Raw genomic sequence first — 126,958 nt, 5'->3', positions numbered from 1 at the left:
CATGACATTTTTTTTCTTAAATTCCATATATATGTGTTAGCATACGGTATTTGTCTCTCTCTTTCTGACTTACTTCACTCTGTATGACAGACTCTAGGTCTATCCACCTCATTGCAAATAGCTCAATTTCGTTTCTTTTTATGGCTGAGTAATATTCCATTGTATATATGTGCCACATCTTCTTTATCCATTCATCCAATGATGGACACTTAGGTTGTTTCCATCTCCGGGCTATTGTAAATAGAGCTGCAATGAACATTTTGGTACATGACTCTTTTTGAATTATGGTTTTCTCAGGGTATATGCCCAGTAATGGGATTGCTGGGTCATATGGTAGTTCTATTTGTAGTTTTTTAAGGAACCTCCATACTGTTCTCCATAGTGGCTGTACCAATTCACATTCCCACCAGCAGTGCAAGAGGGTTCCCTTTTCTCCACACCCTCTCCAGCATTTATTGTTTCTAGATTTCTTGATGATGGCCATTCTGACTGGTGTGAGATGATACCTCATTGTAGTTTTGATTTGCACTTCTCTAATGATTAGTGATGTTGAGCATTCTTTCATGTGTTTGTTGGCCATCTGTATATCTTCTTTGGAGAAATGTCTATTTAGGTCTTCTGCCCATTTTTGGATTGGATTGTTTGTTTTTTTGTTATTAAGCTGCATGAGCTGCTTATAAATTTTGGAGATTAATCCTTTGTCAGTTGTTTCATTTGCAAATATTTTCTCCCATTCTGAGGGTTGTCTTTTGGTCTTCTTTATGGTTTCCTTTGCTGCGCAAAAGCTTTTAAGTTTCATTAGGTCCCATTTGTTTACTTTTGTTTTTATTTCCATTTCTCTAGGAGGTGGGTCAAAAAGGACCTTGCTGTGATTTATGTCATAGAGTGTCCTGCCTATGTTTTCCTCTAAGAGTTTGATAGTTTCTGGCCTTACATTTAGGTCTTTAATCCATTTTGAGCTTATTTTTGTGTATGGTGTTAGGGAGTGATCTAATCTCATACTTTTACATGTAGCTGTTCAGTTTTCCCAGCACCACTTATTGAATAGGCTGTCCTTTCTCCACTGTACATTCCTGCCTCCTTTGTCAAATATAAGGTGACCATATGTGCGTGGGTTTATCTCTGGGCTTTCTATCCTTTTCCATTGATCTATATTTCTGTTTTTGTGCCAGTACCATACTGTCTTGATTACTGTAGCTTTGTAGTATAGTCTGAAGTCAGGAAGCCTGATTCCTCCAGCTCCATTTTTTGTTCTCAAGATTGCTTTGGCTATTCGGGGTCTTTTGTGTTTCCATACAAATTGTGAAATTTTTTGTTCTAGTTCTGTGAAAAATGCCAGTGGTAGTTTGATAGGGATTGCATTGAATCTGTAGATTGCTTTGGGTAGTAGGGTCATTTTCACAATGTTGATTCTTCCAATCCAAGAACATGGTATATCTCTCCATCTATTTGTATCATCTTTAATTTCTTTCATCAGTGTCTTATAATTTTCTGCATACAGGTCTTTTTTCTCCTTAGGTAGGTTTATTCCTAGATATTTTATTCTTTTTGTTGCAGTGGTAAATGGGAGTGTTTTCTTGATTTCACTTTCAGATTTTTCATCATTAGTGTATAGGAATGCAAGAGATTTCTGTGCATTAAAAGTGTATCCTGCTACTTTACCAAATTCATTGATTAGCTCTAGTAGTTTTCTGGTAGCATCTTTAGGATTCTCTATGTATAGGATCATGTCACCTGCAACCAGTGACAGCTTTACTTCTTCTTTTCTGATTTGGATTCCTTTTATTTCCTTTTCTTCTCTGATTGCTGTGGCTAAAACTTCCAAAACTATGTTGAATAAGAGTGGTGAGAGTGGGCAACCTTGTCTTGTTCCTGATCTTAGTGGAAATGCTTTCAGTTTTTCACCATTGAGGACGATGTTGGCTGTGGGTTTGTCATATATGGCCTTTATTATGTTGAGGAAAGTTCCCTCTATGCCTACTTTCTGGAGGGTTTTTATCATAAATGGGTGTTGAATTTTGTCAAAAGCTTTCTCTGCATCTATTGAGATGATCATATGGTTTTTCTCCTTCAATTTGTTAATATGGTGTATCACGTTGATTGATTTGCATATATTGAAGAATCCTTGCATTCCTGGAATAAACCCCACTTGATCATGGTGTATGATCCGTTTAATGTGCTGTTGGATTCTGTTTGCTAGTGTTTTGTTGAGGATTTTTGCATCTATGTTCATCAGTGATATTGGCCTGTAGTTTTCTTTCTTTGTGACATCCTTGTCTGGTTTTGGTATCAGGGTGATGGTGGCCTCGTAGAATGAGATGGGGAGTGTTCCTCCCTCTGCTATATTTTGGAAGAGTTTGAGAAGGATAAGTGATAGCTCTTCTCTAAATGTTCGATAGAATTCGCCTGTGAAGCCATCTGGTCCTGGGCTTTTGCTTGTTGGAAGATTTTTAATCACAGTTTCAATTTCAGTGCTTGTGATTGGTCTGTTCATATTTTCTATTTCTTCCTGATTCAGTCTTGGCAGATTGTGCCTTTCTAAGAATTTGTCCATTTCTTCCAGGTTGTCCATTTTATTGGCATAGAGTTGCTTGTAGTAATCTCTCATGATCTTTTGTATTTCTGCAGTGTCAGTTGTTACTTCTCCCTTTTCATTTCTGATTCTATTGATTTGAGTCTTCTCCCTTTTTTTCTTGATGAGTCTGGCTAATGGTTTATCAATTTTGTTTATCCTTTCAAAGAACCAGCTTTTAGTTCTATTGATCTTCGCTATCGTTTCCTTCATTTCTTTTTCATTTATTTCTGATCTGATTTTTATGATTTCTTTCTTTCTGCTAACTTTGGGTTTTTTTGGTTCTTCTTTCTCTAATTGCTTTAGGTGCAAGGTTAGGTTGTTTATTCGAGATGTTTCCTGTTTCTTAAGGTAGGGTTGTATTGCTATAAACTTCCCTCTTAGAACTGCTTTTGCTGCATCCCATAGATTTTGAGTCGTCATGTCTCCATTGTCATTTGTTTCTAGGTATTTTTTGATTTCCTTTGATTTCTTCAGTGATCACTTCGTTATTAAGTAGTGTATTGTTTAGCCTCCATGTGTTTGTATTTTTTACAGATCTTTTTCTGTAATTGATATCTAGTCTCATAGCGTTGTGGTCAGAAAAGATACTTGATACAATTTCAATTTTCTTAAATTTACCAAGGCTTGATTTGTGACCCAAGATATGATCTATCCTGGAGAATGTTCCATGAGCACTTGAGAAAAATGTGTATTCTGTTGTTTTTGGATGGAATGTCCTATAAATATCAATTAACCCCATCTCGTTTAATGTATCATTTAAAGCTTGTGTTTCCTTATTTATTTTCATTTTGGATGATCTGTCCATTGGTGAAAGTGGGGTGTTAAAGTCCCCTACTATGAATGTGTTACTGTCGATTTCCCCTTTTATGGCTGTCAGTATTTGCCTTATGTATTGAGGTGCTCCTATGTTGGGTGCATAAATATTTACAATTGTTATATCTTCTTCTTGGATCGATCCCTTGATCATTATGTAGTGTCCTTCTTTGTCTCTTCTAATAGTCTTTGTTTTAAAGTCTATTTTGTCTGATATGAGAATTGCTACTCCAGCTTTCTTTTGGTTTCCATTTGCATGAAATACCTTTTTCCATCCCCTTACTTTCAGTCTGTATGTGTCTCTAGGTCTGAAGTGGGTCTCTTGTAGACAGCAAATATATGCGTCTTGTTTTTGTATCCATTCAGCCAATCTGTGTCTTTTGGTGGGAGCATTTAGTCCATTTACATTTAAGGTAATTATCGATATGTGTTTTCCCATTCCCATTTTCTTAATTGTTTTGGGTTCGTTATTGTAGGTCTTTTCCTTCTTTTGTGTTTCTTGCCTAGAGAAGTTCCTTTAGCAGTTGTTGTAGAGCTGGTTTGGTGGTGCTGAACTCTCTCAGCTTTTGCTTGTCTGTAAAGGTTTTAATTTCTCCATCAAATCTGAATGAGATCCTTGCTGGGTAGAGTAATTTTGGTTGCCGGTTTTTCTCCTTCAACACTTTCAATATGTCCTGCCACTCCCTTCTGGCTTGCAGAGTTTCTGCTGAAAGATCAGCTGTTAACCTTATGGGGATTCCCTTGTGTGTTATTTGTTGTTTTTCCCTTGCTGCTTTTAATATGCTTTCTTTGTATTTAATTTTTGACAGTTTGATTAATATGTGTCTTGGAGTATTTCTCCTTGGATTTATCCTGTATGGGACTCTCTGTGCTTCCTGGACTTGATTAACTATTTCCTTTCCCATATTAGGGAAGTTTTCAACTATAATCTCTTTAAATATTTTCTCAGTCCCTTTCTTTTTCTCTTCTTCTTCTGGAACCCCTATAATTCGAATGTTGGTGCGTTTAATGTTGTCCCAGAGGTCTCTGAGACTGACCTCAGTTCTTTTCATTCTTTTTTCTTTATTCTGCTCTGCAGTAGTTATTTCCACTATTTTATCTTCCAGGTCACTTATCCGTTCTGCCTCAGTTATTCTGCTATTGATCCCATCTAGAGTATTTTTCATTTCATTTATTGTGTTGTTCATCATTGTTTGTTTCATCTTTAGTTCTTCTAGGTCCTTGTTAACTGATTCTTGCATTTTGTCTATTCTATTTCCAAGATTTTGGATCATCTTTACTATCATTATTCTGAATTCTTTTTCAGGTAGACTGCCTATTTCCTCTTCATTTGTTAGGTCTGGTGGGTTTTTATCTTGCTCCTTCACCTGCTGTGTGTTTTTCTGTCTTTTCATTTTGCTTATCTTACTGTGTTTGGGGTCTCCTTTTTGCAGGCTGAAGGTTCGTAGTTCCTGTTGTTTTTTGTGTCTGTCCCCAGTGGCTAAGGTTGGTTCAGTGGGTTGTGTAGGCTTCCTGGTGGAGGGGACTAGTGCCTGTGTTCTGGTGGATGAGGCTGGATCTTGTCTTTCTGGTGGGCAGGTCCACGTCTGGTGGTGTGTTTTGGGGTGTCTGTAGACTTATTATGATTTTGGGCAGCCTCTCTGCTAATGGGTGGGGTTGTGTTCCTGTCTTGCTAGTTGTTTGGCATAGGATGTCCAGCACTGTAGCTTGCTGGTCGTTGAGTGAAGCTGGGTGCTGGCTTTGAGATGGAGATCTCTGGGAGATTTTCGCTGTTTGATATTATGTGTAGCTGGGAGGTCTCTTGTGGACCAGTGTCCTGAAGTTGGCTCTCCTACCTCAGAGCCCCAGCACTGACTCCTGGCTGCAGCACCAAAAGCCTTTCATCCACAGGGCTCCTTAATTTGGGATGATTCGTTGTCTATTCATGTATTCCACAGATGCAGGGTACATGAAGTTGATTGTGGAGCTTTAATCCGCTGCTTCTGAGGCTGCTGGGAGAGATTTCCCTTTCTCTTCTTTGTTCTCACAGCTCCCAGGGGCTCAGCTTTGGATTTGGCCCCGCCTGTGCGTGTAGGTCGCCGGAGGGCGTCTGTTCTTTGCTCAGACAGGATGGGGTTAAAGGAGCCGCTGATTCGGAGGCTCTGGCTCACTCAGGCCGGGGGGGTAGGGAGGGTCATGGAGTGTGGGGCGGGCCTGCGGCGGCAGAGGCCGGCGTGACGTTGCACCAACCTGAGGCGCGCCGTGCGTTCCCCCGGGGGAGTTGTCCCTGGATCCCGGGACCCTGGCAGTGGCGGGCTGCACAGGCTCCATGGAAGGGGGTGTGGATAGTGACCTGTGTTCGCACACAGGCTTCTTGGTGGCGGCAGCAAAGGCCTTAGCGTCTCATATCTGTCTCTGGGCTCCACACTTTTAGCCACGGCTCGCGCCCGTCTCTGGAGCTCTCTTAAGCAGTGTTCTTAATCCCCTCTCCTCGTGCACCAGGAAACAAAGAGGGAAGGAAAAGTCTCTTGCCTCTTCGGCAGGTCCAAACTTCTCCCCGGACTCCCTCCCGGCTAGCCGCGGTGCACTAACGCCCTGCAGGCTGTGTTCACGCCGCCAACCTCAGTCCTCTACCGGGGCTCCGACAGAAGCCGGAGCCTCAGCTCCCAGCCCCGCCCGCCCCGGCGGGCGAGCAGACAAGCCTCTCCACTGGTGAGTGCCGGTCGGCCCGACCGTCTGCGCTGGAATCACTCCGCTTTGCCCTCCGCACCCCTGTTGCTGTGCTCTTCTCCGCGGCTCCCAAGCTCCCCCACTCCGCCACCCGCAGCCTCCGCCACCCGCAGCCTCCACCACCCGCAGTCTCCGCCTCCGAAGCTCCCCCACTCCGCCACCCGAAGTCTCCGCCCACGAAGGGGCTTCCTAGTGTGTAGACACTTTTCCTCCTTCACAGCTCTCTCCCGCTAGTGCAGGACCCGTACCTATCCTCTTGTCTCTGTTTATTTTTTTCTTTTGCCCTAACCAGGTACGTGGGGGGTTCCTTGCCTTTTGGGAGGTCTGAGGTCTTCTGCCAGCGTTCAGTAGGTGCTCCGTAGGAGTTGTTCCACGCGTAGATGTATTTCTGGTGTATCTATGGGGAGAAAGGTGATCTCTGCGTCTTACTCTTCCGCCATCTTCCCGGAAGTCTCTACAAGAGCAGTTTTAAATATCAATGCTCTTGTCCTACTCTCTCAGGTCAATTTTTCCCCCAATACTTAAATTTAAGTAAAAGGGCAGATTTCAACCTTCATTTGAAAAGTAGAGTTGGTAGGAAGTTCCAGGGTGTTCTAAGACACTGAAAATATTCACATTAGAAGTTTTCTAAAAGGCAAGGACAGAGGGTATTTTAAGAAGGTGTTTTCAAATTGGCTGAAATCCTTTGCATTAGTTATACATTTTGTTTATATAAAATATCCACCTTTTTTCTGGAAAGCACTCTTCCGGTGATTGATCCAATTATATTTCTCCACACATTTGGTTATAGTTGATAGTTCCAGGGAGGACATCTGACCCAAGCCTAACAGACCTCTTAAAGGATTTTTGAATTGGACGTCAGAGAAAGAAAAACTCATCGTTTCTTTAGAGGCAGATTTGGAGATCAGGGAGCTGTCAGCACTTCTGTTTTTGATTTGCAGAGATCAGTTCCAGAGAAGAGAGCCAATAAACCAGAGATGGCAAGTCTTGGGGTTGTGCCAGTCCAGGGTTGCAGTCATCCTGAGGTTTACAGTGGAGATTGGTAATAATATTTATCTGGTCCTTATTAAGTACTGGAGATTCAGCTCTGGGTGTTTTTTATTTAACCTTGAAAATCCCATGAGATAAATACCATCAAGATCATCCTCCTAGTTTTATAGATGCAAATATTGAGGCATAGGGGTTAAGTAACTACAATAAATAGCTGAGCTGGGATGCAAACCCATGGGGTCAAACTCCAGAGCCCATGCTCTGAACCAGTTATTATTTTTTAAATAAATTTATTTATTTTTGGCTGCATTGTGTCTTCATTGCTGTGCACAGGCTTTCTCTAGTTGTATCGGGTGGGGGCTACTCTTCGTTGCAGTGCATGGGCTTCTCATTGCAGTGGCTTCTCTTGTTGTGGAGCACGGGCTCTAGGCACGTGGGCTTCAGTAGTTGCGGCGCACGGGCTTAGCTGCTCCGCGGCATGTGGGATCTTCCCAGACCAGGGCTCGAACCTGTGTCCCCTGCATTGGCAGGCGGATTCTTAACGCTGTGCTACCAGGGAAGTCCTGAACCACTGTTATTTTGTCTCTAGGCCAGCAGTAATTTCCCTTATCAAAGCAGGTTTGAGTTGGGTATCTCCTACTTCTGGCCAAATTATGTAATGTGTTGTAAGCATACTAAGTAATATACTAATCAAAGGAAGACCTCAGTATATGTCCAAAGCCACTTTAATATCCTCCCCTTCAAGGTTTCTCCTAGGTTCCCTTTCTCACTAAATCACATTTTCATCCATCCCAGAAAAAATGAATACTTGGGAGTCATTCTGGATCCCTTTCTTCCTGACCTCCACATCACCTCATTTTATATCCAAAACCACTTTATTCTACAAGCACATATTTGGGACTTACTATGGACAAAACCCTATCCTCAAACGAGTCCCCTTCTCTTTATTCCCGTAGTTAATGCTCTTGTTCATACAACTGACCTTGACCTTCTTCAGCCTTTTTGTGCCCTAGTTTCCTCACCTGTAAAATGGGGTCAATCATGCCTACTCTAGAAGGCTATTTTGAGGATAAATGAAATAAAATATAAAAAAGTATTCATCAACTGTTATTTATTCTACGAATGAAACAATTCTTATGTGTGATCATGGAGATTTTCATACTGTTTGCTTTTACAGTAAAAACATGGGCTGTAATGGGAAAATAAAGATTCCAAATGAACAGTTTCATATTTTTGTATTTTCCAGCTGACATGATTGCCTGCAGAAATCGTTTAACGTAATATAAATTCTTAAAACCCCACCAAAAAACCCAACAGCCCTAAATCCCCCCTCCTTATTCGCTATTAGCAGATATGCTGATGACTGTCATGTATCTGAATAGTGCAGCACATTTAGAGGAGATACTACATCCATAAGAAGAATCAAGCTATGAAGATTGGCATCTGCTACAATTTCCTTGATTATACCAAATCACCTACTGGAGCTTTAAGTTGTTAACACTGCTCTCCTTGATCAGTGAATACTCAAAGGTACAAATTCATTTTTTCAACAAAAGATGAAAGGGTCTATGTATCATATAGGTTACATACAAATATACTATTCATATTCAGCTTTATGTTAGAGATTTTTATCTTTTGCTCGATGCCAATATTTGTCCAGGTATTGAACACATTTCAGGCCTTTTACGAAAAAGAAAAACTTCAGTTTTATATGCTGGCCAAGTCTTTTTGTAGTGGCGTAATGATTATCTTCGATCCATGAGATTAGGGAAACTGCTACCTACACATCTACTTCTTCAGAGGCACTGATGTCCATCTCGGGAAACAAAAGTCAGAAGCCTTCACAAACATATTCAACAAAATCTCAGATTAAAGACCTGACTATAAAAATGAAATGAAGAAAATGAAAATAGAAGAAATTTAAAAAGACTATCCATGTAACTTCAAAATGGGAGAGGTATTTTGAAACAAGACATGAAATCCAGAAGACATAAAGACTGACAAGGGTTGACCACATAAAATTTGGTACAACAAAATGGTTATCATAAATCATGTCAAAAAACATTGGCAGAAAATATTTGCAACACAAAAAATTAATAATTACATAAGGAACTGCTACAAATTAAAAAATTTGTAAAATTGGCAATTCATTTATAGATGAGGAAATGCAAATAGTAAGCATGAAAAGAATGTTCAATAAAAATATCACAGACATGCAAATTAAAACAAGATGCCATTGAATTGGCAACAAAATCAGTCTTAGTATTATTAATCTGCAGTACAACTAAGGATATGGGGTAATGACTACTGATGGAAGAATCGTACACCAGTACAAGGCCGACTTCATTAATTTCTGGAAATCCATCTGTATCTACTTAAGTTTCACTATGTATTATGTAAAAGAATGTTCACCACCTTGCTTCCCTGGAGTCCAGTGGTTAAGAGTCTGTGCTAGCAACGCAAGGGGCACCAGTTCAATCCCTGATCTAAGATCCTTGGAACTAAGATCCCACATGCCTCATGGCATGGCCAAAAAAATAAAAATACCTAGTAATAAATCTAACCAAGGAGATGAAAGACCTGTACTCTGAAAACTATATGCCACTGGAGAAAGAAATTGAAAAGACACAAAGAAATGGATGTTCACCACATTAATCTAACAGCAAAAAACTACAAACAACTTATGTGTTCATACCCAGCAACTGATTAAGTTGGGGAACCTCCATACAACAGCCTACGGTGTCCCTACTAAAAATAGGTAACACACATTGTTATTACCACATACAAGGCATTGTTTTAAGTGTCTCATATGCTTATATTTCATCTTGATTTACCTCTATTTTATAGATGAGGAAACTGAGGTAGAGAGAGGTGAAGTAATTTGTTGAGAGACTGTGCTATACTGGTTTTGAAGATGGAAGGGGCCAGGAACCATGGAATATAGATGGCCTCTAGGAACCAGCCCTAATACCTTGACTTTTTAAAATTTTTAGGCCATGCCGCATGGCGTACGGGATCTTAGTTCCCTGACCAGGGACCAAACCTGTGCTCCCTGCAGTGGAAGTGTGGAGTCAACCACTGGACTGCCAGGGAAGCCCCAATACCTTGACTTTGTATTTTGGACTCCAGAAATAAATTTTTTGTTTTAAGCCATTCAAGTTTGTGACAACTTTTTATAGCACCAGTAAGAAACAGATACAACATAAGGAGTATTAAAATACATGGACAACAGTTTCCAGAAATGCTCTCACTAAGCTAAAATTCAAGGTACAGTCATCAATTTCTGATCTGAACAAAAGGTTCTGTATTATTTACAAACCCACTGTTGAGAGCAGTGCTAGGTCTACAAAAAATTGATAAACAGCTTAGTATAGATGATTTCCTTTTTTCTGTATAGATTTTGGAAATTAGAAGAAATATATCACAACAGGATCAGTCCTATCAGAATACCTGTTTTTTTTTTTAAGATGGCAGCTTCAACAAACTAGAGTCTGGGTATCAAAATTTCACTTTAATGAAACAAGTTCCTCTTAGGCATCACCTGAAACTTATTTTTTTAAATAAATTTATTTATTTTTGGCTGCGTTGGGTCTTCATTGCTGCACACGGGCTTTCTCTAGTTGCGGTGAGCAGGGGCTACTCTTCGTAGCAGTGCGTGGGCTTCTCATTGCAGTGGCTTCTCTTGTTGAGGAGCACAGGCTCTAGGCACACGGGCTCAGTAGTTGTGGCACACGGGCTTATGTGCTCCGCAGCATGTGGGATCTTCCTGGACCAGGGCCCAAACCCGTGTTCCCTGCATTGGCAGGTAGATTCTTAACCACTGAGCCACCAGGGAAGTCCCCTGAAACTCATTTTAACAAGAAAACCTTTTTGTGTTAATACATGTTCTACTTGAAATTCCTAAACTCAAAGGATCTAAAACAGGTACTCTAATGCCTTAGTGATATCACACTATTTACAAATATGAAGTTAATACAGTGAATGTGTTTCTACTCCCACTATAAAGTCATCAGATTAAAAAAAAAGTCTAATCAATCACATAAAGGAATATAAAACTATTTATTGACCACTGTTCACCAGTATTTACAATAAAGTAAACAATATACAGTTGAATAACATTCTGATTACTACAAAGTTATTGTTTTTCCTGGCTTCTGCTGAACCAGTAACCCAAAATACTGAGAAGACTGAGCCTACATGTAAGGAATGGGTTGGGGTAAAGTTTGAAAAAACATGCAGGTCAAGTTTAGATTAGAAAACTTTGTTCACTCATTTATTCCTGCAGATCCTAAACTGCCAACATCTCTAACCATCTGATTAGGTTTCCATTAACAAGTCTGAGACATTGCATGTATTACAGTCTTTCATTAAATACAGCACACGGATTTCAACTTCTTAGAATAGTTTGCCAAGAGGAAGCTTTAAATGTCCATTTAACTAAGTCTTGCTTGGCTAATGAAAACATACCAGAATTTTTCTATTTTTTTCATTTGGGTTGACAGAGATAAAATTTTCCTTTCAGGGAGGTTTTACATATAAAACTGCATTTATATGATGGTAGATATGGATGCAGATTCTGATAGGGCTGCTTTAAAAAATTATCCAATTTAAATTGTTTAATTTGTCTCATTAATTACAAAATTATTTAATTTGAAAGGTTAAGACTTAAATTTTCAATTTAAGTTGAAGTGATTTCTTATATTGCTCAAAATGATAGAACCCCAGAAACATGGGCTCATCCATGGTTGTGAAAGGCTGTTTTTGTTTTGGTAAATGTGTTTAAACAATAACCAAAAAAACCCCAAACCATTTACATATGTATTTTATGTATACACATACAGAAAACCCAGAATGGTCCTTAGGCATATATGAGTTAAATGCAAATTCTAAATTCTGATTGAGTAATGACTATGGAGATTTTCCCCAACATTTAGAAAAGCTGTTCTCTAATGCAGAGGAAATAATATACCATGGTATATTATTCTTTTCTGCTAAAGGAAGCAACTTTAGCTTGCTTTTCTTTTCTGCTAAAGGAAGCAACTACAGAAAGCTTTTATTTGTTCAAAGTAACCAGTGCTACAGATGCAAAAAAACCAAAAACAAAACCCCCAAAAAACCCCCCCAAAACCCAACAACTTCCCCAATACTACTTCAAAACGAACATATCAAACTTGACTTTCATTAGAATGTAGTTATTTCTTCACACTAATAAATCAAAAAACCAAGAACCAGATTTTATATATATATATAAATATATATAAAAAGCAATGCAAACAATTATTGAGCTTCATCTTCTGGACAAGAATGCCAAGTTAGTCTCTCCTCATAAAAAGCAATTACAATTTGAGGACACCTCATATTTGCCTCTTTTGCCAGCACCAAGTCCGCCTCATCTGAATCTTTCCTGTTGTGAGGGAAAAAAAAATTCAGTTAAAAAGTCTAAACTGTTTTTTGTCAATTGATAACCATTCACTTAAGGATCATAACTCAATCAAAAGGTATTGCTTCAGGGTTATGTGGTTACTTGTGGCTGTGTTCCAATAAAACTTAATTTTCCAAAACGGGCCACAGTTTGCCACTTGTTGCTTTAGCAAAGTAACTAGAATCATCCTTCTAGCAGATAATTACTCTCTACCTAATGATGCTCAACTATTTATAAAACCTAGGTAGATATGTTTTCTAAAAATTCACAAGTTTTAGAAAAACATTATCTATTCTGACTGTAAAATATAACAGAAATTACCCACACACTTACCATTTCATGAGAAACATTAATTCTCCACTGCTGTCTGTGGCACCAATTATTCGCTCTGGGTCAAGACCTCTGGCAAAACCTCTTGGTTTATCAGCCTATTTAAAAGAGGTTAAATGATTATTTACATAAATGTTCCCACACATTTTTTTCAGAGAGCAAACTAACAATGTTAACTTCCAATTTGTTTTCATGATATATAACTTTTAAATAAAAACCTTCTGATGGTGAAACAAATGACCAGAGCAAGAGCCCATACTTAGTACTAAAACACATATTAATTTCCATTAAACTTACAAGCAGAAAAAACAAATCTGGATGTCTAAAATATTCTGAATCATAAATTAAGAAAACAGACAAAACTTTCTTCATTCAAAGACACCAAAAGGCAGGAAAAAAACCCCAATCTCTTTTTTTCTGGTAATTCTAAATCAATTAATAATTATAAATTCTTGAAAGTCAGTATTTCAAATTACTTCTAGGAATCCTCTAAATTACCCACGTTATTTTTTAAAGCACACAGAAACTATCAACAGCAAAGTAATAAAAACTTTAAAATGAGACTAATCAGTATTGTAATCAATCCGAATTACAGTAAACCTTATAAAATACTTAGTATAAACCAAAACTGTGGCCTGAGGGACTCCTGGGGATGCCTGAGACCTTCTGGAGTATCTGTTTATCTGCAAGATCTCCTCTTTTCATGTATCTGTGACTTTAGATTGTCTTTGCATATTTCCACCAAACAACATAGCACAGCAAATCGAATACAGGACTAATGCCTTATTAAGACAGACACTGACAAGATTTGCAAAAATGTAAAATGCCACTCTTCTCATTTAAAGTTATTTTTCATGAAAAGTTATGAATAACATGTAATAGTATTCGTCATTCTTAACTCAATATACAAAACTGCATAAGTTTCTACTTTAATTTCTAATGCAGTTAGTACAGAGAGTTATAATCCATATAAACAAGTTTTTTGGGATCCTCAATAATTTTCTAGAGTGTAAAGGGGGCTTGAGACCAAAAAAGAGAAGTGCTTACATAACAAATCCTTTCTCCCCATGAGACTTTTCACATCATTACCTCGAGCTCTGGAGTCAGACTGCCTAGGTTATAATGATGACTCTAACCTTCACTCGCTGTGTGGCTTTGGGCAAGTTAACCTCTTTGTGATTCAGGTTCACTTTCTATAAAATACATACAATTAATACTATCTGTTTCATAGAAATTTTAAAGTATATGAAAAGCAAATTAAGTCATTTAGAACACTGCTTGGCACATTACGAGGGCTCAATACAGGATGACTATTGTTATTAAACAGTGCTTCTGTTGAGCATGTGGTTGACTTCCAATTTACTTACAACTGATTCTTAAGATTGTTACCTTTTTGCCTTGGCTGCTAAAGTGTTCAGAACCAAATTTGTAGCTCACTTCTGTTTCCCTTCTGTGAAAAATGAGGGTAATACCTATGATCTTGACAGAACTGTCATTAAGAGTTATTGGACTGGGATGTCCCTGGTGGCACAGTGGTTAAGAATCCACCTGCCGACGCAGGGGACATGGGTTTGAGCCCTGGGCCAGGAAGATCCCACATGCCTCAGAGCAACTAAGCCCGTGTGCCACAACTACTGAGCCTGTGGTCTAGAGCCTATGTGCCACAACTACTGAGCCTGCACGCCTAGAGCCCGTGCTCCGCAACAAGAGAAGCCACCGCAATGAGAAGCCCACGCACTGCAACGAAGAGTAGTCCCCACTTGCCGCAACTAGAGAAAAGCCCGCATGCAGCAACGAAGACCCAACACAGCCAAAAAAATAAATAAATAAATAATGGACTGCGAAGTACTTAGCATCTAGTTCAAATGATCAAATTTTTTTTTTTTTTGCGATATGCGGGCCTGTCACTGTTGTGGCCTCTCCTGTTGCGGAGCACAGGCTCCGGATGCGCAGGCTCAGCGGCCATGGCTCACAGGCCCAGCTGCTCCGCGGCATGTGGGATCTTCCCAGACCGGGGCATGAACCCATGCCCCCTGCATCGGCAGGCGGACTCTCAACCACTGCGCCACCAGGGAAGCCCCAAATGATCAAATTTTAAATCCAAAGTCCTTATCAATAAATCTGTATTGTATGTTTAGTTCCTAAGCCTAGATGTAATTTAGACCCAAGACCTTTTCCCAAATTGCCGTGTTAGGCCAAAAGGCAGGACAAGTATGTTTTAAAGTTGAGGGTAAAAGCAAGGATTTATGTAATTTGCTCAAAGCCACAAAGAAATCAACGAAGAAAAGATTGGCTCAAAATACACATGCAGTGAATGAACCAATTATCTCATTTTATGCTAATAAAAATTAATAAAAAAAATTATTATCCAAGATTATATACTTCAAAATCAAAGTACTGTTTGGCAATACAAGGATCATGTGCCAAAGTTTTGGTCACTACCACTCACTAATGATCTATAATCAAAATGTGCTATGTAGATTGTTTTCACTGTATTGTAAGGGATTTTCAATGATCAATTTTGTATTGTTTTTACTTAAGACAACTGGTCTAGATCAGAGGAAATTGTCTGATCTGAAGTCAAATTCATCAATCTATCCAAAGTAACACTAGCACAATTTTAAGTGGTGTAAGCACTTACTAGACATTTACACAATGTAGGGTAAACCATGCCTATCCTTTCTGTTCCAAATATTAAGTATTTAACAAAGGCCTTTTAATGATATTTTTAAAGTACTTGAGTTTTAAAAAGCATTTAAAAAATCAAGTCATCCTCTTACAAAAAGCCAGTTTGCTGGCCAATGTTTTATACGTACAGCATCTCTTTTCTTCTTTGATTTGCTATCATCAGATTCACTGTCAGATAAAGATTTTCTTTTTGTTCCATCTTTTTCTTTACCAGCTTTTTGAGAATTAAGAAATGCTTCAATTAACTCTGGACAATCTAAATTTTCTTCGGGTTCCCAAGTATTGTCTGCACTGTGTTCAGTTAAAAAAAAAAAATTCATTCAATTAAACATGGTTCATCACCATCATCCAGATCCATTTAATACATACCTGACAAAAAGTCCTCTGTACTGCAGATATTAATCATTTCCCCCCTCCCCTCACATTCTTTTGAGGAAATCTATACTTCCTTTTGTGTCTACTTTCACAGTTCGTACTAAGTGGGCAAAGTTATTACCTCCAAGGATAACTGAATCTGACTCTAGCAGAATAACTGGAACCAATATTTTTCCAAGTTATGCGGACAACTCACTTTAGAATTCCTCTGGAAGAGCCTTTAAAAAAGGTGGATTCCTGGTTCCCACCTCAAATTACTTTATCAGATTGTTCTTAGGGTTGAGGCCTCCAATACTGTGTTTTAAAACACAGCAATTCAGAGGCGCTCTCAAATGTGAGACAGTATTTTCAATTTCTGCTGGGTACTCAAATTGGCAAGTGATATAAAACAGGGGTTGGCAACTCAAAGTCAAATCCAGCCTTTTGTATGGCTGGCAAACTAAGACTGTTTTTTACATTTTTAATTGGTTGGGAAAAAAATGTCACAGTAAAAGTCATATGGAATTGAATTTTGGGGCCCATAAACAAAAGCATTATTAGAACACAACCATGTTCATCTGTTTAACGTATTGCCTATTGCTGCTTTGTACTGCATTCTCAGAATTGAATAGTTGTGACAGAAGCCCACAAAGCCTAGATTATCTACTATGTGACTCTTATTAAAGTCTGCCAATCCCTGATATATGGCAGAGATGACCATTTCCATGTGTTTTTCAGAAGGGCTGGAAAGAAAATGAATATCAATTACCAAATGTGAAAGTAAGATCACCCTACACCACTAGTTACAAGATTGCTAACTTTGTGTGCTCTGATCCAGAAAGCCTTTACAGAACTAGACAGAATGAAATAAATCATTTTAGAGATGCTAGGAAAGATACTTTTAACCTCTGATTACAACTTGGTCTATTGATGCCCAGATTCTACTTCTTAGAGATTAATATACAGTAAACCTAGTGTAGGATCTGAATTATGATGAGCACTTCTGTTTAAGACCTACTAGTATACCTTACATAGCTTCACTATTTTTTAATGTCCTCTGTAGGAAAACCGTGTACATTAGGTATTCTTGGTAGTACAGTATCCAAAGACATTAAAAAGCAAACTGTACTCTATATTATATAAATCTGACTCTCCAAGGTAATCAACTAGACTCAAATCTGCTAGGTTACCACTGCAGGCAAAAGACATGGATGGCTCTTTTTAAACATACCTCAAACAAGATACCCTGGGTTAAAGGTGCTTTTAAATTTAAAGAAACTTACAGAAAATGGATAAAAACATCTTAGACTAAAAACAAATTTTAAATGTTACTTAAGTGCAGTTAAACATATAATAAAAGCACTGAGATCTCTTACTCTGTAAATCCCTTCCACTTCAGGAAATACTCCACCTTCCCATTCACTACACGTCGGTCCAGTACTTTTTCTACCACAAATTCTTCAGGTTCTGCCTCTTCGACTTTTTTACTTTTTCCATTCTGTTTCTTTCCCATTTTTTGCTAAAACAAAACAAGACAGATTTAAGAAATGTCTTTTTTTGATTTTTTCAGTACATTTTAAAGGCTAGAGTACTTATATTACCGTAGCATTTGACACCTAAATTTCCACTTCTATATCCCAGAGCAGATACCTTCTGAAAAGGTAAAAGTTAACAGATAATAAAATAAAGGAATTCTTGATTCTGTGGGTTTAACTCAAAACTATCACCCACCACCCTTCACTGAAATAATACAATCAAAAACATTCTTTGAAAGCACTGTTTTATCTTTTCCTGGTCTTATTTCTATGTAGTCTACAAGACCAATTTTTGTAGAGTTTCCACTCATTTTAACCACAGGACAGCAACAAACAACTATTAGAAACTACTAGAGAATGATACAAAGGAGAATAACTAGTAGTGACAGGTCTTATTAGTGAACCATAGACCCATTAAAACTACAGCCCCCAAACACTAAGACCCCCTTTCCCAATTGAAACACCGATGTTAAAAGCCTCGACAATTTAAGAGAAAAGAGAACTGCAGAACAAAAACATGGTTCAGAACCCTGATATCAATTGCAGGGTCAACCAATGAGACCATAAATAGGTTAAAAAGGACAAGATCATTTCCCCATAATCTCTGCACATAATGTCACTGACCACTCGGAACAAACCTATAATGCTGTCACTTTAAGAGGCCAAAATGCTGGATCATTTTAATTATCTAATGTGAAAAAATCCTTTTCTTGGCTTCTCAAGAGAAAGACTCTAAAGTGGTAGCCAATGAAACTAACTTACAAGTTTTTAGGTTAGATTTTTTTTTTTTTTTTGGTATAACACTCTTTGAGAGAAGCAGGAGACCAAGCTCAACAGACAAATAACTCAAAACAGATTTGTTATTGAAAATGGATAAACTTTCAAAAAAACCCGGAAATGGTTATTAAGAGATTAAGGGGGGAAATCCCACACGTTATGTTCATCTTGGAATCATTTCACCTTAAAACAGGTGCTATTAAAAAAAAAAATTAATTGCTCAGTCACTAAAGTCATCCCTCCTAAAGCATGTAAGCAGAAAAATTAACAGGTATGCCTCAAGACTGCAAAGGACATTTAAAAATACGTAATCATTTAGAGGTGTACACACACATGTAAGAAATAAAAATCCTCTGAAACTTAAATAATGCAGCAAACACCTGATTTTGTTGGATACCATTCCCCATGTCAGGTCTTATAACTTTCATTAGTCAAGATACTTGGGTACTGCACCCAGTCAAATAGCCTTCTGCCTCCGTACAGTACAAGGAAGGTAATGATGGTGGTAGTGGAAAGAGTGAAGAAAAACTGGTATAGACCAAAGCTTATCAGACACTGATCCTAAATGAAAAACAAAAAAAGTATGTCCATGAAACTAAGAGGCTAACAGGGTAAACAGGAAAACAAAAACAAACACAGAAAATGAAAGCTAAAAAAAATTTGGTCAAAGAAATAAAGTATTTACTACTATGGCACCCATAAACTAGTTTCAAATGCTCATCCTTTTCTTTTTAAAAGAAAATCCACCCACTTTCCCATTTAAATTACAGCACACATTATCTCACAACACTAACAAAATTATTTTAAAATGCAGAGTTAGGTAGATTCTGAAGACTATCAAACTGTATGCAAAGCAATTTAATTTTAATAGAAGCATCTATTTGCTTTCTGTATCTATACTCATCCTCACAGTCTCAGGGACAGCTATTTCGTTTCCCATCCAATACTTCTGATACTGGTGATTGTAAAGCCAATTTAATTATCTACATTTTGGTTTACTGATTATGAAATTTGAAGGACAGTTCAATCCTGAGGAAGCACAGATTATGCTTTGTGCTTTTTCCATTGATGGCTTTGATGGGAATAAATTATGCCACCAGACAGGCTTTATATTTAAATGTTTCTCAGGATGTTTGACTTTAAAGTGCAATCTAATGATGAAACAAATTAAAAATCACCAACGTGCCCTTTATATTGCAAAACTCAAGGGGAGAATACACAAACAAAAACCATTTTGCTTTATTTAGATGTTTACACTCACCTTTATATACTTGCAATTGTTATTAACGCAATGTGTTAGAATTAAATACCGTGGGAACCATAACTTTGAATTTCGTGATTTTTATGTGAATATTCCAATGACTATGTTAAAACTCCAAAGTTGACATGGCTGAATACATACATGTCTACAGGTTTACAGAAGTTTTAATGAAGCCTAAGAATGCAAACTGTGGGTTTAAGAAAACTGCTGGAGAGAAGATGCAGAAGATCTAGTTTCCTCTTTCCTGGACGTATGTGTGATGTTTTTTCATGTCGTGTATTAAAAAAACCACACTGCAATGATTTAAAGACCCTTCTGTATTTTAGAATAAGCAAGTTTGAAATATGACAGTGACCAAAACAATTCGAAACATTCAATGACTTTTGTCTCCATCTAAGCGTACAAGGTAACCGTTCTTTAAACAGGGCAATGCTGAAAATACCTGCTTTCTCTAGAATTCAGTAGAGTGATTTCGAGAATAGTATGCCAATCAACAAGGGCTTTATTGCTTTGTCTGTGTATGCTTCTAACATTCTTCCAGGTCACATAACTTTTTGTATCTTTATTTCAAGATAAGAATACTTGGTAAAAATTTATTTCGTGCTACTCTCCCAAGATTAGGTTTCCCTAAACGAATCAAGACACTATTAAACCAAGTCAATAAATATCTCAATGTAGTAATTTCCTTTTTGCTCCTAACTCTCCCCATAATAACAGTGGGGAGAGAAGGGACTGTAAACTATATATGGATGTAAATTTCTCAACCACAGAGATGCAAAGTTATAATTTTTGAAGACAAAGTTTGTGTTAGATCCTTAAATATTTTAGGTTGTCATTAACTTACCAACGTAGTTTTATTGGACGCCATTTTTTATTGCAGACTTGAAGAGCTATTACTAGAAAAATGCATGACAGTTAAAAAAGTTTGCAAGACACAAAAAAGTAGCTAAACATAAGCTTTGTTTGGATTCCAACCCCCACCTAGGTAACTCACGTTATCAAACATGTATACAAATCCACAGAGAAGCAGTTTTGAGATTCTGCACAAACTAGTGATACATGCCTAAGAGTATATCAGTGTTGTAACCAAGTGTACCTAGATAACCTTACCGGGCACGTTAGTACCCGAGAAAGCTTTAGGTAAAAAATAGACAATTTTTTTTCCCCAGTCCAAATCCCACTTATAACCATAGTCAGAATTTTAAAAAAATGGCCAAATAGTTTGGTTCAAAATCAAACGACTGCCCGAACGATCACAATAACCAATTATTGTGTATTTCTCCTCTACACTTAACAGTCCAAAGAGTCGCCTATGTAATGTAATCCCAACCTGGTTTCTTCTTAGCAACCCTCCCTTTCCAATCACTAGTTAAAAAATTAAAGGAAAAACACACCGAGATGTTCCAGTCCCATTTCGTGCCACTTTTGAAACCAAATCACTTCTTTTCTGCACTTTCATCCGCTCCCCTCAAGCCCCTGCCCCACTCGGCTTAACAAGGCCTTAGCGCCCGGCCCCCGCCCCGCCCCCTCCCCCCCTCGGGAGCGCGGGCCTCGTGGTCAGCGCACACGCGGGGAGAAACAAAGGCCGCGGCGCGGGGGCTCAAGGGCACTGCGCCACGGGGCCCGCGCCTCCCCCGACCAGGCGGCGGCCACGTAACGGAGCGCCCGCCGCAGCCTCCGGACATCGGGCCGCGCGGATACGGGAGAATGCACCGCCCTCCCTGGAGGCCCAAGTCGCCGACCGAGGCCGGGAGGGGAAGGAGAGCCCCTCTTCTTGATCCGGGATGGGGGAGGGGAGAAAGAAATGCGCTTTGTCTAGAAATAAGGCAGTTGTCGCCACAGCTTTCAACCTTGGGGAGGAGTCTCGTCCCCTAAACCAACTACAGACGCCGGCCCAGCGCCAGGCCCTCCGCGGGGTCTCTGTTCGCTTCTCCTTTCCTTCCCACCAGCTCCTGATTCAGGGTCGGGCGGGGAAGGGATGGGAAGCGGGGGAACTGGGGGCCTCTGGGGCGCATATGGTATCTTAAGCAACACCACCGAGTGAAAGCTAGAGAAAAAGAAAGACACCGACTTCACCGCCTCCGAGCTGCTCCGGGTCCCGGGTCTGCACCGTCTCCGGCCCTGCGCGCCTCAAGCTCCAGCCACATCCGAAGGGGAGGGGGCTGGGGAGCTGCGCGCGGGGCCGCCGCCGGGGGGAGGGGAAGGTGGCACCGCCCACGCCCGGCGGCCGCGAGGGGCGGGGTGGGCGCGCGCCGCGCAGTGCCCGCCGGGAGCCCAAGCCCGGGAGGGAGAGGGGGAGGGGGTGGCGACGGTGGCGCTTACCGTTCGTGGCGTGGCGCCTGGTGGTCCCCGGAGGGAGGGGCGGGAGAGGGAAGGTTGGGGGGGGGGGGTTTGAGGGCCGTGACCGAAGTCTCGGCGGAGGTTTTTCCTGGTTTGCAGCAGTAGTGGCTGGCGCCAAAACAGGACTCCGCCCACTTCCTTGCCCCTGGGGTTGGGTGCCTCCGAACGCAGGGGGTAGGTGGCGGGGTGGGGAAATCGGGAAATAAAAACGAGCGCCCCTTTCGACTACCCGCGAGGTCGACCCCAAAAGCGTTGGACAGGGTTGGGTTGGTGGAGCGTGAAGTGTAATTTTTTGACTAGAAGCCGCTTCGGGTGTTTCCGGAAGGGGCCGAGTCGGTCCTCCGCGCAGAGGAGGAAGGGTGGGGGAGGGAAAAGGCAGTAGAGAAGGCTACTAGGTTTTTTTTAAGACGAGGGTGGGGGGAGATTATCAAAGTGTTGCTATAAAGACCACCTCCGGGGTTGAGGGGGCTGGACCTCTGGGCTGAAGATTAAGCTCCTCCCAACAGCGTTAATTTCAAAATGCGCGACCGTTTCTCACCTGCCCTGCGCTAAGGCGGGGGCTGGACCCAGTTCCGAGAGTCAAATACGCAGAACTCGAGCCTTCCACAATTCACAGAGCCCTTTTACGCAACTGACGTCAAGCACCACTACTGGCCGCAAGGGGGAGGGGCACGTAGTTGGCGCAAGGAGGTCGTAGAGCGTTCCCGCCATTGGCGGCGGTTAGGGCGTTTACGCAACGGCCTGACGTAGGGGAGGACGCGTTAGTCGGGGGGAAGGTTCTAGAAAAGCGGCGGCAGCGGCTCTAGCGGCAGTAGCAGCAGCGCCGGGTCCAGAGTGGAGGTGCTCCTAGCGGTGTTGTTTCTCGACCAGCGGCAGTTCTCACTACAGCGCCAGGACGAGTCCGGTTCGTGTTCGTCCGCGGAGATCTCTCTCATCTCGCTCGGCTGCGGGAAATCGGGCTGAAGCGACTGAGTCCGCGATGGAGGTAACGGGTTTGAAATCAATGAGTTGTTGGAAAGGGCATGGCGAGGCCGTTGGCGCCTCATTGGAAGTCGGCCATCCGCCTCCGTGGGAGAGCGGCAGCGAAATTGGGCCACTTCAGAAGCGGCTGGTCTCAGGATGTTTTTGAAGCGGGGTCGTTAGTGGAGGCCTGATTGTACAGCGCTTTCCCCACCCTCAGTCTCCCGGCGCCATTTCCCTTTGCTGGGGGTGGGGGATGGGGAGCTTCCACATGGCGGACGCAGCCCCACTTTAGTGAAAATGGGGCGCGGAGGCAGGAATTCTTACTCCCTTTTTACAGCACGCTGGTTTGGGGGCCCCGGCGTCTCCGCGCTTGAGCGTTTCGGCGGGCCTCGGGTCCTCGCGAGCGGGACTGCGGAGCTTCCCCTCCCCCCTCCCGGGAACCGGATTTGGCGGCCGCCATTTTCATTTCTCTCCTTCCTCGCAGTGTTTTCCTTTTAACTCTCTAAGTTCAACTAGTTTGACTCTTTTAACAAAGACTAGAACTGGTTAACTATTTTTTTTTTCTCGGACTGTTTTCATGCCGTTTCGAGGTGGACTCCTAGTGTCTTGTGAGCTCGGGTCTTTAAAGTCTTGCGCACCTCATTAGAGGCTCGCTCCCTTCCCCTCGATGAAATGGCGCCATTGCGTTCAGGAGCCGCACCGAAGGGCGGGGGGAGGGGGCGGCGTTCTCCAGGGCGGGTTCGCAAGGCTTAGGAGGTAAAACCGTATAGGGTGTCGGGCCCGGTTTAAGGCGAGCGGTAGTATGAAGACCACATTTTGTTTTCCAGCCCTTGTTTATTTGAGTAACGGTTTTATCTGGGTCTGCGGTAACTAAAAAGGCAGTTGAATCGTAGGAAACTTAAGAAATGAAGAATCAGATTTAGAGCCATCAGCTTACTACCGACTGTGTGGGAGGCCGTGGGGGAAGGAGGTCTGTGGGGGGCGGTATTTGGTTCAGAATCCTTTATTTTCCTGAAGGATTCTCTTTGAAACGTAGTATTTGTATTTTAAATATTATTTTTACTGGGAAATTTAATCTTTACTGGGCAAGACCACAGGTATTTATTAGTGATAAGTTAGAAATCATGATGAAAATGAAATAAAAATGACTTTATAGTTGTACTCTGGTTAAAACATGGTTCAGTCCTTCAATGCGTGTATTGCTATATACAAAACTTTTAGGCTGGGCCGCTATGTTTTTGAACTTTGTCACTTGCTTTTCTCGTTTATGTTTGCAATCATGGTTGATGATTACATTGATAAGCATAAGGTCTCAAGCGAAGGGGGTCTACCTGGGTATTTTCCTTGACCCTAAGCACGCTTATAAAATAACTTTGTTTGTAATCGATAGTGGACAGCGGGTAAGTTTGGAAAATGAGGTAAGTAATGAGTTTTTGCCTTTGTTAGTGATTTGTAAAAGTTGTTGTAGATGTATTTTTTAATCTATTTAATTTATTTGGGTTTTAAAAGGCCTATTAACTGACAATATTTGGAGTAAATAAAATTTGCTTAAGAGTCCAAATATCAGTATGCTAAGTAACTTCTATAATTGTTTTTTAAGTGTCTCAGGAGCTAGTTTGATAATTTGTTTTCAAAATTTTCAGAATCCTGAAAAGTTAACTATATAGGGAAAAAACTGAATTGCTTATCGCTGTATTTTCTGAGCTGTTGGGAGAATGTCATGCATGGAGAGAGGAACTTCATAGAACTATGGGTTGAAAGTTGTAATGCTGTTTGATAACAGTTGGTCACGGACATTGTGACTAACTTTCGTTTCTGAATATTCTTAGTTTTTTAATCTAGTCAACTGAAAACAATGACCCAGCCTGCTTTAACTCATAGCCCCAAATACAGAGCTGTTAATGCAACTTATTTGCTTGCTGGTTTGTAAGGATTGAGTTTTCAGCCCAGGCTCTTTTTCTTTTCACATGTGAAAGTTGTTTATGCTGTGTAATTTGCCAGAAGACCACTAAGTTCAACATGGTGAAGTGTAAATTGTAGTGCTTTGTAGCTACGGGATAGTCACAGTGGTCATTTAAATATTTTTATGGCTTTGAAAAGTGAGATGATCACAGTGTCTTAACTATGTTTCAGCTTTTAAGCTCAGTAACGGTTCAGATTGTTTGTGTTGTCTACATGTCAAAAACTAGCTATGTTAAAACTTTATTAAGTTTTAGACACCGTTAATTATGAAAGTTATTCTGCCTTGGTCAGAAGAGAGGTAAATTTTACGGATATTTTGGTACCTACATTGAACGCTTAAAATTTTATGTAATGGAGAGTTGGTATATGGGGAGAGAACAATACTAGGTTTTTGAAAATTGCTTTGCATTAGAATCACCACCAGAGGGAGCAACGAAGAGAAACTCACTTTTCAAATAACTGAATCCTGAAATAAATGGCAACTCTTGGTTATAAAAAAGCAACAATTTTTATATTTTAAAAATTTATATTTAAACGGAATATTTAAAAGTTCTCTGTTCTGGGTTATAGGATTGAATGCAGATTTTGATAAGAATCTTAACTTTTCAGTCACCAGGGAGTAGATTTGCTCCTTTTTCTTCAGAAAGTTTTTTTTAAACTAAGTTATGCTAGATTTGTTTAAAATAATTTAATGTGAAGTAAATTTAGATCAAGCGTTAATGATTTTGAAACTTGTGTAGTTCAGCTGAGGCAATTTTTTTGGTGTAACACAACTAATGCAGTTTAACATATGGTTTAAATTTGATGTAAGTTTTTTTTTTCCCCCCCAGAAAACTTTAGAAACTGTTCCTTTGGAGAGGAAAAAGGTACTCTGCCAGCAGGTCACCTCATATTTAAGAATTTAATTTCCTGCATACAAAGAGAAAATGTAAATAAAAATTGAAATGATGTTTTCCTTTGCAGAGAGAAAAGGAACAATTCCGTAAACTCTTTATTGGTGGCTTGAGCTTTGAAACTACAGAAGAAAGTTTGAGGAACTACTACGAGCAATGGGGAAAACTTACAGATTGTGTGGTACGTTAAGTGTGGAAGTGCTTAGGGATAGTAGTCCTTCAAGTGTTGGGTTTCTCTGTTTAAAATGAGTGAATCATGGAGAAAATCACTTTAAAATTCATATTTATTATTTTAAAATGCTGTAAGTGATGAGATTAAATGGTAACATCACTCCTTTGGATTTAAAGGTAATGAGGGATCCTGCAAGCAAAAGATCAAGAGGATTTGGTTTTGTAACTTTTTCATCCATGGCTGAGGTTGATGCTGCCATGGCTGCAAGACCTCATTCAATTGATGGGAGAGTGGTTGAGCCAAAACGTGCTGTTGCAAGAGAGGTGAGCAAATACATAACTTGTTTGTTCAAACAGTTTTGAGGAAAATTCCATTTTGTTCTTGCTCAAGATTAGAAAGTGATTTTTGAAAGAACAAAGTTATCTGTATTTAGCTCAAGGTGTTTTTGTTTCTTTAATAGAGCTTCGTTGGGTTTCTGTACTTATAATTTCCTAGACTTAAGTTATTTCAAAGATTAGGTTCTTATTCATAAGTTGCCTTAGTATTTGGTCATAGGGTAGAAGCCATGTGTGTTACTCAGATAGTGTGCCTTTGTTTATGTTTGTGGTTTCTTCAGTCAGGATGATTTTTTCTGTTTCAGGAATCTGGAAAGCCAGGGGCTCATGTAACTGTGAAGAAGCTGTTTGTAGGTGGAATTAAAGAAGATACTGAGGAACATCATCTTAGAGATTACTTTGAGGAATATGGAAAAATTGATACCATTGAGATAATTACCGATAGGCAGTCTGGAAAGAAAAGAGGCTTTGGGTTTGTTACTTTTGATGACCATGATCCTGTGGATAAGATTGTGTGTAAGTGTCCATAAGTGCTAGGGGTGTGGCTTTTTCACATTTTAAGTTTTGAGTATGTTAACACCTAAAACTTTGTTAAAGTAAAGTTTAACTTGTAACTTGGCTAATATTATAGGATGCTGACTTAATGGACTCTGAACTTTTCATTCCAGTGCAGAAATACCATACTATCAATGGTCATAATGCAGAAGTAAGGAAGGCTTTATCTAGACAAGAAATGCAGGAAGTCCAAAGTTCTAGAAGTGGAAGAGGAGGTAACTTCAATTCCATTTTTTTCTTAAGATTTATTTGTATAAGTGTTTGTTACTAACCAGGGTATTTATTGTAGGCAACTTTGGTTTTGGAGATTCTCGTGGTGGTGGTGGAAATTTTGGACCAGGACCAGGAAGTAACTTCAGAGGAGGATCTGGTAAGTCCGTCTTCTAAGTTTAGAAGGGTGAATGTGCTTGAAAACTATGAGTGAGTTTTAATTAGAATCTAGGAAATCCAGCCTGATTTTTAAAAAGTTATTCTTAAGGTCTAATGTAGGTTCTGTCCTGATGGGATATTCTGATTTGGCTAGGCAAGAGGTAACATTTTAAAAGTCCTGTAGTTATAGTCAAGGGCAAATAATTGCATAGATCCTTTATGGTTTTCAGTTTCTGGAAAAGTTAAGATAGTGCAGCCATCTTAAATTTATGAGGTATTCCTGAATAGTCGGTGGAAATACTGTAGAGGCTTATATGTGTAGGTTTGAAGAGGTCTGTGTCTTTGTTTTTTGCTTTGGGCTTTATATGTAGGTTAATCTGAATTAAAGTAGTGGGGTGCCAACAGAAATACTGCCCCTGTCCATTGTCATTTCTTTTCATAAATGAATATCTTAAGTGGAGGTTTGCCAAGTGCAAGCCCCAAATCAGGCAGTTATCCTGATGATGAAATGGAATCATACTTTAGTGTATTTTTAACACTAAAATACAGCATAAAATATACAGTAACACCAGTGTACAGCTTAAGGGGAATGGGTTCCTAATAATTCTTATTCATAGATACTAATAGATAACGTGGAGGAAGGGAGGGTAAGGAATTGAGTGGCATGAACCACAGGAAAATAATCTTCTTTTTCCTGCCCATAACAGATGGATATGGAAGTGGTCGTGGATTTGGGGATGGCTATAATGGGTATGGAGGAGGACCTGGAGGTCAGTTTCTTCTACGCGTCTTGAGGTTTAATCACACTGTGTTGTCCGTTTTTGAGTGTATACATGAAATTTTTCTTAATGTTTTATCTTTTGTAAAGGGATTAGGTGATAATGGTTCTGTTTTGCATCTTGTTGTAAATTATAAAAGGAAAAATATGGTTTGTAGGTGTTTGTACTTTTGCAAAATCAATTGGGTAGATATTAAATGAGAATTTAAAAATGCTGTTTAAAGCTGTCCTGTTGTTTTTCAAGCAAGAGAATTGGAGATAGATGTGATATTTTGTATACTGTTTTCCTGAAAAAGTATAGAAAAGTGGTTACGAGCAAGATCAACATGTAAGGGGAATGTATATAAGAGCCCTGTGTTGTCTTAGCTCTTACCAAGATGAGTCCAGGAGGATAATGTTCCAAAAGTCCCCGAAGGAACTTTTCCAAAACATACACAAGTGTGCTTCTGTGTCTAGCTAAGGTGGTGAGCCACTGTTAAATTTATCAAGTGGTATGTTTTGTTGAAGTACAGAAAAGAGTGATACTTGCTGACAAATGTCTTAATAGAAAGGAACAAGACATTTAAAACTGATCTAAAATAATAGGCCTTATTTCTGGTTTTGATCTCATTAGGCATGACTTAGGAGTCACATAAATCTCACTATTTCCAATATTGCTTTGAAATCCAAATATTGATTTGGTTTGAGAAAGATGAGTTTTTGTACTTATTGCAAGCAATCTGAGAATACCAGTTTAAGTTTAATTACATGTGCAAGTTTGCTAATTTCTGGTCCTCCCCCCCATTTCTACTCAGGAGAAGGGTGGTGGGCATTTTATTTAAGAGACATGGTAATTCACAAGGAAACATGAGTTGGGAACATAATCTTTTGGACCAGCAGGAAGATGTGGTACTTCTACTTTGTTCCATTAGTCTACACATCTTGTCTGCCCCACCCCACCTACAACCTTACACAAAACATAAATAGGATTTCAGGATACCTTCCAGAGAATCCATGATGTGTCTTTAGTTTTAGGGGAGACCTGTGGCATTACAGGTATTTGTTTCTAAAGGTTTTATCCAGTTGTTAGTGGGTAGGCACTCCCCACCCCCAACCGTTTACCAAGGATGGATATTAGAATCTGCCCTTGAGGATTTTAGAGATTTTGTAGAACGAATATCTTACTTAAAAAATACGTGTTTTGGAAAGCTGGAAGTGGGTGTTCAAATGGCATTGAAAATATTAAGTAATTACTTAAAGGCTTATTTTATAATAGGTGGCAATTTTGGAGGTAGCCCTGGTTATGGAGGAGGAAGAGGAGGATATGGTGGTGGAGGACCTGGATATGGCAACCAGGGTGGGGGCTACGGAGGTGGTTATGACAACTATGGAGGAGGTAATAAATTCACCTGCATCTTTATGTGGGAATTTGGATTGGAATTAATGATTTTCAACACGTGAGATTTTTCATTTCATTGTTGTTGATGGTTGTCTTTTTAAAAAAATGTAGAATTGTAGATAGGTGTTTTGCATTTATTCTGATTTGTTTCTGTGGGAATTTTAAGTACTTAGCATGTACCACTGGTTTTAATATTTGGTTGTGTTACGGGGTTTATTGTACAGAAATTTCCAAATTTTTTACAGGAAATTATGGAAGTGGAAATTATAATGATTTTGGAAATTATAACCAGCAACCTTCTAACTACGGTCCAATGAAGAGTGGAAACTTTGGTGGTAGCAGAAACATGGGAGGACCATATGGTGGAGGTAATTTATTAGATTTTTCAAATTTGTGATGAAAATATTAAGTGTTCCATGACTTTGAAGAAAGATAACTTTCAAGTTTATTTATGCTTGGGTAACACTTCCCATCAAATACAGTGTTATTGAGAGTAAATTTTTGGGAAAAGAAAAATGTAACATCACTGGGGGGGGATTGTTGTGGTGGGATGTTCAGTGATATAAAATATTTCGGGGTTAGTGAAGTGGATTAGATGTTTTCAGTGGCTTTGGCTGATTAAGAAAAAGCCAGATAAAATTGCTGAGCATATTGCAAGTGGTGTAAATTTTGTATGACTCTTAGAAAGCTAATTTAGTAAATCTGAACTTTTCGTTCAAATCATCATTGAGAGTTGTTAGTGGGACAGAAATAGATTCCTTATGTTTATGCTGGGTATACTTTCTTAAAAAATCATTTAAATGATCATGGAAGAGAGCCCTCTAAAGGAGAAGCAGTAGTAAAATGTTTTCAAGTTTAAAGGAAAAAATTGAAAAATCTGTGAATCTGGATAATTTAATCTTGAGTTAATGATGCTAACTAGAAACAAGTATGGTCTCTGATCTGCATGTTTTAGGGAGTGTATGGCTGTAAAATAAAATCAACTGTAGAACTTGGGAAATCAAAATAAGTTTGCTTTCTCTTGTTCTAATAATTCTAGGAAACTATGGTCCAGGAGGCAGTGGAGGAAGTGGGGGTTATGGAGGGAGAAGCCGATATTGAGCTTCTTCCTATTTACCATGGGTAAGTAGCTTTTAAGTTTCACGTTATTAATGTCTTGGGAGACCTAGCTGCCAGGAGTTAAAAGCTTTTTAGGATCATGTTATCTTTCCTTAAAATCTGGTTAGATGGATAATTTCATAACCTATTTTTTTTTTACTCTTTACTTCTGTTGAAACAGGCTTCACTGTATAAATAGGAGAGGATGAGAGCCCAGAGGTAACAGAACAGCTTCAGGTTATCGAAATAACAATGTTAAGGAAACTCTTATCTCAGTCATGCATAAATATGCAGTGATATGGCAGAAGACACCAGAGCAGATGCAGAGAGCCATTTTGTGAATGGATTGGATTATTTAATAACATTACCTTACTGTGGAGGAAGGATTGTAAAAAAAAAAAAAAAATGCCTTTGAGACAGTTTCTTAGCTTTTTAATTGTTGTTTCTTTCTAGTGGTCTTTGTAAGAGTGTAGAAGCATTCCTTCTTTGATAATGTTAAATTTGTAAGTTTCAGGTGACATGTGAAACCTTTTTTAAGATTTTTCTCAAAGTTTTGAAAAGCTATTAGCCAGGATCATGGTGTAATAAGACATAACGTTTTTCCTTTAAAAAAAATTTAAGTGCGTGTGTAGAGTTAAGAAGCTGTTGTACATTTATGATTTAATAAAATAATTCTAAAGGAAATTGTGTAATTATAGACTTTTTATTTTAAATAAGTTAAGGAGTGGGTAGTATAATTAAGGTCCATTGCAAAGCTGTTGTTATATTTGTGTAAGATAAATGCTGGTCAGATACAAGTGTGTTGTCTGCAATTCATCAGGATTAAATTATCTAGATAACTTAAGGGATATCTCTGCAAGGAGAAACACCTTTTTAGATCTTTTAGATGCTGCTTCTTCAATGCAAGGAAAGGAAATAACCCCAGCGAGGTACTCTTCAGGGATACAGGTCTAGTACAAGAGAACTCTTGACGGCTACTAAGTTCAGCCAGTCTTAAGAAACTGTGCTGTTTCTACAAAGCTTTAACTACAGTAGTTTATAAGGATGCCAACGAAAGCTGAGGGTGTAGAGCAAAATAGTTCTAAGCTTCAGTTAAACTTCTTTAGGTAAGATCTCATTTACTTTTCCTTTCTTAATTTTCCTCCCCAAAAGATAAACTAATACTCTTTAATGGTCTTTCAGTATAGTGGTTCTCATGTAGTTTAACATAGCTATAAATTGAGTTTAACAATTTATAAACTCAAGAGAATAATTTTATAAACCCTGTTTTCCAATCTGTCATTTACTTAAATTATTTTGGTTGTTTTTTTCCCCCTTTTTTTCCTTCTTTCCCATCCCCCTCCCCCTCTATGAAGATTCAGGTGCTTAACATATCATTTTTTTCCCTGCTGGAATTTTAGCATTGATATGAACCATGGACACGTATATTCTGCTGCCACAAAGACTGTAAAGTGCTTCATTTCAACAGCTGAGGCAAGCCAAGTGATCATTAATAAAGCTTTTCTTGGTTCCTTCAGTGGTGTTGGTAGTGAAATGGTAGGTAAAAGTTAGGCTGCAAGTTGAATGAATCATGAAATTTCCCATCGTTACACCCTTGTGTATTCACATTTCTTGGATCAAGCGTTTTGAGTGAACTAGGGATTTTTTTTTATTAAAAATAAAGACGTTTTGTTCTTCTGTTATTTTGATACGGTTCTAGCTTTACATGCTTATCAGGATCAGGCTAAGGAGAAGGTAGGGCAAGATGGTTAAATCTACTTTCAGATAATTTATATTTATGAATAAAAGTGTCTACATTATAAATCTTGTATATATCCAATTCTAAATACTTAGGTTTAAATGTGGTAATTCTTTCCCAATCCCTAACCTATAGGAGAGACGTAGGTTGGCTGCTGAAGTTTCATTTCTTAGATGTCATCAGAGATTGATTGCCTGGCTTTATTGCCTTTTCAGGAATGTGATAATCAGGGCATATTCTACTGTATGCACCTGTGAGTCTTCTTTGATCCTAAGACCACCACTGAAATTATTTAGGTTCTTTGGACAAACATGATAAACTTCTTCAGATACTTTTTTTTTCCTTTGGCAGGAAGGTGTCTTGCTGCAGGTAACTAATGAAGAAGTGGTCAACCACAGAATCTTCAAGAAATAAGAAATTCTGTACCATCTGAAAGTAGTTCTTGTTGGTGCCTTCATTTTAAAAAGCACTCTTTAAGATTAAAGGGAAATGTTTTCTGATAAAATAACAGACTTCATTTAGTACAGGTTCTTAATATAAAACAATTACAAATTGAGTATTGTTTGTAACAGAGTAACATCAGTTCAGCTAGAGAGAGAAATGTATCGTGTTTTGAATTAGGTTTTGTGAGTAGACAGATTAAAATTCTATTTTAAATATAAAGTTTATTAAAATAAATACTTTTGTATTCAAATACTTGGTGTAATGTTTACACATAAAATGTGAATCTTGTTCTATGAACATTAAGTTGTCTAAAGGATTGCCATCCACTAGATTTCTAAAGCAGTTTCACAAAGCAATGCATATTGCCATTTTCCTTTCAATATGGATAGACAAACGAGAAAAGCACTGTGGACATTATTGGCTGTCCCTAATAAAATGCCATTCTTTATACACTGTATATTCAGCGTTTGAATAATGCTACAGATTTCTGGCTTTGCCTTGTATGTTTAACATTGCTGGTGGTGTTTTAAAAGTCATTACAGATTCTAACCAGCTAAAGTGGTCCAACCAAGTTTAAGTGGCTATGCAAAAGGCACTGAGACAAAATCTGTCATTAGTTTCTCTCAAATGTGAATTAGCTCTGTTTCGTTATACACTTAGTATCAGGTGGTTGTCTTGAAGGGTTAAACATGGTGGATAAAATTTAATAGCAAGCAGTGAGTTTCTTACTTGGATGTTCACCTGAAATGATGAAAAACCAGAAAAATAGTAGGGGACAAAGTAAAGTTGACTTGTTCTAACTATCTCTTTTGGTTTTGATATGAGGTATCTCACAGGTAAGTCAAACTAATGATGGCTAACGGAAGATGAGCTTTGCGTCCATTGTCAGCTATAAATTTGTTTACATTTGGCTGTGGATTTACTAGGAAAAAATAATTCTTAATGTCTTAAAAATGTCTAGCTCTTCAAAGAAGTTAACTTCTGAAGATAAATCAAGTTGGTATAATACAACCCTAAAATACCCAGCATTTAACACTAGCACAAATAGGGGAAGACATCTGTATTACGTATTGACGGGGCGAAATGACATAGTTTATTGAAACATGCAATAGGTAATGTTGAGTATTTTGTGTGTGTATATGTTGTGTGTGTTGAGCTGCTAATTTTCTTTTAGAAATTGAGATTTAAGGACGGTTTTGTTCTAAAAGGAAATATTTTAGAGAACTTAAAATTTTCACCTCACTGTTTTTGTAGGTCAGCAGTTTGGAAACAGCTTAGCTGTGCGATTTCTAGCTGAAACTTAGGGTTGTGTGTAAGTCAGGGAAAACATGACTTGGGCTGGAATATTTGAATCCAAAATGGCCTGCTGACAGGACTGAAGGTTGGTACTGGCTATTTCCTTTACCCATAGTGAAGCAACAAAAGAATCTTCAAAATACAACCACTGTTTTTGTAAGTTATCGTGTGATCACAGTGTGGGAGGGGAGGGTTTTACTCACATGACGACCAAAAAGCACGATATTGGGAGCCATCTTGGGGGATGGCTCCCATACCTGGAGTGTTTTCCTCTTTGGTAAAAGCTTTTGAAATTGGATCTTCTGTGTGGTTTTCAGTATTGCGATTAAGTGCATGAGTATGTTAAAGTTGGTCTGAAGTGATTTTTAATATTTAAAAGTACTGAGGCAATTAAGGGAGGCTTTAAAAGAATCGTGTCTTGGTTCCTTAGTAATGACAATTACTAGTTCAAACGTATGGATATGTGGTGCCTTTGCAGAAGGTAGAAAACATCACTAATCTCAGTATACCCAAAGTGCGTGTGTACATTGTGGCTTAGTTATATTTTAAATCAGTCTAAAGTTCGGAACAAATATTCTCAGGTGGTATACCCAATGATTTTTTTTTTTTTGGCGGTACGCGGGCCTCTCACTGTTGCAGCCTCTCCCGTTGCGGAGCACAGGCTCCGGAGGCTCCAGACGCGCAGGCTCAGCGGCCATGGCTCACGGCCCCAGCCGCTCCGCAGCATGTGGGATCTTCCCGGACCGGGGCACGAACCCGTGTCCCCTGCATCGGCAGGCGGACTCTCAACCACTGCGCCACCAGGGAAGTCCCCCTACCCAATGATTCTAATGCTGCTCTGCTATTACTGCAACTAAACTATTTAAGTGAAAAATATTTAAATTATTAAGCACTAATATGTACTCCATAGGATGACTTTGTTCACTTTGTTGTTCTGGCAGCTGGGCTGACTTCTTAACTGCTCCTGTATTCTAAAGGTCAGTGCTGAACTGGAGCCAGCCTAGAAATGGAACCCAGATACCCAAATCATACTGAGCACACGTTGCTTGAAGATTACACGCAATAGTTCTATTTCCCTGTGACGATTTCATCATGGCCGGTTGTTAGCTACGAAAAGTAAATAAGGTTTTAATAGGAAAAGGACAAATGAGATGCTGAGAGCCTGTCGGAACCAGATTTCACTTTTAATTCTCAACTGATAGGGATGATTTCAGGAATAACAGTATTTTCTATAGGTAAGGAAGGTAAGACTGCTTTTATGTTGGGAGTAGCAAAAAATGTAAGTTTGGGCCAGTCCACTGAAATCAGGAGGGAAAATGATGCCTAGCAAAAAACATGCTTCAAAGAGGCCGAAGGCCAGTTATACAGACTACCAGATTTACAGGTGTAAACACTGCTGATCTTACCTAGTTCTGTGGGTCCTTTTGCGGCTACAGTCTGTATTTAAACCCCCAAACAAATACTTAGAGACACTTGGGAACTTAAGTTTATCATCCCTCTAACCTTGATTGATGGAACTGTTTCTCAATTCAAGTAAGTCTTGACTGTTTATCCATGTCTTGTTCAGATTAGCTGAAGAGTGATTTCACTATTTAAGGAATGGGTCAGATAGCTAACAGCTGTTCAACAGTCAGTAAAATTAAAATGCATATGGCTTCCATTAGAACTTGACATTTTGATCTGTTTATAAAAGCTTGAGAATCAAAATTTCTCAACATTCCACCTATTCCTTTCAACTGATAAAACCTGGCTTTTTTTTTTTTGAAGACTACTGAACTAGCAGAATATTCAATCTTGGTGTATCTTAATCTGTAAGTAGGGAGCTTAGGCTAAAATAGTGGTGTGAAAATTTCACTGCTGACATCAGTGATGGAAAGCAGTGTGGTATTTGTTCAAAGGGACTGTCCAGAAACTAGACTATGGCAAATGAGATGAAACTGGCTGGTGAAAGCTGCATTCGTTGACCTTTGGTCACTAGTGCACCAAATACCTCATGGATCTTAAATTTTCAGTTGCTGCGAATGTTTTGAATCCCAGCTGTCTCTGCTGTGCGCCTCTTTTTTGCCCGTTTGATGTTCTGGATATTTTCAGGGATTGGGGAGAATGCTGAGCCTGACAAGAGCAAGCACTGAAATTGAGCAAATTGGGATACCTGCAGTTTCAAAACTTATAATTGGTTGTGGCATTTTACATTGTATGTAGACTTGAAAGAATGTGCCTTGAAGCTCTGTATTTAAGAAGCTAAGATATCTGAGGTGGGCTCCCTTGCAAAAAGCCAGCCTGTCACCATTGAAAAAGTGGTTATTGCACAAAACTGGTCAGAAGAGCAAAACTTGCATCTAGAAGCATTTTGCTACTACGTGGGGCTTGGAACAAATTGCTAGCTCCAATTTAAAGTATAAAGGTTTACTATAAAAACCCACACCCTGCATTTCTGTAACCCAAAATAACTTTGACTTGTGACATTTACGTTTTGGGGCAGTTATAACCGCAGAAAACATCTGACAACCTTGATTCTAATTTTGATATTAGACTATTCATGTTAATGTTCTCAAACCGTGACAGGGCAGTTGTCTTCAGAAAATTCTTGAGGTTTCATTTCAAGTGCCATTCCTATTGTCCTTTTTATCAAATGGCTGTCTTTTTGCCTCTGAATATCTTTCATTTTGCTTCAGTATTTTCATTTCTTTACAAAGTCTGTGCTTATCATCCCTTAGTGGTGGTCTGAGTTCTTGTAGGGCCTCCTGTACATTCTTGATTAAATAGGGTTTTTTTTGGTGTGAGCTGTCAGTGTTCTAGATGTGGAGCTATCCCTACAGGCTGGCTTTTACTGTCAGGGAATTAGTCCTATTTTTGTATATGCAGGCAACTCTAGTTATGGGAGGCAGGGAGGCTCTTTGTCTTCAGGTGTTAAAGCCTAATGCAGTAATATTTTAAAGCTTCAGTTTGTTTTGTTTGGGCATCCTGGTGTAGAGCTTGGTCTATTTCATGTCATGTTTTATGTGTTAGGTCTAAGGGGGGGTGGGATTTCACTTGTCAGTTCAGTGTTGACTATATTCGGTTTGACTTGAGTCTGATCAATTTGTGTAGTTTTTAAAATTTAACACTGCTGCCTGATTTGCTAGATATTCACCTGTGTTTTTAAATGTGGGTATTTTGGAAGAGAAGTTTGCTTAGAATTTCTGTATAAAAGGGGAAAGTTAGTACTTTATAAAATCAAATACAAAATTTATTTCCACAGAAAAAGCAACATAAGTTTTCATCAATTAAGCTAAAACAGTTCTTGAAAACTCTAAATGAAAATATTTTAAATCATAAAAACATGTTTTGAAATGTGTTTGCTCTCTTTGAAGGGACCATCACGTCACCCTATTTCTACATTAGTTCATGAAACAGGCCCCCAAGTCTGATATTGAAGTCCTAAACTGGTCCATATAAGCTTCAAAATGTAGCCTTAACTGAGTGATTAGCCTTAACTGAGTGATTCAAGTAGCAGTAGATAACACTTGAGCTAAACTTCGAAGCAGATTCAATGGTTTTTGATCAGTTTCTGAACATTACGACTTTATGCGTATGGATGGAATCCATCTTCAATTTCTTCTCTCACTTTTTCGTTTTCCTTTTTGGTTTTCCTTTTTTTGGCCTGGGGTCACCAATTCCTTGGGTACAATCAAAACACTTCCATCACGGCTGCACTGAAGAGCATACTGGTTTGGATTGACTGGCCTACCTTCATCATCTCTTAACCTACTAAAAACATCATGATAGAGATCGTGCAGTTTCTGTTTCATTATATTTATAGCTTTGTGACACTGGGATCGCTCTCTCTTAAGGGTTTCCTTCTTTGCTTGCAAGTTACATACGTCATCTTCCAGATTCAAAATTACATCCAGTTTGCGCCTACGGCAGTTCTGAGCAGCAACTTTATTCTTCCCTCTTCGTCTAATATCACGGATGAGCGACACTTGAAAATCTGTCAGATAGTACCTGCTTAGCATGCTGTTGAAAGAATCTACAGGCATCTGGACAATTTCATCCACAGAAAAAGGGATGTGCAGAGCTTTAGCACGCCGTTCATCACGGCTTAAGTTTCTGTCTGTGTCACTGAGGTACCCACGCCTTATTTTCTGTGACTTGCCAGGCCATGAAAAAGATTCATAAGTGGATTCTAGTGCACTTGGCTGTAAGTGGTAAGTGTGGTTATGTAATACAGGTTGAAATGCAAAGTCCCCATGAAAATGAGAATCACTTCTGTGATCCATGTGACAAAGTTTAGTGGGCTCTGGGTAGTAGCCTCCTACAGCTCCTTCTAAGTCACGGTGGGAAAGAGATTCACTACTAGAAAGTGAAGCACCTTCACATATAGAGTGCGAGGAGTTAGACTTGGTGACAGAAGTGCTATTGTGGCTTGAGTTTAAGGAAAGCCCAGAATCAGAATCTGGTTCTTCAAAAAGCTGAGAAATTTCCATTGGATCAAAACCTTCTTCTGTGGCCAAAGACATTAAATTTATCTCATCAAATATGTTTACATCAAGGTCATACAGAAGGTCTTGGTTTGTTAGGTCCCTCACCTGATTGTCAAATGGAAGAAATCCTGTCAAATTAGTTCCAGAAAGGGTCTGTTCAGGATTGGTAAGAGGAGAATTTAACTGCAGAAATAGTTCTTGTGGCTGTGAAGTCCTTGCTACTGGATCCCTTCTAAATGTATTGTCAGGACACAACAACATGGCCTCATGGAGATTTACATCGTGACTTACAGCCTGGCTATAATTTGCATTATAATGTGTAGGAGAATTCATGCCATCATTGATACTTCCTGGGAGAGGACTGTCTCCCAGTGAGATGCCCTGAAAAAGGAAAGGAAAAAAGAGCACTATAAATAACATAAAACTATTTTAGTAGCAGTTCTAGTACCTAATACAGTACTTGTTCTTCTCGTGTTAATTCCTCTATGTAAGTAAGGATATGCTGTTGGCTACGAATAACTTCCCTTAGTTAAATAATGCAGGCAATAGAATACATGATGTGAGCCCAGGTGAGAATATGCTATGTCAGGAAAGACCTGTTCTTTGAACATCATGAGAAATTAGAAAGATTTATGTTAATGTGAAAGCAGGTCTTGTTGTTCAAAAATTCTAATACCTTACTAGTGAAACAGTCTTAACTGCAGGGAGAGAGGTATCTAAAAGCAAATTGGACCAGCATAAAGTGTAATGCTGCCAGAAAAACTAAGGTGTGCCTTAGTTTGTCAAGTTGTGTACTGCCGTTTTGATTCAATATGGATTTTATGAATTTGATTATATCTTTGTGATTATTTGGAAGGGGGAACTATACATATTTGGCTAATTCTCCAAAGAAGTGTTTCTATAAGAAGTAAATCTTAAGTCTGTGCTTAAATAATGCACTAGAAACCGTTATCTAAGTATTAGTTTAAACTGCTGTGTATCCTAGGTAATAAGGTTGTGTTTATTCACAGAGAGAGGTCACTGCAGATATTTTTCCTGCAAGGATAAAAGCCAAGATTCCCATTACCTCCAGTGGATTTTCAGGCTGTGATGAAAGCAACTGAAATAAGTCTTCCAGAGAGAAAACTGTGTCTGTTCCATTTCGATGTATCTAGAAAAAGAAGGTGCATCGTTCACTTAAATTAAGACTGAAGTGGTTGACTCGGGCTTTTAGGCTTAATCTGGAAAGGGTAACCAGGTGTTATATCCATGCTGGATTTTTATCTCTAGTTTTAAATTTTTACGTTCTATTCCTTTTTTAGTACTCAGTATTTTAACATCCTGCTGTAAACAACCTTTTAACTTGATGACTTCTCCATTCTTGCCCTAACCGTTCTTCATCTTATGTCTTTAGCTTATATCTTAGTTCCACCTTATTTGTCCCTCTCCAGCCAACTTTCCAAATTGATTACAAGATATTTAGAGTTACCAAAATTCTATCAACTTGTTATTGCTTTGTCTCCTGCCTTAAGGGTTTAAGTTTGTTGAAATAATTACTTTGATAGTTCTCTAGAGTGGCTCCAGGAACTCTTTAGTCTTTGTAACCTGGAATTATTTTGCCTTCATGCTTAAGTGATAGTTTATCTCTCACGCTTAATGTTTTCCCTCAGCCCTGTCTTATGGCATTTATTACTAATATGCTATCGGTCTGTCATTTTACAACAGCTAATCTTTTTTTCCCTTGGGTAGTTTTAAAGATTTTTTTCTTAGTCTTTGTTGCCCTGCCATTTCACTGTGATATGTCTGGGATTTAACTTACTTACTCTGCTTGGGACTCTGTATTCCTCTAATCTGAGACATAAGATCATTTTAATTTTGGATATATTCTGCCATAAACTCTGAATACTGCTTCTCCTTCATACTTCCCTGCCTCTCCTGGGACTCCTATTAGAAATAATTTAGATTTTCATATTCTATCACTTTTTTCTTTCTTTATGTAAAGGTGAGCTTGTCTTTGAGAACAGTTTCTATAGCAATGACACATACCAAGGGTTAGTATGAACTAGGTTTTATACTTTCCTCTGCAAGGACCAGTTTTTGTATCATTTTCTAGACCTTTTCTTGACTCAGGATTCCTAATGGTGATGGTAGTCGGAATCCACACCATTTAGTGTTCTGATTTCTAAAGGTTGGATGGACAGCTTCCTTGCTCTGTCTCCTCGCTGGTGGCTAGGATTGTTCTATTCCTCATTTCCTGAACCAGAAAAGGCTTTAAACATTGAGCTTTAAAGCAGGGAACTCTCCAACTCCAGCCTCTGTCATGGCATCTGGATACAGTTCAGCCTTGGGTGCCTGATTGTCTTAAATTCTGGATTTGAGTTCCCTCTTTGCTGCTTGTATCTGTAGAGTTCTGTGTCTTGCTTTTGAGTTCACTTATACATTTGCAGATACTATCCATTCTGTCTTATCCAGGATTTGTGCATCTGATGTGTCAAAGGGATGTCTTTACATGTTAGCAAGTTCAAACTCCTGACTTGTGCTGTGTGTAACTCCCATCCCCAACTTTTTACTTTAGGGGTTTCTCTGTCTGCAAAATACCTTGGGTTCTATGAAGCCATGTTTTCAAGGCTTCTATTTCTATGGATGCTATAGGACTTACTTAAGGTAAACTGGTGAATAATAAGATTTCTTGTTCTTCTTTAACTGGCAAATGACACATTCTTAGTGGGTAGCAGACTTCTTCACCAGTTGGATTATTTAAAATGATTCCTAGTTAAGAAATTTCATAAACCTGATTCATCAGTCCTGGCTAGCCATTGACCAAAATCTGCCTGATGGTCACAAGTGTGAGAATGAATAACAACACCACCACAAATCTGCATTCCTGCAAAAACAAACCTTAACTGTAGGTAAATAACACTTTGTAGAAAAGAAACCCGAAACCCTTAATATGCAGAATATGATGTATGAAGATCATTCTGCTTAAAATGAATTATGGACTTATCCTTAGCTAGTCAAAGATGTGTTTTATTTAGATACCTGTTTTCCTCTTCAGTGCCCCTGGAGATAGAGGTCTGAGGAGCTAGCCCCCTGGGTGATCCACAGGAGACAGAGGCAAGAGATGGGAGGGTGCAAGGTGTGACAGAGTCCCTTAGACACCTCATCGAGCTGTATTTCTCCCCAGGTTCCTTTCTGCTCTTGAGGGTGGTATTGGCTGTGTTGGCTTCAGGTAACTGCTAGTCCATGGGGGGGCCTCCCTCTTCCTTTGTGTTTCCCTTAAACCTGCCTTCACCTCTTAAAAAAAATCTCATTCACTTCTCTTCAGAATCTCACGGGCTGATGCCTTCTACTTGAGGGCTTTAACTATGGACAGCATTCTGTTTGCAGTCATCCTCCTTCCTAAATCTTCACATAAAATACAAACAGTTCTATTTTTCGTCAAGAATTCACTGCATTTTGAACAGAGATCACTAGGAGTTTATACCTTTTAAAAGATGAAGCAATATATAAATTCAACTTGTCTTTAGTGAGAGGAAAGTATCTTCAGAGCAGTATATATATATTCCTATATATACTGTGTATTTTACTTCATTAACAGCTAGCCAAGTCCAGGCTTGCAATGGGGCTAGAAAGAACTTACTGTTAAAGAGTGAATTATGTCAGTCATCCTAGGTATTTTCAAATGCTAGTGATTCACTTTGGTCACAGACAACTCCCTCCTAAGTAACATATCTCAGTAAGAGAGCAGACGCGTTGTTAGACGCTTCTACAAGAAATGTGTGTAATTGTCATGTCATGTTCTAAGTGATGTGTTTCTAGAAGGTTTTGTTCAAATTGATGTTTGTCTCAAGTCAAATTTTAAATTCTGAGGAAAGCTCCCTACTTCATCTATCTCTTCATTGTTATTTAACGAGTGCCTGTTACCTAGCAGTGATAGTAACTACCTTAGTTACTATAGGTAATTCTAGAGAACACAGTTGCTATTTTTCTGGGAAGTCTGGTGAAGGGGTGTAATTGCAAAGACATACCCAAGAGAAAAATGAACCGAGAGCATAAATCTATACACAGTGAAGTGGTAAAGAGACTGGTAAAAAAAACATCTTTTGCCTCAAAAAAGATAACTTGGGAGGCATTCAGGAAAGTGAGCTGAAATGTCTCCTTCAAAACAAATATGGTTCTTTCAGTGTTCACTGGCACTGATGTGTGTGTATAAGCAGGTGGTAAAGCCACAGGAAGGTACATGAATTACAAGGAAAACACAAGGCCTGGGGAGAACAACAGTGGGTAAGAGCAGAGGCAGATGGAAACACCTGCATTTCACAGTGAAATGCCAGGCCGCAATGGGATCCTCAGCTGTAGGTCATAAAACAGCCTGAGAGGTAAAGTGAAAATGGGAGGGTTCCTTGGGGTGAGCTCCCCACTGTGAGACTAGCAAAAAGGGACTTAGAAACCACATAGAAACATGGTGTGTTTAGGGAACACAGCAGATATGCATCCAGAGCTTGCCTGAAAAATGAGGGCAAGAGGCCAAGCAAGGGCTTGTTAGAGAAGTGATTGGACTGATAAAGGAGGTGAGGTGCAGGTTTCCAGGACCAGCACGTGGTTGAGAGGCCACCTGGAGGTGGAGGTGTATGTGTCCTTGTGAAGAGAAGGGCAGGTGAAGGACTCCCAGCTGGGCGGTGGGGTCTCCAAAGAACCTGTGAAGTGAAAGAGCCCATCCAACAGAGAAGCAGTTTTAAATAACATCCTACAGTCCAGGGAAAACAGTTTCAGGCTGGCACCAGTCAAGGAACACCTTTCCTAAGCTCCTACCACCCATCACACCCTCAGCTCCAAGACGGCTGGCTGTACAAGCAAGGGAGGAAAAACGGGGGAAAAAGAGAAGCTGGCCACACACACCCCTTTCCACTCAGCCAGGCTTTGAGGCTGCAGCAGGGATAGGAGGGGAAAAACTAAATTTCAGTTCAGTTTTTGAGAATTAACACTGGCTATATTTATCAACTGCTGCACTGGGATGACACAAAAATTTTTGTCTGATTATCTGGAAGTCACAGGGTCTGTCCCAGGTTTCACCCAGCGTGTAGGGGAAGAACTAGTTCCCTAGAACAGCTTAGAACAGGCTGGAGGGGGTGGGGGCGTGGTGGGTGGGCAAAGGGAGCAGAGCTGTTTTCTGACTCCACTGTCAATCATGTGATGTTCGGTGTGATGTTACATAGGTAATAAGGCTACAATGATGGTGGGCTGTCTGAGAAGGGCCAAGGCATGGCCCAAATGCCACCTGGGGCAGTTCAGGGCTGAGAGAGACCCATCAGGGCAAGAAAAACCTGCAAGGGTGCCAGGGGAAGTGTCAAGTGGCTAAAGGTCTGTGGAACCTCCAGACCCGTCTGGAGCATTTGTTTGCCAGGCTTGTGGGCTAGGACCTCAGCAGGGCTGAGCAGAATTATGTTCCAGGTGAAAGGAGGGAGGAAGCACAGGCTACAGGAAGAATCCCTCCCTTCAGCCTAGCTTCTGGAGTTAATCTTTCTACACACCCTTTTCACTGCTGATGAGTGTGGTCATAGAGAGGAGCCAAGGAGGTTATCCTACTCGGCCTGGTCAAAGATGCAAAGTGGGCTCCTGGACTGCCCCTTCAGCATGGCATACCAGGAGACTAAGTGAGGACTTGCGCCCGAGTCCCAGCTGACTGAGGGTGATATGCCTGCAGGGGCCAACCTGGCTGCTTCTGCAAATGGTTGGTTGGTTGGTTGAGGATTCCTGGGTTCAGGATGCCAGCCATCTCTTTATCCCTTGCAAACACAGCAAAACCTGCTAGCAAGTTTCTGGATGGGGTCTGTGAGTTTAACCAGATACAATGTTCTGTGGACTGATTCCTTCGTCAACCAAATAAGCACATCCACAGTTTAAAAAAAACATGTATTTTCATATATCAGGTTTACTTAACGGTAAGGCACACATACACAAAATTCATTCTCAACACAAACTATCAAAAGCCGTAAAATCTACCTTAAAGCCAAAATGGTACGGCCAGGATATTCTAACTTGCTTACCTCGTTTCTAGGTTCAGAGGTCTTTTCTGCCTCCCAGGCAGGTTTATCTGCTACTTTATTTTCTTCATTCTTCTGCTGTAGTGATTTCTCCCTCTGGGTTGATGCTCTTTGCTCATTTTCCTCATGCTGGGAACTGTGATCCACAGCTCTTAGTACCTCATTCTCCTATAAAAGGACCCCAAAATGTGCTAAGTACAAATCCGCGTTTCATCAATTAAGTCAGATCTTTAAAACCGTTGTGTACTTAACTGCTCAGTGATCAGGAAAACCCACAAGTCAAAAGCTACATTATCAAACATTTAATTCTGAAACAAAGGTCAGTTTTGTGTCCTGTCCTTTTTAAGAACTCACTGTGAGACAGGCTGTTCTGATCTGGATAATTAAAATTATATGCATTTATAAAGCCCCTGGACTTCAGGGTGGGTTAGAAGAGCTGACTTCACTTTATACATTTCTGTACTGTTTGAATATTTTACAACAAACATGTATTTCTTTTACAATCAGGAAAAGTAAATATATTTTTATTTTGAAAAAATAAAGTTTAACAATAAAGCTTAAACTAGCATCTCTGATATTTTCAACTATGCTTATTTACGCAGATGAGTCCTTCCACCTTTAACTGAGGAGACAAAAGGCAAGAGAATTTTTCTGAACATTCAAATAGTTATCATTTAGCATATACTGTATATTCTGATACTTTCAATTATATTAAAAGTTCTCTGTATAATGTTTCCCCTATAACATAACATCAAGGCCTCTTAAATCCTTTCAAAGGATCTATTTTTAATTTCTTCCAGCAACAAAACACACTGGACTAATAACTCAAGGACAGCACCACTGCCCCCCACTCTAAACCACAGAAATGTTCATCTTAAAAACAAAAAAGTGAAGGTCAAAGAAATGGAAATCCACAGATGCCAGAAACAAGGAGAGAAATCAAAGCAAGAGCAGAAAAGGAAGTTGATGTGCTGGTGGCCCACTTGGTTTTACTTGCTTCTCTGTTCACTGTACCAAACTATACAACAAACTCAGCCTCCCTCTTGACACTGTGGATGCTAGTCTTCCTGCCTCAAATGATCTCTCCGTTCAAGTACTTGATCACAAGGAGCTCGTGTGCTCAAGAACATTGCTTCTGCTGCCCTATCCTCTTTTCTGCGTCAAGTTGTTTCTTGTCTATCAGCTAATTCCCATCAGCCTACTAACACACTAACACCTCCCATCTTGAAAAGTTCCTCCCTTGGTCCCACATTACTCTTTAGATCCCATCCCATTTTTCTGCTCCTCCGGAGAGCAAAATCCTCTAAAGAGTCATCCGGACTCTGCATTCTCTCTTGAACCTATTTCAGTGAGGGTTTGTCTCCACCCCTCCACTGAAGCAGCATATCAGAGTCCCGCAAGGCTACAGTTCTCCGTCTTCCACCTATTTGACCCATCAGCAACATTTCACTGAGTTTACTCCCTTTTTCTGGAAACAGGTTCTTCACCTGGCATCCAAGTACCTTCTCTCTCTACTCTCCTGTCTCACCGACTACTTCTCCTTTGCTGATTCTTCATCTTCACCATATAAACATGGCAAATGCCCCAACGCTCAGCCTCAGGCACAGCAAGCACTCTCTCAACTTCCTCCCCCATTTCCCCGTTCCTGCTGCTTGTAAGGTGCTCCCTCTGCTCACCTCCCCCCATCTCTACCCCTCCCAGCGCCCCGGCCCCCCTTCCTTCAGGTCCCTATTCAAATATCACCATCTCACTTTTCTTTCCTAAGTACTCTATAAAAAAGCACACCCCTCCCATTAATATCAGTCTCTTTTATCTTGCTTTATTTTTTTTCCCATAGCATTTAGCACCAGCTGATATATTTGTTGTCTATCCGACTAGTATGCAAATTCCCTGAGGGCAGGGACTCTGTCTGCTTGGTTCTTGCTGTATGCCCACTGCCTACCCCTGAGCCTGACACACAGTAGACCCTTAGTAACAGCTGTTGAATAGATGAACTCCCAAACACAACACCCTAAGACTTTGGTAGGGATCTGATTTCTGATGGGTGAGATACCACAGTCTTGCTCTTTCCTGCAATTAAAACACTGATTCCTATCTAAATTCAGGGAAGAAAGGAAAAGGTAGACTGGTCACCACTCTTTAACCTCAGTCTTTTGCCAAGGGAAGGTTTCTTTTGTTAAACCTTAAGAAAATCTAACTCAAAATTCTAGATTCCTGAGGCAGCTAACTTTGTTTACAAATAAATTTGCTGTTGGTGGGCACTGGAGCTGCTTATCTCTAATTCACATGATCTATTTTAGAGCCATGAAGCAGGGTCCTCTTAATCTGTAATATATGAGTTAACACATGTGGAGACACACATGAACTTGCAAACATAAGAATGTTATCTTTAACAATATATAAATAAACAATAACAGAGGGAACAGGTGGCTAATACACAACTAGATCAAGCCCATAAGGAAACTGATCAAACTTTTAGAGTGTATGAGAGTTTGGTAACAAACGTATGTAAGATGGGCCTGCCTAAAAACTCGGGAAGAGGAGAACGGAAGGTAGAGAAATTCTGTACGACTACAAATCACATGGCAAGAAGCAGTTAAAGGACTTGCCTGGTGGCACAGTGGTAAAGAATCCGCCTGCCAATGCAGGGGACACGGGTTCGAGCCCTGGTCTAGGAAGATCCCACATGCCACGGAACAACTAAGACTGTGCGCCACAACTACTGAGCCTGCGCTCTAGAGCCCGTGAGCCACAACTACTGAAGCCCGCACACCCTAAAGCCTGCACACCGCAACTAGTGTCCCCATGCACCGCAACTGCTGAAGCCAACATGCCTAGAGCCCATGCTCCACAACAAGAGAAGCCACTGCAGAATAAGAAGCCCACGCACCACAATGAACAGTAGCAGCCCCCGCTCACTACAGCTAGAGAGAAAAGCTGGCGCGCAGCAACAAAGGCCCAACGCAGCCAAAAAATAAATTAAAAAAAAAAATCATAAATGAACGCTAAAATTAGGGAATAAAAATTTGATGAAAATAAGATAAACAGTCTCAAAGCGTCACTCCACAGATTACTTTTTAAACACAAAGAAAAAGATAACACTTTAGGAGAAACCTGGCAAACACCATCTAAACCAAGTGGTCAAATCTATCATCACAATATGGCGATAAACCAAGATGCCTCCTGATACGATATGAAGGATACAATACCACGTCTGTAGTATTCATCATCTCAATGTAATGAGGAAACATCAGATAAATCAAAATTGGGAGCCACTTTACAAAATAACTGATTGATGCTCTTCCAAAACTTAAAGGTAAAGAACTGAAATACCTTTTCCAAATTAAAGATGACTTACGAGATTTGAGAACTAAACGCAATGTGTGATCCTGGGTTAGATGCAGACCCAGGAGAAAAAGTAGTTTACACAGGACGTTACTGGGGCAATAGATAAAATCTGAATATGGACAACAGATTATAGTCTTAAGCTTATATTAAATTTTCCTGATTTTGATTAATTGGTTATAGAAAAAATCATTTTGTAGGAAATACTATACACAATAGCTTCAATTCATCCTTAAATGTTTCAGAATGAAATAATTATATGTGTATAGAGATGTAATTATAAATAGGTAAACGGGGCAAAATGTAAACAATAGGTAAATCTAAGTAAGGGATATATACTATTCTTGCAACTTTAAAGTTTGAAATTATATCTGATTAAAGCTATCCCAAAAATCCCTACATAGCAAAATCACTTTGGCCAGGGCAACAGCAAAAGGTAGACTCAGGAAAACTATTCTTCCATTATAATTTCTGTTCATCTTTATTTTTCCCCCAAAGTATATATAGTCATAACAACTGCTTTACTAATTATTTTCACCTCTTCCTTCCCAACATTTAAATTTATTTCATTTTCTTGTCTAGTTGCTTTGATCATGCTTCCAGAATACTCTTCAACAACAATGGTGATACCTGACGTAAAAGAGAACACTCTTCGCCCCTCTATTCTCAATAGTCTACTACTTCACTACTTCACTTCTGACACCGGATGTGTGGGTCTTCCATACACCTAGCAATTCTGTGACATCAGCTGGGTGTCCTATAATTTAACTCAGTTCTGACACCATCTAATTGGGGATAATATCAGATCCCACAGCTTAAGGGCTCGGTCTCAAAGACGCCACCTCCCCCTTCAGAGGTCAATTCCAAGTCCAGGTTGTCACCTGTGCCTCCCACCAAGTGCCTATAAATAAAAGGTCCCCACAATCCCTCCTCCTCCAGTTTAATTTGCTAGAGTGGCCCACAGATCTCAGGAAAACAGTTTACTTACTAGATTACCATCTTATTACAAAAGGACAAAACTCAGGAACAAACAGATGCCTAAGAGCAAGGATTGTAGGAAGGCGCACAGAGCCTCCATGCCTTGCACCACTCTTCCACTCTTCCAGCACCTCCACGTGTTCCCCAACCTGAAAGATCTCCAAACCCCACCCTTCCGGTTTTTTATGGAGGCTTCATTACACAGGCATGGTTGATCAAATCATTGGCCATTAGTGACTCAGTCTTCAGTTGCTTCCCCAGAGGTCTGGGAGGTGGGGTTTAAAATTCCAACCCTCTCATCACTTGGTTGGTTCCCCTGGCAACCAGCCCCCATCCTTAGGGGGCTCTCCAAAAGTCACCTCATTAACATAAGTCAGGTGTGGTTAGAAGGGGCATGTTATGAATAGGAAGACACTCCTTTCACTTTTATGGCTCTGGAGCTATTTCAGGAACTGAGGACTGAAAGACCAAATATTGTAAAAAAAGTTGCTCCCATTGCTCTTAATGCTTAGGAAATTCCAAGGTCTTTGATAGCTCTGCCAAATGGGGACTGGGGGGGAGATGAGGACCAGATACACACTAAATCACATTACCACACCTGACATTCTTTATTTTTATTTTAATGTTTCACCAATAAGGATAACATGCAGTTTTATTTGAGATTCAACAGTCTTTTTTAAAGTCGTTCATTCAATCAATACATATTAAGTGCCAAATATTGGTTTGGCCAAAAAGTTTGTTCGGGTTTTTCGTAAGATGTTACGGAAAAATCCAAATAAATTTTTTGGCCAACCCAATACTATGCTATTGATAGATGCTGGGGATACAATAGTGAAAAAAGAATTCTAGACTGCCCCTTCAGAGCTTACATTCTAAAGGGAGAGGGAGCTCAAAATACAAGTGAACTAAGAAAATTTGCAAGTTATGGCAAGTGAAAGAGAGAAGAGGGGGCCCTCCTTTAAAAGACTGGTTAGGGAAAGCCTCTCAGGGGAGGTGGTATTTTAGCTGAGATCTAAAAAAAGAGAAAGAGCTGTGTACAGAGGAGAGAAATGAATACATTCCTGTTACCATAACGTATTTGATTAGTTTCTTAATGATGGATAGTTAGATGTTTCCAGTCATTTCTTTAAAAAAAAAAAGATACTAAAATATCCTCACACATACTACTTTGCACTCATGTGCAAGTAGAATAAATTCCTAGAATGTATGCTAGGTCAACAGATAACTTGTATTTTTCATTTGATGGAATGTTTGTGGTAACTTACAATAATCCTACCAACAAAAGTGCCAGTGTGATAGATGAAAACTGGCATCTCGCTGTAGTTTTAATTTCTATTTCTCTTATTATGAATGAGGTTGAACATCTTTCACAAGTTTGAAAGCATTTTTATTTCCTTTTCTGTGAACTATTTGTGGTCTTTTCCATTTTCCTATCCGGGTCTTAGTCTTGATCAGTAGTAGCTTAAAATTTTTACTCACCTTCTCCCATTCAGTCTCCGATCGATGCACATATGAAACAAGTGGTGACTATGAAGACAGCAGGGGAGAGAATGCCTGAGTACGCCTAAGGATGGAGGCATGAGGAGCAAAAGGGCCAAGGAAGGAAAGTCACAGTCAGAGCAGGAATCTGAGCTTCCTCTGCAGCCACACAGCAAGGGGCAGAAGAGGCAGCGTGAGAGCTGGGGTGAGTCACCCCAGTGCTGAAAGCCTGGTTTCAGAAGAGGGCCCTTTCTGACACTCCAAGCGTCCGTGAATAAGTGGCTATATGATATATCACCCAAACCAGCCCATTTCTGAGAAGGTAAGAGGGTGCTATTAACAATTAAGCTGGACAACAGGCATAAGCCAAGACTGTCCCAATGGCCACCCTACCTACAAGGGCACAGGGGAAGAAGACCGCGTGACTGTCAAGAATCTTGGTGGAAGAATAAAAAGCACTGACTGAATGCCAAAGCCCTGGGGAAGACAGATACTTTAACTTGCACAGCCTTAGTTATTCAGTGAGTATTTTTTTTAGCTAGTCCTTCACTTATTCATTCAACAATCATTTACTGAGAGCCTACTATAAAGCCAACAGAAACAGGTGTAGTAAGAAGTGACGGACGAGAATTTCCCCAGGTCAGCGTAACGCACATGGTGCTGTGCAACCCAGACGGCCCTCAGCTGGGCCTTTACGGAATGCCTCGCCTACCCAGGGCCACCTCACCTAGGGCCACACACTTCCCAAGGCACCCACATCCAAGGACTGAGCGGGGAGGGCCCAAAGGCCTGGCCACCTCGGCCCATCACGGGATAACTGTGATATGCCACTTTAGCCCCAGAGCTTCTGGCTTTGTCAGCCTGCTCCACAGCTTCACTTCTGCCTCTGTCCAATGTGCTTTCTTATACTTCCTTCCACAGCTGTAAATCCCAAAGGTATTCCCTTAGAAACATCCTGCCCACTAAACTTGGGCTCAGAGTCCCCTTCCCAGAGAACCCAATTTGTGACAGTCAGTAATCTGCAGAGGGGAGAGGGGTGCAGACACCAGGATCTCAAGGCAGGGAGGGGTGGAGGGTCCAACATTATAGTATTTCTATTTAGAAAGTGAAAACGGCCTATTGCACTTATAGTATAATTTGCACAGTCTGCAAGGCCCCACGAAAGCCTTGCGGCTAGGAAGGCTCAGGTCCAAAACAGGCTGAGTAAAAGAGGCCCAGCTATGTGACCTTGGGCCATTCTGACCCTCAGTTTCCTTGTCTGTGATGTGAAAGGGTAATATTTCTAATTCACATTTTAAGGAATTCGTTGAGAAAAAGCATTTTATACATTTTAAGATGCTGTATAGACATTAATCACTACTCCCTTCTACTGCTTTTTGATTCTGAAGAGTTGCAATTAATGACTAACTGGTGACAACTCAATCAAAACCCCAAGAGAAAGTGAGTCCAGCCCTTAGTAGCCAGTAATTACGACCTCTTTGCTCTCTTCTTTTCCTGTCTTCCTCAACTCAGTGACATGGAGCTTAAATAGACGGTGCATGTGTTTTATTAGCACTGTTGTAAATACTGGAGATTTATGGCCCATGCCCTTAAAGAATGGGTTAGCTAAACCCATTATTAGGTTACTTTTTATTTGTGTGTAGGTAGGTGATTTTTACTCTCGTGGGGCTGGGACTCAATTAAAAAAAAAAGGAGAGAAGAAAGTTTCCACGCTCACCACAGGAAGCCATCATAAACTTGTGAGCTGGGGTGCTTCATCACAACTAAACACCCAGGGACTTGTACTGAACTGGCAGCTGCTGGTAAGGCAGGCCCTGCCCACCACAGCCCTGGCTGTTGGGAGCTGACCCACCCCATCCTCTGCATGGATACAGAACCTTCTCAGTTTGGGCCCCTTAGCTAAAACTGGGTTCTTCTGTCTCTAAAATCCCATGGCTTCTAGGGTTTCTCCTAAGACATTTCTTCTACTCTACGTAAAATTACAATTATTTGGGTCTCTTCTTTCCTACTGGGCTGTAAACAGCTTTAAAATTTTTTTATTTTATTGGGTTGGCAAAAAAGTTCATTTGGTTTTAGGTAAAAATAACACACACTTCATTTTCACCAAGAACTTTATCAAACATATTCATTAACCAAACGAACTTTTTGGCCAACCCAATATATTATAGTTGATTAACAATGTTGTGTTCATTTCAGGTGTACAGCAGAGTGATTCAGTTATACATATACATGTATCTATTCTTTTTCAAATTCTTTTCCCACTTAGGTTACTACAGAATATTAAGCAGAGCTCCCTGTGCTATACAGTAGGTCCTCGTTGGTCATCTATTTAAAATATAGCAGGGTGCACATGTCAATCCCAAACTCCCTAACTATGCCTCCCCCCACCCTTCCCCCCTGGTAACCAGGGCTGTAAACTTCTGACACCTGTCCTGCAGCTGTGAACTCACCTTTGCCACCAACACAGGGAGCAGAGCTGAGCCTGGCATGAAGGTTTTCTGAGACAATGAAGGTAGTGGGAAGGTGAAGAAAGAAGCAAAGCTGGGCTTTTCTGCTGTCTTTGCTAAGTCTCTGAAGCTCCTGATAACTGACAACATGATTTCTGAGTCTGTACTTACTCTACTGTATTGGGACCTGAATAGTATGATGGAGAATTTGACCCTGAAAACACTCTTTGTGAACAGTCCCAGCTGGCTTAGCTGGGCCTTTCATTTAGTCATCTGGGGTAGGAAGGACTGAGACCTGCTGTGACCTTCAGGGCTGGATGCACCTTCAAAGACAAACAACAGTGCGGGGCCTATGAGAAGGATGACATCAGAGGGACAGGGGTGAAGGCCAAAGAATTCTCAGGCCCATCTCTAGGCTGGAGGCAAGCTGGAGTCATCAGGTCTAGAGAGAAGCAAGGAGCCAGGTAAAGAGAGAGTGTGACCTGTTTGGCCCGGGTGGTATCTAGCAGCAGTTTATAATAATTAGAGCTCACACTTACTGAGCACTCGCTGTGGGCCAGGCAACACATACATGATCTCACTTAAGTTGCTTGGCATCCCTGTAAGGTAGGTACTGCTGTTATGTCCTCTTACAAAGGAGGAAACTGAGGTACAGAGAGGTTAAGCAACTTGCTTTACGTCACAGAGCTAGTAAGTGACAGGACCAGGGTTTGGCTGCAGGTGTTTTTACTTGATAGCCAGTGCTTGGACACTGTACTGATTCTTGTTTGCCCCTCCAGGTCCCCGCGTGTACCCCAGAAGCTGACCCCTGCGAACTCCGGGGCTCCCAGCAAGTTTCACCAATGGGAGGCTGCAGCAGGACACTGGAGGGGGCTGGGGAGAGGGGGGAGAAGCCCGGGCATTCCTCCCCGTATGCCGGGCTCCGGTAGTCACCGGGTGTCCCAACATCCCGGTCCGCTCCTGTGAGGAGTCATTCACTGAAGACTCTTCATTTGAGCCACTGGGGTGAAGCGTGCCTTCGGCGGGGATGCCGACTGCACAACCACCCATGCTGGCTCCCACTTGCTTCACACAGTTGAGAACAGCAGAGGTGGGAAGAGCTCATGCCGCCCAAATAAAGCAAGTTCCTCTCTGTCTGAATAGCACCTCATCAGGCAGAACAGCTAGCAACAGTGCAAGGCGCTGATCTTACTTGGATTGCGGGTCCAACAAACCAATTGAGAAAAAACGTATCATGAGATAATTGGGGTTAAATACCGACTGGATATTTGGTGATAACAATTTTTTGTTGTCTTTTTTAGATGTGGTAATGGCATTGTGGTGATGTTTAGAAGAGTCCTTATATTTTAGGGATATACACTAAAATATTTGTAAAAGATTTTGGGAGTTGATGAAGGTTGTGGGAAGAGTGAGAGAGGAACAAAACCAGGCTTTCCTCTTCTCTTGGCTAAGTGCCTGCAAAGAGCTGGTATAAGAATCACAAGAAATGATGTCTGGGACTTGTTTCAAAATAACGGGGGGAGGGCCGGGGGAGTGACGATGAGCTAAGACTGTTAAGCTGGTGACAGGGATGGGACTCCATTATCCAATCTCCATTCTCTCCCCTTATTATATGTGCTGGAAACTTTCCACCATAACATGTGATATAGACTAAACTCACTTCTGAAGGTCCCTGGAGAAGACAGGGAGGCAGCTAGAAAACTGGCAGGCGTCCTCCACGTGGTCCAAACAGCCATGCAATGTGACTGCCCACCAGGAGAAGCTGGGTATGAAAATAACCAGTTTCTAAACAGGAGCCTCAACACCTAGGACACAAGGGCGTGAACGCCAACCTGCAGGCTTTGATTTTAAAAGGAGCTGCTTCTCCTGCAAGTCACCCCTGGTGCAGGCTGAGGGACCGGGAGAGGGTGGGGCAGGGGAGCAACAGAGATTCACTTATGATTCATTTAAGGCTAGATTACTCCAGCAGGCAGGACAGGACAACTGGCTTTCAAAATGCATGATGTTTTTGTATTTTCTTTATAATAGAAAATTTCAAGCACATAAAATAAACAGAAAGCAGAATACAGTAAGCCCTCCAGGTGCCCATCACACCCAGTGGCAACAATTACCTGCCATTCTTATATCACTAATACTGCCACCCCGTCCCCATCACTCAATTATTCTTTCAGTTTTTAGGCAGGATTTACACCGGCCAGAAATGCATAAACTTCAGCTGTACAATTCTGACAAAAGCAGGCACCCATTTAACTCCCACCTCAACTGTGAGGTAGAACATTTCTACCTCCCCAGAAAGTTCTCTGCTATTCTTACATTTTTACCTTAGCATCACCTGTTCTAGAACTTAAGCACGAGTTAATTTTAAACTGCACTGATTTGCAAGTTAGTTCTGCATTCATATTTAGTTTTGGGGGCAAGCTAGTTCCCCAACCCCAGCAAGGAACTAAAGAGATCTGGCTTTAACTTTAAAACAACAGCTGGCGTCTCGCAGTGAGAGACTGAGCGAGGAGGCTGGAGCTGCTGCTGGACTGTGCGCTTGAGGGATCTTGGTTCCCAGGCCGGAGGTCGGCCCCGAGCTCCTGTGGTGGGAGCTCCGAGTCCAAACCGCTGGACTAACAGAGAACCTCAGACCCCAGGGAATATCAGTCGGAGTGAGGCCTCCCGGAGGTCCTCATCTCAGCACCAAGACCAGGCTCTGTCCAACTGCCTACAAACTCCAGTGCTGGATGTCTCAGGCCAAACAACCAGTAAGACAGGAATACAGCACCACCATCAAAAAAAAAAAAAAAAAAAAAGAAATAACAAAAAAATTTGTCACAGATGAAACAGCAAGGTAAAACCCTATAAGACCAAATAAATGAAGACAAATAGACAACCTACCTGAAAAAGAATTCAGAGTAATGATAGTAAAGATGATCCAAAATCTCAGAAACAGGGCTTCCCTGGTGGCGCAGTGGTTGAGAGTCCGCCTGCTGATGCAGGGGACACGGGTTCGTGCCCCGGTCCGGGAAGATCCCACATGCCACGGAGTGGCTGGGCCCGTGAGCCATGGCCGCTGAGCCTGTGCATCCGGAGACTGTGCTCCACAATGGGAGAGGCCACAACAGTGAGGGGCCCCGCATACCGCAAAACAAACAAACAAACAAACAAAATCTCGGAAACAGAATGGAGAAAATACAAGAAATATTTAACAAGGATCTAGAAGAACTAAAGAGCAAACAAACAGTGATGAACAACAGAATTACTGAAATTAAAAATACTCTAGAAGGAATCAATAACAGAATAACTGAGGCAGAAGAACGGATAAGTGAGCTGGAAGATAAAATGGTGGAAATAACTGACAGGGAGCAGAATAAAGAGAAAAGAATGAAAAGAATTGAGGACAGTCTCAGAGACCTCTGGGACAACACTAAACGCACCAACATTCGAATTAGAGGGGTCCCAGAAGAAGAAGAGAAAAAGAAAGGGTCTGAGAAAATATTTGAAGAGACTATAGTTGAAAACTTCCTTAACATGGAAGAGGAAATAGTCAATCAAGTCCAGGAAGCACAGAGAATACCATACAGGATAAACCCAAAGAGAAACACACTGAGACATATTAATCAAACCATCAAAAATTAAATACAAAGAAAAAATATTGAAATCAGCAAGGCAAAAGCAACAAATAACATACAAGGGAATCCCCATAAGGTTAACAGCTGACTTTTCAGCAGAATCTCTGCAAGCCAGAAGGGAGTGGCAGACCATATCTAAAGTGATGAAAGGGAAAAAGCTACAACCAAGATTACTCTACCCAGCAAGGATCTCATTTAGATTGCACGGAGAAATCAAAACATTTACAGATAAGCAAAAGTTAAGAGAATTCAGCACCAACAAACCAGCTTTACAGCAAATGCTAAGGAACTTCTCTAGGCAGGAAACAAAAGAGAAGGAAAACACTTACAATAACAAACCCAAAACAATTAAGAAAATGTAATAGGAACATACATATTGATAACTACCCTAAATGTAAATGGATTAAATGCTCCAACCAAAAGACAAAGAATGGGTGAATGGATACAAAAACAAGACCCGTACATATGCTGTCTACAAGAGACCCACTTCAGACCTAGGGACACATACAGACTGAAAGTGAGGGGATAGAAAAAGATATTCCATGCAAATGGAACTCAAAAGAAAGCTGGAGTCACAATTCTCATATCAGATAAAATAGACTTTAAAATAAAGACTATTACAAGAGACAAAGAAGGACACTACATAATGATCAAGGGATCAATACAAGAAGAAGATATAACAATTGTAAATATTTATGCACCCAACATAGGAGCACCTCAATACATAAGGCAAATGCTAATAGCCATAAAAGGGGAAATCGACAGTAACACAATCATAGTAGGGGACTTTAACACCCCACTTTCACCAATGCACAGATCGCCCCAAATGAAAATAAATATGCAAACACTAGCTTTAAATGACACATTAAACAAGATGGACTTAATTGATATTTATAAGACATGCCATCCAAAAACAACAGAATACACTTTCTTCTCAACTGCTCATGAAACATTCTCCAGGATAGACCATATCTTGGGTCACAAATCAAGCCTTAGTAAATTTAAGAAAACTGAAACCGTATCAAGTATCTTTTCCGACCACAATGCTATGAGACTAGATATCAATTACAGGAAAAAAACTGTAAAAAAAAATACAAACACATGGAGGCTAAACAATACGCTACTAAATAACCAAGAGATCACTGAAGGAAATCAAAACATACCTAGAAACAAATGACAATGAAAACATGACAACCCAAAACCTATGGGATGCAGCAATGGCAATTCTAAGAGGGAAGTTTAAAGCAATACAATCCTACCTCAAGAAACAAGAAAAATCACAAATAAACAACCTAACCGTAAACCTAAAGCAATTAGAGAAAGAAGAACAAAAAACCCCCCAAAGTTAGCTGAAGGAAAGAAATCATAAAGATCAGATCAGAAATAAATGAAAAAGAAATGAAAGAAACAATAGCAAAGATCAATAAAACTAAACGCTGGTTCTTTGAGGAGATAAACAAAACGGATAAACCATCAGCCAGACTCATCAAGAAAAAAAGGGAGAAGACTCAAATCAATAGAATTAGACATGAAAAAGGAGAAGGAACAACTGACACTGCAGAAATACAAAGGATCATGAGAAATTACTACAAACAGCTGTATGCCAATAAAACGGACAACCTGGAAGAAATGGACAAATTCTTAGGAAAGCACAACCTCTGAGACTGAACCAGGAAGAAATAGAAAATATCAACAGACCAATCACAAGCACTGAAATTGAAACTGTGATTAAAAATCTTGCAACAAACAAAAGCCCAGGACCAGATGGCTTCACAGGCGAATACTATCATTCAGAGAAGAGCTAACACCTGTCCTTCTAAAACTCTTCCAAAACACAGCAGAGGGAGGAACACACCCAAACTCATTCTACGAGGCCACCATCACCCTGATACCAAAACCAGACAAAGATGTCACAAAAAAAGAAAACTACAGGCCAATCTCTCTGATGAACATAGATGCAGAAATCCTCAACAAAATACTAGCAAACAGAATCCAACAGCACATGAAAAGGATCATACACCATGATCAAGTGGGATTTATCCCAGGAATGCAAGGATTCTTCAATATACACAAATCAATCAATGTGATACACCATATTAACAAACTGAAGGATAAAAACTGATAATCTCAATAGATGCAGAAGAAGCTTTTGACAAAATTCAACACGCAGTTATGATTAAAAACTCTCCATAAAGTAGGCATAGAGGGAAATTTCCTCAACATAATAAAGGCCATATATGACAAACCCACAGCCAACATCGTTCTCAGTGGTGAAAGACTGAAACCATTTCCTCTAAGATCAGGAACAAGACAAGGTTGCCCACTCTCACCACTGTTATTCAACATAGCTTTGGAAGTTTTAGCCACAGCAATCAGAGAAGAAAAGGAAATAAAAGGAATCCAAATCGGAAAAGAAGAAGTAAAACTGTCACTGTTTGCAGATGACATACTATACATAGAGAATCCTAAAGAAGCTACCAGAAAACTAAAAGAGCCAATCAATGAATTTGGTAGAGTAGCAGGATACAAAATTAATGCACAGAAATCTCTGGCATTCCTATACACTAATGATGAAAAATCTGAAATAGAAATTAAGGAAACACTCCCATTTACCAACTGCAACAAAAAGAATAAAATACCTAGGAATAAACCTACCTAAGGAGACAAAAGACCTGTATGCAGAAAACTATAAGAAACTGATGAAAGAAATTAAAGATGATACAGACAGATGGAGAGATATACCATGTTCTTGGACTGGAAGAATCAACATTGTGAAAATGACTATACTACCCAAAGCAATCTACAAATTCAGTGCAATCCATATCAAACTACGAATGGCATTTTTCACAGAACTATAACAAAAAATTTCACAATTTGTATGGAAACACAAAAGACCCCAAACAGACAAAACTATTGAAAAAGAAAAACGGAGCTGGAGGAATCAGACTCCCTGACTTCAGACTATACTATAAAGCTACAGTAATCAAGACAGTATGGTACTGGCACAAAAAGAGAAATATAGATCAATGGAACAGGATAGAAAGCCCAGAGATAAACCCATGCACATACAGTCACCTTATCTTTGATAAAGGAGGCAAGAGTATACAATGGAGAAAAGACAGCCTCTTCAGTAAGTGGTGGTGGGAGAACTGGACAGCTACATGTAAAAGAATGAAATTAGAACACTCCCTAACACCATACACAAAAATAAACTCAAAATGGATTAAAGACCTAAATGTGAGGCCAGACACTATAAAACTTAGAGGAAAACATAGGCAGAACACTCTGTGACATAAATCACAGCAAGATCCTTTTTGACCCACCTCCTAGAGAAATGGAAATAACAACAAAATAAACAAATGGGACCTCATGAAACTTAAAAGTTTTTGCACAGCAAAGGAAACCATTAACAAGACGAAAAGAAAAGCCTCAGAATGGGAGAAAATATTTGCAAAGGAATAAATGGACAAAGGATTAATCTCCAAAATATATAAACAGCTCATGCAGCTCAATATTAAAAAACCAAACAACCCAATCCAAAAATGGGCAGAAGACCGAAATAGACATTCCTCCAAAGAAGACATACAGATGGCCAAGAAGCACATGAAAAGCTGCTCAACATCACTAATTATTAGAGAAATGCAAATCAAAACTATAATGAGGTATCACCTCACACCAGTTAGAATGGGCATCATCAGAAAATCTACAAACAACAAATGCTGGAAAGGGTGTGGATAAAAGGGAACCCTCTTGCACTGTTGGTGGGAATGTAAACTGATACAGCCACTATGGAGAACAGTATGGAGGTTCCTTAAAAAACTAAAAATAGAATTACCATATGACCCAGCAATCCCACTATTGGGCATATACCCAGAGAACACCATAATTCAAAAAGAGTCATGTACCACAATGTTCATTGCAGCTCTATTTACAATAGCCAGGTCATGGAAGCAACCTAAATGCCCATTGACAGATGAATGGATAAAGAAGATGTGGTACATATATGCAGTGGAATATTACTCAGCCATAAAAAGGAATGAAATTGGGTCATTTGTAGAGACCTGGATGAATCTAGAGACTGTCATACAGAGTGAAGTCAGAAAGAGAAAAACAAATACCATATGCTAACACACATATATGGAATCTAAAAAAAAAAAAAAGGTTCTGAAGAATCTAGGGGCAGGACAAGAATAAAGACACAGACGCAGAGAATGGACTTGAGGACACGGGGATGGGGAAGGGTAAGCTGGGACGCAGTGAGAGAGTAGTAGTGACATATATGCACTACCAAATGTAAAATAGATAGCTAGTGGGAAGCAGCTGCATGGCACAGGGAGATCAGCTCAGTGCTTTGTGACCACCTAGAGGGGTGGGATAGGGAAGGTGGGAGAGAGACGCAAGAGGGTGGGTATATGGGGATATACGTATACGTATAGCTGATTCACTTTGTTGTACAGCAGAAACTAACACAACACTGTAAAGCAATTATACTCCAATAAAGATGTTAAAAAAAATAATAAAAGAAAACAACAGCTGGCAAACCAGGGCACTAGCCCAGGTCCTGCTGCCGAAGCAGGTAACTCTGGCCCAGTCCATGAGCTCTTCTGGGCCTTCAATTCACAGAAAGGCAGTTTTCAGTCAGGCACCCCCTCCATTCACACGTTGCCGGGTAGTCAAAGGCCCTGGGGGAGGAACACCGTGGCTGAGGTCAAGCTTGGGCAGCACAAGTATCACCTGGAGGTCTTCTAAACTGCAGAACCCAACCCAGGCCCCACCTGAGAGGCTCTGATTCAGCCAGTCAGGGGTGGGCCCTGAAATCTACATTGTAACAGGCAACCCGGTAATTGATACAGTCACTGGGATGAGAAACTCAGCTCTAAGAAAGGCTGAGAAGCTCTTCCTTCAGATGAGCCTTCAGGCTTCTGCCTCCCCAACACGCCCAAGGCCTCCTTCATGACCTAGCAGTCTTCCGTTATGTCCTCTGGAATACAGGACTTTCCTGGGGATTCAACCCCCAGCTCAGGGGCACTGAGAGCAAATCATCAGTTGAATATTTATTAACATGCCAGGAACGGTCCTAGTCCTTTAACATACAGCATTATTTAATCCTCAAACTCTCCCAGAAAGAGGTTAATATTCTCCTTTTACAATTTGGATACCACGGCTCATGGAGGTTGCCCAGGAAGAGACGGAGCTGGGATGGGGTGACGACGAGTTTTAGGTGTCAGCGTGCCCAGGCTTTCGTACCTAGAAGTCAGTCGAACACTAACCTAGGTGTTGCTGTGAAGGTATTTTGTAGATGTGGCCAACAGCTGCAACCAACCAGGTGACTTTCAGTAAAAGAGATTAACTTCTGTAATCTGAGTGGGCCTTATTTCATCCAATCAGTTGAAAGAAAGCCTTTAAGGGCAAAAGTGAGGTTTCCCCGAGGAAGAAATTCTGCCTCAAGCCTGCAGCATTACCTCCTGCTGGTGGTTTCCAGCTGCCCTAGAGTCTGGATGTGCCCAGCCTCCACAAACACGCTAGCCAATTTCTTGAAATAAGTCTCTTAAACACACACACACACACACACACACACACACACCCCTCATACTGGCTGTGTTCTCTAGAGAACGCTGGCTGATGCCAATGGGAACCCGGGTCCACCCAATCTCAAAAGGCCGTGCCTTGCTTCTAGCCACTGCCCGTACTCTGCCAACCACCACCTGCAACTCAACCAAAATCCACCCAGCTATGTACCTGAGGCCCAGCCTGCTCCAGCTCTCCAAAAGTGTATTTGAATATTAATGCAGATCCTTAACTAGATTTTGAGGATAAATTATTCATATCGAAAGGCTGCCACAAATAGGAGAAGCTTGTTTTTACGTTTTAAGTTTTGTAGTGGGTGGGAGGGAGGCATGGTTTACTCAGTGCTTAAGAACAGTGACTTGTGTATTCCGGGCAAGGTCACTAACTTGCTATATCACTTTAGGCAATCCTGAGTTTCACCACCTGATTAATTATGATGCCAACCTGCAAGTCTGCTTGCCACTGCCCCATCCGTTCAAATTGGCATTAAGTGGTCAGATGGCGCATCAGGATTTCGGATATGACCTACTTTCTGGTTGGGACTCTGGCCGTGAAGGTCCCAAGACATATTCAAGCTCACAGCATCTTGGAAGTTCTGCAGAGCCAACGTGGAGGATGGATGAGGGGCGCTCAACAGACGCTGGCTGAACTGGCCTGTGCTCCCAACCTCGTCCCTGGGCGCCATTTGCAGGTTAAAAGCAAAGATCCAGTTTCCACACTCAAGACACTGCGGTTCAAAGTAGAGAATGCAAGTCCCACAGAAGAAATGTCACAAAGTGCAATAGGGCTCAAAGGAAAGAACAGGAAGTGCTTGTAGATGAGGTGATAGTGGAAGAAGTCAGAATTTAACAGTAAAAGACTTGAGAGGAATGAAAGGAGGCATTCTGGGCAAAGGCAACAAAGTAAATGGCAGGAAAGCACTGCTGTCTGGGGAAAAGGAAGGGAGAAAGTTAGAGCGGGAAAGTAGGCTACAGGTGGAGGATCAGAGGGAGATGAGCTCAGCTCGGGGAGCCACACTGGCCAAACGGGGAGCCTTGAATGACAAAATATCAAATTGGTAGGTAACGGGGACCTAGTGGAAGCTCCCCAGATGAAAATGGTAAGGACCAAGGCGTGCTTTGGAAACCTGCACGTGGCAACGGAACGCAGAGGAATAAGTTGGGAAAGGGCATTAGAGAGGCCCCGCTGAATTGACAGCAGCTGCTAACATTATCGAGGGCTTACCACGTACCAACCCTGCTGAACCTGCGTGATCTCTTTTAACCCTCACGACAGCTCCTGCATCCCATTTTACAGATATGAGAACCAAGGCACGGGGAGGTCAACAACTGCGCTCTGGGTCCTATAACGAGTCAGCGGTGAGCTGAGACCTACAGCTACCCAAGCTGGTCTAACTCCAGGCCCAGCACACTGACCACTAGAACGGCCTGCCGGGGTCTGCTCGCCGGTGCAGATTCTGAGTTGAGCTGAGAAGCAGGGGGAGCAAAGAGGAGACTCATACACCGCAGAGATGACCTCTCCGTAACCTACCACTTCGGGTGAAGGGGGCTGACTGGGAAGAAGTCTGGAGTAAGGTTCCTGGGGGTTGTGGCACATCAAGCCAGCAAAAAACCCCGATTTCCTCATGAACTTATACCAGTCCTTCTGCAAATGCCACTACGCATAGCCTAGCTGCTTCCAGGACGGCTGACTTCGTTTTCAACAACTGGAGTATATACTTGATAAGCAAGCCGAACACCCCAAGAGGTGCCAGGAAAGAGAGATGGTGACTGCATAACAGATTGGCTTGAGTCCCTTGAAATTCATATGTTGAAGTCACAGCCCTCAGTGCCCCAGAATGTGACCTTATTTGGAAACTGGGTCGTTGCTGACGTGATTAGTTAGGATGAGTAGGGTGGGCCCCTAATCCTATATGACTGGTGTCCTATAAAGAGGGAAATCTGGCTACAGACATGCGTACAGGGACAATGCCACGTGCAGAAGGCAGAGACTGGGGTGGTGCAGTAGAAACCAAGGGTTGCCAAAGATTGCCAGCAAACTACCAGAAGCTAGGAGCGAAGGAACCCTGCTGAGACCTTATCTCCAACTTTTTGCCCCCAGAACCGTGAGGCAATATATTTCTTGTTGTTTAAGCCACCTGGTTTGTGGTACTTTGTCGCAGCAGCCCTAGGACACTAATGCAGTGACCCATGCCATCCTTTCCAATAAGACGACCATAGGTGCATCTTCACTGCATATTTTAGTAAGTAAAACAAAGTCTACTGTGAAACCTTGTACTGCAATGGATGTAATTACATATAAGACTATCTCTGTACCATGGCTGTGAGCTGAAAACTGGCAAGTGTTTGATATTTCGTCTATCTCCAATTGCCCGGGCATCAGGGACTATCTTTGATTTTGAAACAAAAACCAACTTTTACTTTATCATCAAGGACCTTCTTTCCCTTCCCTTTACTTTTAGAAGCAAATATTGACTGTATCAGATTCTTCCTGTGACCTGAAGACACCAAGTCCAAAGGACAGTAAATCTGAGGTCCTGCTGTACCCCTCTCCCAGCAGAGGGTCCCCGGTCTGTCCCAGGGCATGAAACCACATCAAGATGACCACAACCCCTCTCAGTTGTAAAGTGGCAACAGTTCTCTGAAATACGGATACTGGCTTTTAGCAGTCACCCCATCTTCACATATGCTCACACACACGATTCCGCAACAACTGTTCATTTCTTTGTTGAACCCATGCATGACTTTGAAGAACATGCGCTTCACGGGTTGGGAGTGAATGGCTGTGGTTAAGAAGGGAAGCTTGTCTACCCTGGGGAATTCCACGTACTGTTTGCAGCTAATGATTAGCCCCACTAAGAAGTGACACCAAAGCAGTACTTCTTTTGATACTTGGAAAATCCCCTACTCCAAAATATTTTTGCACATGTACAAAAATTATGGAAAGTTACACTATAAAACTGGAATCTCCTACAGCTCAAATGTAAGCCACCAGAATTATCTATTTTAAAACAAAACAAACCTATGACGTTCCTATGGGGCACAGCACTCACTCTTCGAAGTTAACATTTATTGAGCATTTAAGATGGGACAGGCGCAGTTCTAAGCCTGTTGCATGGAATGAATTGTTTAATTCTCACAACAACCCCCTGTGGTAGGCACCATTATTATTCCCATTGTGCAGGTGCGAATGAAGCACAGACTGCTTAAGAAATGGCCCGAGGTCACACAGCAACGTGTGGTAGAGCTGGGATCCCAAACCAGGCAGTCTGGCTCCAACACACCCCACCCCTTTAACTAACAAACAAACAACCAAGCCAGACATATAGACAAACAAGACAAAAGGGAATAATGTGAGTGGGGACAGGTTAAGGAGGGTGGGTTGAGGATGGGAACAAAAGAAGAACAACGATTACATCCCAGGCACCGGGCTGGCACCTCACACGTGCTTTTCCTACTTCACTGGCACACCCTTGAGGGTAAGCATTACTTTCCGACTCAACAGATGAAACACTGAGACTAGGGGAGATTAAAGTAACCTATAATGAGGGCAGATTATTATGTGACGCCCCAACAGGCAGCTTTGCTGACTGCAAAAACCAGTGCTGTTTTTTCAGCTCATGTTCTCCAGAGTCATGGTTTCAAACTGTAACTTTGGCATTACGGATGGTGCAATCTTCTTTTCAAAGTCAATCCAGCATCGGAGAGCAGTGGTGCTGGGGTCAGGAGTGGGGCGCATTGCCCCATTCCAGCTGCAAGCTTGCACGGAAAACCTGAGTACAGCGTAGATGCTTAATGTGCCAGCCCGGGAGCCAGGAAGCTCAGGGTCTAGACCCACTTCTGGCACTCATTAACTGTGTTGGTTTAGCCAAGCCCCCCAACCTCGGTGGGCCTCTATTTTCCTTAAATACGAATTGGATATAAGGATGCCTGGCCTGTGGACCTCATAAGGGCATGTAAAAGGTGTTACCAATAAAGGTGAATTGGCTGCGAAAACTGTAAGATGCTCGACAGCTGATCATCGTCAGAATGAACAAAATCAGGTCATCCCAGCAGCTACCACGTCCAGCAGGTCCACACATGCCAGCTGGGGAAGGCAACACCAGAAGAATGGCCCAGCGTGAACCTCACCCTCTCCCCCAGGAAATCTGGGCTCAGGGCATCCAAGGTCTGGCTGGGCCTAGGTCCTCAGAGCTTCCCCCAAAGCAGGCTTGCTGGTCTAACTAGGTATCACAGGAGAGGCTGGGCCGGGGAGGGAAGTCCTTGAAGAGCGAACAGCCTCATCTCCCTCACCGCACATTTTGCAGGCCGGCTGGCATTCAGCAGTGATAACGGCAGGGTGCCACCTGGGCCGGCAGCCCGCACTGGCTTTCATCCATGTATGTCGCAGGATCGGGAAAGGTAGCAGTGCAGTGCGTACCACTCCTGCAGGGGCAGGGGATGCAGGTGAGACCACCCCACAGGGTAGAGAGAGACTGGACGAGTGAGCTGAAAGAATCTTTCCCTCCTGGTGTTCTGAACAGACAGGAGCCCACCGAGACTCTCACCAACCCCCTCGCCATTAGTTCCGGCCCCAGGAAGAGGAAGGGATCAAATCTGCATAACACTGAACCACCCAGCACTTCGGCACAATGACCCCTCCAGGAGAGGGTGGAGAAGCTCGTCTGGCAACTGCCTACACAAACAGGGCAATTCTGAAGAGCAGCAAACAAACCAGTCTGGCCCCAATTCCCATTTTGCATAAGATTGCAGTCCACAAAAAACAACGTCCGAGGAACCCTTGTTGATCACTACCGACTGTTAACACTAAGGTTTGGGCCAAGAGTGAATGAAAAAGGCCCCTTTGAGGGAACTGTGGATAAGGCCATTTTGTGGAAATTGCTGTGCTGCGTCTTTAGACTCCAACTGGCCATTGGTAGCACCAGATGCTTCAGTCAACAGATCTCAGTGAACTTTGTTTTAAAAGAAAGTTACACTGAAAGGTTTGAACCTACAAACCAAAGGGGACTTGTTAGTCACTAGGTGACTGTCAGGGTACCTGTTTTCTTTATGCTAAAAAGGGGTTACACGAGTTCCGGGGGCTGGAGGATTGTTAGGTGTGGGGGATGGTTAGGTACGAGCAGGTCCGTTTGTGTGCTAGCCTCGGAGCTGACACTCACCACAGCTGCTTAATCCAGGGACGCATCAAAACACGAACTGCAATGGGTTAAAATCCAGAGGGGGCCACCGTGTTGGGCCGGGTGCATGGTTCTTAAGAGAAACGTGCATCCTCCCGGGGGCCAAGGCCTCCTTCGGTTCCAGAAAAAGACATCTCAGCTTACACGAGGTACCGAACGAAGAGAGTGAGCCAGAAAATTTCCAGCATACCGTCTCCCCTCCCCACCCCCGAACTACCCTTGATCACCGTCAAACACAGCTGAAAGGTGTTCTCTAAAACCTAACGGATGATTTCACGCACTTCATTCCCAAAAGCCTAAGAGCCACAGCGACAGCACTAAGAGGCTTCGTTCGGATTCACAAAAAAGGGAGGCGCACAGTCGTCCGCAAACCCGCAGTCCCCCGGGGGTGGAGGGTGGAAGAACGCAGGGGTGCCCCCCCCAGGTCCCTCGCTACCCTCCAGGGCTCCCGGCCAGGTCCCCCAACACCCCGCTCGCGTCCCGCTCTCCTGTTACCTCGCTCGCGTGTCCGCCGGCGTCCGACACTTGAGCCGTCGGTTCCGCGGGAGCCTTCTCCTCCTCCCCGGCGGCCAAGGGGCTACTTGGAGCCGCTCTGGGATTCCCGCCGCTACCCGGCGCAGCCTGGCTAACGCCGTTCACGCCGGCGCCCACTCCTCCGGCCGAAGAGGCGGCGGCGGCGCCGAGCAGCGCGTGGGCCCCGTCGGCGTCCCCGGCAGCCACGCTGTGCACCAGCCACGCGTCCACTCGGGTGCAGGGAATGAAGGGGACCCCCAGCGCGCGCACCTCCCGGAGCAGCTGGCTCTCCGGCGGCGCCACGGGGTCCCGCTCCCGGCCCTTAGGGTGCAGGAGCTCGGCGCGCCTCCACCCTCCTGAGGCCGGGAAGGGGCTGAGCGCGTAGGCAGGGCTCGTCGGGCCGCCCGAGAGCAGAAGCTCATCTCCGAGCAGGGTCCGCGGCGGCAGCAGCAGGTAGAGGTCCAGGTCCAGGCGAAGCCCCGCCAAGCTAAGCAGGATGGTGAGGTGCAGGAGGCTGCCGCCGTCCGACCACCACGGCTTCAGGTACTTCATCCCCTGCCGCGCGCCCGGGGACGCCCCTGCCGGCGCCCGCGGGTCCCTGCGCGCCGGCCGCCGCTTGGGCACGTGCGGCCCCTGCGCGCCGCCGGCACCTGCCCGGAAGAGACAGAAACAATGGACCCGGGCGTGCAGCGGCCGTCGCGGGCCCCCGGAGCCGGGCACAAAAACAGTTCCACCGCAGCCGCCCAGGTGCCTGCGGCTCGGGAGAGGCGGAGGAGGAGGAGCTACCTACGCGCAGAGCTGGCCAGCTTAGCCGCCCCGCCGCCCCGCAGCCGCGCGCTGCAACCAGGCCCCGCCCCGGGCCGCGGGCGCCGCCGCCGGGGACACGCCCACTGCCGCCCCAGGCCTGCGTGGGGCGGGGCTCCCGGGCTCAAAGGCTCTTTATTTGGGGGGAACGCAAAGCTTTCTGGGAGCAGAAGTTGTTCTGAGCGCCAAGTGGCCCCCAACCCTGTGGCCGTGGGCTGGGCGGTTGTGGCTGAGTGCGCGGGGTGGGAGTAGGGGGTCCGCGGTAAAGGTGGGTGGGAATGGACCAGATGTGTAGACTGGGGGCGGGGGGGGGGGGCGAGGAGGGGGGGAGTCGAGGCACTGGGCAGCATGCAAAGGGCTTCCACCCACACGAGAACACTGAGCTGGCACAGTGGGTTCACATCCCAGCGCCACTACCAGTCGTGTGACCGTGAATAAGTTACTTCTCTGTGCCTCAGTTCTCTTATCTGTAAAATGGGGATAGTAGTACCTGTCCAATAGGGATGTGGTGAAGTCAGAGGAAATATTAAATGTAAAGCCCAGAATTTGACATATAGATTCCACTGCTACCGTAAGGATCAAACAGCACTGCTCTCCGTTCCCTCCCGCCTCCCCCAACTCCCGACCCTGTGCTCCAGCCTCACAGACTCCTCCCTGTGTCCTGGGCTACCCCTGCATGAGGCTATGCCTTCCCTCATGGTCTCCTTTGCTCCTGAAGTGACGGTTAAGAGCACCAGCGCTAGAGTTATCGTGCATGACTTCAAAGCCCCCTCCATTTCTTACTAGCCTGGAACCTTGGACAAATTGGTCACTCTCTGTGCCTCAGTTTCCTCATTGCGAAATGGGACTAATAAGAGCACCCCCTCAGCACACCTGTTGTGAGCCCCAAATGAGCTGTATGTATACCACCAACCACAGTACCTGGTAGGTAGGAAGCAGTCTCTGAGTGTTACCCATTATTTGTACTACCTATCCTCCAAGGCTTAACCCAAAGATAACATCCTCTGAATTTTCACCATTTGTGATTCTCTTCCCCCATCTGTTCTCCCACAGTGATTTCTCCATATGCCAACATTGCAACACTTGGCACTTTTCACTTTGCATTGTAGGTGAAATTGTTCTGATTTGCCCATTATGAATTCTTGAGGGCAAAAAACCTGTTTGGCTCACCTTTGTGCCCGCGTGGTACCCAGCACTGGGCCTTGCCATTGTAGGTTTTACTAACTCCCATTTCATTCCGGGGCGGGGTGGGGAGGGCAGAGAGGCAGAAGGTGGTGATGCCTACCTGAGGGTTGGCAGTTGTGTAAGAAGTTGAGCAAGATTTGTTTTTTGTTTTTTGGGTTTTTTTGCGGTACGCGGGCCTCTCGCTGTTGTGGCCTCTCCCGTTGCGGAGCACAGGCTCTGGACGCGCAGGCTCAGCGGCCATGGCTCACGGGCCCAGCCGCTCCGCGGCATGTGGGATCCTCCCGGGGCACGAACCCGTGCCCCCTGCATCGGCAGGCGGACTCCCAACCACCGCGCCACCAGGGAAGACCCAAGACTTGTTTCTAAAGGCCCCTTCCTCCACCTGGTTTTCTCCTCTGTCTTGGGCCTACTGTAATGAGAACTTCACACCAGATGTCAGTTTGCCCCGTGAGAACCAGGGGAGCTGAAGCAGACTTCTTCAAAGTCGCTTTCGCTTTAAGCCTTGGGGGTGGGGTTATGGGGTGGTGAAGACGCTGGAAGAGAGACACTCGCAGGGTTAGTGAGATTTGGGACAGTAGCCCTGTTCACAGCATTTAGTCCCTGGACAGGGATTCAGGTTCTGGGCTTGGTTAACGTCTGCTGAATTCAGATATTTACCTCAGTTTTTACTGAGGACCCACTGAGCTGCCTAACACTGTGAAGGATAGGATATGATTTCATTAGGGACGGAAAGAATGTTCTCAAATGCCTAAATATTTTGGAGATATAAATGACTATACGGGAAGTGCCGTAACCCAGGTGAGAACAGAGATGGTACCTTCTTTAAGGTGGTATCTCCTAGAACCTTGCACACAGTTGGAGCTCAAGACATATTTTTTTCAGTTGAATTGAGGCATTTACACTTGAGATGAGTTTTGAGGGATCCTAATAGACTAGGAACAGGAAGGACCTTCAAACTTCCTTCCTAATGTGGTTGGCGATAGAGGTTGACCCTCCACCTTTAAAATGTGAGCTGATAATCACAGTATCTGTCAGACTGCTCAATTCAAATGTGTGGATTATGGACTGGTGAGAAGGGGGGCACAGAAAGGACCTTGAGGCCAAATATGAAACAGGAGACTCATAATCAGTCCTACACACCTTTGACCTTCAACGTAACAAAAGCTCCCATTTTTAGGAAGGCAGAGAGAGTGGAGTGAGAATGGGTTTTTTTGTTTGGTTGGGGTTTCTTTTTTGTTTTTTTTTCTAGAATACCTCCACCATTACCTTGTAAAAGTCTTGAAAAGTCATCTATGTTTATTAAAATCCTTAAATCAGTGCTACTCAAAGGATAGTCCAAAACTGGGATCAGTCCATAAACTGTTTGTTTCTGGTTCAGATGAGGGGAGTAATAGAATTGAGACTGTTTAGAAATGTTTATAGTAATTTGACATTGTTGTAACAACCAACCCATGATCAGTGGGTTTGCTTTTGTATACTTTTGTTACTTAATTTTTCTAGAAATGAATTTTTTTTTAATTGTACGGAAGTACTGACCTATAACAAATTGGGGAAAAAAAGCTGGTCCTTCACCAGGATTAGTTTGAGATGCGCTTAATGCATTCTTGTGAGGTAGGCAGGTTCCAAGATGACTTCTAGTCCTCCCCTTTCCTCGAGTGTGGGCTGAACCTGGTGACTTGCTTCTAACAAACAGAATATGGCAAAAGTGATGGGATGTCATTTCCAAGATTAGGTTACAAAAAGACTCAGCGTCTTCTGTCTTGCTTACTATCCTAGTCGGGCTGCTATAACAAAATACCATAGAACTGTGTGGCTTACAAACAGCAGAAATTTGCTTATAGTTCTGAAGGCTGGAAGTACAAGGTCAGGGTGCCGGCACGGTTAGGTTCTGGTGAGAGCCCTTGTCTGGGTTGTAGACTGCTGGCTTCTGATTGTATCCTCACAGAGAGGAAGGGGCAAGGGAGCTTTCTCAGCTGCTTTCTTAAGGGCACTTATCCCATTCATGATGGCTCTGTACTCATCACCTAATCACCTTCCAAAGGCCCCACCTTGTAATACCATCACCTTGGAGGGTAGGTGTCAACACATGAATTTCGGGGGGATAAAAGCATTCAGACAGCACTACCTTCTCTCTCCATCTCTTGCTCTCTCCCTCTTGGAGAGGGCTGCCGTGCTGTGAGGATCCCTATATAGGAGCTCACGTGGCAAGGCACTGGTGTCTTCAGCCAACAGCCAGTGAGAACCTGAGGCCTGCCGCAGCCATCTGAGCAAGCTTAAAGCAGATCCTTCCCTGGTTGAGGTTTGAGACAATGGTAGCCCTAGCCAACTCCTTGATCGCAGCCTTGTGAAAGACCCAAGCCAAAGGATGTATCTAAGCTGCACATGGATTCCTGACCCAGAAATGACTCTAAGATAATAAATGTTTCAAGCCACTAAGTTGTGGAGTTAATTTGTTACACAGCCTAGTTAACTAACAACCTGTGTCAGAAGTGGACATCAGACAAGTGGAAGGAAAAACTAAAAATGCAACTGCAGTTGTGTAGTATGGTTAGTGACATTCTCCATGAATCAGTTATAACTGTGAAGTAACATTACAGTAGTACATTCTGGGTCCTTCATGCAATAATCTGGCTTACCCCTATAAATATAAGATTGTAACTTGGCATGAAAGATATCACTAAAACACTGGCACTGTCAGCTGGTGTGAGGTGACCACAAGCATCAGCATCTTCTCCCATGGCAATTGCTTTTATCTATCCAAAATAAGCAAGAGGAGCTTCCCTGGTGGCGCAGTGGTTGAGAGTCCACCTGCCGATGCAGGGGACACGGGTTCGTGTCCTGGTCTGGGAAGATCCCACATGCCGCGGAGCGGCTGGGCCTGTGAGCCACGGCCGCTGAGCCTGCGCGTCCGGAGCCTGTGCTCCGCAACGGGAGAGGCCACAACAGTGAGAGGCCCGTGTACCACAAAAAATAAAAACAAAACAAAATAAGCAAGAAAGAAAACAGGTCCGAACATTGGCATCCTTCTTTTAGAAAGTTTCTGCTAATATTAGCTACAAGAAATTTAAATTCGTGGTAGAAATTCCAGGGTTAAGCAAAAAAAAAAAATTCCAGGATTAATAGCATATTAAAAATCTAAGACATAAATTAAGATATAAGTCATATTATCTAGGAGGAAGAATTAAGCATAGCTAGTTTCAAAACAGGCACAGTCACTAGAATTTAAATGACTCTGCAACTGTTGAGACATTTTGCCAAAGGCTTCTGCAAAATAGGTTCATGAATGGCCTAATTTGCGATCTAATATCTAACAGTCTTGGTGATGATGAATCAACTGATACTCATTCTCTTATCAGTCTATAATCTTCTGAAAGTTGCTCTGGACTTTGGGATGGTGATGCTCACCATCTGTGTGTTCACACATGGCATTCATTGGAGGAGCTGCGACGTACTGAACCCTGCTCTGTGCTGGGACCTTTCCAGGCACAATCTCATTTACTAGTCACAGCAACTCTATGAAGTACGTATTACCTCCATTTTGTATTATCTAGATAAGGACACTGAGGTTCAGCGTCATGATACCCTGTGCCCACAGACATGCCGGTGGTAAATGGCAGAGTCAGAATTCAAATGCACAATCTCTCCACTTTCCACTGCAGTTCACACCTCCTCTGTGCTGTCTGGCTTGTTTATTCATGACTCAACCTCCTGCTCCTGCAGGAGAGAATGCCCTTCCTCAATCACTGCATTCTTCCCACAGCTTTTGAAAGTGTAAAATCTGCTCGCAGTTTATCTTCTCTGCAGAGTTTCAGGGGAGTTGAAGTATTGGTTTTGTCTCTCCGTACGATGCTCCACCTTCTTGATCTTTTACACAAAAATAACCATCTCTGGATTTAGAGCAGCGTGTGCGGTTCGGTGATCCCTGCACAGTTTTCACTCCTCTGGATCGACGTCAGCCTCAATTACCGTCAGTGACAAAGCAGGCACCCGTTTGGTGACAGTCATTGGGATACAAAGACATGTAAGACAAGCGCTTACAGTCTTATTAGGGAAGCAGGATGTGCACAGGGTGAAATGCATGCCACTGATCTGGAGGCATAAGACTCCTCATGTGAGAAGTATGTTTAAGGCCAGGCCTGTGCCAGGGAACTCACAAGGTAAATAGCTTTGCTGCCCGCCACCTAGTCTCTATGGTGTGAATTCTTACATTCAGGTCAAGGTTCCAAAGTCTGCAGTTGCTCTGTGTGTGTGTGTGTGTGTGTGTGTGTGTGTGTGTGTGTGTGTGTGTAAGGGGATTGCAGAGACAGAAAGGAAATTAAGAAGAGAGGTCTAGGGGACATTGGAGTGAGGCCCGTCGGCAGGGAATGAGAAATCTACAACAAGTTTGCAGTAGAGACATTTGGGAGCAAAGGGGAACTGCCATCGCCAACCCTCGTCCTGTCTATCACATCCAGAATGCTGGACCCCTAAGCTATCGTGGGCCTGTTCTGTTTAACCACAAACCTAGTCAGTGTGGCGAACCACTATAATAAACAACTCCCAGACTCAGTGGCTTAACCCAATGAAAATTTACTTTCTTATTTCACAGTCCAGAAGAGGGTTTAGGATAAGGGAAGTCTGTGCTCTCTGGGGTCATTTGAGGACACAGGCCCTCTTCTTATGTGGCTCTGTCCTCCTCTGGGTCCTCAGCATCCTCTCCATTCAGCTGGCATATGGAGAAAGAGAGTAAAGAGCAAGCAGAGGAGGATTTTATGGGCCAAACCCAGAAGTGGCCCCCATGACTTCCGCTCACATGCCATTGGTCAGAACTTGGCCATGTGGCCTCACCTAAGTGCAATGGAGGCTTGGGAGGTGGGCCTAACTGTCCTCCCAAGACCAAAGGGAAAGGGTGGATACCTGTTTTTGCCACATCTGTCCCTTGGTCTTATTTTGCATTCTATTCATTCAGAAGCCATTTACTCAGCACTACTGGGTATCTAGCTCTTTTTGACTAAAAATATTATTTTAGCCACTCATAGGCAATTAGCACACAAACGCAAAACTAGAATGGCTTGTTCAAGGCAGAGCAGCACTTTACACTGACAGTCTGAGTGTTTAAGAAATGCTGACTGAAACAACATGGATGGACCTAGAGATTATCATACTAAGTGAAGTAAGTCAGACAGAGAAAGACAAATATTATATGATATCGCTTATATGTGGAACCTAAAATATGACACAAATGAACTTATCTACGAAACAGAAACAGACTCACAGACATAGAGAACAGACTTTTGGTTGCCAAGGGGGAGGGGGTTTGGGGTTAGCAGATGCAAACTATCAATATTATATATAGAATGGATAAACAACAAGGTCCTACTGTATAGCACAGGGAACTACATTCAATATCCTGTGACAAACCATCATGGAAAAGAATATGAAAAAGAATGTATATATATATGTATGAATCACTTTGCCGTATAGCAGAAATTAACACAACATTGTAAATCAACTATACTTCAATAAAATAAAATTTAAAAGAAAACAGAAATGATGCCTGATGAGAATGGTCAAAGCCGATGGTACGTATGTGGCGAGAGCTTGGGATTCCCCAGTCTAATCCCGGTTTGGCCCAAGCAAGTCATTTTGGGAAGGGCACCTATATCTCTGGACGCTGCACCTCTCACCTGCACAGTCAGAACTTGAACTGGCCAGGTTTCTAAGTTCCCTTCTCACCTTGAGTGTCCTTGAAAGTCCTGGTGACCACTGATGACTATGTTAGATGACTACTAAATTCAGGCACTCGGCAGCGACCACCGCGCAGACCGGACTTCAGCTCGCTCGCAACTCACTCTGCTTCCTCTGCAGCCGTGTCTGACAAACCCGATATGGGTGAGACTGAGAAATTCAATAAGTCGAAGTTGAAGAAAACAGAAACGCAAGAGAAAAATCCACTGCCTTCAAAAGAAACGATTGAACAGGAGAAGCAAGCAGGTGAGTCGTAAATGAGGCGTGCACCGCCAATATGCACTGTACATTCCACAAGCATTGCCTCCTTATTTTACTTCTTTCAGCTGTTTAACTTGGTAAGATGCAAATAGGTTGGATCAAGTTTAAATGACTGTGCTGCCCCTTTTCACATCAAAGAATGGAGAACTACTAACAACAAAGGCCGCGCCTGCCTCTCCCGTCCGCCCGCCCGCCTGTCTGGCTGGCAGGGAAGGAAAAGAACTTGCATGTTGGTGAAGGAGGAGGCTGGGACGACAGTGAAATCTGGAGTAAAGCACAAGCTGGTCCACAGTGTCCTGAGGGCTGTAAAATGCAGTTTAATCAGAGTGCCATTTGTTGTTGTGCAAACGATTTTAATTAGTGGAACGCACAATTTTTTAAAATATGCAAATAAAAAGTTTTAAAACCTGAAAAAAAAATTACTACCAGGTCTGTGTTCTCACTTAACTATGAGGCTATCAGGCCTAAAGCACCACCGCACAACTTTAGAAAAGAAAGCAAAAGACAATACACTCCACTCTTAACCATCTCCAACTAGAAGAAGAATCTGAAAGGCATCTCTCTCTGACAAGTTTGCATCTTTGTGATGCATCTTCCTTACTTTTTTTGCACATGCCCCGTCTGATGACATTCTGAAAGTCTAACACTCCAATTGATCTTCACTCTCCAACTTTACACTATTTGATGATAGGGAAGCAGCACATAAGTTGGGTTGTGGGGCAAGTCACTGATCATTCACAAAGTAGAAAACCCAAGCAACCACCATTGAGAATTAATATAGGTACAGTTTACAGAGGACTGATGTATTGCTCCTTTGCTATAAGAAACTCGTTTTGAGGCCAGTGACCCTGATCATTATTCCATAAGGTTGACGGTTTTTAAAAATTACCTAACGGAGGTTTCGTTTAGCACCTGAACTCTCTCATTTGCTTAATCATCTCCCTTAAGCATATTTGTAGTTTTGATAGCAGCTATAATGTTCTCTTTACTGATTCACATCATTAACCAGTTCCTGCCTAACTGTTTCTTTGTCCCTGCTGGTTTTCTCTAATTCCTAGTTTTATCTTCCTGAATTCTGGAATCTCTATCTGATCTTAACTCAGCAGCAGCCTTCTGATTGCCAAACTATTGATGCAAGAACAGAAGGCGGGGCTTCCTGGGCCATCTAGATCTGCTTCTGAGCCCCTGCCAACCTCTGCCTGCCTTCGCCCACCTTTTAAAAAGGTATATACTAGTCATAGTTTCTGCTTGCTGACCAAATGTTGTCTATGATATTGTAGTAGGTTGGATAGACCCCCCTGATTTCATGTCACCACACAAAACCTCAGACTGTGACCTTTTTTGGAAATAGGGTCTTTGCAGATGTAACTAAGGTAAGGATTGAGGTGACATCATACTGAATTAGGATGAGCCCTGAATCCAATGTGAGTGTCCTTTTAAGAGACAGACAAGGACACACACACCTATAGAGAAGGAGGTGATGCGAAGACAGAGGCAGAGATTGGAGTTAATGCTGAACAAGCCACCAGAAGCTGGAAGAAGGCAGGAAAGATTCTCCCCTTGAGCCTTCAGAGGCAGCACAGCCTGCCCGCGGTTTGATTTCAGACTTCCAGGTCCCTGGAACTGTGAAAGAACACATTTCTGTTGTTTTAAGCCACCAGGTTTTTGTGTCATTTGTTAGGGCATTTCTAGGAATGGAATACACATAATTTTACAATTTTCCTTCTCTTTTTGTTTTGTTCTTGTTATTATAGAAGAATGATTTTTGTCCCTGCGTAAAGACTGGGATACTCTGGGTACTGTCACGTTCATGGCAACCTCAGAGGCAGGATAGAGGAAGGAGCGTCGCTGAAACAGGAGTTACGACATTAGCACTCAGGAGGCCTGTTCAGGGAAGGGCAGATGGGTGGGTGGCTCGTCTTGGAAACCACCTGAACCTTGGGCCTCATCCTTGTGTCTTACCTTCAAGGCTCCATCTGCACTGACTCTTGTCCTGTCCCCCACCTCTCACCTGCTGGGAGGCCCCAGCAAAACACTGCATCAGGCTTTTGTAAGAGAAGTTGATAAAAACTTATCTGTGACTTCCTTCCTACAAACTTGAAATAACTTTCAGTTTTCCTCCTGATGATAGAAGTAATATGTGCTCCTTGTAAAACAACACCAACAGATAAGAGAGAAAGGAAATAGGAACTTGAAATCACCTAGAATTTCCCCACCCAACATAGTATACACACCTGTATTTATATTATTTTTATTAAAATAATTTTTATAATTTATATAATACCATATGTAAGTTATATAACAATTTTTATAAAAATAATTTGTTTTTGTAACAAATTGTTTTTGTAACTGCTTTTTAAAAACCACTATAAGCAAATACAGTTCCACACTGTCATCTTTATAAGCTGCAAAATATCCCAGAACACAGATGTGCCTTGATTTAGTTAGAGTTTACTACTGATAAATTTTAGGTTGTTGTCATATATTTTCACTATTATAAACAATTTTACAATAAACTTCTTTTAGACCTAATTTTGGGCACATATCTGATTATTTCTATAGCATGAATTCCCCCAAATTTTTGAGTGAAAGAATATAAACTTTTAGAGGAGTTAGATATAGTCTGCCAATTACTCTCCCAAAAGGACCATGTATGATGACTTTCAGTCCTTTTCATCAATATATCCGAATTTTGAGTTACAGTAAATATTCCCTAATTTTTTGAATAAAACTATCATAACCTTGCTGTTACTAACATCTAGATTAGAAAGGAGCTTAAAAAAAAAGAGTTTCATACAGTAACTGGAATTTTTTTGGAGTGCATTTTCCTTCAGTTGTCTCCTTTCTCCCTTTCTGTCTTATTTCTGTTTGAAAGTGCTTTGTGATCACAGTGTGTTATTTACTACTTTGTGACTCTTACAAGCATCAATTAACCATGAACATGACTCACCCTGATGTATGTCTTTCTTAATTCAGTGGTAAGTGCACTTTCCCAATTCCGTTGCACTAAATATCTCCAAACCTTCAGAACTGCCAGAATGAGTTAGGAAGAAACAGTATCTGGATCTGTTTCCTACAGAAGTGTCAATATTTGCTAAAACAAAGAGCTGGGACTACCCCCAATGGAACGCCATCTGTCCTTGTCTTTGAGAGGCTGCAGGAAAATCCTTTCACAGCCAAGAGATGGTTATTTGGCATAACTGATACTGAAATTCAGCAAGGTGGCTTTCAGAGGTGAAACAGGCCGATAAAGAGAGACTTTGCTGTGTGAAAACGGGAAGTTTAGAAATGTGTTTCAGTTTTGAATCTATAAACTAAGGATTATTTACTTTACCAAAATATTTCCCATAGGAATCTTTTAATCAGCACGATCACCTAGCTGACTTAAACATTCCGGTCATGAACATGTTATTTTCTTGTACCGCTTTTCAGGAAGTAAGCAGCTGGTAAGATGAGACACAGCTTCCTTCTCAGAGTCTCATTATTTCAACCATGCTGCTTCTTAAGCAGATAAGCTCCCTACTTTGTTCTACGATATATGGAAGCTCAGTTCTGTTGCAGTTTTAGGGTGGAGGCATAAGACACAGAGTCCAGTTTCTGAAGTATGGTTAGTTGCCTGACTCGGGTTCCAAAGGAAACCTGGTCACCTGGCTTCCTTTGGAGAAAACCCAGATTCCTTTGAACAGCAACCTGAAGAATAATTGAAGAGATCATCTCAGGTTGGAGTGAAATTCTTCAAAATACATTCGACGGCTTTCAGGGTCCAGTCCTCCTCCAGAGCACTGCTCAGTGGGATGTTTGCCCCTTAGAATTTCAGTCCATCTGTGTAGTGTCCAGCTCTCCCCTGAGAACACATTTATTTGGGAACCTCGAACATTCCATAACATTCTTATGATTCCCCACTTTATCCAGCTATGTCACTTCTTCCAAGTTTATTTCCAGCAGATGCTGCCAGCCCTCAGTGGGACCTTCACCTAATCTCATTCTTCTCAGGAAAAGAGCAGTCATCCCAGCCCCAAGAGGGCTGTAGGCCACCTCCTCTAGCTGTCCCTGCTGTAGGCTGGAATGAACCAGGAGGGCAGATCTTCCCACACTGCTCTGCATCTTGGACATCCTGGCCCAGGTTAACTAGATCCAGCTAAACCAGAGGGTCTTGGCCACTATGGAAACATATATTTCAGCCCCCAAAGATACATGGGTATGTTTCTCTAATGGCTTTTTATATGGACTAAATTTATGCATTCATTCAATAAATACTTAGTGAACATTACTATGCGTCAGGCATTGTTCTGAGAACATGTTTCTGTGAATAAAACAAAGCGCCAGGTTTAATGGAGTCTGTAATCCACTGGGGGCAGACAGACAATAAATAATTTATCAGAGGGTGATACAAAAATAAATAAATAAAGCAGGGAAAAAGGGTTGAAGGGGAGGAGAGTGATGGTGGGTGTACGGTGCACACACCCGTGTTACATAAGGAGGGAGACATGGAAAGTCTGACCTGCAGGAGGTGAGGGAGAGCACCAGGCAGTTCAGTGGGGAAAGGCATAACCCAGCTAGTGAGAATAGCAAGGTCAAAGGCCCTGAGGCAGAAGAGCACCAACTGTGTTCAAGGAATAAGGGGAGGCCATGCGGAGGAAGGGAGAGCAGTATCCGGTGCCAGCTCACGCTGGACATGATAGCATGGTGAAGATTCTGTATTTTACTCTGAGTGGGATGGGAAGCCAACAGAAGATTGTGAACAAGAAATTAATACATGTAAGACACTTCAAACACTGTGCACAGTAAGTACTGAAAATTCTAGCTTTTGTTTTTACTTTTCTTGACTCTAAAGGTAACTAACCTCCATTCTGCATTATGAGAATGATAATTTTTAGCCTAAAATATGGTACAAAGGATAGAAGTCCTGATCTGACAGATCAGATTTGTGGCTACCAGTGGCCGGGGTGAGGGGAGGAGAAATTGGAGGAAGATGGTCAAAAGGTACAAACTTCCAGTTACAAGATAAATAAGCACTAGGGATGTAATGTACCACATGATCAACATAATGAGCACTGCTGTGTGTTATAGATGAAAGTTGTTAAGAGAGTAAAGCCTACGAGTTCTCATCACAAGGAAAAAATTTTTTTCTATTTCTTTAATTTTGTATTCATATGAGATGTTTACTAAACATATTGTGATAATCACTTCACCATGTAAGTAAATCAAATCATTATGCTACGTATCTTAAGCTTATCTGTATAAGTGCTGTATGTCACTTACATCTCAATAAAACTGGAAGAAAAAACCTCATTAATATTGAAAAATCCTGATCTTACAAACTTTAGGTCCAATTTTAACATCCTACATTTACAAAGAGGATTGATGATTAGAAAACTACCTCATGTCCAAGACTAGGTTCTTTTCATCTGCTGCTTGGCAATTTATTTTCTTTCTTTCTTTTTTAAAATTTATTTATCTATTTTTGGTTGCGTTGGGTCTTTGTTGCTGCGCACGGGCTTTCTCTAGTTGCAGCGAGCGGAGGCCACTCTTCGTGGCAGTGTGTGGGCTTCTCATTGCAGTGGCTTCTCTTCTTGCGGAGCACGGGCTCTAGGGGTGTGGGCTTCAGTAGTTGTGGCATGTGGGCTCAGTACTTGTGGCTTGTGGGCTCTAGAGCACAGGCTCAGTAGTTGTGGCGCACGGGCTTAGTTGTTCCGCGGCATGTGGGATCTTCCCGGATCAGGGATTGAACCCGTGTCCCCTGCATTGGCAGGCGAATTCTTTTTTTTTTTTCAAAAAGCAGAAAAATCATTCTTACTTTTTATGCAAATGCAGCATAACTCTCCATTCTACACCGTATTTTTCTTACTTATTGATGTGTCTTAGAGTCCTTCCCTATTAGCACCTTTTTTTTATATACAGCAGGTTGTTATTAGTCATCAATTTTACACACATCAGTGTATACATGTCAATCCCAATCTCCCAATTCATCCCCCCACCCCCCAACCCCCCAACCCCCGCCGCTTTCCCCCCTTGGTGTCCATACGTTTGTTCTCTACATCTGTCTCTATTTCTGCCCTGCAAACCGGTTCATCTGTACCATTTTTCTAGGTTGCACAGATATGCGTTAATATATGATATTTGTTTTTCTCTTTCTGACTTACTTCACTCTGTATGACAGTCTCTATCTAGATCCATCCACGTCTCAACAAATGACCCAATTTCATTCCTTTTTATGGCTAGTAATATTCCATTGTATATATGTACCACATCTTCTTTATCCATTTGTTTGTCAATGGGCATTTAGGTTGCCTCCATGACCTGGCTATTGTAAGTAGTGCTGCAATGAACATTGGGGTGCATGTGTCTTTTTGAATTGTGGTTTTCTCAGGGTATATGCCCAGTAGTGGGATTGCTGGATCATATGGTAATTCTATTTTTAGTTTTTTAAGGAACCTCCATACTGTTCTCCATAGTGGCTGTATGAATTTACATTCCCACCAACAGTACAAGAGGGTTCCCTTTTCTCCACACCCTCTCCAGCATTTGTTGTTTATAGATTTTCTGATGAAGCCTATTCTAACTGGTGTGAGATGATACTCATTGTAGTTTTGATTTGCATTTCTCTAATAATTAGTGATATTGAGCAGCTTTTCATGTGCTTCTTGGCCATCTGTATGTCTTCTTTGGAGAAATGTCTGTTTAGGTCTTTTGCCCATTTTTGGATTGGGTTGTTTGTTTTTTGAATATTGAGCTGCATGAGCTGTTTATATACTTTGGAAATTAATCCTTTGTCCATTGATTCGTTTGCAAATATTTTCTCCCATTCTGAAGGTTGTCTTTTCGTCTTGTTTATGGTTTCCTTTGCTGTGCAAAAGCTTTGAAGTTTCATTAGGTCCCATTTGTTTATTTTTGTTTTTATTTCCATTACTCTAGGAGGTGGATCAAAAAAGATCTTGCTGTGATTTATGTCAAAGAGTGTTCTTCCTATGTTTTCCTCTAAGAGTCTTATAGTGTCCAGTCTTACATTTAGGTCTCTAATCCATTTTCAGTTTCTTTTTGTGTATGGTGTTAGGGAGTGTTCTAATTTCATTCTTCTACATGTAGCTGTCCAGTTTTCCCAGCACCACTTATTGAAGAGACTGTCTTTTCTCCATTGTATATCCTTGCCTCCTTTGTCATAGATTACTTGACCAAAGGTATGTGGTTTTACCTCTGGGCTTTCTATCTTGTTCCATTGATCTATGTTTCTGTTTTTGTGCCAATACCATATTGTCTTGATTACTGTAGCTTTGTACTATAGTCTGAAGTCAGGGAGTCTGATTCCTCCAGCTCTGTTTTTTTTCCCTCAAGACTGCTTTGGCTATTTAGGGTCTTTTGTGTCTCCATACAAATTTTAAGTTTTTTTGTTCTATTTCTGTAAAAAATGCCATTGGTAATTTGATAGGGATTGCATTGAATCTGTAGATTGCTTTGGGTAGTATAGTCATTTTCACAATATTGATTCTTCCAATCCAAGAACATGGTATATCTCTCCATCTGTTGGTATTATCTTTAATTTCTTTCATCAGTGTCTTATAGTTTTCTGCATACAGGTCTTTTGTATCCCTAGGTAGGTTTATTCCTAGGTATTTTATTCTTTTGTTGCAATGGTAAATGGGAGTGTTTCCTTAATTTCTCTTTCAGATTTTTCATCATTAGTGTATAGGAATGCAAGATATTTCTGTGCATTAATTTTGTATCCTACAACTTTACCAAATTCATTGATTAGCTCTAGTAGTTTTCTGGTGGCATCTTTAGGATTCCCGATGTATAGTATCATGTCATCTGCAAACAGTGACAGTTTTACTTCTTCTTTTCCAATTTGTATTCCTTTTTCTTCTCTAATTGCTGTTTGCTAGGACTTCCAAAACTATGTTGAATAATAGTGGTGAGAGTGGACATCCTTGTCTTTTTCCTGATCTTAGAGGAAATGCTTTCAGTTTTTCACCATTGAGAATGATGTTTGCTGTGGGTTTGTCGTATATGGACTTTATTATGTTGACGTAGGTTCCCTCTATGCCCACCTTCTGGAGAGTTTTTATCATAAATGAGCGTTGAATTTTGTCAAAAGCTTTTTCTGCATCTATTGAGATGATCATGTGGTTTTTATTCTTCAATTTGTTAATATGGTGTATCACATTGATTGATTTCCATATATTGAAGAATCCTTGCATCCCTGGGATAAATCCCACTTGATCATGGTGTATGATCCTTGTAACATGTTGTTGGATTCTGTTTGCTAGTATTTTGTTGAGGATTTTGCATCTATATTTACCAGTGATATTGGTCTGTAATTTTCTTTTTTTGTAGTATCTTTGTCTGGTTTTGGTATCAGGGTGATGATGGCCTCATAGAATGATTTGGGAGTGTTCCCTCCTCTGCAATTTTTTGGAGGAGTTTGAGAAGGATGGGTGTTAGCTCTTTTCTAAATGTTTGATAGAATTCACCTGTAAAGCCATCTGGTCCTGGGCTTTTGTTTGTTGGAAGATTTTTAATCACAGTTTCAATTTCATTACTTGTGATTGGTCTGTTCATATTTTCTATTTCAACTGGTTCAGTCTTGGAAACTTATACCTTTCTAAGAATTTGTCCATTTCTTCCATTTTATTGGCATAGAGTTGCTTGTAGTAGTCTCTTAGGATGCTTTGTATTTCTGCAGTGTCTGTTGTAACTTCTCCTTTTTCATTTCTAATTTTATTGATTTGAGTCCTCTCCCTCTTTTTCTTGATGAGTCTGGCTAATGCTTTATCAATTTTGTTTATCTTCTCAAAGAACCAGCTTTTAGTTTTATTGATCTTTGCTATTGTTTTCTTTGTTTCTATTTCATTTATTTCTGCTCTGATCTTTATGATTTCTTTCCTTCTGCTAACTTTGGGTTTTGTTTGTTCTTCTTTCTCTAGTTCCTTTAGGTGTAAGGTTAGATTATTTATATGAGAGTTTTGTTTCTTGAGGTAGGCTTGTATAGCTATATACTTTGCTCGTAGAACTGCTTTTGCTGTATCCCACAGGTATTGGATTGTCGTGTGTTGTCATTTGTATCTAGGTATTTTTTTATTTCCTCTTTGATTTCTTCAGTGATCTCTTGGTTATTTAGTAACGTATTGTTCAGCCTTCATGTGTTTGTGTTTTTTACATTTTTTCCCCTGTAATTCATTTCTAATCTCATAGCATTGTAGTCAGAAAAGATGTTTGATATGATTTCAATTTTCTCAGATTTACTGAGGCTTGATTTGTGACCTAAGATGTGATCTATCCTGGAGAATGTTCCATACGCACTTGAGAAGAAAGTGTAATCTGCTGTTTTTGGATGGAATGTCCTATAAATATCAAGTAAATCTATCTGGTTTATTGTGTCATTTATAGCTTCTGTTTCCTTATTTATTTTCATTTTGGATGATCTGTCCATTGGTGTAAATGAGGTGTTAAAGTCCCCCACTATTATTGTGTTACTGTCGATTTCCTCTTTTACAGCTGTTAGCAGTTGTCTTATGTATTGAGGTGCTCCTATGTTGGGTGCATATATATTTATAATTGTTATATCTTCTTCTTGGATTGATCCCTTGATCATTATGTAGTGTCCTTCCTTGTCTCTTGTAACATTCTTTATTTTAAAGTCTACTTTATCTGATATGAGTATTGCTACTCCAGCTTTCTTTTGATTTCCTTTTGCATGGAATATCTTTTTCCATCCCCTCACTTTCCATCTGAATGTGTCCCTAGGTCTGAAGTGGGTCTCTTGCAGACAGCATATATATGGGTCTTGTTTTTGTATCCATTCAGCAAGCCTGTGTCTTTTGGTTGGAGCATTTAATCCATTCACATTTAAGGTAATTATCAATATGTATGTTCCTATGACCATTTTCTTAATTGTTTTGGGTTTGGTTTTGTAGGTCCTTTTCTTCTCTTGTGTTTCCCACTTAGAGAAATTCCTTTAGCATTTGTTGTAGAGCTGGTTTGGTGGTGCTGGATTCTCTTAGCTTTTGCTTGTCTGTAAAGCTTTTGATTTCTCCATCGAATCTGAATGAGATCCTTGCTGGGTAGAGTAATGTTGGTTGTAGGTTCTTCCCTTTCATCACTTTAAGTATATCATGCCACTCCCTTCTGGCTTGTAGAGTTTCTGCTGAGAAATCAGCTGTTAACCTTATGGGAGTTCCCTTGTATGTTATTTGTTGTTTTCCCCTTGCTGCTTTCAATAATTTTTCTTTGTCTTTAATTTTTGCCAATTTGATTACTATGTGTCTCGGCATGTTTCTCCTTGGGTTTATCCTGTATGGGACTCTCTGCACTTCCTGGACTTGGGTGGCTATTTCCTTTCACATGTTAGGGAAGTTTTCGACTATAATCTCTTCAAATGTTTTCTTTGGTCTTTTCTCTCTCTCTTCTCCTTCTGGGACCCCTGTAATGCGAATGTTGTTGCATTTAATGTTGTCCCAGAGGTCTCTTAGGTTGTCTTCATTTCTTTTCATTCTTTTTTCTTTAGTCTGTTCCACAGCAGTGAATTCCACCATTTTGTCTTGCAGGTCACTTATCTGTTCTTCTGCCTCAGTTATTCTGCTATTGATTCCTTCTAGTGCATTTTACATTTCAGTTATTGTATTGTTCATCTCTGTTTGTTCTTTAATTCTTGTAGGTCTTTGTTAAACATTTCTTGCATCTTCTCCATCTTTGCCTCCATTCTTTTTCGGAGGTCCTGGATCATCTTCACTATCATTATTCTGAATTCTTTTTCTGGAAGGTTGCCTATCTCCACTTCATTTAGTTGTTTTTCTGAGGTTTTATCTTGTTCTTTCATCTGGTACATAGCCCTCTGCCTTTTCATCTTGTCTATCTTTCTGTGAATATGGTTTTTGTTCCACAGGCTGCAGGATTGTAGTTCTTCTTGCTTCTGCTCTCTTCCTTCTGGTGGATGAGTGTCTCTAAGAGACTTGTGCAGGTTTCCTGATTGTAGAGACTGGTGGTGGGTAGAGCTGGCTGTTGCTCCAGTGGGCAGAGCTCAGTAAAACTTTAATCTGCTTGACTACTGATGGGTGGGGCTCGGTTCCCTTCCTGTTGGTTGTTTGGCCTCAGGCAACCCAACGCTGGAGCCTGCCTGGGCTCTTTGGTGGGGCTAATGGCGTACTCTGGGAGGGCTCCCGCCAAAGAGTACTTCCCAGAACTTCTGCTGCCAGTGTCCTTGTACTCTCGGTGAGCCACAGCCACCCCCTGCCTCTGCAGGAGACCCTCCAACACTGGCAGGTAGGTCTGGTTCAGTCTCCCCTGGGTTCACTGCTCCTTCCCCTGGGTCCTGATGCACACACTACTTTGTGTGGGCAGGCAGATTCTTACCCACTGCACCACCAGGGAAGTCTCCTTGGCAATTTATTTTCTAAAAAACTTCTTATTATGGACATTTTCAAACTTAATACAAAATTAGATAGAATACCCAGTTTCAAGCAATTATCAATTAATGGCTAATGTTGTTTCTTCTGTATTACTATTTTCCTCCCCCTCCTCACAATGAATTACTTTACAGCAAATCCCAGACATATCTTTTCGTCTGTGAATGCCTCAGTACATAGCTCTGAAAATAAAATCTTTCTGTTTTGCTTTACCATAAGACCCTTATCACACCTACAAATTTAATGGTAATTTCTTAAGATCATAAAAAATCCAGTCAGTCATCAGATTTTCCTGGTTATCTCGTTAATGCTTTTTAAAAATAGTTGATTTGTTTAAATTGGGATCCAGACATGCATGTTGCATTTGGGTGTTAGGTCTTGTAAATCTTTTAAAATCTGACTATTCGTCCTTCCTGTTTGTTTTCTTGTCATTTATTTGTGAAGAAACTTGGTCTTTTGTTCCTTAGTTGTCCCTCATTTTGGATTTTGCTGAATTCCTCCCCACGGAGTTGTGAATATGTTCCTCTTTCCCCTTGTTTTTCCTGTAAACTGGTAGTTGGCTCTAGAGGCATAACCAAGTTGGATTTTTTGGCAAGACTACCTCACGGGAGGTGCTGTGAACTTCCTGTTACACCCTATCAGGAGGTATGTCCTGCCTCGCTTTCTCTCTCTTATATTTGGTAAAATACACATAACATCAAATTTACCCTTTTAGCCACATTGAAGTGTACAATTCAATGGTATTTAGTACATTCACCATGTTGTGCTACTACCACCACTATCTAATTCTGGAACTTTTCCGTCACCTCAAAAAGAAACTCTGTACCCATTAAGTAGTCATTCCCCACCTCCCTCTCCCCAGCCCCTGGTAGCCATGAATCTACTTTTTGTCTCTCTGAATTTTTCATATAAATGGAATCATGTAATACGTGGCCTTTTGTATCTGGCTTCTTTCACTTAGTATAATGTTTTCAAGGCTCATGCATGTTTGTAGCACGTGTCAGTACTACATTCCTTTTTGAAATTAATTGATTAATTAATTAATTTTTGGCTGTGTTGGGTCTTTGTTGCTGCGCGTGGGCTTTCTCTAGTTGTGGTGAGCGCGGGCTCCTCCTTGTTATGGCACGTGGGCTTCTCATTGCGGTGGCTTCTCTTGTTACGGAGCACGGGCTCTAGGTGCGCGGGCTTCAGTAGCTGTGGCACACAGGCTCAGCAGTTGCGGCTCACGGGCTCTAGAGCGCAGGCTCAGTAGTTGTGGCACACGGGCCTAGTTGCTCCGTGGCATGTGGGATCTTCCTGGACCAGGGCTTGAACCTGTGTCCCTTGCATTGGCAGGCAGATTCCTAACCACTGCGCCACCAGGGAAGTCCCCTGCATTCCTTTTTATGGCTAAATAATATTCCATTGTGTGGAATTTTATTTATCTATTCCTCAGTTGATAGACATTTGGGTTGTTTCCACCTTTTGACTTCTGTGAATAGTGATGCTGTGAACATACACATACCATTTTGCTGGAACACCTGTTTTAACCCCTAGGAGTGCCTCTCTTTTTGTGGTGTTAGGACTCATCGGTGGGTTCAGTTGGCCTCAGCCTGATCCATATATGATAATGTTCCCTGTGGGCCTTTCATCTATTGATTTTAGCCACTATTGATGACCACTGCCTGTTCCAATAGGGTTCCAATAACACACTTCTCATAGAGGTCAAGGTGGTCTAACCATTTTACTTTCAGTTAACATTAAAGCAGCACTGTTCTGGGCAACAAAGTTCATGCATTCCTATGAGGGGAAGAAAATGGGGGGCAGGGGGGCTGGTGACCAAAAAGTGTGAGAAAAGCTGCATATGATGGATGCCCTTGCTGCTCACATGCAGTGCTCACTCACATGCTAAGGCCCCTGGGAAGCTGTGTAGTCAAAAAGCCTGTTTAGCTTTAACTCTGTATTTCCCAAGTTTATTTGACTATGAATATTTTTTTCTCTACACTTATTCTAATTATTCATTGGAACATGCTTTGGAGAATATTGTTTTAGAGTCTAGGTTACTTAAAATACTACTAATTAATTTATACCTATGTGTTTCTTAGCTGTTTGGAACTGACCTGACAGTCCCCAGAATCTTCTATTATCACTTAGTGGCCATAAGTTAACCATATTCTTGCAAAATCCCTGGACAGCAGAGTTGGCAATATTTCTGGCAAAGTTTCACCTGGAAACTCTGAATTGAGATTATGTCCTTGGGAATGAATGCTTGAGTCAAAGAAGCAAATATCAATTTCACCCATCACCTCCATCTTAAGTGTTTGATGGACACCTGTGATAAACCTTAGAGAAGCACCATACTGATGTGTAAGCCAGAGCTGCTTATCATTCCTCTCTGCTCTTCATTGCTTTACTCTGCACGGCCCCCAAACCATGCCGAGGTCCCCCTTCATGTTTCCCTGGGTCACACTGCTGGGGGCTCTGTCCCACCACCCACACGTCAGTGTGGTTAGATAATGCTAAACACTGAGGTCATGTGGAGAGAGGGTCTAGCAGACTCCTTGGTTGACTTTCTAAGGTCAGGGATTTGACAGAGCTCCTTTCCCGTGGTCACTTAAATGCATTTCACTTACTAGTTTGTTTTTAAAAGTTTTTAACCAGTCAAGCTGCCATGCAAAATGCTGTGATCTGCACCTTTGAGGCCAGAAGAATGGCACAAAGGTGGTGCCTGCCCTCACCACTTAGGTGGGCTCAGCAGGGTAGCAGGGGCTTGTGGGGAGTGGGAGGAGCTGGTAGGAGGAAGAGTAGTGAGCAATCCAGTGCGGGGAAAGTGGAAACCCTGGGCCATTTCACTGTTAGAGAGAGGACCCAGCTCTGTGAAGTGTGTGCTGTAACTGGGGCTTCTAGGTAGAGGTGGTAATGAAGGTCAGCCGGAGTATAGAGTGGTTCCAGGTCAGAGATTTGCTGGGGATACAGGGGAAGGGGCCTGGCCAGAGTTGGGCAGGGTGCCAGGACCCTGGAAGTCATCTGCCTTGGTTCTGATGGGCTCAGGAGTTAAGCAGGGCCAAGTATGCTTGCGGGAGGCCTCACTGGCCTAACCTAAAAATTAACTTATACAACCTAACATCCAGCATCCTAGGACAGGCTGGCATTGAGAGGCAGGATAATGGAGTGGTTGAGAGCACAGATGTCGGTGCCAGACTTCCAGGGTTCAAATCCTAGCTCTGCTGCTCACTAGCTGTGTGACCTTGGGCAAGTCACTCCACCTCTCTGTGCCCCTGTCTTCCCAGGGAGGAATAAAAGTAAGACCTACCTTATAGGGTTGTTTATGAAGATTAAAGGAGTTAAGATATGCAAAAGCACTTAGAACCATGCCTGGCACCTAGTAAAGTGTTGAGATTTACCTGTTACGATTAAATGGTGGGCTTAGAGGACAGATCCGTGAGCTGCTGGGCACTGAGAGCTGCTGGGGTGCTGGGTAAGTAGTGGGGAGGAGGGGGGCTCCAGGGCAGGTGGGCAGGAGCAAAGGAGAGAGGGAAGGGACTCTGCCTGTGGGCAAGCCAGGGAGGGAAGAGCTGGATCTTGAACTCACCAGACACCCCACCGTTTTTGGAACAGGGAAGGTTGCAGAGCCCTGTTCTGTGCCAATAGGCCCAGATCACAGTTTGCTCCTGTCTCCCTAGGAAAAAGGGGGTCATGGCCATGCTCACATCCCTGTCCCTAGGTTACCTGAGTTCCCCTCCTGGCCTCCTTCTCCAGTGGTTCCCATGTGTCGCTCATCTGTTCTCTTTAGAACAGTCACAAAAGTTTCAACTGAACTTAGTATCAGGTTATAATTCTTTTTCCTGATGACTCAGCTTGCTTTTCCTTTTTATTTTCTGCATGAGAAAAGGGAAAACCTTCCCTAGGATCACTGAACACAGCCTTCCTTTCTCTTGATAATAGCCTGGTGAAGGTGGGGAGGGGGTAGTGCGCGGAAACTGCCAGGCAAGTAGAGCCGACTGTCCACACGTCAGTGTCCAGGGGCTTCCGTGTCCCCGTGTCCCCTGCTACCTGGCCTGTCGGCACCGGCTCCAGGGGGCTCTGCGTGCTCACTGGCCCAGCTTTCAGAACCAGGCCCCCAACAGCCAGCCTGGTGGGGGGCTCCAGCTCCATCCCCCCATGGTGACGTGGGATCTGTTTCATCTCAGTATATAATTAGCTAAAACTAGACCAAGTCACTGCTTTTAACAGCCCTTTTGCCTCCTGATCTTACCCACTCCCATTTTTGTTTTGGAAGGATCTTCCTTTCCACTTCAGGGTCCAGAAATATACATTTGGTTTTGTTTAAACATTGTTTTCTAAGAATATCTATGCGACCGCCTTACTCTCTAACTTTGCCAGCACCCTCCTGCCTCTGTTTCTTACCTGTGCCATTTCCTCTCTAGGTCGTGTCCTCAGCCTTGTGTTTGGGCATGAAAGCATCCTGGACGTTGGGCATCTAGGTCTTCTCTCAGCACCACCTCTGGACCAGTTCGGTGGACCCCAGCCCTTGGTTCAGACCTTTCTGTTTTGGGGTCACACGGCAGCTTGGTGTGTTAAGGGCAAACCTCACTGGCATCTAGGTTTCCCCATACATTGCTTTGATGTTCCCTCGTCAGCAGCAGCCTCAGTCTCTGTGTCACACTGAGAGCCAGCCCCTATTTCATAATCACTATTAACTTTCAGAAGTAGGTCCCTATTTGGCACTGCCCACTCAGCACGAGGTGCTAACGTCGGCACTACTCACTGCTAAGTTCTTTGTGCGTCTGAGTCACCTCCTTACTTTCCCTACTCCGTCTCTAAAGGTGGCCTCTGCTTCTTTTCCTGGCTTCACACTCTGGGTGAGGAGAAAGGTAGTGAGATGCTCCTAAGACCAAAGTCATGATTGCTCCCCTTTCCTGAGGGTCTCCAGACACAGGTTCAGGGGCACGTGTAGGTGGTGTAGGTTTGTATGTTCCGAGGGGAGAAGTGATTCCACAACAGAAAGAAGTGGCCTCACAAGAATGAAAGGACAACTTCAAACATGCTGTCAGTAACTCATCAAATGACAGCGATGCAGTAACCCTTCAGGTCACGCCTGGCAGCCAACTGATCCTGGGCAGGGGAAACCAATGGCCAAAGAAAGGAGGAAGCACACCTGAGCCTGCTTGCTCACAAGCTGCAATATGTAAACGTGGGTACAAAGCGGTTACTTAATTCCTGCACCTGTTCTGACTCAGCACACGCTTGAAGTACTTTTTTTTAATTGTAACATCTTTAGTGGAGTATTATTGGTTTACAATGTTGTGTTAGTTTCTGCTGTATGATGAAGTGAATCAGCTATACGTATACACACTTGAAGTATTGGGCCAGGATCTGACAGGATGCCAGTGCTGGCAGCACACGCAGAAAATTTCATGGTGACACCACCCAGATGGTGCCAGGAAAGGGACACAGAGCCCAGTGGGCTCTGCCTGCAGCTCTGGAGGAGAAGCCTTCCTCCTGCCTGCAGGGAACACTTGGGCTGATGCCTGGCTCCCCTGGAGTAGCCTGCAAAATAAACTAGCATGGACCTGACATTTAAAAATTCGTCAGCTGTAGATTTTCAAAGTGTATCAATGGGGTTTGGGTTTCATGATTGCTGCTAAAAAAATGTGAGCAACTCTCATGACTATATTCAATTTTCACTGATTTAATTACTGCTAAGAAAAGAAACTGCCAGATGGAAAAGACATCGGCATCACATTTCTCACGGTGTTCAAGTTGGCATCAGCATTGATCAAAACCTTGCAGTGGCCTCTCGTTTCCATTCGTGGTTTTAAAGTGACTGTACTTAGCTGACTTATTTGTGATCCCCTCTTCATTACTGTGTCTTGGACAGTATCAAAACAGACCTGCCTGGGGCTTCCCCGGTGGCGCAGTGGTTGAGAGTCCGCCTGCCGATGCAGGCGACATGGGTTCGTGCCCCGGTCCGGGAAGATCCCACATGCCGCGGAGTGGCTGGGCCCGTGAGCCATGGCTGCTGAGCCTGCGCGTCCGGAGCCTGTGCTCCGCAACGGGAGACGCCACAACAGTGAGAGGCCTGCGTACCACACACACACACAAAAGACCTGCCTGTGGCTGTTTATATAAATCTTTAAGTTCAGTATCTTGTGAGCTTCCAGAACTTTTGTTGGCAGAATATGGTAGTGCTTTATAAATGCATGTGGGAGAAAACCTTGAAAAGATGGTAGACTCGTTTATAGAAGAGGTAGCAAACACTGACCTTTCTGGAACATAGAAAAAAAAATATATGCATCTGCTTTAAGCAGCTTTTTATTAGTGAAATGCACGGCTTACGTTATAAGTAGTAAAACCTAAGCCTTGGCAGCAGTTTTAATTCTCCAAGGAGCACAGATTATGTTCAAAGGGCTAAGATGGTTCATGGTAAGATCAGAATGGGTTACGGAACAATTAGAGAGAAAATTCAACTCAAAATAAATGTCGACCGAGTGGTTCTAGGACTGAGCATTTTTACTGGCGGGTGAGGTGTCTAACATTTGGATGCATTTGAATTATCGTCACAGAGTGAGAGAGGACCTTAGCTGTCATCTTCTCTCTTTTCCCCAGCCTCCAGTCCTGGAACCTCTGACAGCCGATATGGTTGACCTTGCCCAGGACCTCACAGGCAGCCTACCTCGTGGATGCTTGCCCAGATCTAAGCTTACACGGTTTCCCTGTCGCCTCTAAATACCCAGCTTCCTCTCTGAATGGCCCACAGCGAATGCATGTCTATAAGACAGGTTTGCTAATACCTGAAGTTAGGTCTCAGGTGTCTTCCAACTTGGCTTTTCCTTTTTCAGGCTGATTCTGTGGATCTGGATCCTTCGTGAGGTGGCTCACTTAACCAAAGAGAATGAACTTCCTGGAGAGAAGAGAAGAGTGCTTCAGCCAAGCAAAGCTTGTGTAGCTGTGCTTCTAAACCAGACTGTCCAAAAAGCCCATGAGCATTTTCTAGACCAGCATCCCATCTCATTCAGCCTTTCGTCCCTTTCAGAGTTTCCAGAACTTTCACCATCCTGGAGGTCCAGCACTAGCTGGTATCAGTTAACCAATGGTCTTAAAAGAGATAATAATATTCCATTGTATATATACATATATACACACAGCATTTTGTCCATCTGTTCGTCCATTGATGCATGCTTGGATTGCTTCCACCTTTGACTCTTGTGAATAATGCTGCTATGAACATGGCTGTACAAATATTTGCTCAAGTCCCTGCTTTCATTTCCGTGGGGTATATACCCAGAAGTGGAATTGCTGGATCATATGGTAATCCCATGTTTTGAGGAACTGTTATGCTGTTTTCCACAGGAACTGCACATGATCATTTTTTTTTTTACTGCATATGCTATAGTATAATTATAACAATTTATTAGATATTGCCAAACTTTTTTCTAAAATTATATATATATATACACACACACACACCCCTACCAGCAGTGACCCAAATCTTTGCCAACACTATTATCAGATTTCTTAATTTTGGCAAATTTAATGGTTTTAAAATGATTATTTTATCATGGTCTTAATTTTTATTTCCCTAATTACCACTGCAATTACTCATTTTACATGTTTGTAAGTTTCGTTTTTCATATGGAAGTCATTAATCCATTAAGAATTAATTTTGGGGGCTTCCCTGGTGGTGCAGTGGTTGAGAGTCCGCCTGCCGATGCAGGGGACACGGGTTCGTGCCCCGGTCCGGGAAGATCCCACATGCCGCAGAGCGGCTGGGCCCGTGAGCCATGGCCACTGAGCCTGTGCGTCCAGAGCCTGTGCTCCGCAACGGGAGGGGCCACAACAGTGAGAGGCCCGCGTATCGCAAAAAAAAAGAAAAAAAAAAAAGAATTAATTGTTGTGTATGGTGTATGATAGAAATCTAATTTTACTCTTTTTTTTGATTTAGTTATTTTTTTTGGCTGTATTGGGTCTTTGTTGCTGTGCACAGGCTTTCTCTAGTTGCAGTGAGCAGGGGCTACTCTTCATTGCGGTGTGCAGGCTTCTTATTGTGGTGGTTTCTCTTGTTGCGGAGCACGGGCTTTAGGCATGTGGGCTTTAGTAGTTGTGGCTCTTGGGCTCAGTAGTTGTGGTGCACAGGCTTAGCTGCTTTGTGGCGTGATCTTCCCGGACCAGGGCTCGAACCCATGTCCCCTGCATTGGTAGGCGGATTCTTAACCACTGCGCCACCAGGGGAGCCCTTCACTCCTTTTTATGTGGATAACCAAGTGTCCTGGCTCCATCCTTTTCCCATAGCCACCATCTCATATGTCAAGTTTCCATATATGGTTGGTCTGCCTCTGAGCTGTTTGTTCATTTGGTTACTTTGTCAACCTACGTTAATGGCATCTGTTTTCTTTATAAGGAGGGGACAATGAGGTATTGAGAGAGACTGATCCTGGGTTAACTGGGCACTTACTGTCCGGCATTGTAATTGCACCTGGCTATGGACGAGGTGGTTGGAATTGGCCTGCTAGTTGAATAAAGTCCATGCACTCATGGAGCTCAAAGATACACATATTTAAATCCCGATGATGTAACGTGGTAAGTGTGGTAATAGAGGAATAGCTGACATGATATGAGAAAAAAACAGCAAAGAAACAACTAACTAGTATTTGGGTGTCCAAGAAGGTAACAGGGGGGTGACCATTTCAAATGAGCTGAGGTCTAGAGGTGCACAAATTTAATATCAAATCCCAGTGCTCCTACTTACTAGCTGTGTGACCCTGAAAAATTCTCAAGACATCGTTGAGCCTCAACTTCCTGTCTATTCAACAGAGGTAATAATAATACTTACCTCAGAAGGTTGCTGGGAACATTAAAACAGACCATATATCAGGAGCACTTAGCCCAGGGCCTGACACAGTGGAAGTACTCAATAAATGTACACCTATCAATTCATTCATCCAATAATATTAACTGAGTACCTACTATGTGTCAGGCATGGTAATAGGCTATAAGTACAAGTGTGAGAAGGCAAATGGTCTTTGCTCTCATGTAGCTTTTGGTCAACCAGGTTACACATATGCTTATAAAATATTCACACAAATATATCATTACAGATTTGATGAGTGCTATAAAGGGAAATTATAGCATGCTAGGACAGAACAGAAGAGGGAAACCTGATTTATGATGAGTGTTTTTATTATCACTACACATTTCTGAGCTGGGACTTGAAGGGTGGATAGGAGTTTATGGGCACAGCAAGCGGGAATGGCCATTCCAGGCAGACTAGACTTCAGAGGAAAAGGCATGAGATGCGAAAGCTTTTCTCTAGGTCAGGGGCAAGTGCCCCCTCACTCAGGACCCCCCTCACTGCCCAAAGACTTAGAGGGATTCCTCATGTCCACCTTTTCCAGGGAACAGGCAGGAGAAGTTGAGTGCCTGTGGCCCCCAAACATGTCTGGTGGCTCAGTGAACTCTGATCTTTTGTCAGTGTGATAAACTGTTCTCAGTCCACTGACCAGCTCCTTGGTAATACTGGGCTGAAGATAAATGGTGAAAATGGCTTAGATGAGCTGGATTACAGTGAAGTCCTTTTGATGTTAATGTTGGTCAAAAATGTATTTAGGACTGACCTCAGTTTGGCACTCCAAAGCTCAAAGATAAAAAGAAGTGCTCAGAGAAAAGAAAGTAAAGTGATTAAAAGATTTTCCAAGACGTATGTGAAGTATTTTTACAAGCTAACGGTGCATACTGTTTGCCATTTAGAGCAGATGGGACAAAGAGTTATATTTGCAAGAAGGGAAATACAGATGCTTGTGAGGAGGTTTTCTGGAACAAGTACAATTCAATAGTTCTCAAATTGCAGTGTATATCAGAGTCCCTCCAGGAGCCTGTTAAAAATTTAGACTCCCTCTGCAGTGATGGCCATTGTCAATGTGCTCAGGAGTCTGCATGGGTTCTCTCCCAGCTGGAGAGCCCTGGCTCCGCCCACTCCACACCACAGCTTAGCGCTAGGTCTGGGGCAGATGCGTCCTGGGAGAAGTTTGCCACAGAGGCAGCCCAGATCCCAGGGGGCAGCACAGCCACCTCAGTTCCTGCAGCCACTATGCCCCGACCCCCAGCCCCAGGCTACTCCACACCAGAGCCTTGCACTAGATCTGGGACAAACACAACAGAGAAAGGGTTGGGCAGCTTCTGAGCAGAACTGAAGCTGTCTGTGTGGGCAGTGCATAGGTCCTTACTTGCTTCAGCATCACCTCCTTTGAGGCAGGGCTCACACTCACAGGCAATGGATCCTACTGAACCCAACCCTCAGGGCTTCTAATCCAACAACTGGGGGCGGGGGGGCAGACCCCACCCCTGCCAGGGTGGCAAGAGAGGAAGCCCCATCTCATATCCTGCACAGGCTCTAGATACTACAACACCTACCACACCCCCTGTCCAGGGGATAACAGCCAGCACACCCTGAGGAAAGACGTGACTGGTGTCCATACTGAAACCAGCCCTTGCATGAAAACGCGGGACATACGTAGTCTACACAGGGATGTTCTCACATAAAAACACCCTTTCAAGACCACAGCAGATAACTGTTTCTCTTAAATTCATAGAGACAGAGAAAGTTAAGTAAAATGAAAAGGCAGAGGAACTACACCCAATCAAAAGAACAAGAGAAATCCTCTGAAAGAACAAATTATGAAACAGAGCTCATCTGTCTACTAGACCCCAAGTTCAAAAAGGTGGTAATAAAAATGCTAACTGAACTAAGAAAGATTATCAATAGAAACACAGATCACTGTAACAGGAACTAGAAACTATAAACATGAACCAATAAAAAATAGACAATTCCATTGCTGAGATAAAAACCAATCTAGAAGCAATGAATAGCAGACTAAATGACACAGAAGAATGAATAAGTGATCTGGAAGATAGGATAATGCAAATCACCCAATCAGAACAGCAGACAGAAAGACAAATGAAAAAAAAAACAGAAAGAAAGCAACATATAAGATCTATGGGATAATATAAAACATGCCAACCTATGCATAATAGGAGTTCCAGAAGGAGAAGAGAGAGGGAAGGGGATCAGAAAATGTATTTGAAGAAATTATGGCTGAAAACTCCTCAAACCTAAAGAAGGAAACAGATATCCAGGTACAGGAAGCACAGAGTCCCAAACAAGATGAACCTAAAAAGACCAAGACACATTATAATTAAAATGGCAAATGTTAAAGAGAGGATTCTAAAGACAGCAAGAGAAAAACAAAGAGTCAGTTACAAGGGAAGCCCCATAAGGCTATCAGTTGATTTCTCTGCAGAAACTTTGCAGGCCAGAAGGGAGTGGCATATATTCAAAAAACCTGCAACCTAGGATATTCTACCCATCAAGATTAGCATTTAGAATAGAAGGAGAGGTAAAGAGTTTCTCAGACAAGCAAAAACTAAAAGAATTCAGCAATACTAAATCTACACTAAAAGAAATATTGAAGGGTCTTCTCTAAATAGGAAAGAAGGGCATCCGGCTGCAAGATTGGCCTGTCCATCCTCAACAGCGACCTGGACAGTTTAGGGGCCGATTACCCGCACCTGGATGCATTTTGTTCCCAACATCACCTCTGGTCACCCTGTGGTAGAAAGCGTCCTAAAGCAGCTAGGCCAGGACCCTTTCTTTCTTTCTTTCTTTTTTTTTTTGCGGTACACGGGCCTCTCATTGTTGTGGCCCCTCCTGTTGCGGAGCACAGGCTCTGGACGTGCAGGCTCAGCGGCCATGGCTCCGTGGCATGTCGGATCTTCCCAGACCGGGCACGAACCCGTGTCCCCTGCATTGGCAGGCGGACTCTCAACCACTGCGCCACCAGGGAAGCCCAGGACCCTTTCTTTGACATGCATATGATGGTGTCCAGGCTGGAACAGTGGGTAAAACCAATGTAGCAGGAGCTGTAGCAGGAGCCAATCAATATACTTTTCATCTCGAGGCTACTGAGAACCCGGCGGCTTTGATCAAAGACATTCAGGAGAATGGAATGAAGGTTGGCCTTGCTATCAAACCAGGAACTACAGTTGAGTATTTGGCACCATGGGCTCATCAGATAGATATGGCCTTGGTTATGACACTGGAAGCTGGGTTTGGAGGGCAGAAATTCATGCAAGATATGATGCCAAAGGTTCACTAGTTGAGGACCCAGTTCCCGTCTTTGGACATTGGGGTTGATGGTGGAGTAGGTCCTGACACCATCCATAAATGCACAGAGGCAGGAGCTAACGTGATTGTATCTGGCAGTGCCATTATGAGGAGTGAAGACCCCAGATCTGTGATCAACCTGTCAAGAAATGTTTGCTTAGAAGCTGCTCAGAAACGCTCTCTCGATCAATGGAACCACAAGGAGTCCAGTGTTTCTGCTTACGAGATCTAGTTTTTACTAGAAAACAAGACTATTACCTACCAAATCATACCACAGTTCAGGCAGTGCTGCTTTTCTGAGCAATTATTCATTCCAGTGACTAAAATCCATTTTGCAGAATGTTCCAAGAGGTTAGAAATTGGTGTGTATTACATTTTCAGTGATGCAATTTAAAGATTAGTGTGGTAAAATACCATTTTTACTGGGAGACTTGATTTTTATAAAGAGTAAAAATATGGCAATATCAAGGTTATGAACAGAAATGTGTCTTAATGCCTAAGAAAGGCATATTAGCTACTATGAAAAAAATTTTTTTTCTGAATTTCTAAAAAGAATTGTCTTTGCTTCTTGGCTTTTCTGAAAGCAAAGGAAGTCCGGTTTTTCCTGTTTCATGCCATTTTTGACTTGTGTATGTGCGTGATAACTAAGTTGGGATCTGGCTGGGATGGCTCTTCTAGCTTCAAAAACATCTATTTTTTACGTTGCACCTTATATTTGATACATTAAAAAAACAATGCATTATGAAGTCCAGGGATTTTCAGGTGGTCTGTTGTAAAACGCAGGCACAAGTTTTATCAGGGTGTTTTCTTTGTTAGCTTTGCTCTAGGGGCAGGTTATTCAGTGGTTCTTCCCCCAACCCCCACCCACCCTCCACCAACCCCATTTCCCCTTTTTCTTAATCACACCCGCTATTCTTAAGTACATAAGATGTTTTCCTAGCTCTATGCTAAAAGGAAAGGAAGGCCTCTATTTGGAAGTAATACTAAGTTGAATCCTGACTCTCTTCCCCTTTCTATTTGTTTGACCTTAGCAAACCGTTAATCCAACCAACCTCTCTGAGCTGATTATTAACTGATTTATATATTGAATATAATCATAACAACAGTGGGGGGTTGTGTTGAGGATTAAGAGATACTATTAATTATATATGTAAAGCTTCCACTACTATTCCTAGAATTGTAGGGTAGTAGAATTTGAGGACGCTCAATACAAAGTAGCTATCATATAAATTTATGCTTTGTAGATTATAAAGTATGTTGATATAATCTCATTAAACCTACAAATCAGTCCTAAAAAAAAAAAAGGAAAGAAGCAAGACTCTATAAGAAAGGGAAAATCACAATAGAAAAGGCAATATATGAAAGGATTGAAGATCACTTAAATAAGCCAGTACCAAGATTAAAAAATAATTAAAATTATAAAAGAGGTTATAACCACAATAAACAGTAAAAGGATAAGCATGAAGATGTAAAATAGGATGTCAAAATCACAAAATGTAGGAGAGGGGAGTATAAAATGTAGATCTTTTAGAATGTGTCTGAACTTAAATGACTATCCATTTAAAGCAAGTAGATATAGTTACGGGTCAACATACTTGAAATCTATGGTAAACACAAATGAAAAACATACAATAGCTTCACAAAAACCAAAAAAGAAAGGAACTCAAGTATACAAAAGAAAATCATCAAATCACAAAAAGAAAAACAAAAAGAAGAAGAAATGAAAAAAGAAGAACTACAAAAACAACTGGAAAACAAGGATTAAAATGGAAGTAAGTATATATCTATCAATAATTACTTTAAATGTCAATGGACTAAATGCTCCAATCAAAAGACACAGAATGGCAGATTGGATAAAAAAACAAGAACCTACAATGTGCTGCCTATAAGAGACTCACTTCAGGGCAAAAGTTACACAGATACTGAAAGTAAGGGCATAGAAAAATATATTTCATGCAAATGGAAATGACAAGAAAGTGGGAGTAGCAAAACTCATATCAGACAAAATAGACTTTAAAACAAAGGCCATAAAGAAAGACAAAGAAGGCATTATATAATGATAAAGCAATCAATACTAGAAGAGGATATTACACTCGTTAACATATATGCACCCAATATAGGAGCACCTAAATATATAAAACGAATACTAACAGACATAAAGGCAGAAATTGACAATGATACAATAACAATAGGAGACTTTAACACCCCACTAACATCAATGGACAGATCATCCATATAGAAAATCAACAAGGCAACAGAGGTCCTAAAAGATACAATAAACCAGTTGGAATTAATTGATATCTACAAGACACTACATTCAAAAAACACAGAATACACATTCTTTTCAATTGCTCATGGAACATTATCTAGGATAGACCACATACTAGGTCACAAAATAAGCCTCAACAAATTTAAGAGGGTAGAAATTATTTCAAGCTTCTTTTCTGACCACAATGGAATGAAACTGGAAATCAACCACAGAAAGAAAAATGAGAAAAAAACAAACATGTGGAAACTAAACAATATGCTACTAAAAGAAACCAACGGGTCAGCAGTAAAACCAAAGAAATCAGAAAATACCTCGAGACAAATGAAAATGAAAACACCACTTTACAAAATCTATGTTTTGCAGCAAAAGCAGTTCTAAGAGGGAAGTTCATAGTGATACAGACCTTCCTCAAGAAACAAGAAAAATCACAAAGACCACAAAAGACCTAGAATTGCCAAAGCAATCCTGAGGAAAAAGAACAAAGCTGGAGGTATAACTCTTCCAGACTTTGGACTATACTACAAAGATACAGTAATCAAAACAGTGTGATATTGGCACAAAAACAGACATATGGATCAATGGAATAGAATAGAGAGCCCCAAATAAACCCACACATCTAGGATCAATTAATCTATGACAAAGGAGGCAAGAATATACAATGGGAAAGACAGTCTCTTCAGCAAGTGATGTTGGGAAAGCTGGACAGCCACGTGTAAATCAATGAAATCTGAACATTCTTGCACACCACATTCAAGAATAAACTCAAAATGGCTTAAAGATCTAAATATAAGACATGACACTATAAAACTCCTAGAAGAGAACACAGGCAAAACATTCTCTGACATAAATTGTAGCAATATTTTCTTAGATCAGTCACCCAAGGCAAAAGAAATAAAAGCAAAAATAAACAAATGGAACCTAATCAAAGTTAAAAGCTTTTGCATAGCAAAGGAAACCATCCAAAAACAAAAAGACAACCTACAGAATAGGAGAAAATATTTGCAAACAATATGACTGACAAGGGGTTAATATCCAACATATGTAAACAGCGCATACAACTCAAAATCAAAAAACACAAACAACCCAATTGAAAAATGGGCAGAAGACCTAAATAGACATTTTTCCAAAGACATACAGAAGGCCAATAGGCACATGAAAAGATGCTCAACATTGCTAATCATCAGAGAAATGCAAATCAAAACCACAGTGAGGTATCACCCACACCGGTCAGAAAGGCTTTCATCAAAAAGTCTACAGATAATAAACGCTGGAGAGGATGTGGAGAAAAGGGAACCCTCATATACCATTGGTGAGAATGTAAATTGATGCAGCCACTATGAAAAACAGCATGGAGGTTCTTTAAAAAAACAAAAATAGACCTACCATATGATCCAGCAATCCTACTCCTGGGTATATATCTGGAAAAAACAAAAACTCTAATTTGAAAAGATACATGCACCCCAGTGTTCATAGTAGCACTATTTACAATAGCCATGACATGGAAACAACCCAGTGTCTATCAACAGATGGTTGCTTTAGGAAGATGTGATATATATACATGTATATATGGACTATTACTCAGCCATAAAAAGAATGAAATATTGCCATTTGCAGCAACATGGATGGACCTAGAGAATACCATACTAAGTAGGCCAGTCAGAGAAACACAAATAATATATCACTTATATGTGGAATCTAAAAAATAATACAAATGAATTTATATACAAAACAGAAACAGACTCATAGACACAGAAAACAAACTTATGGTTACCAAAGGGGAGAGGGAAGGCGGGGGAGGGATAAATAAGGAGTATGGGATTAACAGATACACACTATTATATATAAAATAGAAAAGCAACAAGGATTTACTGTATAGCACAGGGAAGTACTCAATATCTTGTAATAACCTATAATGGAATATAATCAGAAAAAATAACTGAATCACTTTGCTGTACACCTGAAACTAACACAATATTATAAATCTACTATAATTCAATTAAAAAACAGGGGAGAGGATCAGCAGGTAGTAGGTCCATTTGTGCCACAATCTATAAACACTTAATAACTGAGTAAAAACATTTCTAATAAACTTCTCGGGCTGTAAAAAATAATTTAGACTCCCTGGCCATTCCCAAGGCTCAGCAGGTGTTCCCTGGGCTCCATATTTTTAACAAGCTCCAGAGAAGATTCTGATGCTTGAGGACACCCTTTGAAAAACCTTGTAGATTTAGCATCTTAAACTTTTCCCTTTTTTTGTCTTTGATTGCAAATTCTTCTTTAGAAGAATCTCAAGAATTGCTCTTTCTTTTCCATTCCCCCTTCCCCTGCCTCATCGTCAGCTGCGGGTCCCGAGCACAATTCCCGGGGCAGGTCAGCTGTCATGTCGGTGTCACTGCCCCTCTGTGGCTCCACTCTGAGATAGAGCCTGCTCAGAGACCCTTTTCTTTCCACCCCAAAATAGAAGGACACTCTTTTCAAGCAACAGTGTTCTCAGCCAGCAGTGGACAGTCTGCACTGAACGTGATCACTGTTCCAAGGGGCTGGGCTGGGGGCAGTGGCAGGACACACCCCATGCAAGTGTCTTTCTCTTTCTCCTTTGTCTTGAAATAAAGCACACAGATTTCAAATTTCCTGTATCCTAGATTTCTCTCTTCTGGAGACACTCTCCAAAAGAGTGGCTTTCAGGGGCCGAACCTCGGGTCTGGAGGCTTGATCTTTGATCCCCAACACCCTTCCCTTTCCTCCCGGGAAGCCCAAGGTCTTTAATGCACTGCGCCCTCTAGAGGCCTGCTGTGGCATGCCAGTTAAATCCCGCGGAGGTTCTCACTACATCTTGACGCCAAATGAAAAACCCAGCGTAAGGAGCCCGTGGTGAAATGGGTCAGGGAAATGGGGAAAACGTTTCAAAGTCGCTGTTTCGCTTAGAAGAAAAATCTTGGCCTTAACTCTGACAACCAGTTTCTCTGGACAGCTCCCAGTTTCTTTAGTACATTTTCGCGTGAAGTTGGTCTGCCCTGTCCCAAAATTTTCTGAGATGCCCAAACGCCTAATTTTCAGTTTAGATTCCTTGTTTGTATGAATCTCTCCATAAGTTTGTCAAATCCAGGTTTTCTAGGCTGACTTGATTTTTTTATCCTTTACAAAAAATCTTACTCAATTTAGGATGGGAGAAAAAAAACCCATAAGAAACATCCACACTGCATGGATGCGTTTTCATAAACTCACCTACTGTCTGCAGATAGTTTTTGTGGTGGTCTTGATGAGTTGATGAAAGAGAAGAACCTGAGGTTTTGCAAGGTTTTCTGCAGGAGGAAACTGAGAAGGACCTGAACTCTCTCCTGCCTGCACCCAAGATCTACAGACGTGGCCTTTTCTGGAGAGCCGGACATTTCACAGGACCAAGACTCAGCAAAAGAGACTCGCAGAACTGCGCATGGGAGCCAGAGCCGGAAGACCACATGAAGTGGCCTACCCCGGAGAGAAAACGTGCCCTGGTGTTTTTAGTTAAGAGGTTGCTAACACTCACCTTGAGGAGGAAATTCACATCAGTTTAACCAACCTTGTATGCTTCCAATTCAATTCAAAAAACCTGATGTTGCCAAATAGGAACGTAGGCCCTTATGCATTTCTCAAGTAGAATGAAATAAAATTGACTGTCTATAAAATATTTATCAGATCTAGGCTACTGTTTGAATTATAATGTCTCCTGCAGGCTTTAAAATGTCCTCTCTCTGCTTATTTCATTATTGATTAGGCAGACAAAATTTTTACTTAATGCAGTCAGTGACTGTAATGTGTTTACTGGGATTAATTTACTCACTCTCGAGGATTAATTTAATTCTTTTATGATGGCAATTTTTCCCGGGACTTTTTTTCTCGCCCAAAGGGTCACATCCAAATTTATTAGACTGTTACATGGTTCACAATATTCTGGATATAACTGAATAATTTATGCCTGTGTTTGCCAAGCCTGGCTGCCCATCAGAATTATCTTGAGGAATATATTTTTTTCTTTAATATTCATTTTTATGTATTTATTTGGCTGTGCCAGGTCTTAGTTGCGGCACGTGGGATCTTCGTTGCTGCATGCGGGATCTTTACTTGTGGCAGGCGAATTCTTAGTTGCGGCATATGGGATCTAGTTCCCTAACCAGGGATGGAACCTGGGCCCCCTGCATTGGGAGTGTGGAGTCTTAGTCACTGGACTACCAGGGAAGTCCCTCTTGGGGAGTATCTTATAACTATTTTTTTGATTTTTGGCTGAGTTGGGTCTTTGTTGCTGCGTGCGGGTTTTCTCTAGTTGCGGTGAGCAGAGGCTACTCTTCATTGCGGTGTGCAGGCTTCTCACTGCGGTGGCTTCTCTTGTTGCAGAGCATGGGCTGTAGGTGTGCAGGCTTCAGTAGTTGTGGCTCACAGGCTCAGTAGTTGTGGTGCACGGGCTTAGTTCCTCCGCGGCATGTGGGATCTTCCCGGACCAGGGATCGAACCCGTGTCCCCTGCATTGGCAGGCGGATTCTTAACCACTGTGCCTCCATGGAAGTCCCTTGGGGAATATCTTAAAAATAGAGATTACCAGGTCTCACCCCAGAGCCAGTGAATCAGAATTTCTGGGGGTGCGGCTGGGACATTCTTCCATTTAAAGATGCTCCCCAGTGATTCAGGGGCAGTAGCCAAGCCCCTCTTGATGGACTAGGGTTTGGGAATTGATCAATACAGTTTAGTCTTGGGTAATTTTAAGGTTAAAATGTTACTGACTTTAAATGTAGAGTTTTCTGCTGGTAGCACACATGTCCTTATTTCTTTGCATTTTCCCGTTCACTGGAATTACTCAAGCACCCCTCAGTATATTAGAAGTGAACTTCAGAGGAGAAGGATAAAGGAGGTGAATGAGGTTCAGAGTGGAACCGTGTTGTCACTGGCAGTAGTCAGTGTGGGTGAGGAGGCAGCCCAAACAAGTGGAACAGCCACCTCGTGGGCTCTCTCTCTCCCTCCTGCTGGATTAAGCTCTTCGGGTCAGTGTTGCTCCATTAGACTGGATCCCTAAAGATCCTCAGGAAAGCTAGCTGGGTCCCAGGTTATGTGCCAGGGGAATTCACCATATTCAGTGATATGAATTGGTACCTGGACACAGGACTTGAAGAATACTGACCTGTAAAGTCACTCGATGAGTAGAGACACAGTCAGACCATTTCAAAGCTCTCAAGACTAAAACACTCAATTATATCTCAATTTAAAAAAAAGGGCTTCCCTGGTGGCGCAGTGGTTAAGAATCCACCTGCCAATGCAGGGGACACAGGTTCGACCCCTCATCCGGTAAGATCCCACATGCTGTGGAGCAACTAAACCCGTGAGCCACAACTACTGAGCCTGCGCTCTAGAGTCTGGGAGCCACAACTACTGAGCCCATGTGCCACAACTACTGAAGCCTGCACACCTAGAGCCCATGCTCCACAACAAGAGAAGCCACCACAGTGGGAAGCCCGCACACTGCAACAAAGAGTAGCCCCTGCTCGCCACAACTAGAGAAAGCCCATGAGCAGCAATGAACACCCAACACAGCCAAAAAAAAAAAAAAACCAAACATTAAAACATGACAAGAAGAGATTGGCTCAAGATGGCAGAGTAGAAGGATGTGCTCTCACTCCCTCTTGCAAGAACACCAGAATCACAACTAACTGCTGAACAATCATCGACAGGGAGACACTGGAACTCACCAAAAAAGATACCCCATATCCAAAGACAAAGGAGAAGCCCCGATGAGATGGTAAGAGGGGTGCAATCACAGTAAAATCAAATCCCATAACCACTGGGTGGGTGACTCACAATCTGGAGAACACTTATACCACAGAAGTCCACCCACTGGAGTGAAGGGTCTGAGCCTCACGTCAGGCTTCCCAACCTGGGTGTCCGGCAACAGGAGGAGGAATTCCTAGAGAGTCAGAATTTGAAGGCTAGTGGGATTTGATTGCAGGACTTCAACAGGACTGGGGGAAACAGAGACTCCACTCTTGGAGGGCACACACAAAGTAGTGTGTGCATCGGGACCCAGGGAAAGGAGCAGTGACCCCGCAGGAGACTGAACCAGAACTACCTGCTGGTGTTGGAGGGTCTTCTGCAGAGGCAGGGGGTGGCTCTATCTCACCCAGAGGACAAGGACACTGGCAGCAGAAGTTCTGGGAAATACTCCTTGGTGTGAGCCCTCCCAGAGTCCGCCATTAGCCACACCAAAGAGCCCTGGGCAGACTCCAGTGTTGGGCCGCCTCAGGCCAAACAACCAACAGGGAGGGAACCCAGCCCCACCGATCAGCAGACAAGTGGATTAAAGTTTTACTGAGCTCTGCCCATCAGAGCAAAGGCCAGCTCTACCCACCACCAGTCCCTCCCATCAGGAAACTTGCACAAGCCTCTTGGAGAGACTCATCCACCAGAGGGCAGAAAGCAGAAGCAAGAAGAGTTACGATCCTGCAGCCTGTGGGACAAAAACCACATTCACAGAAAGATAGACAAGATGAAAAGGCAGAGGGCTATGTACCAGATGAAGGAACAAGATAAAACCCCAGAAAAACAACTAAATGAAGTGGAGATAGGCAAGCTTCCAGAAAAAGAATTCAGAATAATGATAGTGAAGATGATCCAGGACCTCGGTAAAAGAATGGAGGCAAAGATCGAGAAGATGCAAGAAATGTTTAACAAAGACCTACAAGAATTAAAGAACAAACAGAGATGAACAATACAATAACTGAAATGAAAAATGCACTAGAAGGAATCAATAGCAGAATAACTGAGGCAGAAGAACAGATAAGTGACTCGGAAGACAGAATGGTAGAATTCACTGCTGCAGAAAAGAATAAAGAAAAAAGAATGCAAAGAAATGAAGACAGCCTAAGAGACCTCTGGGACAACATTAAACGCAACAACATTCGCATTACAGGGGTCCAAGAAGGAGAAGAGAGAGAGAAAGGACCCAAGAAAATATCTGAAGAGATTATAGTCGAAAACTTCCCTAACATGGGAAAGGAAATAGCCACCCAAGTCCAGGAAGCGCAGAGAGTCCCATATAGAATAAACCCAAGGAGAAACACGCCAAGACACATAGTAATCAAATTGGCAAAAATTAAAGACAAAGAAAAATTATTGAAAGCAGCAAGGGGAAAACAACAAATAACATACAAGGGAACTCCCATAAGGTTAACAGCTGATTTCTCAGCAGAAACTCTACAAGCCAGAAGGGAGTGGCATGATATACTTAAAGTGATGAAAGGGAAGAACCTACAACAAAGATTATTCTACCCAGCAAGGATCTCATTCAGAGTCGATGCAGAAATCAAAAGCTTTACAGACAAGCAAAAGCTAAGAGAATCCAGCACCACCAAACCAGCTCTACAACAAATGCTAAAGGAATTTCTCTAAGTGGGAAACACAAGAGAAGAAAAGGACCTACAAAACCAAACCCAAAACAATTAAGAAAATGGTCATAGGAACACACATATCGATAATAACCTTAAACATGAATGGATTAAATGTTCCAACCAAAAGACACAGGCTTGCTGAATGGATACAAAAACAAGACCCATATAAATTCTGTCTACAAGAGACCGACTTCAGAACTAGGGACACATACAGACGGAAAGTGAATTGATGGAAAAAGATATTCCATGCAAATGGAAATCAAAAGAAAGCTGGAGTAGCAATACTCATATCAGATAAAATAGACTTTAAAATAAGGAATGTTACAAGAGACAAGGAAGGACACTACATAATGATCAAGGGATCAATCCAAGAAGAAGATATAACAATTATAAATATATATGCACCCAACATAGGAGCACCTCAATACATAAGGCAACTGCTAACAGCTATAAAAGAGGAAATCAACAGTAACACAATAATAGTGGGGGACTTTAACACCTCACTTACACCAATGGACAGATCATCCAAACAGAAAATTAATAACGTTACACACGCTTTAAAGGAGACAATAGGCCAAATAGATTTAATTGATATTTATAGGACATTCTATTCAAAAACAGCAGATTACACTTTCTTCTCATGTGCACATGGAACATTCTCCAGGATAGATCACATCTTGGGTCACAAATCAAGCCTCAGTAAATTTAAGAAAGTTGAAATCATATCAAGCATCTTTTCTGACCACAACGCTATGAGATTAGAAATCAATTACAGGGAAAGAATCGTAAAAAACACGAACACATGGAGGCTAAACAATACGTTACTAATTAACGAAGAGATCACTGAAGAAATCAAAGAGGAAATAAAAAAATACCTAAATACAAATGACAATGAAAACATGACGATCCAAAACCTATGGGATGCAGCAAAAGCAATTCTACGAGGGAAGTTTATAGCTACACAAGCCTACCTCAGGAAACAAGAAAAATCTCAAATAAACAATCTACCCTTGCACCTGAAGGAACTAGAGAAAGAAGAACAAACAAAACCCCAAAGTTAGCAGAAGGAAAAAAATCATAAAGATCAGAGCAGAAATAAATGAAACAGAAACAAAGAAAACAATAGCAAAGATCAATAAAACTAAAAGCTGTTTCTTTGAGAAGATAAACAAAATTGATAAAGCATTAGCCAGACTCATCAAGAAAAAGAGGGAGAGGACTCAAATCAATAAAATTAGAAATGAAAAAGGAGACGTTACAACAGACACTGCAGAAATACAAAGCATCCTAAGAGACTACTACAAGCAGCTCTATGCCAATAAAATGGACAACCCGGAAGAAATGGAAGAATTCATAGAAAGGTATAACCTTCCAAGACTGAATCAGGAAGAAATAGAAAATATGAACAGACCAATCACAAGTAATGAAATTGAAACTGTGATTAAAAATCTTCCAAGAAAAAAAAGTCCAGGACCAGATGGCTTCACAGGTGAATTCTATCAAACATTTAGAGAATAGCTAACACCCATCCTTCTCAAACTCCTCCAAAAAATTGCAGAGGAAGGAACACTTCCAAACTCATCCTATGAGGCCACCATCACCCTGATACCAAAACCAGACAAAGATACTACAAAAAAAGAAAATTACAGACCAATATCACTGATGAATATAGATGCAAAAGTCCTCAACAAAATACTAGCAAACAGAATCCAACAACACATTACAAGGATCATACACCATGATCAAGTGGGATTTACCCCAGGGATGCAAGGATTCTTCAATATACGCAAATTAATCAATGTGATACACCATATTAACAAACTGAAGAATAAAAACCATATGATCATCTCAATAGATGCAGAAAAAGCTTTTGACAAAATTCAACGCCCATTTATGATAAAAACTCTCCATAAGGTGGGCATACAGGGAACCTACTTCAACATAATAAAGTCCATATATGACAAACCCACAGCAAACATCATTATCAATGGTGAAAAACTGAAAGCATTTCCTCCAAGATCAGGAAAAAGACAAGGATGTCCACTCACACCACTATTATACAACAGAGTTTAGGAAGTCCCAGCCACGGCACTCAGAGAAGAAAAAGAAATAAAAGGAATACAAATTGGAAAAGAAGAAGTAAAACTGTCACTGTTTGCAGATGACATGATACTATACATCGAGAATCCTAAAGGTGCCACCAGAAAACTACTAGAGCTAATCAATGAATTTGGTAAAGTCGTAGGATACGAAATTAATGCACAGAATCTCTTGCATTCCTATACACTAATGGTGAAAAATCTGAAAGAGAAATTAAGGAAACACTCCCATTTACCACTGCAACAAAAAGAATAAAATGCCTAGGAATAAACCTTCCTAGGGAGACAAAAGACCTGTATGCAGAAAACTATAAGACACTGATGAAAGAAATTAAAGGTGATACCAACAGATGGAGAGATATACCATGTTCTTGGATTGGAAGAATCAATATTATGAAAATGACTACACTACCCAAAGCAATCTACAGATTCAATGCAATCCCTATCAAATTACCAATGGCATTTTTTACAGAAGTAGAACAAAAAATTTTTTTTTTTTTTTTTGCGGTACGCGGGCCTCTCACTGTTGTGGCCTCTCCCATTGTGGAGCACAGGCTCCGGACGCGCAGGCTCATCGGCCATGGCTCATGGGCCTAGCTGCTCCGTGGCATGTGGGATCTTCCCAGACCGGGGCATGAACCCGTGTCCCCTGCATCAGCAGGTGGACTCTCAGCCACTTCAACAGGGAAGCCCACAAAATCTTAAAATTTGTATGGAGACACAAAAGACCCCAAATACCCAAAGCAGTCTTGAGGGAAAAAAACGGAGCTGGAGGAATCAGATTCCCTGACTTTAGACTATAGTACAAAGCTACAGTAATCAAGACAATATGGTATTGGCACAAAAACAGAAATATAGATCAATGGAACAAGATAGAAAGCCCAGAGATAAACCCACGAACCTATGGTCAACTAATCTATGACAAAGGAGGCAAGGATATACAATGGAGAAAAGACAGTCTCTTCAATAAATGGTGCTGGGAAAACTGGACAGCTACATGTAGAAGAATGAAATTAGAACACTCCCTAACACCATACACAAAAAGAAACTGAAAATGGATTAGAGACCTAAATGTAAGACCGGACACCATAAAACTCTTAGAGGAAAACGTAGGAGGAACACTCTTTGACATAAATCACAGCAAGATCTTTTTTGATCCACCTCCTAGAGTAATGGAAATAAAAACAAATAAACAAATGGGACCTAATGAAACTTCAAAGCTTTTGCACAGCAAAGGAAACCATTAACAAGATGAAAAGAAAGCCCTCAGAATAGGAGAAAATATTTGCAAATTAATCAACGGACAAAGGATTAATCTGCAAAATATATACAGCTCATGCAGCTCAATATTAAAAAAACAAACAACCCAATCCAGAAATGGGCAGAAGACCTAAATAGACTTTTCTCCAAAGAAGATAAACAGATGGGCAAGAAGCACATGAAAAGCTGCTCAACATCACTAATTATTAGAGAAATGCAAATCAAAACTACAATGAGGTATTACCTCTCACCAGTTAGAGTGGGCATCATCAGAAAATCTACAAACAATAAATGCTGGAGAGGGTGTGGATAAAAGGGAACCCTCTTGCACTGTTGGTGGGAATGTAAATTGATATAGCCACTATGGAAAACAGTATGGATGTTCCTTAAAAAATGAAAATTGAATTACCATATGACCCAGCAATCCCATTACTGGGCATATACCCAGAGAAAACCATAATTCAAAAAGACACATGCACCCCAATGTTCACTGCAGCTCTATTTACAATAGCCAGCACATGGAAGCAACCTAAATGCCCATTGACAGACAAATGGATAAAGAAGATGTGGTACCTACATACAATGGAGTATTACTCAGCCATAAAAAGGAATGAAATTGGGTCATTTGTAGAGACACGGTTGGATCTAGAGACTGTCATACATAGTGAAGTAAGTCAGAAAGAGAAAAACAAATATCGTATATTAACGCATATATGTGGATCCTAGAAAAATGGTACAGATGAACCAGTTTGCAGGGCAGAAATTGAGACACAGATGTAGAGAACAAACGTATGGACACCAAGCGGGGGAAGCAGCGGGGGTGGTGGTGGTGGTGGTGTGATGAATTGGGAGATTAGATTGACATGTATACACTGATGTGTATAAAATCGATGACTAATAAGAACCTGCTGTATAAAAAAAAAAAAAGAAATATGGTGGAATTAGATAGTGGTGATGTCTGCACAACCTTGTGAATAAAAACTCCTGAATTATACACTTAAAAAAAAAAACACAACAAGAGCAAGCACAACAGTGACAACAAAAACACTAAAAAAACTACAGTGTTGTTTCTTTCCCCCTCCTGTCAATCAATAGGCTTTTCTTTACAGAACAAAGCTCATCCATCTATTTATAGATCAAGGATTTCATGAAAATAAATGTATCTACTAGAAATGGTCCAAACTGCCGCCCCCTCACCTCTGGGGGTTGTGCCAGTTTACCAGTCACCGAGAGCATATGAGAGTCACCTTACTGAATGCTCTTTTGTCTGTAATAGTTTTTCTGTTGATTTTCTGTTTCTGTGTTTTTCCAGTTTTACAGTTCATCATCCCAGATAAGGATAATTTTACCTCCTTATTTACAGTTTTTTTTTTTTTTTTTTTGTGGTACGCGGGCCTCTCACTGTTGTGGCCTCTCCCGTTGCGGAGCACAGACTCCGGACGCGCAGGCTCAGCGGCCATGGCTCATGGGCCCAGCCGCTCCGCAGCATGTGGGATCTTCCCGGACCGGGGCACGAACCCGTGTCCCCTGCATCGGCAGGTGGACTCCAACCACTGCACCACCAGGGCAGCCCTATTTCCAGTTTTAATACCTCTATTTCTTTCTTTTTCAATGACTACTAATTCTAGAGCAATACTAAACCATAATGGGGAGAGTGGGTGTCTTTGTCTTTTTCCTGACTCTAATGGGAAAACTTCTATTATTTCCTTAGTAAATAAGAAAATTTTGAAACTTTATTTTCTTTACTGAGAATTTTAAAAATTGGACATAAAATGTTAAGTTTTATCAAATGCCTTTCGGGAATCTATATAAATTATTTATTAAAATAATTTTTTTATATTAAAATAAGATTGCCCAGGAAATCTAAGACTTCTGATTACCCTGAATCTATCAAAAAAATGTTATGGTGACAACATTACTTGTCATACAGCACAAAAACAAAAATCTAGAAACTGTGAAAATGTCTCTCAATGGGGAAATGGTTAAATATATTATACCACTTTCATATAGTGGAAAATGATTTACCTCTTAAAAAAAAATGAAGTAGATTATATATGCCAAGATGGCTCAATCTGCCGTCTGAAATCAAGTAAAAGCGGCAAGCACAATATAGTGTGTGTCCTCATTCGTGTAAACAAGAAAAAGGGACATGCACATATCAATATGCATGTATATACAAAGGAAAATTCTGGAAGGACGTGGAAGGAACTATCAGAAATGTCTGCTTTTGATGAAGGATATGTGTTTGGGGATTTGAGATAATATGCTGTGTTTCAATTTTTTTTAAAAAAATACAAGCATTATTCCTTTTTCAATGAAAAAAAAATAACAAAAAAGTAATGATTAAAGTTATTTTAAAAGAAAAAACGGAGTTCCCTGGTAGTCCAGTGGTTAGGACTTGCTGCTTTCACTGACACAGGCCGGGGTTCAATCCCTGGTTGGGGAACTAAAATCCTGCACGCCATGCAGTGTGGCCAAAAAAAAAAGAAAAAAATTTTTGTTCATGTAAAAGGTTTAAATGCTAGTAACTAAAAGGCGAAGGATAAGCAATATTAATCATAACTCATTATGGGTCAAATTTGTCATGTAGAGGTTTTTGTGCTTTTTGGTTGTTGTTTTGTTTTGTTTTTGCACGTGAGGTGGGCACCTCTCTCCTCTTACCTTAGTCCCAGTTCTAGGATGGAGCTCCAGCTTCTGGAATTTTCCACAAGCCGCTAAGCCCTCTGCAGTGGGTGCTTATTCCAGGTGAGTTGGCCTCACTCTCGGGGAGTCATGTAGAGCTTTTATAGTAAATGTCCTCCAAATAGAATTCCCAATTCCATTCTTAATAGAAAATGGAAGCTTCTTTGGCTTTGTGCTAACAGGGGCTCTTGCAACCTGAATTAACAAAAGGAAAATGAATTACTAAGTTAGGGCCAACAATATGATGACATACGCTTTTGCAAAAATTATGATTATGAAACTTGAAACGGGAAAATGCCTGCCATAATGATAAGTGAAGAGAGCAGACAAACAGATCACATATACAATATGATTTTAACTTTGCAAAAATAAAAGGAGGAATAATTTGATAAAGTAGCTTTGGTAGAGCAATTTGGTAAAGTGATGGGTTTTCCTCAAACATCTTTTTAATATTCATATTACATCAGTATATTTTATTTAAAAATTAAAAAGAGGTGGCAAAATAAATTGTTTTTGAAATCCTGATATGAAAAAAGGAAACATATTTTCTTGTTTCCTTTTAATGCCCAATACGGAGAAGGGAAGTACCCAGGCTCAAGGTCACACATAGCTAAGACATTTAAGACAGCAAGTCAGGGAGGACTTCTTATTGGCATTTCCAAGCAAACGAATTGAGTTTCTGGCACAGCAAGGCTGGGCACAACTCTGAGCATGAAATTAAGGAGGGATTCCCCTTTGGAGCTTCCAAGGCTGCCACCATGGTTATAGTTTATACCAGCATGACTGGTCCTGCTGCTCATTTATCACTTGCAGGTGATCTGTCTCACCACCAGACTCGCTTTTGGGGGGATCTACCCTCCTCCACTGCCCACTGTCAATCAAGGGTGGTAGGGAGGCAGGATCTGAGACCCAAGTGAGCCAATCAGACTCTTCTGGGAGTTTGGATCATGAGTGAAAATGACATCAGGTCAGGAAATCAATTCAAGTCCAGTGAGGCACCATTAATTCCCACTACTTAAAGTAGCATATGGAGGAAGCAGTGTAGCCTTCAGAGTATGGTTTGTGGAGCTAGGTTGAGTGAGAAACCCAGCTCTGCTACTTTCTAAGCTAATGAACCTCCTTATGCCTCAGTTTCCTCAGGTTGTAAGCAGGGGATAATAGTACTTTCCTCACAGGGCTGTTACATGAATCAATGCAAGTGTATCAGGCAGAGCTCTTGTCAGGAAACAAGAACCACTCTGCATATTTGAAGCAGAAAAGGAATTTGATGCATGGAATTAGGAACATAAAAATCAATGAAAGGCTAGAGCAGCAGGGTCCAGGCTGCAGGAATGGCTCTGGAACACACTTCCAAACAGGCCTGCCTTTTGTGTCACCATCAGGAAGGCGGACCACTGGACCATCACAAGGACTGCTGACTTCAAGAGCTCAGTCCCACAGCTGTGCCCCAGGGACCAGGATGGCACTTGGCTGTTACTGTGCCCACCTCTCGTCACTCAGGAAGTTAAGAACACAGGCTCTGGAGCCAGACCCACTTGGATTCAAATCCAAGAGCCACCATTTCCTTGGCGGTAACCTTAGGCAAGTCAATCTCTCTGTGCCTCAGTCGACTTATTGGTAAAATGTGGGTAATAGGACCCATCTCAGAGTTGTTGTGAGGCTTAAATGAGCTAACCCATGTAAAGTGCTCAGCACAGTGCCTGGCCTGCAGTAAGCTCTCCATAAGTACTAGCTATTATCACAAAAAAAGAGCCCATGTATGAGTGAAGCACAAACACATCTGCAAAACCAATATTATTCAAGTAAGCCATGGTCGTTTAACATAACAGATGCTGCTATTGTTCTGAAACTAACTGGTTGTGCTGGGTATAACAGTAGAAACATGTGGTCTGAGGTCCAGTTCTGTATTTATTTTGGCCTTTGGGTTCAAGGCTAAAGCAGAGAATGCCAGTTAACCAGGCCTTATTTGCTAGTGCAGGATAATTAGACCTCATAGTTAATTAAAATTCTACCCTTTGAGCATTCCTGAAATGCCAATTTTAATGAAATGCCACTTGATAACTCTGTGGAATCATCTCATTCATTCATAGGTAAGGTTAGCACTGCCACATCCTGGAAATCTGCATTAAGTGAATGTCTAATTGCATTATTGCCACAGTGAGGAACAGAAAAGTTCTTCATTGTTCATTTACGGCTACATTCACAATAAATGAACTTTTACAAACTCGCAGGTGCAAAACAAGACTCTATGAACAGAATGAGAATGTGGTTCTCACTACTACAAGCTTTCTTTCAGTTTGGACACCAAAACACTTGGCATTCTAACTACTTAGATTATTCAAATTATTTTGGATCCTTCATTGTTCATCATAACATAGTATCATTTGGCGTTCACTTGATGAGAATATATTTATGAATATAAACTCTATATGGCAGAATATCAATTAAAAAAAGATTATCAAAATGAAAACAGAAAATTGAAAAAAACAACAACCACCAATACTCATTTGGAGAACTGAAGTCTTGGGAGTCCAAGGACTTTCTCACTTTGGTTACTCAGTGCCTGGTATACAGCAAGTACTCAATAAATATTGGTCTGATTGAGGAAAAGAGACTAGTAAGGGAAATGAAGGCAATAGCCATTTCTGTGGTCTGGGTCGATATGGCAAGGTGTGTAAGATGCTGGGACTTAAGAGATCGGTGGACCCACAGGGCTCACTTCTGGCACTCTGGCTTGGGGCATCTTCAGGGAACAAGTAGGAGCTGGGCTGGTTGGGCCCAGGATGTCAGGTCTGGAAAGGATGACCTAATTATCAGTCACCACGGGTAGAAGGTGGGGCTGAGATCCTGCCGTTGGGATTATGGCAGAAACTGGGAGTGCTAGCCCTGCAGCTGGGGCCCGTGTGTAAGACAGAGTCTGGGAAAACCCGTCCAGGGTACAGGCAGGGAGCGAGAGAACCTCCACCCATAGACCACATCTCAGTGAACAGCGGACAAACCACACCAGATACCTGTATATGAAGACTGTCAGTGCCTCTATTTTGTTCAACTGGAGAAGAATTCATTTTAACCGGACGTTCCCTGCAAACAGGATCCAGGATGCAACAGTTTCTGAAGTAGATCAAGATGGCCCACATCCACAGCAGTGCAGCCCAAAGGGTGATTCCTGGGCCCAACCCTAGAGCTCAGGATTCCTTCTGGCTCTTCTGGAGCCTGGTATCTGCATTTTAAACAGGCTCCCACGTGATCCTAATGCGGGAGGGCCATTTCCTTGAAGGCACAGGCAGACCTGATTTAGCTAAATAAGCTCCTGAGTTAATTAAACAGCCAGCCAATCTTTATTGATTGGCTACCCCACGCAGGGCTCTGGGGCTGTGTCTCTGCAAGAGGCGATTGTTCAACCGTGTCCCCAGTCCTCCCCTCACTGTATGCCCCACACTGCGCTACTGCTGTCTTTTTCCTGTAATTAAGCCTCCCTCTTGTGCCCTGGTTTTTTCACTGGCTACCTGTATTGTTCCCCTGGGCCAGAATCTGTGCTATTTGTCTCTTTGTTCCTCTGGGATCGAATTTCCTGAAGCAGCAGGAGTCTCTCAGGTTTGGGGAACTTGCCTGTCCTGAGCCCCACTGGCCAAAGAGCCACGCCAGTCCCACGGGTTCCGTTCTCTCTTCAGCCACGGCCCATTGGATAAGTGACTCAAGGACACCATTCTGCTTGGGCTGGAGGTGTGTGCTGCTGGGAGAGATGAGCTGGTTCTTGGGAATTTGGAGTCTAGTGTCATCACAGACCATGAGGAACTTCGGTGCCAGTTTTGTAGATCTGTTGGATTAATTTTGAAGTTGTTTAATTTATGCCTAGATTTGAGGAATATAATCAAAAGGACAGACAGTAGAAAGAAGAGTGGCCAGTTCTCAGTTGTGGCAATTCTAAACGTCCTGAGATCTGGCTGCCTTTCCTGGGACCCTGGGCATGTGTGTCCTGTCCATATGCCTTGTTGTGGACAGGACCACAAGTCCTGACTAGCTCAGCCCACCTGACTGCCACCCTGAGCCAGTGCATCTCACCTGTGTCTATACTGCGCATCCCTCCCTACCTGCATGGACGACCCCCAACCTCAGTCAGCACTCTCCGTATTACTTTATTGCTCTTACTCAGATGGACTGCCCTCACCTGTGTGGGGCGTGGCCCCAGGGTCTCAGGCGCCTCATTTGAGGAGTCTATCCCATGACCAGCCGTGCTCCTGAGGTAGCCTATATTTAGACTTCAGAGTAAAATGTTAAGTTTTAATTTCTGATCCATTCTTGCTTTTTAGAAAAGAAATATCACTTCCTAATTTTTTAAAGACTGGACCTTCTCTATTTCCATCTTTTCATCTAACATCAGAATTAACTGAGGAAAGAAATGTGATTTAAAAGGAAATGACAGAGCTTCCCCAGTGGCGCAGTGGTTGAGAGTCCGCCTGCCGATGCAGGGGACACGGGTTCGTGCCCTAGTCCGGGAAGATCCCACATGCCGCGGAGCCGCTGGGCCCGTGAGCCATGGCCGCTGAGCCTGCGCGTCCGGAGCCTGTGCTCCGCAACGGGAGAGGCCACAGCAGTGAGAGGCCTGTGTACCGCAAAAAAAAAAAAAAAAAAAAAGGAAATGACATTTTTCTTTCAGGAGGCCGAAATTTTTACTTGAAGCCCTAATTATGTAAAAATTCTGGCACAGCTTTTTTTTTTTTTTGTAGGGGGGACTAGAAAACAAAATGGTTCCCTAATTGTGATTTCTGATGTAAAAATTGCTAACTTTCATGCTTTCTATATCCTGCTATTGCAAAGTGACAATCCATAAAATTATACTTGTTCTTTTCCTTAGCAGTTTGCAGATACCTGTCACGTTTCATGCTCCTAGAAGTGATTGCTGATGTGTAGTTAGTGCACACCTGTTTTGATTCTAGAATGTATCTGTTCCCCATTTCCCCCACCCCACTTCCCTTGCTAGAGTGTTCATCCCTCCAGAAATTGAACCAGATTGTTCCTGAAACCAGGAGTGTATCTCAGTGTCAAAGTCTGCATCTGCAGAGGCTGCTGCCAGCATGGCTGTGGCATTTATGGAGCTCTCTGAATTCTCTCAAGCTGAAAGGCAATGACATTCAAGAGGCTATTTTCCTGCTGGTTGGTACAATCACCCAGCTCTGGGACTTCCGCTTCTGTTGGAGATGAAAGATAGCACCAAAGTTCATGTTGGAGTGTGTTCTTGTTGAATGTGCTGGAATATAAGAAACATTTATTGGGAGTGAACTAACTGTAAGGCCCCGTGCTGGGTGCTATGAATAGGGCAACAATAACTTTTATCCTAGGATCTTTTACAATAATAAAAGAGAAAAACCAGTTACAAAACTGACTTCTGGGGCTTCCCTGGTGGCACAGTGGTTAAGGATCCGCCTGCCAATGCAGGGGACATGGGTTCAAGCCCTGGTCCGGGAAGATTCCACATGCCGCAGAGCAACTAAGCCCGTGAGCCACAACTACTGAGCCCATGTGCCACAACTACTGAAGCCTGCGCACCTAGAGCCCATGCTCTGCAACAAGAGGAGCTGCCGCAATGAGAAGCCCATGCACCACAACGAAGAGTAGCCCCCGCTCGCCACAACTAGAGAAAGCCCACGAGCAGCAACGAAGACCCAACGCAGCCAAAAATAAAAATAAATAAATAAATATTTTTTTAAAAGTAGGTTGTAAAATAATATTAAAAAAATGAATTGTGAAAAAAAGGAAAATGAGATCCAATAAAATATGTATACACATTAAAAAAAATGACTTCTGTAGGACTGCAAAATTCTAGAGTCAGCAGGAAAGTTAGAGATGATCTAATCTGTTGGCTTTAAATGTTTGCCTGCAACCCACATCAAGCAATAAATTCGACATTGAGATCTGGTAGACAAGGACATATATAATTGAAACATGCTTTACAAACAACACTTCCCTGCCATGTGCAATGTCCTCTAGTAGTTTCTATTGGGTTGGCCAAAAAGTTTGTTCGTGTTTTTCTGTAACATCTTATGGAAAAACCCGAATGAACTTTTTGGCCAATCCAATACTTGTTTTGTTCTGTTTTATTAAAAAAAATTAAAAGTGCTGTTCGTACCATAAAACTCCTAGAAGAGATCACAGGCAAAACATTCTCTGACATAACTCGTACTGATGTTTTCTTAGGTCAGTCTCCCAAGGCAACAGAAATAAAAACAAAAAATAAACAAATGGGACCTAATCAAACTTACAAGCTTTTGCACAGCAAAGGAAGCCATAAACCATAAAATGAAAAGACAATCTATGGAATGGGAGAAAATATTTGCAAATGATTTACAAAATATACAAACAGTTCATACAACTCAACAATAAAAAATCAAACAACTCAATCGAAAAATGGTCAGAAGACCTAAATAGACATTTCTCCAAAGAAGACATATAGATGGCCAATAGGCACATGAAAAGATGTTCAAAAGATGTTCAACATCGTTAATTATTAGAGAAATGCAAATCAAAACTACAGTGAGGTACCACCTCACACTGGTCAGAATGGCCATCATTAAAAAGTCTACAAGTAAATGCTGGAGAAGGTGTGGAGAAAAGGGAACCCTCTTACACTGCTGGTGGGAATGTAAATTGGTGCAGCCACTATGGACAACAGTATGGAGATTCCTCAAAAAACTAAAAATAAAGTTGCCATATGATCCAGCAATCCCACTCCTGGGCATATATCCAGACAAAAGTATAATTCAGAAAGATACATGTACCCCTAGGTTTATAGCAGCAGTATTTATAATAGCCAAGATATGGAAACAATCTGTCCATTGACAGATGAATGGATAAAGAAGATGTAGTACATATATACAATGGAATATTACGCAGCTATCAAAAAGAATGAAATAATGCCATTTGCAGCAACATGGATGGACCTAGAGATTATCATACTAAGTGAATAAGTCAGAAAGAGAAAAAGATAAATACCATATGATATCACTTATATGTGGAATCTAAAATACGATACAAATCAACGTATCTACAAAACAAAAACAGACTCACAGACATAGAGGACAGACTTGTGGTTGCCAAGGGGGTGGGGGGTGGGGGAGGGAAGGAATGGGAGTTTGGGATTACTAGAGGCAAACTATTACATATAGGATAGATAAACAACAAGGTCCTACGGTATAGCACAGGGAACTATATTCAATATCCTGTGACAAGCCATAATGGAAAAGAATATGAAAAAGAATATATATATGTATAACTGAGTCACTTTGCTGTACAGAAGAAATTAACACAACTTGTAAATCAACTTTACTTCGATAAAGTTAAAAAAAATAATAGTTCCAGAAAAGAAAAAAAAATGCTGTTCGTAATCCAATAAATTGATTTCATGACCCATGAAAATCAAATTATTGTCTGGTGTTTGAAAACTATGATGTGTAAGTTCCTTACTTACACTTGATGGCCCTGAGGCCCAGGGTGGCAAGTGCGGTATGGCCCAGGCATCACGGTGAAGTTGGGGCCTAGAACTTGCCTTCGTTTTCTTCTCTTAACCTGCTAGGTCACAAGCTTGGGAAGATTAGTTTTTGGAGGTGAGCACCAGACAAACAGACAAGATGACCTGACAGATGATGTCAGGAGAACTGTCTTCGATTCCTCATGGGCAGCTGTAATATATCTTATGGCCTCAGATGGGCACCTATTTCCTGTGATCAATGATTTGCTCTAATTTGCCTGGAATTGAGGGATTTCTTGGGATGTGAGACTTCCAGTGCTAAAACCAGAACAGTTTCGGGCAAACGGGGCAGTTAGTCACAGTAGGAGACATTTATGTCCTATCACTCATGGAAAAGGAATGGATGCCATTTAAATTCCACGTGCAAACGGCTATATGCACGAAGAGAGCTATTATTTTGATCTTGGTATGTATTTTGACAACCACTGGGGAATGACTTGTCTCTTCAAGGTAATACTAACCCAGTGCCATAGACTTTCCCATGTGCACCAGTCTACCTGGTGCCACCAGAAAACACTACTTAAATCCTCACCTCCAATAGGTTCCAAAATTGTCCTCGGGGAGTGTTGGTGGCCTAGAAGTTCTTCTGGTTGCTCACAGGTATCTTGTAGGTTGTAGATATTTGATGCCACAATTATGTCTGGGTGAAAAGGATGGGAGGTAAGAGCTCTTAAGAAATGATGACTCGGGACTTCCCTGGTGGTCCAGTGGTTAAGACTTCAAGCTCCCAATGCAGGGGGCCTGGGTTCCATCCACGGTCAGGGAATGAGATCCCGCATGCCGCAACTGAAAGATCCCCCGTGCCGCAGGTAAGAGCTGGTGCAGCCAAATAAATAAATAAATAAATATTAAAAAAGAAAAAGAAATGATGAGTCTAATGATAGTAACAAAGATAATTTGGAATTAGGGTTTTACATTTCTTGCGGTATTTTAACTTCCTGTTTTCCCCTTTTGTTCTGTTGGCTTAGCATTTGTGTGGGATAAGGAGGTTTCACTCACGCCTACATAACCTAGTTGAAAGATCACATCCCTGTTCCTGCTACTGAGTTGCCACCTTTACCTCTAAATTACATACTTTACCTTGAGGCTCTTGTGGGTTTGGGGAGACTTGCTTAACTGCTAGAGGGACTCACCAAAATTGAGGACTATTGACACATTTTCATTGTTAAGTATTTAAAAATATACTTTACTAACTGTAGAACGTTACAAAAAATGGTATTAATATTCTACTTCCTAGATGCTTTTCGAGGCTGTACACATCACAGACCTGTACTGAGACCTGGGACAGGGGGAGTTAAGAAGGGTGAAGGAGGGTCTGTTATGCTGAAGCTCATGGTAAATGATAAATCCTAACACATGGGTATTCGGTGTAATGACACTTATGATGTGTTCTTTGTTCTGGTTTTGTCCCCTCTCTGGAAGTCAGTAGACTGACTAAATCAACCCTCAGAAACCACTTCTGGACCTGCTCCTTGAGATTTGCTTTTAGGGCCAGTTTATCAGCTACGTTAGAAAATTGTCTCGTTACATGGTAATCACATTCTCCTTTTGGCTTTAAACCTAGAATACTCAATCACCCATCCGTTCCTAATGCCTTTTACCTGTCTAAAAGAATCAAATTTACCCTCCAAATATGAAGATTTGTCACAGTAACAGATACTAAAAAGACTAGGCCTCAGGCTCCATACAAAGTTTCTAAAGAGGAACTTTTAAATGCTTTGAGCAGTGGTGTTGTTGTTGGAAGAAGAGGGTAGACTCCTCAGGTTTGCACTCATGAGGATGTGTAAGTTTGGATGGATTTGTTTAAACATCTGTCCCATGACTTAGCATCTCTAGACACAAATACTACAATCTGAACCACGTATCAGCTTGTTGTTGTTTGCACACCGTCTTCAGCCTGAAGGAGTACGTGTGGCTCTCTAAATTATTCTTAATGGAGCATGAACATTTTCTATAACTCAAAATAATCATGTAATTTCGTAGGATTCTTCATCTTTTTGTGATTTGAACCTGTCAGGCCAAGCTGGTTCTCGGGACCTGTTTCATGGATGTTAGGACAGATTTGAGTAAAGAAAGTAATTTATTGGGCCATGTAGTAAATATTTACTGAGCACTTACTCTGTGCTTGGCTACATGGAAAGAATGATTTGAATGCCTTATGGTTCTAATGAGTTGGATTTCCCTTTGTGTTGGAGGATTTCCTCTAACCTCAGGCCTGGAGTGAAATTCAAGGATTGTAAACACAATTCAAATGAGAACAAAAAAATCTCTGCAAGTCCTCTGTAAAGTGAAACCTTGCTTCTCCCAGCAGGCAGGATAATTCTCAGATGACATGGGGTATATAGTTTTCCTCCTTGGGCTCCACTAGTCAAAGCGGTAGCTCGTCTTGGACAAGCTTTACCCGGCTCTGACACCTTTCATTGAAGATGCTGAGGTTCTCTGTAAATAGCAATTATGTCTTATAACAGCCGTGTTGGCCCCATTTGACGGAAAAGAAAAGTCAGCTGGTGCAATATTCCATTGCTCACAGAGGAGCTACTAGCGAGGGATGATGCCTTGTCTGCTGAGTCCGGCTCTGTCTGTGGGTAACCGAAAAGCACCAAGTAACTCATTATGCTCCAGTTCACACCTCAGTAAATTAAATACTCTGGTTTCTTGGTTTGATTTTCTGACCAGCTGGGTTCACAAAGTGGGCTTTTCAACATCCACCCTAGGGAATAGCAGGGACCTGTGATGAGGTTCTGTAGACCCATCCCTTTTCTTTGTATGGGAAAATTGCTCCGGCCTCTTTTGGAATGAGTATGGACCATGTTTTCAGAACCCCAAATTGGGGTAGTATGGAAAATATGAGTGAATTCACAAGACTGATGGAAGAGAGATTCCACACTGGGGTTGTACTGGAAAATCCTGAGCATATGGCAACCCTAGGCACAGGAAGTGGAAGTGTCTTTAAGAGGGATATACGGAATAGGTGATTTTGGATCTGCCAAAGTGAATTATATTGCATCCCAGCAAATGTGGTGGTAAGGGGGGAAGGGGAATAGAAATTTGGTAACCTTCAAAGGTCAGGCAAAAGAGAAAGAGTTTGCACAGACATGGAAAACAAACTTGTGGTTACCAAAGAGGTAAGGGGGTGGGGGAGGGATAAATTAGGAGTTTGGGATCAGCAGATACAAACTACTATATGTAAACTAGATAAACAACAAGGTCCTACTGAATAGCTCAGGAACTATATTCAATATCCTATAATAAACCATAATGGAAAATAATATAAAAAAGAATATGTATATATTTGTATAACTGAATCACTTTGCTGTACACCAGAAACTGACACAACATTGTAAATCAACTATATTGCAATAAAAAAAAAGAGAGAAGGATTACAAATTTATGATGCTCAATGATGGAGTGGCAAGGAGGGCATGATAATCCAGGTAACGTATGCAATGATTTATTTAAGCAAATATATACATTAAGCTCAATGTAGTTGCAGATGATTAAAGATTTTCTGGGTTTCAGCTATCATTAATGCTTAAAAGTAATTTAACATCATTTTTTCTGCACTTGCTGACGCTTTGGAAGCCTTGGTAATGACACACACAGACACACACATACCTTAAAGGAACATCTCTCTCTAGCTCCCCTTTCTTGGAGCCCTCTGGTTTCTTTCTTTAACTGAGTGAAGTGCCCTAGCTGTAGACTACCACATTCCCCAGAAGAAAGCCAAGATGCTTTGGACTGAGGAGTTAGAGGTGTGGAAGGCAAAGGAAGAAGGGCTGTGGGTAAAGGTGGAGCCTGGGAAGGTTGTAGGGTTAACACAGCCATCATTAATTGCTCCTTGAAGGGGAACAAACACAAACTCTTAAAAAAACATGTTGGGAGATGGTATTCTAATATGCCCAAGAGAATCGAATTGCTTTGGGTTATGTGAGTTATTGTGGTAATGATGATGAGGACGGTGAAATTATACTAATAGTGATTATCTACTTTTTACTGAGTACTTACGTGTTCGGCATTTTCAACACTTTAATTCCAAAAACATCTTTTACATCAAGGTTGCAGACTTCACACTATTACACTCATATATGCAAGAAAACGTAGTATCTTTCTTTATAACTAATATGATATTATTATCCCCATTCTACCAAGTATATGAAAACTCCTATATTTAAGTCTAACCTGAGTCCAATTCAACAAGTGAATCTTTTTTTTTTAAAAAATAAATCCCATTATCTGTTAGATAAAATGGTCAGAGTTCTACATCACCTCAACAACTCTCCAAGATGCCACCTCTGTTGGGGACAGATGGCTTACGAAACCTCATGGCATAAGAGGGGGCAAGGGGCTGTGGCCTGGTGTTGACGCTTGGGTGTCCAGTGATGTTTGGTTGGTCCAGTCCCATTCCCCATTCTGCTGGTACCCACTGCTTGAACTGTACCTCCTTCAGGGCATGGTGACCGTCTCTGCTGAGCAGACCCTGTCTCTTTTAGGGAGTAGTATGGATCCCACTGAAATTTGGGCTGTGACTCCCATTTGGAACAGCTCTAGAATCTACCCTCTGACCCACAGGTATAGCATCCCCTCACTCCTACCACGGGGGCCACAAATGCCAAGGTCCTTAGCCAGTCTCTCGGCTCCCTCCTGCATCCTCCACACGCACTGCAAGGACATTTGAGAACCTCTGGATACCGTCTGAACTCCAGGGTAACAGGGCAGCTGGGGAAGCAAATGTTGGGCTAACCCTGCTGCAGCATGAATTTATTTTGATGTGCACACGCACTAGGAAGGTGGCCTGGGGAGACTGTCCATTAGCAG

General features: G+C 41.8%; 4 protein-coding genes and 1 pseudogene across 11 annotated transcripts; 3 read left to right on the top strand and 2 right to left on the bottom strand.

The window, feature by feature from the left end:
* Window positions 1-11,128: 11,128 nt before the first annotated feature.
* On the bottom strand, window positions 11,129-21,677 carry CBX3 (chromobox 3). The gene is made up of 6 exons (XM_060020636.1): window positions 21,526-21,677; window positions 20,299-20,350; window positions 17,258-17,400; window positions 15,656-15,818; window positions 12,843-12,937; window positions 11,129-12,491 (listed from the first exon to the last, which is right to left on the bottom strand). The coding sequence occupies exons 2-6, from the start codon at window positions 20,320-20,322 to the stop codon at window positions 12,365-12,367; spliced, it is 552 nt and encodes a 183-aa protein (XP_059876619.1). The 5' UTR covers window positions 20,323-20,350; window positions 21,526-21,677; the 3' UTR covers window positions 11,129-12,364.
* A 720-nt stretch (window positions 21,678-22,397) lies between these two features.
* Window positions 22,398-37,237, top strand: HNRNPA2B1 (heterogeneous nuclear ribonucleoprotein A2/B1). Of its 8 annotated transcripts, none has more exons than XR_009520626.1 (13): window positions 22,398-22,779; window positions 25,550-25,585; window positions 25,683-25,793; window positions 25,961-26,107; window positions 26,425-26,635; window positions 26,788-26,889; window positions 26,964-27,044; window positions 27,751-27,813; window positions 29,077-29,196; window positions 29,445-29,567; window positions 30,239-30,321; window positions 31,698-31,770; window positions 32,387-37,237. XR_009520626.1 is itself a non-coding variant. In XM_060020631.1 (12 exons), exons 1-11 carry the CDS (start codon window positions 22,774-22,776, stop codon window positions 30,298-30,300), a joined length of 1,062 nt encoding a protein of 353 aa, XP_059876614.1. In that variant the 5' UTR covers window positions 22,398-22,773; the 3' UTR covers window positions 30,301-30,321; window positions 32,387-37,237. The 8 variants fall into 8 exon arrangements, 6 of the variants coding, with proteins under 6 accessions (XP_059876614.1, XP_059876616.1, XP_059876613.1 ...); XR_009520625.1 differs by having other exon boundaries at window positions 31,698-31,833; XM_060020631.1 differs by lacking the exon at window positions 31,698-31,770.
* Window positions 37,238-37,248: 11 nt separating this feature from the next.
* Window positions 37,249-68,169, bottom strand: NFE2L3 (NFE2 like bZIP transcription factor 3). The gene is made up of 4 exons (XM_060020629.1): window positions 67,367-68,169; window positions 44,268-44,432; window positions 39,308-39,391; window positions 37,249-38,622 (listed from the first exon to the last, which is right to left on the bottom strand). Exons 1-4 carry the CDS (start codon window positions 67,934-67,936, stop codon window positions 37,366-37,368), a joined length of 2,076 nt encoding a protein of 691 aa, XP_059876612.1. The 5' UTR covers window positions 67,937-68,169; the 3' UTR covers window positions 37,249-37,365.
* A 7,044-nt stretch (window positions 68,170-75,213) lies between these two features.
* LOC132430668 (thymosin beta-4) lies at window positions 75,214-75,357 on the top strand. The gene has a single exon (XM_060019912.1). The coding sequence runs from the start codon at window positions 75,241-75,243 to the stop codon at window positions 75,355-75,357; it is 117 nt and encodes a 38-aa protein (XP_059875895.1). The 5' UTR covers window positions 75,214-75,240.
* A 20,361-nt stretch (window positions 75,358-95,718) lies between these two features.
* LOC132430515 (ribulose-phosphate 3-epimerase-like) lies at window positions 95,719-99,131 on the top strand (annotated as a pseudogene).
* The last annotated feature ends 27,827 nt before the right edge of the window (window positions 99,132-126,958 follow it).

This window comes from Delphinus delphis, chromosome 9 (genome assembly GCF_949987515.2).
Source record: "Delphinus delphis chromosome 9, mDelDel1.2, whole genome shotgun sequence".
In the NCBI taxonomy this organism is placed as follows: Eukaryota; Metazoa; Chordata; class Mammalia; order Artiodactyla; family Delphinidae; genus Delphinus; species Delphinus delphis.
The sequence above is the reverse complement of the archived record's forward strand: the minus strand, read 5'-3'. Positions and strand labels throughout refer to the sequence as shown.

What these genes read in the sequence shown, in the direction of transcription:
- CBX3 (XM_060020636.1), bottom strand. Translation starts at nt 20,322, where the DNA reads ATGGCGTCCAATAAAACTACGTTG. An exon ending in AAGTGGAAGGGATTTACAGA is followed by an intron (nt 15,819 to 17,257) that starts GTAAGAGATCTC and finishes AACTGAACACAG; the next exon opens with TGCAGACAATACTTGGGAAC. An exon ending in CAAAGAAGAAAAGAGATGCT is followed by an intron (nt 12,938 to 15,655) that starts GTACGTATAAAA and finishes TCTTTTAAATAG; the next exon opens with GCTGATAAACCAAGAGGTTT.
- HNRNPA2B1 (XM_060020631.1), top strand. An exon ending in TTCCTTTGGAGAGGAAAAAG is followed by an intron (nt 25,586 to 25,682) that starts GTACTCTGCCAG and finishes TTTCCTTTGCAG; the next exon opens with AGAGAAAAGGAACAATTCCG. An exon ending in AACGTGCTGTTGCAAGAGAG is followed by an intron (nt 26,108 to 26,424) that starts GTGAGCAAATAC and finishes TTTCTGTTTCAG; the next exon opens with GAATCTGGAAAGCCAGGGGC.
- NFE2L3 (XM_060020629.1), bottom strand. Translation starts at nt 67,936, where the DNA reads ATGAAGTACCTGAAGCCGTGGTGGTCGGACGGCGGCAGCCTCCTGCAC. An exon ending in CCTCTGAACCTAGAAACGAG is followed by an intron (nt 39,392 to 44,267) that starts GTAAGCAAGTTA and finishes TTCTTTTTCTAG; the next exon opens with ATACATCGAAATGGAACAGA. An exon ending in AGCCTGAAAATCCACTGGAG is followed by an intron (nt 38,623 to 39,307) that starts GTAATGGGAATC and finishes TTCCTTTTTCAG; the next exon opens with GGCATCTCACTGGGAGACAG.
- LOC132430668 (XM_060019912.1), top strand. Translation starts at nt 75,241, where the DNA reads ATGGGTGAGACTGAGAAATTCAATAAGTCGAAGTTGAAGAAAACAGAA.